This window comes from Eublepharis macularius, chromosome 8, assembly GCF_028583425.1.
Source record: "Eublepharis macularius isolate TG4126 chromosome 8, MPM_Emac_v1.0, whole genome shotgun sequence".
Classification (NCBI taxonomy): Eukaryota; Metazoa; Chordata; class Lepidosauria; order Squamata; family Eublepharidae; genus Eublepharis; species Eublepharis macularius.
This window is the reverse complement of record NC_072797.1, coordinates 29,441,667-29,563,562: the sequence shown is the minus strand read 5'-3', so window position 1 is coordinate 29,563,562 and position 121,896 is coordinate 29,441,667. Positions and strand designations below refer to the sequence as shown.

The following is a 121,896-nucleotide window of genomic DNA, read 5'->3' as shown; positions in this document are numbered from 1 at the left end:
CCACAACTTGTTCCCAGCTCTAGCATATATACACATGAAAAAAATTCCTGGAGTCCTCACTAAGAACACAGACATGAATATATCTGTTTACATATAGACACTCCATTGACGATTGAGAGAAGTGGAAAGGAACCAGAAATGATTAAGATAAAATTAAGTGGGAAATGGAAAAATCACAGTTACACCTGGAAATATATCTGTTAAGGAGCAATACTTGGATCCGCCATAATGCTTGCAAAATGAAGTTTTCTTTCCTTGCCTTTTCTGCTCCTTCCCCTGCAAAGCTGTCCCTGAAAGTTGGAGAGTCCTCTGTAAAACTGCTGGATGTGGTGGAAGGGCTGCGGCAGGAAGGAAGAATTGGCAAGGACTGGGGATCTTCTTTTGCATGACCAGAAGTGCCTTCTATCGGCACAAGGACATCTTTGGATTCAAGCCTCTGTCTTTGGGACAGCAAATGAATTCTACATTGTAAAGTGGCTTCTGTGCCTCAGTATACATCATACATGGTACAAATAGATACGGCTGCAGGAGCAGTGTGTTCAGTGCAAAGTCTAGCAGGTATTGCCCTCTATCCAAGTTCACACTAGCTGTGTTCAGAAGCTACAGTGAATGCATGTATAGGGTACACTGGATTAAAAACAAAACAGAACGTGAATTGAATAGTTCTGATGGCACACTCAACACAATTAGGTACAACGGGACCGTAATGTGAACGTTAGAAGTACCAAACGAACACTGTGCTATGGATTAATGAAACACAATACAAAGTTTACTTGTAACAATGCTTGATTGTCTAATACTTAATTTCGATATACAGGCAGACATATGATCACGAACCAAATTCAAAACAGGTATAATTGATTTGAATGAGGATTTAACCATAACAATAGAAGTAAGGCTATGCAGGGTGAGTTCTTTTAAAAAATATGATTTTTGTATACATGTATGTAAAGATTATTCTTCTAGATTATGTTGTTATTTGCTACACAGCAACTTGTGAAATGTGACTCTGAGGAAAGCATTGAAACACATGGCAAAACCAGACGTGCCTAGGTCATGTTTTCATCAACACAAGGACTGACGATTGAAGACTGATATTGTGGAGAGGGTATTTTCTGTATATTTTGTATTCTTTTGGTTTCTGGTCATATGTCTGCCTGTACATCTACATTTATGTATTAGACCTTCAAGCCCTGTTACAAGTAAACTTTGTATTGTGCTTGATTAGTCCATAGCATGATGTTTATTTGGTGCTTCTAACTCTCCACCCGGCAACAGTTGAAGATGTACTTTATCTAGGTCCTGGTCACTGGAAAAGTGAATGTGTGTTGGTTCTTTCTTGCAAACAGATGTGCAGCCTGTACATGCATTCACTGTAACATTTGAACACAGCTGCTGCATGGGGGCCACGGAAGTGAAGTTTTTTCCGTTTCAGATGTACAGCTCAAATTGACACTATGTAAGCATACCTGACCAAGGTAAGGAAAATAAGCTCCCTGAAGTACCCAGTTTTTTAACATTTTTACCTCGTTTTAAAAATACAAATGTTGACTACTTGATTTCTTTCCCATTTGGGGATGATAAAAAGACCAAGTTAGACTTGTTTCTCCCACATGCCAAAAGATTGTTCCAAACCCATTTTGTTCAATATAATGTACTTCCAGCTGTGTGTGCCTGGAATCAAAGTCTTGTGCTAACTGAAAAAGACAAAATTTTAAAGACGTCAGCCAGGATCCAAAGAACTACCCTGGGAAAATGACCTGTTCTAACTCAACCCAGGAGATTTTTTGACTGCTTCAAGCAGCAAACGCCCAAGATAAATCACTCTGGGGCATGAGAATGGATGCTCGAGAAACCAAAGTCCAAAAGCACCTCTGCTTCCACCGCACTGAATCCTAATTCAGGCTGTGTCCAGAAATAAAATTAAAATATGTTTCTCTTATCCAACTCGAGCTCCAGTTAGTTTGCTTAGTTAGTTTGCTTTCCTTTTTGACATTAGGCACCTTGGTTATTCTGTGTTGATGTGCAAGGAAACTTTGTGGCTATCTTTGCATTTTCTGGTCACATTTCTGAGGCAGACCTGAGAGCAGTTCATTGTAGAATTGCTACAGTTTGCTTTGTTGTCATTTTCCTCCTCATTTCTCCATTTTCTTCCTTAATGGCCTGTTGAAAAATCCAGCCTACAAAGAGGAAAGGATAAAAAAAACCCTTTGATTCAACTTTGAAATTGTATAGGCCTGCATTACTTACATATATATTTTATTCTCATCTTTATTTTGTCACTAACTAGTTTGTTGAGGAACCTCTGTATTAAAGATCCCCAGTTCACTTTCAGGATGGAAGGAAATATTGTTAAAACAGTTGATATGCAGCTTTGCCATTTAAATCCTTTACCATTTATGTTCCATTGTTTTGTGTAACACATGGGAAGGAAAAAGAAAGAGAAAATGGCATCTCACTGTAAAGTTATTACTATCAAAATGCAATGCTTTCTAAATCACGTATCTGTTGCTGTAAAGCATGAGAGATTTCATGCTTTAGTTATGTTAACAGAAACTGAAATTCAGTTGAATGAACACTAGTTCACACACTATTCTTAAGATATTGATACTTGATAAAGTAATAAAGCAGACAAAACTGCATCTGTTTTTTTGTAAGGCACACTGGTTTCTTCCTTATGTTTGAGAAGGGTGCCCACTTGTGGTCAAATGTATGAAAATACAGAGATGTCAACTACAATGGCCGTCGCCAGGGCATCACTTTATATAATAATAATCAGGGTTTTTTTTCCGGGAAAAGAAGTGGTGGAACTCTCAAGAGGGAAATGAGGAAAAAACACACAGATTTCTTTGAAATAAAATTATTTTCAAGCACTATTGCCAAGTATTTTCAAGAGGTACTGGAACTCCGTCCCCCCCCCCCTGCGTTCCCCCTGAAAAAAAGCCCTGATAATAACTGTGCTTATATACTACTCTTCTGGACAAATTAGTGCCCCACTCAGAGTAGTAAACAAAGTCCCCACAATACAGCTGGAGAGCTGGGGCTTAGAGGAGTGGTTTAATCAAGGCCACTTGTTGAGTTCGTTCAAACCAGCAGTGTGCTCATTCGCAGCCCAAACACTATGCCACAGCAGCTCTCATTAGGCAAGATCTTTCTGTCAGGTGAGGAATCTTCCTGTGGTGGATGTCTTCAAAAGGTGTGTCTTTCTGTCAGAGGACGACTCCTCACTTAGTGGAAGCAAAGCACAGCATTCAACCTATCATGTTTCAAACCTTAAGTTCCTAGCATGCCATTTGTATTTCCCTTATGAGTAGTGAGTTGCAGAATTAAGGATAATTCTAATTTCTAAAATAATAAATGGTCTGCTACTACTAACATATGGATACCAGACCTTAAGAAAAGTGCCTGAAGGAATAGTATTTAAAAGCGACCAAGTTCATAAGCTTCTATCCAAGGCCAGCCTTGGGTTTTTGGTGCCCAAGAAAACTTCCGCTTCAGTACTCCTCCCACATCCAGCACAGACACAAGTCCTCTTCTGCCCCCCCCATTTTTTTTTAAATTGAGAGGAAATATTTGCCAATTGCCACCTTTAAAACTGAAGTGCTGTGTTTTTGGATTTCTGCCATTTATTGTGCATGTGTAGTGCCATCAAGTCATAGCCAATTTATGACTACCCCCTGCTGGGCTTTTCAAGGCAAGAGACTCACAGAGGTGGCTTTCCATTTCCTTCCTCTGGACTTTCTTGATGGTCTCCCATCCAATTACTAACCAAGGCCAACCTTCCTAAATTTCCGAGGCTGGGCTCACCTGGGCTATATTAGTTGCTAAGAAATTACAACTACGTAAAAAAAAGGGGGCTCTCTCTTGCCTGGAAGACAATTAGGAGTGTCATCAACCGTTATCATCGTAATCACCACCATTGATTATGAACTGATATTGGAAACAATCTGAAAACCTAAAAAAGTGACAATTTGCAATAGTGGCAGTCAGGGCTTTTTTTCAGCAGGAACACGGTGGAACAGAGTTCCGGAGCCTCTTGAAAATGGTCACATGGCTGGTGGCCCCGCCCCCTGATCTCCAGACAGAGGGGAGTTGAGATTGCCCTCCATGCTGCGGATGGCAATCTAAAACTCCCCTCTGTCTGGAGATCAGGGGGCAGGGCCACCAGCCATGTGACCATTTTCTCCGAGGGCAACCCACTGAGTTCCACCACCTCTTTCCCCAGAAAAAAAGCCCTGGTGGCAGTGATAACGATGCTCTTGCTGCTGGCCTTGCTGCAAATGCAGAGGCTTTGATCCACCTCTTTGTGGGTATGACAGCGCAGAGAGAGCAATCGGGACTTTCTTGTTAATGATTTCCCCATCCTGAATCTCAGTGATTCTTACACCAGGGTGAAAAACCTAAAGAAACAATACCATTGTCTTACCTTCCACAATGCAAATATAAGTAGCGTAAGAATCAAAAGTCCAGCAAAAACACTCAGCAGAATAACCCATAACGGGACTCGGCCAGGAAGAAGTTCTCTTGAAATTTTAATGGTGTTCTGAAAATTATTAACATGTTAAATATAACTATTGGTTTCTTTTAAAATAGGAACCATGGAATAGAGACTAATCAAATCTGTAGTTACTGTTGAAGTCTAATATCATATAATCATTGATAACATACACTGTGAAAGTCAGAACAAGTTTTAGTAATAAAGCTGGTATTTATGATATATATACTGAGTTGGATAAAAAGTATTGTGTAGCCAATGGCCCATCTCTCTCTTTTTTTTAAATATTTTTTTATTAATAAACAAGATATCAATACAACTTTTCAAGGAAATAACAGTGTAAAGTTAATAACGTCCAATAACAATAGTTCGCACTATAGGCGTATATATTAAACATCACAAAACTTTCAGTATTTGTTGAACATATCAATATAATCTAAAATGATGATTATAATGTGAAATAACCAGAATTAGTTACTGATTGTATAATTTTAGACCTTGGTTGAAGGTCATTCATTTCTATATATACAAAAAAGGGAAACTATTTATCAGAGAAGTTCGTTTCAGCAGGAAAGTGTTCAGCTCTGTACAAGTCATCAGTTATTTTTTCCAAAATAAAGTTGTTCCAAACCTTTTCAAACCAATCCTCAATTGTCGGCCTCTTATGTGCTTTCCACAATGTCACTATGGCACTCCTTCCGGCTACAAAAAATGAAGCAATAAGCTCCCTTCGGATTTTAGGTATGGTGAGTTCTGCCCAAACATCCAGAAGAATTATTTTGGGGTCTAAGGTGATGTCATATCCTGTCATTCTTTTGATTTCGGCAAGCACTTCCCTCCAAAATGTGGCAATGTGAGGGCATTCCCACCAGCAATGGGCGAATGAGCCCACTTGTCCACAATCTTTCCAACACAAGGGGGATGTTGATGAGGAGACCAGTGATAACTTTTTAGGGGTCAGATACCACCTGTGTATGATTTTATATGTCTGAATCTTCATTACAACTGTATCCGTTTTAAATACAGAGGAAGACCATATCCTTTTCCATGAGGAACTTGCTGGATCTACACTGAAGTCCTTAGCCCATTTGATGACGCAATTCAGCTTTTTTTCTTTAAAAGTATTTAGTAAAATTCTATATAGTCTAGCTATACTGCCCTTTTTAGCAAATACAGAACTATTCAATATCAATTCGAACTCTGTAAGTGGTCTGTTCATTATAGCTTTTAGGTTTATTTTTTCCGCCATGTTTTTCAGTTGCAGGTATCTAAACCACTGTAACTTTTGTTCTATTTTTTTATCTAATTCTGCTATTTCTAATAAACCCGTTCGTGAGGCAATGTCCTGTAACCTGGTCATTTTCACTTTTCTTAGGGCTGATCCAAATGATATTTCCATCCCTGGCAGAAACCAATGCTGTGCTAGGAAAGAGGCAAATCTAGAAATTGTAGGGCTGATTTTATGTCTATACTGGTCCCAAGTTTTCAAGATAGACATTAGTATTCTGTTGTTTCTAATGGACTTTGGCCGATGGGCATCAGATTCCCAAACCACATCATTTAACGTGAAGTGATTCAATGGGGCTTGCGCTATCAAAATCCAATCCAGAGGGTTCTCTGAGAAGTGTAGTTGTAATAGGTTGACCAGTCTTATTGCTGGTTGGTACAGTATCAAATCTGGGTAATTAAGACCCCCCCTCTGAAGTCTTTAACCTGAGCGTAGAGAAGGCAATCCTGGGGTGTTTGCCTTGCCATAGAAAAGTATTAAGAACAATTTGCCATTGGGAGATTTGAAATTTAGGTATATTAATTGGGATTGCTCTGAGCACAAAGAGAATTTTTGGCATAAGGAACGCTTTTACTAAGTGAAATCAGTCCATCCAGGACAGCTTTAATTTGTTCCATTGCACTATATCTAGTTTCATTTGATGTATTAATTTGTCATGATTTAGTTTTATCAAGTCGTCAAGGTTAGGAGATATGTTAATTCCAAGGTAGGTCATTTGTTTGGAGGCCCATTGAAACTTATATATTTGATTGATTTGGTTTATTTTGTCCTTAGTTACATTACATACAAGAAATTGCGATTTAGATTGGTTGACAATGAGGCCTGATATGGAACCAAATTCCTTAAGTAATGGGTCAGGATGAACTAGAGAGGATAATCGGTTTGTTAAATAAATCAACATGTCATCTGCAAATAGACTAATTTTCGAGGTTATATTGCTTGTATTAATTCCTTTGTTTGTGAATTCTCTCGTATGGCAACGGCAAACGGCTCCAATGCTAAAGCAAACAGGACTGGGGAAAGGGGACATCCCTGCCTAGTACCACGATTAATGTTAATTCTTTCCGAATGCAGTCCATTTCATTTAATATTCACTCCTGGATTCGAATATATAGATTGTATTGTCATTAAAAATCGATCTCCAAAACCCATGTGTTTTAAAGTAGCTAGTAGATAATTAAGTTCCACTGAATCGAACGCCTTCTCAATGTCCAGGGATAAAAAAATAGCTTCTAGTTTCTCTTGCTTACAGAAATCTATCAGTTGCAACGTTCTATTTATATTGTCTGTGATTTCCCTCCTAGGAATGAAGCCTGTTTGGTTCTGATGTATATATAAATGAGTTTAAACGCTTGGCCAGGATAGATGTAAATAACTTGTAATCATGATTTAGCAGTGAGATAGGGCGATATGATGCTGCTTTTAAAAGATCTTTCCCTTGCTTTGGAGCCAATGGCCCATCTCTAATATTATTTTTTCATTTCTAAAAGTTCCAGTTCAAGCAATTACTGTCATAATAAAAAAGTGCTGGTAGACTTATCTTTGTGTGAGTAAGCCATAGCTTGGCAACTTCACAATATGCTTAGATGGTGCTGCCAGGAAATGGGGTAGAAACTGAATTAATAGCAACAACTACTCAAGAACAGCCAGGGGTAGAATTTGCAAAGTGATTGACTTGATTGGATTGGAACAAACACCTAATTTTCTAACTTTAACCGAGCATTCTCGAACTGAGAAGGATGAAGGAGGTGATCAGAAGTATCACATGGTATAAGTTTTTGCAGGTGCCGGATGACATGTTAGACTGTTCATCCAGAGGCTTGAATCCAACACAGCATTTCGTTTTGGAGAGCATTTTGGGCTGCGTTGGGAGAAGGGAGATGAGAAAGGCATGTTCTGCTGGATGAAATCCTTCCATCTAAAGATTATAGGTCATGTTACCCCTGTTTGAAGCCTTAGGGTGGTACAACAAGAGCTGTGCCACATGGTATTTCCTAATTATGTAGTTTGGCTTTGTTGAGTGAGATGAATGCATAGTGTATGAGGAGTGGATTCTGAACACAACAAACAAGTATATTTTGGAAGATGTTTTTTGAACCATTTATGGGGAGCTGGCCTTCAAAACTTGTTTTGAAAAGGGAGTATGTCATAACATAGTTGAGAAACAAATGATTCCACATAGATTCTCTGAATAATGAATATAATTGGGGGAAATATTGCACAGAATGAGGTTTAGGTTAAATATTCTTGAGTGTCTCACATCCGTTGTATCAGGTGGAGTCAAACCTTTCAGGACAGTGGGATTACATTTTGTTTTTCCCCTCCTGAATTTCAGTCTTCAAGCCACCATAGTATCAGATTTAAAAATATGAAGCTTAAAACATCTTCATTATGCATTCATTTAGAGAAAAGTGGTAATTCCGTGCAATGGCTGAGAAGAGTAGATTCCCACATGATTCCCAATAGATTCCCACATGATGGGTCAATAGATGGATGAACAGCATGGATTTACTTTCTTCCTGTATTATTTTAATTCCTAACCTGGATATTTACCGAGAACACCATTAGTACCATGTCTGTATTGGCTAGCTACTCACCTGCCATTCGAAAAATGCTTTCAGGCTTCATCTGCAAGCCTGTTAAAGTGCTGTGCTTACTTTTAAACTGATTTAAATTCCACGGGTATCAATTAGACTAGGCCTGCAAGCTAAATATGTTTGCTTGAAAGGTAGTCCCAGTGAATCTTCTGTAGTCTTCCAACTATTTTTAGAATTGAGTTGTAAACATATAGCTGCCCAATATTTTATTGCTTACTTGGAAGCAAGTCTCAGTAATATTATGGACTAAAGCCACTACTCTGGCTTAACAGATTTGAAGATATTCTTTGCAATCCCAAACAGAGTTACTCCATTCTAAGCCCATTGAAGTTAATGAGCTTAGACGGGAATAACTCTGTTTAGGATTGTACTGTAAACTTCTAGTACATAAGAGAAAACTCAGCTGATTAAGATTCCAGTACATAAAAGAAACTTACCTCTCTTTTTTCATCCTCTTTTCTTAAGATCAGTGATGAATTTTCACTCCTCAGTAATGCTCTTACAATAATATCTAAACTGTGAATACTTGCCTAGAATATAACAGAGTTGAACCCATTTAAATTATATTTAACAAAGTTTTAAATCACCAAAATAAAACAGAATATGATTTCTTTTGTAAGAGGAAAGGGTAGAAAAATCATGCATGCAAGCAATTCCAACAATAAAAACTGTCAGAGGGAAATCCAAGAGTTCTTCTCAGTGTTTTTCAAAATTTAGTTGCAACCGCACATGGCAAGAACTTAAATCAAGGCCCCTCATGGGCTTAGACTGGAGTAACTCTGCTTAGGATTTCATTGTAAACATCATAGTTCCAAAAGGCAAAAAACCATATGAGAACGGAAAGATTAAACCCCCCCTCTCTGCATGTCCTCAATTTGAATCAACTCTGCCCAGGATGCAATTTAATTTTTTAAAAGGCTGGGAAGATCTGATCATGGATCTCTTAGTATCTCATCTACAATGACTCTAAGGGTTGGGTCCTACAACTACATGAGTGCGAGAAACTTGCACAAGAAGGACAGTCCTCACCTTCCCCTTCTCTGAGCAACTCCCCATTCCATGGCCAGATATCCTCTTCTGATGGGTGTAAACAAAATGTATTATGACGACACTGGCAGCTACAGTAAGGAAGCTGAATCCTGACAAGACAGCAGTTCTCTGGGTTAGTAGAAAGGCAGACCAGAAACTTGGTATGCCTTTCTATCCTGGGGGTAGATCTAAGATCTATCCTGTCTGGGGGTTATACTTACCTTGAAAAGTCAGGTTCACAGCTTGCTACAGCAGTCACCTTGGAAATCCAGGTGGCCGTAGTGGTTTGGCGTGCTTTTGCCCAGCTTTGGCTGTTGTGCAGCTACGCTTGTTCTTGGCTCAGTCAGATCTACCTCCAGTGATCCATGCCTTAGTTATATCTAGAGTGGATTATTTCAATGTGTTCTATTGGGGCTGCCCTTGAAGAGTGCTCGAAAACTGCAGCTAGTGCAGAACGCAGTGGCTAGACTACTGGTTGGAGTCAGCTATCGGGATTATGTGACCCCGATATTACAGCAATTACACTGGCTACCAATTCAATCCTGAGCACAGTTCAAGGTATTGGTTTTGGCCTTTAAAGCCCTACCTGGCTTGGGACCAGAGTATCTGAAGGACCATCTTATCCTGTATGGTCCTGCCTAGGAATTGAGCTCATAGGGAGAGGCCCTCCTGACTGTCCCAGCAGTTAAAGAATCTCACCTGGTGGGTACATGAGAGAGGACTTTTTTGTTCTACAATTATGGAACAACACCTGGCCCCTTTATTATCAATCTTCAGGAGGTAGTTGAAGACAGTTTTTATTTAGGACTGCTTTTAATAAACTTTGTTTTTATGTTACTGGCAGTCCTAAACTGTGTTGCTTTTAAACTTTGTTTTTATCTGTGTTTTTATTTATATTGCAGGCTGCCTTGAGTTCTTGCATAGTAGAAAGGCAGCTAACAGATGTTTTAAATAAATAAATTAAATTAATGAGGAAGGGGAATCAGGACTCCTCCTCAGCCTTCTGCAAGCAGAGCAAGCCTCTGAGCCCAGCTTGCCTTGCTAATGGAAAAGTGACGGCTGGCAAGGTGACCCAGTTCCCCTCTACTCAAGGCAACTCCATTCGCAGCAGTACCCTTCCTTACAAGTGTACCTCAATCTCCAACTGAGGACAGTTGGGGGGGGCACAGACAACTGCTGGGGGAAGTGAGGAAGATCCTCTTGCATGACAACCTTCTGCTCATACAACCATAGGATCTAACCTTCTGGATTGTCTTCATTCTCACAACAGTTCTGTGATAAAGCCCCTTCTTTGTTTTCCTGTTTTTAAAGATCAGTTTCTAGCCCACCTTTCTGCCTGTACCAGACCTACAATGGGTCAAAAAATGGACAAAATTTAATATAGCCCCGTTTAAAATAATTATTACAACAAATAACAAAATATGCCTGAGAACAAAAGAGGAAGTGAGGTTGAGTGCCTTGATGAGCCTTTGTACTTTATTCTTATTAATGTTTCTTATTGGTTGTTTTAATATTGGTTTTAAGGGTGCTGTGAATTTAGCCAAAGCCCAATCTACTCTGTCTTAGAGGATAACTTGAAGAGAAAGACTGTCTAACATGGGGAGACACTGCAGAAGAGGCAAAGATTTGGTTCTTTGCATTAGAGGGACTGAATGAATGACAATCGACTGAAGTTTTAGACATCTGTGAAATCATGCAAGTTATATGAGCAACAATGATAGTGGCATACCATTCTTTCATTCACTTTGTTTGACAGTTCACTTACTTTTATAAAGGTAGGTTTCCATAGTCGGAGAGATATGTTCACCTGAGTTACATCGGATGGGGCCACAGTACAGTTAATAAATGTACAGTCATAGGAGTCACAGTCCTGAATGAAGGGTAATCATAACACAAATGATTAATGGAATGAAAAACACAGCTGTCCGGAATGACATGTTTTCAAAGGTCCTAAGAAGCCTTTCTCTCATGGCTATCAATGGCATACTTCCTGATAGCACTGAACTAGAATTTTATGGTAAAGAATGGTCAAAACTGAAAAAGTGTATGTATGTAAACCAAAACTATAGAAAAATGTATGTATGTATGTATAGAAAAATGTATGTAAACCAAACTATAGAAAAAGTGTAGTATAGTGAGTACTGCCTGTCCTTTAAAGATCCTCCACATTTCAAGTGAATTAGACTAAGCAGTCTGATTCCATGGACCCCTGAACAAGGTCCCCAGTGACTCTCCATTGTAGCCTATGGGAGGGGAGGATCACATGGTTTGTCCAGGATAAGGAAAGCCTATCCAAATACAGAACAGAAACCATTAACACAAAGCCTCCCCAAAAGAACTAACAAAGCCCAACAGAACCAGAGAATCCCTGCAGAATCTACCTTGCAGACCCCCTCTCCCTGATGGTGCAGCTAGGTTCCCCCCTCTTTTCCCTTTTATTTGCTTTCCTGGCCAAGGAGAGAGGGAGGAGGGAGGGGGAGGGAGGTGACTCTCAAAGACAAATGGCACAAACCTATCAATCATCTAACTATGATAACTAAATGGATCCTCCATGTCCAGAGGCAGTGTAGACTGGAACACCAGTTGCTGCTGGGGCGAGACAGCAATAAGACGGCTTCTTTCATGCTCTACTTGTGGGCTTCCCAGTTACATCTGACTGTTCAATATTGGGAAAAGAACACTGGCCTAAGTGAACACTTGCACTGATGGACAATATCATTCAAATCGGGCTACGTTTAGAAATACATACAACAACTGGATCCTTTAGAGGCTCTCTTTTCCTTGACATCATGGTTGGTTGACCAGCATCAATCTTTAACGGATCTATGGGGTGATTGGTTTGGCAGGCTGCATTCTAGTAGAGGGAAAATCAAAACTCTTACTGGCAGCACAAAACAGTGTCAGTAAAGTATTTGGACTAATTTGATTTAATATTATTTTTAATCACAGTTTGACAATTGGAAAATAGAAACAAAGCCTAGAGGTCATCTACATACCAGCAGGTTTCTTTCATAAAATCATTACAGAATTATCACTGATTATGTGGTCCAACCTAAACCTGTTCTTGTGAACCTTCTCCTCAAAAGAAGGTGATATGGAATATATTGTCATTCAAAACTGAAAATCCATAACATGACAATCAAAACTAGACATTGTCATGACCAGGGCTTTCTTTCTGGGAAAAGAGGTGGTGGAACTCGGTGGGTTGCCCTCGGAGAAAATGGTCATATGACTGGTGGCCCCGCCCCCTGATCTCCAGACAGAGGGGAGTTTAGATTGCCCTCAGTGCTGCTTGGCGGCGCAAAGGGCAATCTAAACTCCTCTCTGTCTGGAGATCAGGGGGCGGGGCCACCAGCCATGTGACCATTTTCAAGAGGCTCCGGAACTCCGTTCTACCGTGTTCCTGCTGAAGAAAAGCCCTGGTCATGACAGAATGTTATGTAATAATCTAAGGCAGCAATCCTAAGCACGTCTTCTCAAAATTCTACTTAGCTCTATTCAATGTGGCTTACTCTCAGGAAAGTATTCTTGATATAGCACTGTTCAACTTACCTCTGTGAATGATAGTCTAGTTAAGTAGAGAATAGGGTTTTGGACTGAAGTCAAGTTAGGGAATGAAACTTGTAGTGTAAGTTCTGGCATTGGAAAATGTTCACCTTTTCCAATCTGTGTACAAGAAAACAAAAGCTTATTTATACTTTCTAAAGAGAGAAAATGCTTTATTTCTTCTATTAACAGTCTTTTCATTCAGTACCAATGAGTTCATCGGTATTAACAAGAAGTGCAGTCCTATACTAAGGCAAAGTAGATTCCCAAAGTTTGACTTCCCAAAGTCCTATAACAATACCTCCTGATAAATTATATGAGAGAACAAAGCTATAGCTTAGTTCAAACTGTGATGATGAATAAACAAATGAAATTAATTCAAGGAAAGTGAAGATAGACAGAGATAACAGCACTGGTAATATGAGGATAAGTGGAGCTCCACTGATTCAAGAGGAAGTATTGAATGATTTAACCACCTGCTGCTTTCCTCGCTCTGCAGCCTCCTGAGCCACATGGCTATCACTTCACATGGGCTATGACTCTGGGATTTAACTTTACTGGCTGCTCAGGAGAAGGGAAACCAAGACAATCAGAGATCCTTGCACGGACTTCACATGGACCTTGTGCCAGATCCAACCCAACACCTTTTTCTTCAAAGCATACATCATTTGCACCAAGGTGGAGAACACAAGAGAATTGAAGAGCTCCTCCAACTATGTACTGATGGTACAACACCTGCTGGTTAGTGCCTGCTTAAATATACCAGGGATGTAGCTCTACAATTTGTCTAAGTAGTTGCCAGTAGTATGTTTGATATCGGAATATGCGCTTGTGAGGTGCAAAACGTCTGGTGAATTTACTATTCAAGTGCAGATGGGTGCTGGTAGATATGAGGGCAGGATTTACCAAAGATGACCAGTATCAAGCAACAATGCTAATTTTTTATCTAATCTCTCTAGCATTCCACCTGCCAACAATGTGGCCATTTCTGCTTCCCCTCCTGCATTAATACTATACAATACTAGATCTGTTAGGAACAAGGTTACATGCATTGCTGGGGTATTGCAGGAAGAGGAAATTGATGTTGCTTGCCTAACAGAGACATGGCTACAGGAAAATGATATGGTGGGTCTCTCCCAACTAACTCCTCCTGGCTATGCTGTCCTACACCAACTATGCAGGTGGAGAGGAGGGGTTGCTATTATTCTCTGTGAGTCCTTCAATTTCTGTAGACTTCCAGTACAAGCTATTGCTGGTACTGATTGCATTTTCTTGTCTCTCGGAATTAAAGACAGACTGGGTATCCTGCTTGTTTACAGACCTCCCAGTTCCCCATTAAGCACCTTTTCTGAGTTGGCAGAGCTGCTAGTGGATATGGTGTTGGAGACACCTAGACTTATTGTTCTGGAGGACTTCAACACCCATGCTGAGTGTTCCAAGTCAAGCCCAGCTCAGGAATTTATAGCTTCCCTGGCAACCCTGGGCCTCTCTCAAATAGAGACAGGCCCTACACACGAAAGAGGCCACACCTTGAACGTAATATTTTGCAGTGAGCCTTTGAGAGAAAGTCTTGTTTCAATGTTGGAGATTCAGCCTGAACTGTGATCAGACTATCATCTGCTGAAGGAAAAAATAAATATGGCCACAACACCCTGCAAAATGAAGGGTCCAGTTAAAATAGATTACAAAATGCCTTGGGGGAATCTTAGAATTCCAGACACATGCTCCATGGAAGTTGCTGTAGGAATGTGGAATGCTATAGATACCATTGCTCCTTGCTGACCTCTCTGGCCCCCAGGATGGAAGCCAGCCCCATGGTTTACCAGAGCTGGCTTACCTAAAGAGGTTTGGAAGACGTCTAGAAAAATGCTGGTGAAAAACTCACATGGAAGCTGATAGAGCATGCTACAGAGCCCACTGGACCTATGAAGCAGAAATGAAGATGGCAAAGAAACGATATTTCTTGGCGATCATTACATTGGCTAGACCATCCAAATTGTTTAAGATATCATTCCAGACACCTTCTAATTCCTAAATCTGAACCTTTACAGTCCCAGGAATAGACAATTAGCTGTGAAGCGTTTGCTAAGTTTTTCACTGATAAAATAGCACAAATATGCTCTGATCTAGATACTAGCTGCAAAGCAGATGAGATAGCTGGCTTACATTTGGACTGCCGTGAACCAATTACAATGACAGATCTTAACAGGATTCTGACATCTATGAAAGCCACTATTTGTATACTTGACCCTTGCTCATCTGTTAAAATCAAGTAAGGACCACATAAATGAACCACTGAGGTCTATTGTAACTCAAACGCTAACTCAGGGCACCTTCCCCCAGCTGCTCAAACAGGTGGTTATCTGTCTGCTAATTAAAAAACCATCCCTAGTTAAAAAATGATGTGGCCAATTATTGCCCAGTCTCTAATCTGCCCTTTCTGGGCAAAGTGACTGAGAGAGCAGTAGCTGACCAACTCCAGACTTTCTTGGATAACTCTAGTCCTCTGGACCCTTTTCTGTCTGGATTCAGACCAGGGCATGGGACAGAGACAGCACTACTAGCATTACTGGATGATCTCTGTCTGAACATAAACAAAGGCCATGCCTCCTTATTGCTCCTCCTGGATCTATCTGCAGCCTTTGACACAGTAGACCATGCCATCCTGTTGAGGTGCTTAGAAACTGGAGTGGGCATCAAAGGATGTGCCTTGGACTGGTTTAAATTGTTTCTCATGGAACAAATTCAAAGGGTTGCTGTCAGAGATCAGCTATCTCCAGAATGGGAGCTATCTTGTGTGGGTTCTGCAAGGCACAATCTTATCTCCCATGTTATTCAACCTTTACCTATAGCCTTTAGGAGAACTCATTCACAGCTATGGAGCTGAATGTCATCAATATGCAGATAACGCCCAACTCGATATCTCACTAAGCAAGTCCCCGCAAGATTCAGTAGAAATCTTGGATCACTGCCTGACAGCTGTGGTGAAATGGCTGAAAATGAACAAACTGAAATGAAACCCAGATAAGACGGAAGTTGTGCTTCTTGGGAAGGCAAGAGCTCCTGGACACTGTATTCTCCACTTTCAATGAAGTTTGTCTGACCCTTGCAGACTCGGTTAAGAGCCTAGGGATTATACTGGATCTAGCGCTATTACTAGAAAAACAAGTTAAGGCAGCCCCCAAAAATGCTTTCTACAACCTCTCTCCTAGCCTCGAAAATGGCTTCTTACCTCGACCATGGCTGACCTGGCCACCTAGATCCATGCTATGGCAACATCAAGATTTGACTATTGTAATGCATCCATTAGTTACTGTGCTCAGTTCAAGGTATTGGTTATCACTTATAAAGCTCTTCACAGCCTTGGTCCGGCATACCTATGGGACTGCCTCCCTCCCTATGCTCCTCCAAGGCAGCTTCACTCTTTCCAACAGGGTCTTTTGCAAGTGCCACCCTGCACTTTGGAGAAATCAACAGCAGCCCATACACAAGCTTTCTTTGTGGTGGCCCCCACCCTGTGGAATGACCTGGCTGAGGCGGTCAGGAAAGCCCCTACTCTCCTGGCTTTCTGCAAACGATGCCAACACAAATTATTCAAAAAGACTTTTTACTCAGAGCAGAACCACAAGTGACAAAAGGCACAGATTGGACACTTGTCTGCTTCCCTCAAGTTTTGATGGGAAATGTAGGCAGCTTGGCGGAATGTTGGACAAATGACAGTTGAAAAGTCCATTGGACAGCAGTCAGAGAGCGAAGCTGTGAGACCAGGATGCCTACATTTCCCATCAAAACTTGAGGGAAGCAGACAAGTGTCCAATCTGTGCCTTTTGTCACTTGTGGTTCTGCTCTCAGATAGGAGGGGTGCATTGTAGGGAGGGGACCTCAGATGATCTGCTAATTGGTTAGGAACCATAGACCTCACCATTATGTTGTATTGGATTCCTACTAATGCTATGTCTTTGTGAACTTGTATCTATTTACCCTATGGCATTGTTTATGGAAATGTTCCTGATATTGACTGTACTGATCTCATACTGTGTAACCTGCCTTGAGTCTCAGTGAGAATGATGGACTATTAATTACATTAAAAAATAAAATAAAAATTGAAATTTTGAATAGATCCAAGAGGAGGGCTTGCAACCTTCCGGTGAATCCTTCTTCTTGCCACTGAAACATTCCTTTCCCCCATTCACTGAAATGGTGCCTTGTTATTTGAGGTAATCTAAACTGGGACATTCTAAACTGTGGCTGATGAACTAATGCCATGTTTCCAAGAAAGGAAAGAAAAACAGAAGAACATGTCATTTACTGGACCATTATAGGCACAGAAAGGAAAGGTAAAGATGAGAGAAGGCAGGATGTAGGGAAAAATTTCTTTTTGTGAACTGTGATAATTCTTTAATGAGGAGGTAAACTTTCCTTATAACAAACCAGCCCACAACGTCCATATTGCTCACTCCTGTTTCATAATATCACAGGATTTCTTGTTAACCTTTGAAACTTAGATGATTTATATTGCTAGTTTCTTCTAAACAGAATAGCAAAAACCATATTACAGGGTATTCTCTCTGCAAAGCAAATGGCTTCATGCACTGCCCCCCCCCACAATAAACACACAAGGAAACAAATAACAAGAATGTTAATCCAGACTCTAAAAGTATATTTGTTGTGATAGGAGCAGCAGCTGAGTACCAAGACAACAGACATATGACATTATCCCCCAAACTTGGACTATAAAGTTATAGCGCTGCATAAACTGGCACATACTGGTAGATTACCGGAACATCAATCAGAATATTGTACATGCTGGTTCTTACCAAATAGCTAATGTTGATTTCATCCCCAATATTCTCAGTGGTGTTGATAATAGGAGGAATAGTCTCATTTGCTGCAATAATGATGTGAGTGGATATGGGATCCCTTAAAAAAAAAAGAATTTTTGAAGCTATTTGAAGTTTTCATATCTCAATAATTCTTACCACATGCCATAAGATAGGTAGTAATATGCCAATAGATAAGGGAACAAGGTTGATGATTAAATTATCATCATGGGCTTTAGCACTCAACATTATGCAATTATTGTATTAATCTTCTTAACAGTGTTGATATAACCTGAGCAATACATCACTTAAATGTCACATATGACATAAAAGAATTTAATTTTTTAGTCTATTTACTTTGTAGTTCACCTTTTCTCAAAAAAGGTGACCGAAAGCAGCTTTTGTTTTTTTCCCCTCAGTTCCAGTTTATCCTCTCAATGACCCTGTGAGGTAGGTTAGGCTAAGAATGTGGGACTGAACAAAGGTCACTCAGCAAGCTTCCCTGGCAGAGTTGAGATTCGAACCTGGATCTGCCTAGTCTTACTGCAGTATTCCAACTCCCATGCATCAGTGTCTCCATTTTTTTTTAAAAAAATGTTTTTTTGGTTGAATCCACAATATTTGAACTGCAAAATAGAAATCTACCTAGAAAGGGCATTAGAATTTATTGTCTTCACATGTTAAGTAGCACTTCTCTTCCCAGATTCAGAGAGAAGGCTAATCAAAGCTCTATGGATGCAGTGCTTATTGAACACTAGAAAAAACCCACACAGGATATTTCAAACACAACACACTGCTTCCAGGTCAGTCCCTGAGTCAACTTCAAGTCCTACAGACAGATGAGCTCTGGGAGTTTCAGGCATGTGTGAGTTGATTTGGATTGGTTATTGAAGCAAACAGGAAGAACATTTCCCTCAACAGCATTTTCCCTAATAAAATCACCTATTAAAGATCAATCTAATCCATGTCCCAAAGGTACTTTGCCCATAAGCTTCTGTAAATGCCTCTCTTCTTTTATCCTCACAACTACTCTGTTTTTCTCTGATCTTTCTCAAACCTGCTTTACTCCTGATTAAAGATGGGCACAAACCGGGAGAGTTCTGAACCGTGCAGTTCATAGTTCGTCAGGTTTCACGAACCACGAACTTCCATGAACGTGCCCCAGTTCACGAACCAGTTTGTTCAGTTCATGAAAATGTCACTTCTGGGTCAGCAGAAGGACTGCAGGGAGCCCATCCTCCATCCCCCTGTTGCCTAGGAAACTGATTGATCAGCGCCGGGCTGTCTACAGTGACAAACTGAAAAACAAACCAAATGAATCAGGCTAAAATTCACCATGGTTCATGAGAAATGAGCTCCCATGAACAGCTGGTTCGTGAACCACAAACTGGCCTGGTTCATGATGAACCGGTTCATATTTCAGTTCATGCCTGCCTCTACTCCCAATCCTTGGGAAAGATTGTAGCCTGAATGGTTGCTGCGTTGGTAGGTGGGTGGATTTTCTGGCTCACATGGCAGCCATTTTCCCTGATCCTGTACCTACAGCAGCCATTTCTACCCCTGGGGGGACTTTTATTTATTTTTTTAAAATTGGCACTAGAATATCATTCTATATACAATTGAACTGATAGATGTATTAGTTTCTCTTATTTTCCAGTTTTCATTTTTTAAAAAGAAAAGTAAGTCTCTAGCCCTTTCCCTTGTGGAGATATAAAGAAAAAGGAATATATCTGCAAGGGAAGGGCTTAGAGACTTGCTTTAAAAAATAAATAAATAAATAAAAGTTGGGAATTCAGGGAACCTGTAGAACCTATCCTTACTATTGATATCAATATGATGATATTCTAGTATAATTTTTTTTTAAAAAAATGCAAAAGCCCTGGTAGCACTGGCGAGAGGGTGGTCACTTCCAGGGATTGGGGCAGGGAAACCTGGCATGTGGAAACCCCATTTCTGCTGCACTTTATTTGCAGCTGCACCAGGAACAGGAAAATAACAAAAAACTGTCCTTATGTGAAAGACACCTCTCTGCATGGAAACATTTTGTTGTTGTTATCTTGAATTGTTTCAAAAAATTCCCAGTAAGTTTTGGCAATTAACAATATCTTATGAGAAACAAGTTGACGAAAATGTCTTTTCTATTAGAAAAAGTTTGATTAAAGACGAGCCACTTCTATTTGCATGCTCTATCAACACTTGTACTTAACAATTTATGTATTTCCCACTGCCTACAAATTAAATGAGGAGATTGAGGTTGTGCTTGGCTGGGCATGCTGGCCGCATCTCAGAGATTCTTTTACCTTGGACTCAAGTGGTGGCTGTGCAGGGCTGGAAGATAAAAAACCTTGCTTGTTTGCTTCTCCTGCACTGCTGACCCCAAAAGTTCTGCCAGTTTCTCAGTTGCTTCAGGAGAATTCTGGTGTGGGCACACATTCCAAGCCAACAGATTCAATTAAATTTGATAACATTGATTTAAATCCCAGGACTTCAATTTATCTAGTTAACCACACTTTTAAAAATTAAGATATACTTTTATTTTTACCAGATGGGAAGGGAAAAATATTCTAGACTGTCTCTGACTGTCTCCTATAAATCCTCTAAAACAGAAAAAAATACTCAAGGAAGCACTAATACCTTGAAAACACCAATCCGCTTTCATATTTTACTGGTATTGTAATGCTTCCTCTGTTGTCGAAAAGGGTCTCATCAAGTTCTTCACTGTCACTAAGGAGAAAAATGATTTAGAATAGAGCGTGAAATTCATCCATTACATTTGGGCTCTGATTTGCTGTACTGTCATGCTTGCTATTGGTTAAAAACATGATCCATTTTTTAAAAACTGGGAAATGAAATAGCTATTTCCAACAAACACTGGTATTTTAGACTAAACTCCAAATGAGATTAGTAAAAAAAATTGTCATAGATATGAAATAATTGTACTCAGAGCTTTTTTTCTGGGAAAAGAGGTGGTGGAACTCAGTGGGTTGCCCTTAGAGAAAATGGTCACATGGCTGGTGGCCCCGCCCCCTGATCTCCAGACAGAGGGGAGTTTAGATTGCCCTCCACGCGCAGAGCGGTGCGGAGGGCAATCTAAACTCCCCTCAGTCTGGAGATCAGGGGGCGGGGCCACCAGCCATGTGACCATTTTCAAGAGGTTCCGGAACTCCATTCCACCGCAGTCCTGCTGAAAAAAGGCCTGATTGTACTATCCAAGAAGGAACTCTCATATATATAGTTTACTGTAATATAACACCAATGAATGTCAGTGTTTTGACCTGCTACTTGAACTTCAGGTCTCAGTTCAACTCACTTTAAATTGTGTCAAAGTATATACTAACGTTGTGATTTTATACAGCTATAAAATTTGATTCATTTTTGCTACAAAGACCTTTAATTAAAAAACGCTACTTCTTTAATCCACTTAATTTTGTTCTCTTTCAGGAAATTGATGGCTACTGTTCATTTCTAAATGCAAAATGTTTATATATTCTCAGCATCTGATTTGGAGCTAAATACTCTAAGAAATACCTCATTTGGTAATACAAGTAATACAGATTTTTCTTAATCTGTTAGTGAATAAAAATACATACAATTAATGATTAGGACTAACCTTGTTACAGAAAATTGAATAGTAGTATTTTCCAGAAGAAAAGATACATTGAACTGGAATGCTATATTGAAGGAAATCTAAATAGAAAAATTATTAAAATGCATCAGAAGAACAAAATAGTTAACGTTAACAGAAACAATATGTGGGAGATGGTAAATAACAGGATGCAATATGATGTCACTCCCCCCTGTGCGCCCCCTGGGCAGATAAGCTGGATTCAAAAATGAGGTAAAATAGGGAGGGTTGAGCTGGGGCAGTCCTAAAGTGCTAGGAAGGTCCCTAGGAATGAGAAACATAATTATACAGGAAATGTCTGATCTCTTTAATGTCCCCAGCCATCAATGTTACTATTATGCAGCTAGTGAATGTCTAAAACTGAGAACAGTGTTTAAGTACCTACCAGAGGATGTGCACTTCTGTCCAACCCTGACTGTTTCCTCAAGGGTCCTTGAAAACTGTAAGAAGAACTACCTTCTTGCACTTTAAAGGATCAAGGCAGAAAGGCCACTGGCCTCACAGAAGTGCATCATTCCTAAGGCAAATATGATCTCCCAAAGGATGATTTAAGTTGCAAAGGGGGAAGAAGTCTGTGGTGGTGAGAAGATGCCTTGGAAAATACAGATTCTATTGCCTGAGCCCAACTTCCATTCCACATGATCCTTTAAAGCGTGGTCCATCTACTTGGCATTGTCTTCAAGGGTGATGTACATGGATATGTATCTGAATGCACATCCCCATGTACGTCAAGATGCAGATCTGGATATACATCCAATGATACACTTCACTGAAAGCAACACGGAGCAGAAAGCTAGTATCTTCATTCAGATGCATATGAAGTGTTTGACTACATACGCTGCTGGGAGTTGTGTGAACGGGGCTTCCAGAAGACCTCCTCCTGTGAAAAACTAGGTGCACAGGATGAAAGTCAGATGAAAAACATGATGTAAAGGAAAGGGCAGAGCTGTCAGTCTCCAGGTGGGTCATTGAAATACAAAAGTATACCCGTGAACACTTAACTAAATATAAATCAAATTGCTTTTGTACATATACATATACATATACATATACATATACATATACATATACATATACATATACATATACATATACATATACATATACATATACATATACATATACATATACATATACATATACATCATGAAAATATTACCACAATAGACATCAATGCCAATGTCTCCTTTGATTGTTACAATGTCTTATTAAAAGCCAAAATGCATCCCACTGTGAACAGAATAATCTTAAATACACAATCACTATCTCAATCGTTTGCTTGAAAGACAATGACTCATATGCTGGAAGGTTTGCTGATAATTAGTAACTCTCAAAACAGCAAACCTTCCAGTGTATGAGTCATTGTCTTTCAAGAAAACTATATTTGGCTGCCTTTTTCATGATACTATTCATATTAATTTGATTTATATTTAGTAAGTGTTCATGGGTATATGTTTGTATTTCTGTGATCTCTTGTTCCATGAGTCTCTAAGTGGGGCCTGAAGATCTACTGGAATTAAAATTGATCTCCATTGTTAAGTTCCTTGGCAGAACATGGCTGCTTTGGAGGGTAGCCTGTATGACCTTATACATCACTAAGGTCTCTTCTCTTGCTAAACCCCAACAATCCAGATTTTACCCCAAAATATCCAGGAATTTCCCAACCTAGCAACTCTACTTGGTGGGGAAGCAGAGGGGGATTTCAATAAAAAAGTAGCTCATCTTCATCTCCTTCTGTCTGGACCTTCTGTTTAGTTTTTCCTGCAATCGTTATTCTTCTGAAGGACTTTCCCTGCTGTTTCTCCAGTCTACCCTGTCTCTTCCTGAACTTGCTCTTCCTACAAGAAACAGCATTTTGTTGCATCCATTTGCAAATAACATCCAATTCTGCCCTGAAGGAGTAGCAGAATGTGTTTGCCGCACCCAGTAAAAGACACAGGCTGTTAGCTTGAAGGTCCTGGACACTCAACTAAAAATAAGCAATCCTCAAATAAATTTAGTATTGAATTTGCTATGACTCAGTAAAAATATGGTCTTCTTGGCAACAATAGCTAGCAAAGTAATAGAAGTGTTAAAGTTTTCCCAGATGAGGGAGCCAGATTTCATCTTTACTGTTGAGTTTACTATTCAGGGCACCAATAGAAAGTGAGTACTGTGATACTGGTTTTTCTAAAAATTCTTGTAATTGTAAGCTGTCGTGGCATGTAAATATTTTAAAGAAATAATCTCCTTTCCCCTGTGAATGGATGGAAAGCAGACTTTCCTCCAAGAGCTAAGGGTGCTTATATAGGCATTTTCTTCTAGTTTACAACAACCCTGTGAGGTAGGTTAGGCTGAGAACATTTACAGGCCCAAGGCCATCATCTACAATGCCATTCTTAGTACTGACACCATTCTAAGATTGTGGACTTCAGTGGAATTACAAGGGAGTAATTTTGCTTAGGATAGCACAGCCAATGAGCCTTGCAGCTGAGTAGAGATTTGAATCTGGATCTTTCCAATGCTAGGGTTGGATCCAGCCATCTTTTCCACTGCTTTTCCCCCTTAACCAATAAAGAAGTCTGTGCTGGGGTTCATGGGACCTGTGGGTGGCTGGATGAGGGGCTACAGTATGGAGTGATATCTAGTGAAACTGAATAAAAATGCTTTCTGGATCTAACCCCTTGTTTGACACTCAAACCACTACATCATTACTGGCTCTCTGTACTTAAGCTGCTTATAGTGAAGCTTTAGCATAGCTGCAAAGCAAAGCAAAATGTTTATAATATGTAAATAAACAGCTGCATTATTCTGTTCACAGTATGATGGAATAATATCCACTTTATTTGCTGCTACCTGGGAATCATGAGTTGGATCTGGCCATCTTTTTTGCTCAATCTCACCCAATTCCTGCCTATAATACAACCTTCACCCCAAGTGGCTTTTGTATATACAAACCCCATGATCTCCAGCAGACTTTCTTTAGTGGTCAAAGGGGACCCCCTTGTCCCTTTTACAGCATCAGCAAAGCTGGCTACATCCAACCTACCTTGTGTGAGTACAAATACCCAGCAGAATCAGAAAGTAGAAAGTATTCTAACATAGCAGATTATAGATATACAGTCTTTCACTAAAGGGACTAATTTCATCTTGAAACATCTGTCTGAATTTATAAATATTAGCTTGCTTCCAGTTTAAAGAAGTTCTGTATAGACATTTGTTTTGAATTAGCAAAGGATATAGTGTGGGCTACTAAAATGTATTTCATTAACCATACAGAAAGAATCTACAACTGGTTAAGTGTGTTACTTTTAAGTTCTCTGGCTATGGTTCTCATCTGATATAGAGACACAGTGAGAAGAAAACAAGTTGTGGGAAAGTTTGCCGTCAGCCAATTTATTGTCAAGAGAGCTGAGCCAGGTCACACAATGAGGATATGGGAACGCAACTTCTGAAAAGCCTCAGATACAGTGGAATGTCCCTTTATAAACAGAGCAGTGGGCTATACCATTAATGTAAAGGCTGAGAACAATACTTGATGATATGAGGTTGTAAGAATGGCTGCTGTCAGTTTTGGCCCTGGGGTCTTGCCAGACAATGAGGGTGAAGACAGAAATAACATCTGAGCAGCAGTCTCAGTGGGGGGGGGGGGGTTGCCTGTAGTATGATCCTGGCTTCCAACTGCTCCTAGATCTTTTTTCCAGTTTTAGTTTCACACAATATGTAGAGTGGCTGCTCATTTATTGTGTGGGTGACAGGCATTTCCCTCAAGGAAGCCACTGGTTTTAGGGTATTATATTTCCCAGCAGCCCAATTGCGATTTATTGATTGTGGGAAGATGAGACTCTTTCTTCCACTAGTGTATATATATATATGCATATGCACTTCTACAATTGAGACCTGATACATTGTCTGGAATAGGGTTGCATAAGTGTCACAGATGTTTATTGGATAATAATATATAATAATATGTATTATTATTTAAATATCATGTATTATTATTAATACATATTATCTAATAATACATTATTATTATTAGATAATAATATGTATTATTATTATCTAAACTCTCCTGGCACTGTAAAATTTAAAATTTAAAAATGAATAATACTCTTCCTGCAAATTTAAACTCAACAGCAACGACAACACTGACGGTGAGAGTTAAAACTCTATTATACTATGCTATGAGTCTAGCTCTAAAAAGCTTGCCAGTGAACAGGGGAGAGGAATGGTGGCTTGAGGGGAAATGGCACCAGATAACATGGGGATTACTCCTTTTCACCAGCTGGATGATGAGGTTCGATCACTATCTCGGCTCCGTATGTGTCTTGAATCGGAGCACCAACCACCACAAAAAGGAACAAGTACTTGCTGACCCGGAGAAACTGTAATGAACCAAAACCAGCTAAATACACCACATCTTACCTCTTCTCCAGGTGTTAGGAAGGGATAACCCACTTTGCAGGTGATGTTATGCCCGAGTTCACAGCTATCTTTTTGTATTTTCTGGACAGCAAAGGACAACAACCACACTTTAATTTGTAAAAAATGAAAACAGCAAGGACTGAAACAAAATGCTTAGTATTGTGATGCATATTTAAAGACAAGCGTAGCAGTTGTAAGGCTAGGACTGAGGAGATCCAGGTTCAGATCTCTGCTTGGCCATGAAACTTACTGAGTGACTTACTTGGGTCAATGACTGGTATATGCATACAACCACCCTGTGAACTAGGATAAGCTGATGGGTAATGATAATGCGCTCACTCAGCTAGGATTTGAATCAGGTCCAAGCCCAACACTCAGTCCACTTTAATTTAATGCAGTAGTAGAGAATCATAGTTTTTGTTTATACATGTGTCTGACACATCATGCAACTGTAGGTCATGCAAAAACTCTTCACTGACCGTCAGTGAGGCATTTGAGCCTTGCACAGAGAGAGGGACTGTGACAAGCAGGGTTATGGGTAATGTAGGCTGCAATGACCTCAAATTGAGGCTCAGCTCCTGCGTGGTGCTCCCTCCTTGCTCCCACACTCCTCAGTTTTCTGGCCTATGGGTTTGTTGACTATGCACATTTCTTTTCCTACTTGACTTTAAAAGGCGATTAGACAAATTCATGGTGGACAGTTCCATCAGTGGCTATGAGCCATAGCGACCAAAGGGAACTTCCATATTCAGGGGCAGTAAATCTCAGAATACCAGATGTAGGAGGCAACATCAAGGGAAGGCCTCAGCGTCTATGCCCTGTCGTTGGCCTAGTGGGCTACTGTGTGAGACAGTATGCTGGACTAGACAGATCACTGGCCTGATCAAACAGGGCTCGTCTTATGTTCTCCCATGTGATAAAACACCCAACTCCTCTTAAGAGGGAGATTTCAGATGCTAGAGGGAGTGGCAGACACAGACACTGACGCTAAGAGTCATTGGCCTATTCTATAAAAAGAGTTCACATGGACCTACGAGCTGCCCCTGAACCTGACATCATAATATACACAAAATGCTCCAGTACTACTGATACTTTCCTTATCTGCTTTTCACATCCATTACTATTGTCTGGCTATGATATGAGGGAACGTCACTATTTTGTTCCATGCACTGTTCAGTCTTGTTTGTGTCACCCAGCCAATACTGTGCATAAAACAGTAAATGTGAGCGTTTTAAAGCTTAAACACATTGAATCTCAAGTGGCAAAGGGAGCAGCCAATATCTATACAATCCCAGAAAATCGATATGATCTATATGTAACCACGGTTAAAAGAAATTAACACTTGCCAAAGTGTTAATTTCTCTTAACCGTGGTTACATATAGAGCGTCCTCCCTGATTTCCAGTTGAAAAGATAACCACCTCTTGTGTTTTTCATTAGAGAGGGGGAGACAACCTCTATAAGGCGGCAGCTTTTAGGGTACCATTAGAGAGAAGCAAAATATCAGTTATTTGATTTATTATTCTATTTTGCCAGTATGGGGTGCCATTTAGACTTCTTCCTCAGGTATCATAATGTGGGTCCTGTTTCTCACTGAGGTAGTATATCTAGGCCTGGATGAAACCACTTCTGGTAGCAGGTGAGGGCTCCCATGTCTTAACATTCCTCCATTCAAAAAATGCTGTCCACATGGACAACTAGATAGCATGGAGAAGACATAGCCTATCAGCCTTCCTGGCATTCAGTTTTCTGGAGAGAGGAGGGCTTTTGCATAGTGTGTATGGAGCAAAATTCAATCATGAAAGCACACACCTGCGATGTAAAATGCTTCAGGCAGACATGGGTGTACCATCTCAATGAGAGTTTGATCACCTTGGTGAGAACTGCCTATGAAACCACTTAATAAGCATACATATACACTTGAGCATATACACTTGAGCCTGGGCTTGAGCAGATGAACATGCCCCCACCCCAATGTGGTAACATATAGGAATACGTACCTCAGTTCCAACGAAAATAATATTTGCAGGATATTGAACTATGACTCTCGTATTATAAGCACTGTCTTTTTTATTCCTAACAAGCAGATGCACTGGGAATTTGTAATTGCTGGACTTGATGATGACCACAGAAGAACTGTAAAAATATTTAAAAAGAAAAATGTAGGTAATAATTTAAGAACAACATCTCTTATCGTTTTCTTTTTAATCACAGATTTTTGTGGCCCCCAGCAAGACATATGAAGTTTTATTAGAAAGAAATACCAAAAGATTGAATTAATGGATAGACTCTGAACTGTTGCAGGAGTCTTGTCGCAAACAGCTGTAGCATGGGAGAAACTACAGGAGATGACTGACTGCTGTCAACGACAGTCTCTCTCCCCATCAAATATCTCACACTGCAAAACAAAAGGTTATAGTCCTAGAGTTGGAAATGTCCTTATAGGCTATCTGGTCCAACTTCCCTCTTAATGCAGGAAATGCAACGCCAGAGAACCCCCCACCAGACGGCTGTCCAGCTTCTAACTAAAGAAGTTCAGTGCGGGAAAGCCAGCCCCCACCCCCTACACACACACACACCAGGCAATTGGCTCCATTGTTGAATTGCTCTTATCTTTAAGAAATTGCTCCAGAAGTTGCACTAAAATCTATCCTTCTGAAATTTAAGCCCACTAGATATACTTTTGTCCACCAGAGCTACAGACACATCCTTGCTCTTGTCCATGTGACAGCCCTTCAGTTATTTGAAAAGTTTGGTCATGCCCTCTCTCAGCCTTGCCTTCTCCTACTTCTGCTTCTTGCCTCCAGGGATATACACATGGAGCTGCCTTATACTAAATCAAACCATTGGTCCATCAAGGTCAGTATTATCTACTTAGGCTGGCAGTGGCTCTCCAGGGGCTCAGATGGAGGTCTTTTACATTGCCTACCACCTGATCCTTTTTGCTGGAGATACTGGAGAACCTCGGACCTTTTGCAAGCCAAGCAGATGCTCTACTACTGAGCCACAGCCCTTCCCGTCTCCTCTTCCTTTATATACAACGTTTTTTCATAGGACTTGTTTTCCTAAGCCCCAATCATTGTGATTGCCCTCCTGTGAGCCCATTCCCATTTGTTTCTTAGCAGACAGCCCAGAACTGAACACAGTACTGCAGACTAGAGATGGGCAATACGAACAAAAAAAGGCCACACACAATCCAATCTGCTGCTCACGAACAAGCTGTTTGTGAGGCTCCATTCTAAATGAACAGGTGGTCATTGCAAGCCTCGTTCGTTGCTGTTTGTTGCTGTTAGTCAAACCAGACAGTCTGACACCTGCAATCAATTCCCTTGGCAACTTAGGCAGGGATTGTCTAAACTCTGTCTGAACTCCTGCTGTTGCCCTGGAAACCCCAATCTAAGTCCAATTTAGCTTGATAGGCAGGTCTTCCTTTCAAGTGTGGAGCTCCAAATTTGTTACAAGGGAGCAAAGACCAGGGGGGAGGGGGGCTCCCAGCCCTGGCTTTGCAGACAGTGGAGAGGGAGAGAGACAGTTGCTGTTGGTATTTTGACAGAGTGCATTGGAGCCTGAATTTTCTTTGTGTGTGGTGGGATAGGGATCTACCCCTTCAGCTTCCAGGGCTGCTTCCAGGCTCTGGGCCAAGCTATTATTTATTATTGGTACCTTTCCTGCTGCCTGCTCAGGTAAGGTTTCTGGGAGTGGTGTGGTAGGGATCTACCCCTTCAGGTTCCAGGGCTGCTGCCAGGCTATGGGCCAAGCTATTATTTATTATTGATACCTTTCCTGGTGCCTACTCAGGTCAGGTTTCTGGGAGTGGTGCAGTAGGGATCTTGACTTGGATGATGGCTGGAGGAGAGTCTGCTGGCCCCCACGAACAGCCAACCATGAACATGTTCGTGAACAGGGCCATGTTCGTGGTTGTTCATGAGTCCCTGTTCGTGGATGGCAACGAACAATGAACAACGAACATCATGTTCACTTTTTTTTCTGTTCGTGCCCATCTCTACTGCAGACAAGGTGGGTTTAGCACTTCTTGTGACTTGGATACTGTTCTATAAATGTAGCCTACAATTTCGTTAACCTTGTTTTCAACCACATCATGCTGCAGACTCAAGTTCAGGTTGTGATCAATTAAAAACCCAAGATCCTTTCTACATGAACTACTGCCAAGCTGGCTATCCTTACCCCCTCTATCCTATACTTGCACATTTTATTTTATTTTTTTTGCTTAGGGAGCTTAGTATTTGTCACTGGTGAATTTTGTTTTGTTAACTTCAGCTCAGCTTTCCAATGAATCAAGGTCTTTTTGAATTTTATTTCTTCTGTGATATTAGCTATCCCTCTTACTTTTGTGCTATCTGGAAATTTGATGACTCCCTGCACCTCTTAATCCAAATCATTGATTCAAATGTTACTAGAAGGAGAGAACAAACAGATGCAGAACTGTCGTTCTCAGGGCCAATTGCATACTTCCTGTAAAATATAATTCCAACTTAATTTACATAATAACCAGCATGGCAAATTTTTGATAAGCTGTTTAGAGTTCTCCCAATTTGATTTAGGAAGAGGGTGTTGGGCGCATTGGGTTCAACCCCACCAGCTTTGCTACTGGTAAAAAAAAAGGAGGCAGGACCACCAAAAGGCTATGCTACAGACCATGGCATCCTCACAGACAAAAGCCTTATGGGATAAGTGCTGCAGTGAGGAAGGGAATTGGATGAGAGCAAGCAGAAAAGCTGGTAGGATCCAACCCACTGATTATTATATTTTGCATTGTTACTTGAAGATCTTTCCAATATAACAGAATTCAGGGGACTTTCAATGTCAAGGAATAACATTAACATTAGCAAAACAAACTAAAAAGCATTTTAAAAAGCAGTGTAAAATATCTGCAAGTCAGTGACAACCAATTAATATGAAATAATTCAGGATGATATACAAGTCATGGGACTGGATCCTTCTCTTCATGGAAGGTGCTGTTCCTATCCTGGAAGGACTCCTTCCTTGAGGAGAATAGCATTTTCAGGCCCAACCCCTTGGTTAAAATCCTACCCATTAAAACTTGGGCAAACTGGACCTTGCCTGGCAAGATAATAATGAACACGTTCACTTGTTGAAAGGTGGAGGGAGCGAAGTTTTGTGCGAAGGTATTAAACATGAAGTTTCAGCTAGATTACCTGTCTCTTTCTAATCTTGCATCAGCAGTCAGTTGTAGATCAGTAATGCATTTCTCCTTTTTCCCACAATCTTTTGTGAATGGGATCTGTAAAGTATTAGTTATCATCAAGAGAAAAGTTAGACAACATACAATCTCAAAAGTCTACTTTGGCCATTGACTTGTGCTGCACAAGGAACTTGCAGTCAGTTATCAAATGATACTTTCCACAAGGCTTTACAGTCTTGTATTGTGCAACAGAATAATTGCACTTTGGAAACATCTTCTTCTGACAATTTTCTATGCAGTGTTTATTTTCTAAACTTAGGAATGACATCAACGCGCCTTGGAAGCTACTAATCCATATAGTGAACATGTTGACTCCAACAGCATGATCTCTGGACCTAACAACACCAGTACCACCTCAGGTTCATTCACTTGTTCATCTTCCAATGTTATATAAGCTATCAAGTGTCAGCAATGCCCTTCCTCTCCCTACATTGGACAAACAAGTCAGTGCCAAAAGAATAAATGGGCAAAAGAATAAATGTGACATTAGAAATTATAGTGCTCAAAAAACACTGGAAGAATATTTAAATCTTCCAGGACATTCCACTGTGGACCTAAAAGTAGCTGTCCTCAAACAGAGAAACTTCAAGGGGAGATTACAATGTGAGATTGCTGAAATGGAGTTTATTCACCAATTCAGAACAGTGGACTTCTTCCCCCTTGGGGGAGGATTGGGGGTGGGGGGGCTGAACCAAGACTTAAGATTCTTATCTCACTATAGATGCTAATTTCTGCTCTATTAAGCTGTATGGTATTTTCACATCCTGATACCTACCCTTGTAACATCCTACCCTTTTTGGCTGGGATAAAAAGGCTCAGGGATCTCCATCCCTACTTGTGTCTGAAGATGGGAGCTCTGACTCTTCAAGAGTTTACACTCTGAAAATCTTGATGGTCTCTAAGGTGCCACTGGACTCAAATCCTGTCAGCCGTAGGATGTAGATTAAAAATTCTGCACAATGGGGCCATGTACAGATGGTGGAGGGGTCAGTAAACTCTCCCTCCCCCCGCCCCAGAAAACCTCCAAAACTTAATAAAAACAATAGAGGGTGTTAAATCCCCCTCAAATGTAGAATGCCATCTCAGATATTGTGAAGTTTTGTGAGATCCCAGTTGGCTTTCCGGCATTGTCTAGATTCAAAGTGACTGTGGCTTGTGGGAAAGCAGCATTAGTGAAGCAAGAGAAAGAAAGTGGTGAGCAAATGAGTGGAAAACAGAGAGTGGCAGTTCAACAAACAACATGATGGACTTTGACTCAAATGCCCTGATGCTGTGATTCAGCAAATAACTTTAACTACCTTCCCATCTGTAGGCCTGTCTATCTGGTGTACATCAGGAAGTTGTTATTTTCCCTTTCTGTCTCTTTTTGTTCTTTCTCGCAGACACCAAAGGCAGCTTCATGTATTTTATTTTTAATGTGCAAAAAAATTCACAGGTAGAACCATAATGTTTGCACATAACAAATGTGAATTTGTTGTGTATATGGCACTGGGAAATTAACACTAACTAAACTTCTTGCCAGTTTATACATGTTGGGAAATATGGCAGTATCTAGGAAGTGAAAGAAACCTAGAGAACCTTGGGATTTGGGAAGGAAAAGGACAGAAAAGTGATGCGTTGGCAGTGGTTACAGCAATATTTCTGGGGTCCTAAAGACAGGCAAGCTGGGGGAAGAGGAAATGGCCGGGTTGAGAGAAGGTGAACGGTTAGCCGTGGCTATTTATTCAAAGAATCTGACGTCTGATTCTTGAAAACTGTTCTGCAAGTTATGTAGAATCAGGTGGTATAATTCTGGGCAGTCAAAACAGAAGGGATTTTATTTTGGATTGTGGAATATTTCTAGCATATCATGGATTCAGATATATTAACACCTTTCTCCCTGCTTTTTTTTTTTTTTAAAGATGGGAAATGCAAATCTATAATCCATCCTGCAATCTGAAGTGGTGCAGCCCCAAATTCTGTCACCTTTATCTGCCATTTCATGCGGCTTAATGAGAAGAATATCTTTAAATCGTAGGACCTTGAGTCAATCCTGTTCTACTCAATCTGAACTACAGTCCAATGGAATGAAATTGTGAAAACTAGACTTCTTCTTAGAGGCTTGTTTATAATTTGGGTCCCTCTTCTTCATTCACAAGATAGTTTGGAGACTGATGAAAATGGTCTCTGTGTGATTCTGCATAAGGATTCATTTCTCACTATACACTTAATAGTTTAATAACAATATCACATATTCCACAATACGGTGACTTACATATTCGTATATGGAGTTGGGCAGCTCAGTGTCAAGAATAGGGCCACTTTCAGGGTCAGAAAAATTGAACTCTAGTAGAATCTTCACAGCATCACGAAAGTCAGGTTTGCTCTAGAGGTAAACCAAATCAGTCATTGAAACTTTTCATTAGTTTCAGTGCTCAATATATTTTTTAAAAAGATAACATATTCTGAAAATAAATGACTTGCTGTTTGATAAGGCTAGTCTAAACTTTGTATCATTCACATATATATGGAAACAAGACAAAAAGTATAATTTTCCTAAAATAAAACTCCTTTCCTGATCACAGCCAAACATTTTGGGAGACATGTGACCACCATCTCCCCAGAGTCTCCTCTGTAATATATCTAGTAATGTGTGATGAGATACCCCTGTTCCCACTCCAGTTTCCTGGATGTTGATTGTAGGAGGCAGAGAAGCACAGAGCAGAAAGATATCCTGTCCTGGCATGTTCTTCTTTTGCTAAAAGTTACTGGAGAGATGTACAAAAGAACTACCATTTGGTGGCAGCTACATACCCTGTAAAGAGCTGTGGATACTGTGCATCTCTGCACATCCACACATTACATCTTTAGGTGCACATGTGAAAATGTTTTGTGTTAATAAGAAAACCATGTGTTTGAAATGCTGCATCCTATAGTTACACTGAGGAAACAATGAGGACTATTTCCAGGTCAAGTGTAGAGTTGGTTACAGATCTGAGAGCCAGTTTGGTGTAGTGGTTAGGAGAATAGGACTCTAAACTGGAGAACTGGGTTTGAGTCCCCACTCCTCCACTTGAAGCCAGCTGGGTGACCTTGAGCCAGTCACAGCTTCTAGGAGCTCTCTCAGCCCCATCCACTTCACAGGGTGTTTTGTTGCGGGGATAATAATGGCATATTTTGTAAACCACTCTGAGTGGGTATTAAGTCATCCTGAAGAGCAGTATATAAATCTATTATTATTATTATTAATTTAATTTAATTTATTATATTTATATTCCGCCCTCCTCGCTTTCGCAGGCTCAGGGCGGATAACAAATACAAACATCATTAAAACATTTAAAAACATTAAATAATACATTTAAAAACATTTAAAAACATTAAATATTACAATTCATGCTGCATAGTGGTTCATACATGCCTCTGTGTTCGCATAGGGGCGATGGTTTAACCCCCCCCTTCACGGGGGGTGGGCACTGCCCGGCATCAGCCATATGCCTGGCGGAATAGCTCTGTCTTACAGGCCCGGCGAAATGCAAGCAAATCTTGCCGGGCCCTTGTCTCGCAAGACAGAACATTCCACCAGATCGGGGCCAGGACCGAAAAGGCCCTGGCCCTGGTTGATGCCAGGCGGGCCTCCCTAGGGCCAGGGACACTTAAAAGATGTTTTCCACCAGAGCGGAGAGTCCTCCGGGGCTCCTATGGTGAGAGACGGTCCCTCAGATACGTTGGTCCCAGTCCGCGTAGGGCTTTGTAGGTTAACACCAAAACCTTGAACCTGATTCGGTACTCCACTGGCAGCCAATGCAGCTGGTGTAGCACCGGTGTAATATGCTCCCACACCGATGCTCCAGCAATGACCCGCGCTGCTGCATTCTGTACCAGCTGTAACCGCCGGATCAGGCCCATGGGAAGCCCAGCGTAGAGCACATTACAGTAATCCAACCTAGAGGTGACCATTGCTTGGACCACTGTTGTCAAGTCACGGGGAGACAAATAAGGGGCAAGCTGACTGGCCTGCTGAAGATAATAAAAGGAAGACCTGGAAACTGTAGTGATCTGGTCCTTCATCTTCAGGAAGGAATCCAGAATCACCCCCAGGCTCCAAACTCTCAGGGCCAGTGTAAGTGCTGCCTCATCAAGTGTAGGAAGCCGGGGTCCCAAAGCCATCTCCCCACGACCCACATACAGGACCTCCGTCTTCGTGGGATTCAATTTCAGCCGACTTTGTCTCAACCAACCAGCCACAGCCTCAAAAGCACACTCCAGGGCACCAGGGGCCGATCCAGGCCGCCCATCCAACAACAAATAAAGCTGGGTGTCATCCGCATATTGTTGACACCCAAGCCCGAAACTCTGCACCAGCCGGGCGAGGGGGCGCATATAGATATTAAATAATAATGGAGAGAGTATCACTCCCTGTGGCACACCACATACCAGTGGCCTACGAGATGACACTCTCTCCCCAAGCGCCACCCTCTGTCCCCGATCATGGAGAAAGGAGACCAGCCACTGCAGTGCTGTCCCCTGAATCCCCACATTGGCAAGACGGTGGGTCAAAAGCTCATGATCGACCGTATCAAACGCTGCTGACATCCAGCAAAATCAGCAGTGCTGATCTGCCCTGATCCAGATTTCTGTGGAGATCGTCTGTGAGGGCGACCAGCAATGTCTCGACCCCATGTCCTGGGTGGAAACCAGACTGGAAGGGTTCTATTACTACTACTACTACTACTACTACTACTACTACTACTACTACTACTACTACTACTACTACTATACCATGCCACCTTCCCTCTCCGGAATCAGAATATCTCTGTTAAAAAAAATATTGACCTATTTATTTGATTATATCCAAATGAGCCATCTGTCCAGGGGAACTCATGTCTGTCGCCTGGACAGCAATTATAATTCTAGGAGATCTCCAGGCCCACTTAATTTTGGCATTCTTATCCCTGCCCTACCCAGTCCCTCTAAATAGGACCCAAACCTACCTTAGAAGAAATCACACCTCATAGTCAATCACATGATTTGACATTTTCCTTCAAACTCCTATTGATTTTTTTACATGCCCTGAAGTAATAGGCTACAAGAGTCCCTTACTGATTCACTAAAGAAATCTACACTCTCCCCTCCCTTCAGGTTCTTCCTAGCAAATTCTGGACTACCAACCAATTTAAAAATGTGGAAGAGTATAAGGAGCAGTCTAGAACATAGAGCAAAATGTGCCAGCTATAAGAAAATGTGTCCAAGAGTATTCAGTCTCTTCTGCATCGTAAAGGAATGTTGTTGGGTCACAAACACAGATTAGTATAATTATATGATAGGGATCCAAAGAAGCCCATGTGCTAGGATGGGGCAAGGGGTGGTGTTTTGGAGAGCAGCAGCCTTTTGCATTGAATGGAATGCTGTTCTGGAGGGATGGGTTGCAGTAAAGTATCTGAAAAGCTCCTTCATATGCAAGATGGCTCATATGGCTATTTTGGTCCTGGCTGATGAATGGAAGCATATGTAGCTCAATACCCAACTATGAAGGAAAAATCTAGCATAATTTAAATTATTCCTCCCATGCAAATGCCATTTATGTTCCTCCTGAATTTCTCACCTAGGGAGTCCCAAAGCAGCTTACAATATCATTTTATCCTCACAACAACCCTGTGCAGTAGGTTTGGCTGAAAGAGAATGACTGGCCAAGGTCACCCATTGAACTTCTGTGGCAGAGCTGGGATATGAACCTGCGTTTCCCAGATCCTCAAGCAGACAAAAGAAACAGCCATAGTTGTCCATCTGTGATACTGACAATGAATGGAAATGCATGTTACTGTAACACTTTCAAATGCAGAGGCATGGCAACAAAACAAAGGACACAGATGTCTATGAGAATAGTGTTCACACTCAGGTATAAATTCTCTGAAATAGACCAATGAACTATTTGAACATTACTTTTGAATGTAGGAGTCCTTTAGAAATCAGTTTGACACTAATTCAATACAAGACAAATATGAACAGCAATGGGAAAATAGGAGAGCTGCTTTATATGATTTACTTGCCAACATGTAGAAGGTATGATTAATACATTCTGACCCGTTGACTGTGATATTTTTTTGTATCTTCCGTTCTTGGGTTCCTGTGAAAAAACTCCGAGATGACTTCCTTTGTGCATCCAGTGTGAGCCAGTACTGGATATCTAGGAAAACAATAGGAAGAATTGGTTACATGTGTAGTTGTTGTTGTTGTTGTTATTATTCGATTTATAAACTGCCCATCCTCAGGGGCTCTGGGCAGTTTAGTTTCACTAAAACACACTGTTATTTTATTTTTTTTAAACGAGGACTGTCTCCCTCTCAAGTTTTTTCTTACTTCTCTAGACCTTTTTTTAATATGCAAAGCAGGAGTACCAGCGGAAGCATATGTGACTACTTTGCTTCAAGTGCTAAACATGGTGGAGGGGTGGTAGAGAAGTCAAATAAATATATAAATCTGACCCTTGGGCTGCCAACTTCAGATTGGGAAATTCCTGGAAATGTGGGGGCAGTGCTTGGGGAGGGCAGAGTTTAGGGAGCAAAGAGAACAGCAGGATGCGAAGACACAGAGTATGACTTCTAAAGGTGCCATTTTCTTCAGGGGAACTGATCTTCATACTTTGGAGATCAGCTGTAATTCCTGGAAAGTTCTAGACTCCACCCAGAGGTTGACAAAGTTTTCTGACCAGGAGCAACAGGAGAAAAACTACAAGTCATCAATGTGGCCTTCATCCCTGTTTGAATCTTTAGGGCACATGACCTAGACTTTTGTTTCTATTTGTTGATGTCCACCATAATCGGGTCACCAAACAGTTGCCAACTCTGGGTAGGGCCTAAGGATCTCCTGGAATTACAACTGATCTCCAGATAACAGAGATCAGTTTCCCTAGAGAAAATGGCTGTTTTGGAGGGTGGAATCTATAGTATTACACATCACTGAGGTCTTTCCACTCTCCAAACCCTGCCTATTCAGGCACCCATCCTGGAAACTGCCTCCCAACCACTGCTTGGGCAGAGTTTAAAATACCACAATGTTACAGCAGCAGGTATCTATGCAACAGAGTCAATATTTAGCATCCAATGGTAAGACATTTTGACAGTTTATATTCTGTTTTTCTTGTAGTATATTAAGATATAAAGCAGCTTATCTTCAGATCCATCTAAGGAACTGCTCCAAAACAAATGCTTATAGAATGGCAGACAAATGTAGATAAACATTCATAGCAAATTTCTATAATTTGGACAATGTCTCCTCACCTCTTTCATAAATTGTATCTTCCTTTGATTTCAATCGGACTTCAAAACAGATTGTGCTGTTGATGGACACATTTTTTCTTTGTGTGCCATTGTTTATCTTCTGGATATTAATTCTGCTGGGCATGAAATTCATGGAAGCATTTATCTTAGCAACATCTCGCGTCCTAATAAGACATACAACAATGAAAATATTAGAATATACTACTAGTGCTACTAATTTGAGCATTTTAGCCTTGGGCATGCTTAGATGATATTGATTTGCTTTTCAGAAGCCTTTGATGCCACTGGCAGTAACAATCTTCTGGCTTGCCATGTTGGGGCAGGAGCGCATATTGTTATGCAGTGGTCCCTTCCCCTTCTGCACGTACGCCCCAGGTGGTTTATTGGAGGATAGTTGCTCCACCCAGTTGCTATGACAGTTGCTTGTGGAACAATGGACTATCCTGTCTCCTATGCATTTAACATCTATATGAAATTGCTGTGGGAGGTTGTCTAGAGATTTGGGATACAGATGATACCAGCTCCCTCTAGGGTTGCCAACCTCCCCTCCCAAAGCTCTGCCCTCCACAAACACATTCTCAAATCTCCAGGAATTTCCCAAACCAGAGTTGGCAACCCTAGCCCTCTTTCCCTTTTAATTGATTCTATGAAGATGGTGAAGACTTTGAATTAGTGTTTGAGTTCAGCAATGGACTAGATGAGGGTAGACAAACTAAAGCATAATCTGAACTGTACAGAAGTAATCATTATCTAGGGATAGGAGTCCAGCCTGTATTAGATGGGATTACGCTCCCCCTGAAGACCCAGGTTCTCAGTCTGAATGCTCTCATGGGACGATTATTGTACCTGGATGTGCACCCAGGAGTGCATTTTACCACTTGAAGCTGGCCTGCTGCTTGTTTCCTTTCCTGGAGAAAACCCACTTAACTACACTAATTCATGGCTCAGATACATCCAAAATAGAACACTATAATGAACTCTTTGTAAGGCCACCTTTGAAGACAGTCCAAAAACTACAGCTGGTTTCCAGCACTAATGCCAGACTGTTAACTGGGGCTAGCCACATGGATTATATTATGCCCGCCTTCTTCATCGGCTGCTGGTTTGTTCCTGGCCTCAATTTAAAGTATTGGTTTTTAACTTTAAAGCTGCAAATATATGACACAGACTACATGCTGCATAATCCCACACACAGCGTTTAATAGGGTTGGCTCCCAAGAAAGCATACGCAGGACGGCAGCTTTAAAAGTCAGTTGACTCAGATATGGTCTTCCCTGCATAACAACATAGGAAGAGACCTACTGGGCCATCTATTCCAGCATTCTGTTTCACACAGTGGCCAACCGTTTGCTCTGGAGGACCAACAAAACTTGGCTTGTAGGCCAAGGCCTTCTCTTGATGTTGCCTCTCCAAGCACTGTATTCAGAGGTTTACTGTCTCTGATGGAGGTTCCTATTAGCCATCATAGCTACTAGCCTCTGATGGACCTATTCTCAATGAAGTTGTCTAATCCCCTTTATGCTAGTGGCCAATGGCCATCGCTATGTTCACTGGCAGTGAATTCCACAGTTTAATTACTTGCTGGTGTCTCTTCTCAAGTTCTTTCTCAAAGGACATTCTTTCAGTGTGCCCATCATCAGAAGTTGGGAGGGTGGCCACAGAGGACAGTGCCTTTTGAAACTGGGACACGTATTTCAAAACTCTTTCCCTGGGGAAAATTATTTTACCACTTCCTTGTGGCATTTAAGGACCAAGTTAAAGCAGAACTCTTTAGGGGAGAGGATTTTTTTTGCCTAGGGAGAAAGATTATTCACTGTTCTTCATTCTGAGTATTGGTTACGAGAATCTTTTACCTGACAGGCTGTTTCTGTTCCACTAGGGTTTTCTTCCACTGGGATTTGCACCATAGCTTTATGTAGTTTTGCAATTTTTAATTATGGTTTATTTGTGAGCAGCCTTGTGAACTTAGTGGCTTATCTTTCTATGTCCATAGGATTAGAAGAGTTGACTTCAGTGGATTTAGAAGAGTGTAATTGTGTTTGCATTGTCAGGCTATTTGAAAACTGGAAAAGCAATGTAAAAGTGCCTTGAGTCCAATATGTAACTAGTTCCACATACCCAGGCAAGGCTAGCATTTCTCAAAGAGCAGCTCCCTTCTCCAGTATCTTAGGGTTGCCAACTCTGGATTGGGAAATACCTGGTGATTTGTAGATGGAGGCTGGGGAGTAGGGTTGCCAGTCCCTCTTAACCTCCCAGTGGGGGACTGGCTCCCTGCACTTACCTCTTGGGGTGGGGTGTGCGCGCGTGCGTGCTCCTGCAAGCATGATGATGTCACTTCCCAGAAGTGATGTCATCACACAGCCCCCTGGGAGCACGCCCACGCTCCGCAGGGGCTTGGATTGGGGCCGCTGCGAGTGCGGGAGCACTCCTGCGCTCCGTCAACAAAATTAGGCTCGTTTCGGGCCTGTTTTGGTGTGGATCGGGCCCATTTTGGGTCTTATCAGGGCTGCTGCAGAGTGCGGGAGTGCTTCTGTGTTCCACCGCAACCCAAAATGGGCCCGATCCATGCAAAAACGGGCCTGAAATGAGCCCGATTTGGGCCAAAACGGGCCCATTTTGGGCCACTGCAGAGCACAGGAGCGCTCCCATGCTCTGCAGTGGCCAAGATCCAGGCCAAGATGGGCCCAATCCAGGCAGCTGCTGCACATGGGAGCACACAGCCCTGCAGGGGAGCGCTCATGGAAGGTGCGCGCTCACCCGCTGGCCAGGTAAGTAGGGGCAGGGTGTGTGTGGGGGGATTCCCTGCCCCCAATGGAGGTCTAGCATCCCTACTGGGGAGGGCAATATTTGGGGAGAGGAGCACTGCAGTGGGGTATGGTGCCATAGAGTCCACCTTCCAAAGCAGCCATTTTCTCCAGGGGACCTCTCATCTGGAGAACAGTTGTAATTCCAGGAGATCCTCAGGCCCCACTTGGAGGTTGGCAACACTGTTTGGAACACCCTTTATGGTGGACATGTGAAGTCTAGGTCACATGGAGCCTCTCGGCTCTACCTAGAGATTGGCAACCACATGCCAAAACTATTTTGAAAGAGGCCAATTTCAAAAGCAGTTTAGGATAGGGCATGCTGTTCATAGGGAACGCTTGAAGAAAACCTTTCAGGCAAGCCTTAAAGCATTCTTAAAGCAGCTGTTGCTATTCTGGCAGTACACAACATTTTGTGCAAGCAGAAATGCAAGCTGAGATACAATGTTGTGTGGTGATAAGTACAATTTTGCCCCCTTTGACTCATATATACTACAGGTGCTTAAAAATTAAATAGAAGTCCAGTGTCACCTTGAAGACTAGCAAAATTTATTCTAGCATGAGCTTTCCACTCACTTTGTCACCTTTATCTGATGAGCTCTGACTCTAAAAAGCTTATGCTGGAAAAATGACATTAGTCTTTAAGGCTGCACTTGACATCTGTTTAATTTTGCTGTAACAGATTAACACGAATGGCCTCTGGAAGTATTACATTTGCTTGTGAATATTTTGCACATTTGTTATATCTGTAGTGCTGTAACAAAGCACTAACTTTCTTCTTTATAAAATAAATCTTTAAATAATTTAATAAGTGGGTGTGTACGCGCACACATGCATGGGTATGCAAGAGATGTCATAATGGGCTTCAACAATGATCTATCAAAGATACTGATTTTACAATAGCCAGTACCTGTAGTCATCCACAGAACATTTTGGGGAAATTTGTCAATACACAGTCAGTCTGCCCCAACCTATGCTAATAATCTATACTGGCACTCTAAAACAAGTCTAGCTTTCATTTCCCAATTGTTTGTGACAATCTGATTGCTCTAAATCTGAGCACACATACCAAAAGAGGGCTGCCCCTCCAAGGCCGCCAATGGTGACATCTGTCAGTCCATCGCCATTCAAATCCATTGTGCCATGGATAGACTGACCGAAAAATTTCATTGTTTCCCCATCTCCACCTGAGGCAATGCGCTGTGGAAAATACAATATATTTACAATAGGGAATGCTAAGAATATACACATATGAATGCATTCACCAAACTTGTGGCATTTACTAAAATATAAATGAAGCTAATTCATTCTCAAACAAATGTATGGGTATTTATCTACAGATACAGATATCTACAGATAAATACCCATACATTTTGGTGAATAACAGACGACTCTCAGGTTCCCAGAGATGAGAAAGTCCCACTGTAATAAACAATCTATTTCTTGTACCTGGAGAATCACTTAAATTTTTGCCCTACCTGTGCATAATCTTTCCTTATGGTGTTCCCATTTCCATGATAAATATACACAGCTCCTCGATGATCGTCTTCTAGAGGCGCTCCTATGACTATATCGTTAAACCCATCAAGGTTGAGATCCTTTACTGGAGCAACTGAGGTCCCAAAACGAGCCCCACAAGGTTCATTCTTCATGTGCTTTGTGCAGCCTTGGTCTCTCAGTACTGAACAGCACGTTTGCTTGGCTGGCTCAAGGCTCATCTGATATTCAAACCTGGTCTGTGAATATCACACCAATGAGTTTCCATTTACTGTATGTTACAATCAAGTACCCTGATTCCAAAACATACAATACAAGCATTGCTTTTCTTTCTCGATGCTGACAGCAGGGGGGGGGATGATGCTTATATCCCACTTTTCTCCTTGATCAGGGACTCAAAGTGGCTTTTCGCCTCAACCTCCCTCCCCCCCATTAATCTCCACAACAACAATCTTGTGAGGGTAGGTTACGCTGAGAGAGTTTGACGGGGCTAAGGTCACCTGGTGGGCTTTCATGGTCAAGCGAGGGATTCAAACCCAATCATTCTAGGTTCTATTCTGACCACTGCACCACACCAGCCCTCACTACTACCACCACTAAATTATCATTTGGACACCAAGCTCAATTATCTAATTTTTACCCCACTCTTCTTGCAGGCAGCTCAGAGTGTTTACAGTTCTCCCTTATCCTCACAACAACCTTGAGTGTTAGCTTAGACTGAGACAGTGACTTGCATAAGGTCACCCAGCAAGCTTCCATGACAGAGTGGTGATTTCAATCCGGGTCTGACCCAGACACACTAACCACCGTCAGTTACTCTTTTGTCATTACCTCATTCAAAGAATACACATACACTTTGCCTTGTTCTTCTTTTTCAGTCCCCATGTACATAGGTGCTCCCACGAGAAGAAGATCAGTAAGTGTGTCATTGTTGATGTCAGCAGTTGTGATAACACTCCCATAATAGGATCCAATCTGTAATTTTTACAACATACATCACACATCTGTAATCATCATGAATAGTGGAATTCAGCATAGTGGTTGTTTATTAATGCTTTACATCTAACCATAATAAAAGTTCAATGAAACACAGCGAACTAATACTAAGTGATGTTTAAAATTCAGGGGGAAAGCCTGATATGCAAACCTACCATTTAAGCAATTGTGACTGCCCTTATAAGAAGAGTTACCATTGCACGAATAGTAGTGGCCATGTATACAGCACTCATGTAGATGTATCATTCAAATAATTTTGAATCTCCATGTGACTCTAGTCTGTTTCACACATTTCTGTGGGGCAGTTGTCTCCAAAATTATGGACCACACCCATTTTCAGAATTAAAACAGTGTGGGGCACTAGTGCAAGTCCACTTTGTCTAAGAAACTGAATCCCTTACACATGTGTATCATGAGAAGATTGTAACATATGTGATAAATGTATTAATGGCATTCCAGAGGTGTTGTTATGGCCACACTTACTTGTTCTCCACTTAATCTCTGAACTATTTCGATATCTTCATCTGTCTTCCTATAAATGATAACTTGACCAGTGTGATTATATCGAGGTTGGCCAGCAATGTATAGAACATCTCCAGGTACTGAGGCAGAATTTACTGCATACCCTGAAATAAAACGATTGGAGATATAGCATTCATTAACAGAATGTTTTGGTAACTACTATTTATGTTTTCTTTTTGTGAAAAAAAATTACAGACACTTTAGAATTCCTCACATAGACCAAGGCAGATAATTAATTGGATTAGATAATTAATTGGATTGTATTAGAATGTACAAAAGAGCATGTCAGTTAAAAAATTTTTTAAAGTATGTGTGAATTTTGTTTCCCCTTTATGAAGTTCATGGAAGCATACCTGGGTTTTAGCTTCTGTTATTCTCACAATAATATGGGGTTAGTTAGGCTGAATTATAGTTTTCCAACTGATGACTAAGCTACTAGTCAGCATGTGCTGTCTCTCATCAGTACAATCTTGCCAGCTGGTAAAGTAGATTGGTAAAGAATTATTGAAGCATGGTAGAATCATTGTTTGGACTTAGTGTCATTTGCTTAAGGTCATGGTGTCTGCCTCATGACTGGGCAAGGGCCTGAAAACATATTTCCTACATCCAAACCAATACCCTAGCCACTTTTACTTCCAATGATAATACCATTTTTATTTTTCCAAGCGTACAAAATGCTCACAAATACCAGACCAGGAACCACCAGGTTAGCACAAGGTCTTGCAGCTCTAACAAAGGAGAATATAAATCCCACACTAGGGAAGCCATGAAGGATCTATAAAAGATCCTTAATAGTAAGGAAGTATCGTTGGGGACCAAGATCAAGATAATTCATACTATGGTATTTCTCCACACCTATTACCCCTCTGCATACCCAATCCTATTCAATCACGCCTGCCATTGTCATTCACCAGCTATTATCATTCGGCTTCTGTAATCACTCCAGTCTCCAAGACATAAGGACAGATGGACTAACATTCTAGCTGTATCTGAAGAAGTGAGAAGTGAGTTCATACCCTATTTGAGGAACTGGTCATTTCAGACTTTGAAGGGTCCATTGAAAAGTAATACATGCTAAAGGCAAAGCAATTATATACTGCAGTACTAAGGTAAGTGGAAGCACCAAATAGCATGATGTGGTTCCTAAGATGGTGTTCCACTGGCACAATGCAGTTTCTCCGATGGAAGGGCATTTCCATTTGTGGAGAAGGGGAGGATGAATTTTGCCAATTTCACTTTCCTGTTTCAGACTCCCACTTTGCCCCCACACTGTTCCTGGGAGGGGGTACATTGACCCAAAGAAGCACAATTTCAGAGAGCACAGAAGGCTGCAGTGGGAGGGGTGGCAGAGAGGTTGACTTCATCAAGGGCAACTTGGCTTGTGCTGCTTAGGATCCAAGGCCATATCCTAAAAATTTCTTCTGTCATATCTGCCTGCAATTCCATTGTAATGTCATCTTTATCATGTTACAACAGTGCAGTTATTTATATCCCGCAAATACAAAGTATTTATTTGCTGGTGGATTTATAACAGGAACATGTGGAGTTGCTTTATATCTTTGGTCCATCTTTAAACTGCTTTCCCAAGGTTTCAAACAGGTAAAGACTTTTAAAAGTACTTGATGGCTGTTTCCCCAAGGTCTAAAAATAGTGCAATACTCACAGAAGGCTGCTGGCTTCCTCACATGATTTTTGACGCCATCCGTTTACAAAATACCACAAACGTGATTTGTGCTGTTTTAAATGGATGGTGTCAGAAATTGCGTGAGCAAGCTGGCAGCCTTCCGTGAGTATCTCGCTATTTTTAGATCGTGAGGAAATGGCCGATTATGTTAGATCTTTTTAACTGGAGACACCAGGGATCGAAATTGGCACCTTTAGCATGCAAAGCAGATGCTCTACCACTGAGCCATGGTCCATCTCCCATCATAAGAACAAGATGTAGGACAAAAAAAGGAAGAAAAAGAAATCTTAACTGGAATATTCCACTCACCTAAATAAGCTGCAAGAGGGGCATTTTCTTCTGAAGCCTTAGAGAATGAATCATTTCTTGGAGTAAAGGTCATATTCTTCAGCATGATGACAGTCCCATTCCAATCATAGGCTCCAACTGCTCCGAGCATGATCCAGTCCTTAGATATCAAGAGAGAATTTCTTTCTATGCAATCCACAATGCTGTCTTTAATCACTATCAATGCAATCTTAACAAAGTATATCCCTATTAAGTCAATTTAAGTCAATTGGCTGAGGAGGGTGTAACTCTCCTTATGACAGAACTGTGTTATGCTTTGGCCTCTAGCAGGGTTCTTACTGTGCCTGCTATATATAAATATATATTTATCTTGCTTTGATTTTTGTAAGACAAAAAAAAAGGGACCGTGTAATTATGCAGCACATAGCCATCCTTCAACTGAAATATGAATCAAATTTCATGACGAATCAGGCCAATTCATGTTTCGCGAAAATGTGTTTTGTGGGGCTGCAGTTTTCATGAAATTCACCACTTTTTGGCCTGAGTCATTCGATTCGTGAATGATACGTGACACCAGACAGGCTGGTGCCGAACCATTGATTCCCTAGGCAACATAGGCTTGGAATGTCTGCAGACCTTTTGTTGCCATTGGAAACCCTAATCTTAGCCAACATAACCTTGATAGGCAGCTCTCCTTGCCAACTGGAGAGTTTCTATTCTGCCCTATACAGCGAGGAGAGGGGGGGGGTTTAATTCCCTAGGCAACTGAGGAGATCGGCCTTCTGTAGCTATGGGGAAACCAATCTTATCCCTCAAAACCCTGCAGTCCACCCTTCACTCCATCTTCCCAGCACAGCGCCACACTGCAGCCAGTAATCCTTTGTCCTCCTCCTGAGTCCTGACCCAGCAAGTCCTGGTCCTCATTTCAGTCAAGCACTCTGCCAGCACTTCCCACTCATCCTGTTGACTGCCTCCTGGTCAACGTTTTGCAATCTTGGTCAAACTGGGAGGGTGGATAGAAGAGAGCCTACTGAAGTCTCCCTGCGAGTTTGGCATCTCTGGGTATGAAGTGGGCCATTGAAGTGTACTGTACCTTCCTGCTTCTGACAAATCATGAAACTAACTTTCAGGTTCCACTGCGGGCGCCATGGTGCTGTATGCCAGTGCACCTGACTTTGACTCCAGACAGCCACCAGGGATATTGCAGGGCCTTGCTCCGTGGCAGGACAGGGGGTATACTTCACCCTCACTCCCTCTCAACCCCCTCGCAGGCCTGCTCGACCTGGCCGACTCCCGGCTGCCTCCTCCTGCTTCCAGCTCATTGGTCCTTCCTTTCTTCAGCCCCTCCGCTCTTCCTTCTTCTATCTCTCTTGCTCTCCCTCTCTCTCCTCTTCCACTCTTACACAACATGTCGTGCTCCTTCTCCCACATCCTGCTCCTAACTCACCACACTCCTACACAACCCACCACACCCTGTGGGTGGATTCTCCTTATATCTTTCCCCTATTCCCAGCTCCACTTGCCAGTCATGCCCCTCTCTGCACTCTAGCCATGGCCCTCAATGTCTCAGGCAGTCACATCTGGGCTTTCTCTGCTGGCTGCCCTGATCAGCCACAGCTGTGCTTTCCTGTCTGGCTGCCAAGCTTTCCCTACTGAGTGCCTCAGGTCGCCACACCTGGGATGGCTTTGCTCCCAGCTTTTCCTGGTCCTAGCTAATCCCCTCAAGCTTGCCTGGAGGCTGGGGCATGGTCCTGAGCTGTCTTTGCTGCTGCTTTTCCTCCCCTGCCGGTAAGGTTGCTGGCTGGCTTGTTGGCTGGCTGCCCCTGCTCCCTGTACCTTCTCCTTTAGGGCTATTCCCCTTCTGACGGTCCTCCCTCTCACTGCCTGGGCTCCTAGCCCCCCCTGTAGGGTGGGGCCAGCTGACTTCCACCTGCCCCCTCTAACCCTCTGAGGCTTGGGTGCTTCTTTCCCTCCCTCGGTTGCTGGCAGGTTCTGGCCCTGGGAGTCTGTTGGGGCAGTTGGGCAGCTGCCTCCCGGCTGTCTCCTGTTCCTTTCTCCCAGCAAGTCTGGGGGCTGAGCATCAGACCCCAGACACTAACGAATTGTATCGTGAAATGGACAATTTCATGGAAGTTCGTGATTCGTGGAACGCGACAAAACATGAAACTCTAATTTTGTTTTTTTCCCATTTTGTGCCCATCTCTATTTAGGACTGCACTATTTGTCTCTTTCTCATGTTCCAGCGATGACATCACATGCTTTTAAGAAACTCCCACCAGTGTTGATGGCAATGTCATTATGATAGCATGGACAATTGAGTTTAGCCATATTCTGCCATTAAGCTATGCCTGAAAATTTGGTCTTGGATTCCACGGAGGGTACTTGTGCACAGAAGAGGGGTGGTTTTCACCCCACTCACTGCAAACCTCCAACTCTCCCCGGCTTTTCCTGGGAGCTCTCTTTCCTGAATGAGCAACATTACTGGAGGTATTTTGGATTACAACAGGAAGGGAGGGGGAATGCCTTCCTTCTTGCATGGAAATTTCAGATAGCAACTTAGAAGGTGCATGATCATGGCTGCAGCAGGCATATGAATATGGATATTTTGCACAAATCATTTTCACTATCTCAATCCCTCTCAAACTTGGGAGGAAATACACTGGATACTGGAACATTTTTACCCATGGAAAAAATTAGCACCCTAGAGGTTAGGAATAGCAATTGTAAAAATGGCCTGGAGAAAAGGTTTAAATATCCACATCCCTCCCCCCCCCCACACACAGAGTGCAGCCCAAGAAGCTGCCATGGCACTTTTGAACCTGAGTTTCCCAGATCCTAGCCCAACCCTATACATATTACACCATGCTGGAATCAGGAAATTAATTTGGAGACCTACAGTCATCATATCTAGTCAATTTACTCTAACATTTGCTTGTTGCTATTTTATAGAGTGCCTGGAGTTTGACTGGCAGCAGATATCATTAAATAAATAGGTAATATTTTTTTAACAGAGATATTCTGATTCTGGAGAGGGAAGACGGCATGGTATAGTAGTAGTAATAATAATAATAATAGATTCATATACCGCTCTACAGGAAGACTTAACACCCACTCAGAGCGGTTTACAAAGTATGTCATTATTATCCCCACAACAAAACACCCTGTGAGGTGGGTGGGCTGAGAGAGCTCCAGAGAGCTGTGACTAGCCCCAGGTCACCCAGCTGGCTTCAAGTGGAGGAGTGGGGAATCAAACCCGGCTCTCCAGATTAGAGTCCTGTGCTCTTGACCACTACACCAACTAGCCCGATCTCATCAGATCTTGGAAGCTAAGCAGGGTCAGTACTTGGATGGGGGAACACCAAGGAAAACTCTGCAGAGGATGGCCATGGCAAACCGCCTCTGCTTCTCACTTGCCTTGAAAGCCCCTTGCTGGGGTTGCCATATTTTAATTGCGACTTGACAGCACGTGCACACCTGCACATTCTGATTCTAAAACATATCACTTAACTATCCAAGGAAACTCCATAAATAATAAAGACAACTTTCCTTTTTTCTTTTTATATTAAAAAAAAGTTTCAATCTGGTCAGTTTACCTGGGAGTAATGTGCACTGAACCCAGTTTGAGACATTTCCATTTCAAAAGAGGCTGCCAGCTCATCTTTTGTTGCTGTAAAAGAGGAAACGTTTACTAGTTTAATATATATGGATCTAAATATTGAAATGATATTGATAACATGAAATTAAGCAGAAACTAGGCTTAAAGTGGGATCATAACCAGATCCCACTCATATAAGGCCATTGATTTCAATGGACTTAACAGGATTTAAGTCTCTGCTTAAGATTGCACTTTAAGTATTCAATATGTCCTGGTTGGGGCAGTGGGTACAATAGCTAGAACAGACATCTTTTATGAACAGAAATGTTGAGATTGGTCCAATTCCGTCAAGTAGCAAGCGCACTGGAAATCTTTGATCTCAATTTGTTCGGCCACATTCCATTTGCTCCAAACAGACACTGAGTCCATTATTCCTCTGGCTGCTAAGCTGCATTCATTCAAAATGGCTGGCTTTTAGCTTAATTGCAGGGCACATCAAAATTCAGAAGAATAAGAAGTCCAAATGTGTACAACTCCCCTTAAAAATGTTACTAGTTTTATCAAAGCTCTTTTTGTTTTCTGTGAAATAAATTAGATGTTTTGTTCGATCTAACTTCAAAACTCATTAGGTGAAACTCAGTGGCAACCTGAGGATATATGGGACTATTCTGCAAAACCTTGTTTTCCTTCTTTTAACCCTTTCAAATTAGCGTTGATGTTCTGCTTTAGAGGAAATTGAGAAGAGACCCTAACAAAGACAAATTCATTTTTCTAAAACTTCTTAGTGGAGATAGAGATCCCCAAGAGTCATATGACAGCACCTTGCCGATTTGAGAATTTCGTTTTGGTTTGAAAAGACAAAAAAAAATTTGGAGAGCTGGCAGTGGTGTGATAGATGCTCATGATGTACACAGTCTTTTCTGTCATTGCACTATTATTACTGGTAAATGTGGTTTAGCAGATATTTAAAGAACCACAAACCCTTGTACAACCTGGTTATCCAGACCAATGACAAAGAAATCAGTGCACACACCATGAGCAAGAATGCCTGCATCAAACCACCCTCAACTCTCTGAACAAGTTACTGCCTGAAATAGTTTCAGTTGGGCAGCTGTATTGGTCTGCAGTAGAACAGCAAGATTCAAGTTCAGACTCACTTTAAAGACCAACTAGATTTCCTGCCTATGAGCTTTGAGAGTCAAAACTCGCTTCATCAGATAACAGGTAGGAATGGAGATCTCAGAGATCCTTTGCCTTGAAAATCTTGTTGGTCTTTAAGGTGCTTCGAATAAGGTGCTCGAATATTGCCTGAAATAGCTTAGGATATGGTATGCTTGGTACGGAACTTTGGTAAAACAAGTGCACTGTAGTAAAAAAGTTCAGTTTTGCATCTCCATAAGATAACTAGCAGTGTTTTATTTGGTAATGAGGGTTCATGGGAAAAGAAGGCTACTCATTCACCAAAGAACAAAAGGTATATAGATACGTTCTCTGTTTATGCTTTTCAGCAGACTTTGGACTGCACTTGTTCCAAAGCGGTTTACATTACTTTCATCCAGTGAGATATTTAAAGAATTTGGATTTTTTGGAGGGAGGGGGGGAATTCAGCAAACTATGGCTTGGATCCAATGAGCTGCATGCAGAACTCCACTTGTGGAGCAGATCTTGTTCCACTAAACCAAAGAATTCAGATCTTCATCTTCCCTGCATAATCAATGGATGTGATCCACTGTGTGTGTGTGGAGGAGAGGGGAATGCTGGCAATGTCGTCAGAGGTGTCTCTGATGGGCCCTTCCATGGCAGCTGTCCACACTGCTGAAGAAGCAAGCCAGTTTAAAAGGAAGCTCTCTTTTTTGGCAGCATGAGCAGCATCCACGGAGACAGCAAAAGAAATCTGTTGTTTTCTCTCTTGTGCAAATAACAAATGCAGCCCAAATGTAAAAGTGAAGAATGAACTCTCTTCACATCCCAAGAAAGAATGTACATGATCCCTCATTAATAATATCTACAAGAATGAGAAGCTATCGGTCCAAAGTTTGTCTCTTATCAGTCCAATAACTGTAAGGAGATTCCTAGTAATTTGTTCGCTATGAAATGTTAGTTTATATGTTTTCATAAATGATTTTCTACATGTTTGGTGTCTCTTTTCACATTGAGTCAATTTATCTCTATAAGCACTCTCAATATTATCCAGGGAAGACTGAGATACTTGCGCATGAAGTATGTGCAGATGTTTTCCCCATTAGGGAATATAATCATTTATATATTACTCTGATTCCTACCTTGTGATTTTTTAAAAAGTTATTAATATCTTATTACATGTTGCATAAAAAACAGAAGTGATGCCTTTTCTGCTCAGAGAATTTGCAATCTAAGGACAGAAATAAGGACAGAATGTGGAAAGTTTGGCTGGTAGTTGAAGCCATTTAATTTAGTTGAAGTTCAAGTCCACAAACTTGGAACCAGAAAGGCATCTGGCTCACGTACAATGATGGTCAAACATGCTTGATTTTCCCAGCATTTTTTAAACATAAACAAACCACAACAGCTGCAAAGGGCCTGAATTGGATTGGGTCCACGCTGCTGGGAAAGGAGTAGTTAAGCCTTTCCGCCAACGCTTTCCAATAGATAATTGCCCTCTCCCTAAACTATTAACTGTGGTAGATAAGAAAGACTGGCACCTGTATTACACGGCTAATTACAACAAGCAAGCTGTGCATGTGTATTGAGGCTTCGCCGTGCCAGTTGTCAGAAAGGGTTAATGTCCCCCCCCCCTCCTTTGAATCTGATCAATGTCTCCTCCATTGCTATTTTTTAATGTTTACTTGTGGCGGTTCTGTTGCTGATGTTTTGATTTTTTTTTCCTGCTTACAACATTTAATTTAATGTAGTGCTTTTATTGGCTGAGATCCATCAGGGAACCCATCAGAGGATCTTTCTCACCTCCTGCCTCCCACTACAGCCAAAAATGTCTCCTGAAATGCTGCTTCTGGCTGACAAAAGTTTCCAAGGGACAGCAACAGGGGCATTTGGGACTACACTAGGAGGGGTGAGGTTTGTGGAAATGCTCTGGTGAACCCAACCCAACCCACTGTATTTTTTATTTCTATGTAAGCTGTTTTGAACAACTAATTTGAATACACTGGCTTTAAACATTTTATTATATGATAGTTAACATTTATACAACACTTGCTGCTTGTTCACATACAATATCACATTAATCATCACAGCAATCATGTAAGGTAGAGACCAGTATTATGAACCCAGTACTACAGATGGGGAACTGAAGCTGAGAGCCAATGGCTTGCCAAGATCGCTTAATGAGCTTGTGGCTGAGATAAAGACCAAACCATCATCTTCTCAGATCACAGCTGCTCACATCTGATGTAGAAAGGATGGAGAATGCTCCAGTTGCTGGGTCGTGCTAACCGAATCATGATGGAGAAGGGCATTTTTTATTTTATAGATAACTTTACAAAGTTCAGGGAACTAAAGAGAAAAATAGGCCTGTCACTAGTTACTAGAGATGGGCATGAACCAGAAAAAAATGAACCATGCAGTTCGTGGTTTGTCACGTTTCATGAACCATGAACTTTCACGAATCTGCCCCAGTTCACGAATTGGTTCATTTTGGTTTGTGAGAAAGTCACTTCTGGGCCAGCAAATCACCAGTTCTGGGTCAGCAGAAGGTCAATTCCAGGTCAGAAGAAGGTCTGCAGGAAATCTATCCCCTGTTGCCTAGGAAACTGATTGATCAGCGCCAGGCTGTCTGCAGTGATGAACTGAAAAATGAACCAAACGAACCAGCCTAAAGTTTGTGGCGGTTCATCAGAAATGGGATCTGATGAACCGCTGGTTCACGAACCACAAACTGGCCTGGTTCATCACAAATTTTGGTTTGTATTTCAGTTCGTGCCCATCTCTACTAATTACAAGCCACATTAAACAAGAATTACCTGAGTTCAAAGTCAGTCTAATTATATGTTACATTTTACCTGGTATGTCTTTGGATAGGGGTCACAGACATGTTCTGGGAGCTTTGTATTTCCCAGGTATTCAGGGGACCAATTCAGATAGGGACCATAGCACTTGGGGAGAAAGGGCTTAGATTTTCCATCTATGCTGTTTTCTCAACCTGAAACTGGTGCAGGGAGTGACTGTTTTCCCCTTTGGGGGTGCATGTGTATAGATATGGCTACATGCAAGTTTTCCCAATAGAGCAAATAGCTGCTACCTGGTGGCTGTCTCAGGTTGGGGAAACAACACAGCAGAAAGGTCTAAGCTTCTTCTCCTCACACATTATAGTCCTCATTCCAATGCACCTGGGAAGCATGGAGCTTCCAGAACATGCCAAGATCCAACCTCGGGAGGTATCTGGGGAAAACGTAATGCCCTTGGAGAGTGCCTAGTACCATCATACCCTATCTGTCAACTTTCCTTAGGCCAAGTGGATGGTTATCATTTTGGGCAGAATGCAAAACAGATACAAAAGGGCCTTCAGAAGAGGCAAAGATTTCAGCCTACACATGGTTATGGCTCAGGAATCCCTGTGCCTCTGGCCAACTATCATGATCAACATGCTCTAATAACTGTTCAACTAACTATCCATATAAATGCCAAGGATATTCAATTACCCTAGCCTTCTATAATTTTGGGGATGTATTATAAAGGATACGAAAATAATTACAGCATATGCCCATAACATTCATACATTCATTAGTGTTTACCTGCAGCACAACTTTTAGCATTGCATTATCTTTCTCGATCCCCTCTTCTGACTTAAAGAGCATTCCTACCTCACCGGATCTACATGGATAACTACTTTCCCCCCTCATATTCTTGAGAAGTAAATCAGGGAATTTTAGAGTCTAGGGAAATAATGCTGGGGGGGTTGGGTGGGAAATACCTTCCAAAACCATCCTCTCTCAATTAATGACAACATTCAATGCCATGCAATCCTTTCACTGCTGCAATTATACTGTAGGAAATTATTAAAACTTAAGAAAAGAGAAAAAAATACCTTCCAGGGCAAATATTCTCTCTCCAAGATCTTCCACAATATTAACCAGAGCAAATTCATCCGAGACATTGAAGAAATGCTTTTCAGTTGGCTTACTTGCAATTGATTTTATTTCCTCAATAAATTTCTCGGTGCTTAGATTCCCTCTGTTGTAGGAGCCAAGAATCTATGGCATTAAAAAAAAAGCCAGGAAGATATTTTAGTCACAAAGCGTGTGTTTCACCATTCTTATCATAGCTTGGACAACTTCACACAAATTGTCAGGAAAGAGGGTCCTCTTTAGAACACTGGCAGTCACTGGGAAGTAGCAATGGAGTCTATGGAGTATGTTTATGGCAGGGGTAAGTTTGATCAGCATCTTGGGTTTTAGAGGAGCCTGAACTATCATTTCACTTTGTATATTATTGGTCAAGTTTTTTGTTATTGTTTTCACTTCCACTTAATATTACTAAAAAGAAATAAAAGATAAAGAAACAATTCATTATATAGAATACTTTCAATAACCAAACACTACACACTTACACCAACTTTACATACTTGGAACAGAAGTATTTTTCCTTTCATAGTGCTAGCTACTGTTTTTATGATTCATATAAAATCACCATTCAAATGAAAACCCAACAAAATCTGTAATCAAACAAGAATATATCTCTAAATTATAATGATGTTGTGCAACTGTAAAAATCAGCTGTGAGTTGCAGCCGTCTTTGCCAATAATTAAAAAAAAGGTTTCCAACTTGTAGGAAAATAAGGCTTCTTAGCATGAGCATCTCTTAGCTGTGTTGATTCAATATGTTACCAGCTATATTTTAAAAATCAATCATATTTCAATGTTTTGTACTTTCCCAACATTTAGCCTATAAATACTGTTCTGCCTGCTGTTAAGAAGTCAATTGTCACGTTCTTGTATATAAGTGGAATAGCATCACCTAATATGCCTAAGAACAAACACTTTACATGGTCTAGTATTTGATATCCTGTCATGTGTTTTATTTCCTCTATGACATTGTGCCAAAAATTCTTTGCTACTGGGCATAGCCTCCACATGTCTCTGAAGTCAGCTTCCTTTAACACACTTTTCCAACAAATATGTTGGTCAGCGTTGCAGATTTTAAGGCTAGCTGATGTGAGATACCACTGACAGATCTTATAGAAGCTTTCCCTCATACAAACTGCAGATGCTGTCCAAACTTAAAAATACTCTGCCAGTTATCTTGAGAAATTACACAACGAAGCATCTTTTATCATTTTTCATGTAAATTTACTCCATTTTCTACTCTTGTGGATAAGCTTCTGTAAAAAGTTGATAACAAGCCTTTTAGGATAATTTTTTTAATTTAAAAAATCTTCAGTGTCTGTCAACTGTTGTGATGGTTTCTTAGAGTCTGTGAAATTTCTCAGGTGAAAGGATTGAAACCATTTAGCATTTTTGCTCAAAATTCCTAAATAAGGAAGACAACTTCTATCTGGTGACACTTCTAACAGATGTATATATTTATTATTTATCCAACTATGTCAAGGATTCAGTGTTTTGAAATTGGCATTGTATATATACAATATTGTAGGTAGGCTTGTGCATGGAAGTTTGTTCTGCTATTAATTCCAAAAGGAACTGTTTTGTTATTGTTTTTTTTCATAAGGTTTTGTTTTGACAATGTAGTTATCCTGGCGAGTATAATTATTGTTCTGTTTGCCAATTCTATTTCATCATTATTTCCCATTCGTTTCAATGGAAGACCACCACCACTTTTCTTGGGTCTGTAGGATACCTACACGGCCAAACAGACTATTCCCCCGCTTTGAGGGCAATGAAAGGGTCTCATACGTAACATTAAAGTCTATGGGAGAATTGATTGGAAAGTTTCCAAACAGTAACACAGATGTCTTCCACGCGGGGACTGGATTTTGTGGGGTATAAATGAAGTAAATGAAGCAAATAAATAAATTCATGAGTAGGTGCTATGTATATTTGAGTAAAATTTTTAGTTCCTTTCTGTTGAATTATAGTGTCTCCAAATATCTGTTAGCTAAAAAAATTCCATTTGCTTATGGGATATATTTGGCAAAATATATTGTTTTTATCTACTGCTGTTCTATCAAAATTCATATTTTAAAGCCCTTTTATATCTCCTCCTATAATTAATTTCCTTCAGCAAACTTACAAAAGTCCACCCATAAGGTTTTTAAAAGGATTTTACAGATTGACTGGGAGCATATACGCTAGGGCTGCCAGCTCCAAGTTGGGAAATTCCTGGAGATCTGGGGGGTGAAACCGGGAGAAACCTGGAGAAAGTGGGGTTTGGGGAGGAAAGGACCTTGGCATGGCATAATTCCATAGAGTCCATCCCCAAAAGTAGCCATTTTCTCCAGGCGAACTGATCTCTGTGGCCTGGAGACCAGTCGTAATTCTGGGAGATCTCCAGCCACTACCTGGAGGCTGGCAACCCTAATATACACACACGATAGTCAATCACAAATCTCTTAATTTACCTTTTAACACCTGATATCTCCCAGAATCTTCTTTCTGATAATCTCTGACTTGAAAGACCAGTTTGGAATTTATTAATATGCATACTTCTTTTTTTTTTTTTTGGTATTGAAGACTCATATACACCTCCTACGTGAAGGCCAGATAAGAACTTCACCTGCTGTTTACATATATGGGTTTTATGCATTATATTAGCATATTATCAATTTTCAGTTGGTTAAGTTCTTTAGCTACAATCCTTTTCTTAATAGTCCTTAAGTCTTAAATCCATTTATACTTAAAGTACATACCTCATTATGTTCCATCTTGTAATCACAAAGAGAAAGATAAAATACATGAGATTTACATACAGCAATAATGCTAACTTTGCCATCCACTATATGTATACACTAATTATTTGCTTCTATTCTATAACCTACTGTTTTAACCTACTGTTATGGCCTTAATACTGAAACTGTAGCTGTTTGCTTGGTTGAGAGCTGATTCTCTGTATTCTCTTGCTGGTAAAAAAAGGCTGCTTGTATGTAAGTTCTTGTTTCTCAGATGCATCTATCATTATTCAGTCCTAGTGCTTCAGTTTTTTGGACTCCCCATTGTTCCAATTTCTTGTATATCCTTAATGATTAACCATTTCCCCTTATATTTCAGTACTGGTAAGAAATGTTTAAAAGAATTAATTTTCCAGTCAAAAATCTTAGCTGTCTTCTTTTTTAAAGTATAGATTTTGGTAAATGACTGAATTGTCAACATAAATCTTTGATTGGTCTGTAGCATATGGACTTTGAAAAAAACTACAAGCATATTACAATGAGAGTTTTTAGTAGAAAAATTTGAGCTATTTCAATATGCTCACTCAATTAATATGTTCTCATTAAATTTAGACCCTAAAACAGAGTGAAATGTTTCTTTTTTAAAAACCTGCTGTCACTTACTGCTCCATTAATCTTCTTTTTAAAAAACATTTTGCCTGCTTTTCAGATCTAATCTCTGATTTTTTTTCCTTCTGGTGATTGTATACACATTTTGTTTCTCTTTTGATTAGCTTTCAGTTTTTCTGTTATCTTCTCTTATTTTTTTTCAACATCATCTTCACATCATCTTTATAATGTTGCTGTGTTTGTTGTCTTGCTTCTAAAACCTCTATATATTGAGCTAACATTTTAACTGCTTATAAATCTACCATAAGTTTTTCCCCTAAGTTTATGAATCTCTGTTCAACTACCTTCCTTGTATTAAAGCACTAAGTTACCAGTCAGTTTTTATAACATAACACAACTATTTTCAGGACTTGAAGTTTTGAATTTCCCAAATCTTATTTCAAAAACACACACACCCTCCCCACATGAACTGCATATTTGGTGTGCAGTTACATATTTTAAAAACCCTGTGTGTGGGTGGGGGGAAGTGTTCCTTAGCATCTGGTAACACTTCACTTACAGCAATTGCGTATCTCTGTATGTCATCATTTTCGCAGTCGTCAATCACTTTTTGTAACTTAAAGCTGTCATGAGATTCTCCATCAGTCACAACCACCATTACTTTTCGTACCCCTCTGCGTGCACCACGAGCTTCTGTGAAAGCTTCCTTCCTAAAGAAGCAGAGAAAGAGTGAAGAACCACCTCAAGAAGGAACTGCAAACCTCCTGTGAACCAAGGATTGCAATCAATGATAACCAACAGGAAAAATAATCCTTAGCCTAGTATGTGGCCAATATAAAACCTAATAGCACATGTGAAGCACCAAGAGAATTCTATGTGCCTAAGAGATGCAAGAAAACTCTCCCTATGGGTTCAAAAGAGAAGAGCTGCCTCCTTTCTCTGAGTTTCCACTGGTAGTTTTACTAGAAACCTATCATTACCTCCTTCAGGATAATCTGGCCACAAAACAGGGATCCCTCAGCCAGCAACTCTGCAAATCTTATCATTTGTTAGGGTCCATCCAGCTTTTTTGCTCAGTTTTCCCCAGTTCTCCTGCTTGCTTCAACCCCTGTCCTACATGGATTTTTTTACTTGCAGTGCCTGTGATTCCCAGCAATGCCTTTTTGGTGGTCAAAGAAGTCCTTTTCCTCCCTTTTCCATCAATGGAAAAGCTGGCATTGTCTTTATCGGTCTTATTCAGGGCTTTTTTTCTGGGAAAAGAGGTGGTGGAACTCAGTGGGTTGCCCTCAGAGAAAATAGTCACATGGCTGGTGGCCCCGCCCCCTGATCTCCAGACAGAGGGGAGTTTAGATCTCTGTCTGGAGATCAGGGGGTGGGGCCACCAGCCATGTGACCATTTTCAAGAGGTTCTGGAACTCCATTCTACTGCGTTCCCGCTGAAAAAAAGCTCATGTCTTATTCACTTACTTCACTCGCTCTTATTCACTTATTTGAACTAATTTAAATAAATTTGTATTATGGCCAAAAGTTCAGTATAGGGGCATTTTTGAGACAGGATTAATGTTGACTAATCAGTGAAGTGACTAAAGCTCACAGCCCAGTTTTCAGGGAGGGTTGTATCACTGCAGAGAGTCACTTATAGCTCTAACCTACGCTGAGCTACATCCTTCTAAACCCACCAAATTCAATGAACTTAGAAGGATGTAAGTGTTTATGAAGGCATAGTTAGTCTCACAGTATATGAAAATTAACTTGTGAATTGGGAAAATCCAACATGGTGGCTGACATGGTAAGTCAGGTTAGTTCATTATATTATACGACCTACCTTGCTGTATCAATTCCAAGAGCTGTCATAGTTTGCCGACCTTTTCTCTGAATAATAGCATTTGCTGCAGTAAGCACATCTTCTGTGGTTGTGTAAGTGTTGAGGTTAAATTCATGTGTTACGTTTTCTCCATATTGAACAATTCCAACCTGAAACACAGACTTTTCTGCTTAAATAATCTTCCTAGTGGGTGACTCTTTAGCTCTTTTCAGACTTTCTGTGAATGGTAAAAAGGGGACATAGCATATACTATCCTCCTGCTGGTCACCATATATTCATTTGAAAGCTGCAACAATGCCCATGTTAATTCAATGGTATGCTTGTAGGGCCCTGTCCATGTAATCAGGAACTTGGAAAAAACCTGGCTTTGTTCTCCCCATCTATGTGTTCAAAGGAAGATCAGAAGGAGTTTCTGTACATTAGATTTTGGCTTAGTCCACACTGACTTCTACTTCAGTGGCTGCTTTTATGTACATGCGCCTGCAGTGGCTATTTCTTACCTTCTGCTCACAAACAGACCTAAGGACCATTTCATGCTAGACAAAATTTCCTGCCTGCTTCTATATAGGAAATGGCAGGAATTATGCTCATAATAAAATAATCTATTGCTAGTGCTACCAAGCCTTCAGTTTTGTAGGCATTTCTTTTATGCTTTTATTGAGGAGATTTTTATGTCTCCTTTCCAGAGTGCTACTCTTTCTCCCTGCACCTTAGCCCTGTGACCAGCAAATATCTAACACTAAGGTGGAGCCCATAAAACACCATTTCAGACCATTTGCAGTACGAAGTTAGAGAGCCTACAGAGGTGGAGCAGGACAGGGGAAGACACACGCTGATTGCATTACAGCTTAGTGGAAGAAGACGACAGCCCAGAGAAATTTGGATCTACTTAAACACTGAGGTGTTCAACTATCAACTATCAACTATCAACTATCAACAAGAATCATTTCCATCATCTCCATTGGATTTAATGTTATTTATATTTATTTATTAAACTTCTATCCCATCATCCCTGCAAATGGGATCAGGGTGGGTTACAACAGTAAAACATAATTTAAATTAAAATTTCAATTAAACCACATAATTCCTATTAACACCACCCCCAGGCAGCAACCTTATACCCCATCCCTGCCAGTAATGCACAAGGGGTGGGCAAAAAGGAAGAGAAACAGGACTTTCAGTTGAGCTGTAACTCATATGGGATCACATGGCCTCCCTGACAGGAGGCTGGTTGGCAGGCTTTCCAGATGACTATTGGACCAGCCTCAACCATATGCCTGGCAGAACATCTCAGTCTTGCAGAAACAATGGAAGATCTTGGCAGGCCCGCATATCCTCTGACAGAGAGTTCCACCAAGAAGGAGCCAGGACTGAAAAGGCCTTGGCTCTGGTCGAGGACAGCCTAGCCTCCCTTGGGCCCAAGACCACCAGTAGATGTTTGGGAGACTCTTGACTAGGGACAATCTCTATGTGATTCATTAGCACATTGTTTCATATTTTGTTTTGATATGCAGCATTCAGTGCTTGGCTCAGCCACGGGGCGATAATGTGTACTGATTTGGCATATTTATGCCTTTCTCATTTATTATTAAAAGTCCCATAAGATTTTGATATTGAAGATGAATGTAGTCTCCACACTTTTAATCTAGTTTTACATTTTATGGATGGAACAGTTTGCATTTTAAGTTTTTATGGATGCCCTTCATGGTTGGTTTAATAATCCATCCCTTTTAGCACAAACATCTTTGTTTAATGGCAGCCATTGATGTCATTTGGACTGAAGAATGAAAAAGCTGTGCTCAGAGAACCAGATCACATGTGTTCTGTACTGTTACCAGAATTAAAATGATATTACTGTGACTGTTAAAAAACTTGTGCATAAAAAACTTGTTATGAATCAGTAACATTAATATGACTTGTGTATTTTTACATCACATCTAGACCTGATTAATTCACTCCTAGGATTAGCTACAGTAATATGATCTCCTCCTTGAGGTTGCTGGTTCAAGTCCCTGAAGATTACATGTCTTTTCAATGGCAACGAGGGCTACAGGATGCTGACTGGTGTGGGTTGCTTGGACAATATCACTCCAATCTTGTTTCATCTGCATTGGCTCCCAATTTGCTTCTGGGCTAATTCAAGGTGCTGGAATTGATCTTTAAAACCCTATATGGCTTAAGGCAGCATGCCTTGAAGACTACCTTCTTCCATATGAACCTATCCATCTACTCTGTTCACCTTTGGAGACCCTGCTTCAGGTGCCCCTCCCACCTGAGGCTAGATGGGTAGCAACCTGAGAAAGAGCCTTCTCAGTCCTGGCACCAAAACTTTGGAACTCAGTCTGCAGAGTACAGTACTCTGCCTCCCTCTATTGCTGTCTTTTATCAGTGGATAAAGACTTTTTTGTTTTGTTTGGCCCAGTAATTGTTCCTGACTCTCTTCCTTGTTTGTTGTGTTGTATGTTTATGTGTGTGTGTGTTTATTGAATTGTTTTTATACTTTTAAAAATTTCTACCCTATTTGGATAGAAAGGCGGCATACAAATATTTTAAAATAAAAATAATAAAAATAAATAAATAATACCTGGTTAAAGGAAGAAGTGGAGAAAAATGATGTAATGAATTCCTTTGGAACATTTCCCATCTGTCCAAAGGTTTGAAATGTATTTGCCCATAACATAAATATCCTTGAGGTTACTGTTCTCTGTCTTTTTTAAAAACTTCAGTACAAAGAGAATAACAGTGTGATCCTAAGAAGAGTTACTCCAGTCTAAGCTCATTGATTTCATTGGAGTAACTCAGCTGAGGATTGCAGTGTAGGTAGGTAGGTAGAATTTTATTGTATATGGCCATTGGTTGTTACAAGTTAAAACACACTTACAACCAAAAATGTAATTTTTATTATTATTATTATAACAACAACAACAACAACAATCGATTTATATACCACCCTTCAGGATGACTTAACACCCACTCAGAGCGATTTACAAAGTATGTTATTATTATCTGCACAACAACAAACATGCTGTGAGGCATGTGGGTCTAAGAGAGCTCCAAGAAGCTGTGACTGACCCAAGGTCACCCAGCTGGTTTCAAGTGGAGGAGTGGGGAATCAAATCCAGCTCTCCAGATCAGAGTCCCGCACTCTTAACCACTACACCAAACTGTTTCTCTTTAGGGTTACAAGCATCTTTTAAAAATTCTTAATTCACAATCAAATCCAAAATTTACCATTCACTTCTATTAAATGCTTTCTTGGAAAATACACTTACTCTAATTTTCCTGGCGGCCAGGGCAAAAAGTGACATTTTATAGGAAACAGAGTAATCCTCATTGGATAGTGTATAAACCAATTTATCAAAATTGGACAGAAAGTGTAGAGTAATTAGGATCCTAGCAAGGAATTTATTCTTCGGTTCTGAATATAAAGGGCAGGCCCAAACATAATGGGGAAGGTCTTCTACTGAACTGCCACACGGACAGATGCATCGTTCCTTTGGGTTTCTGGTATATTGTCCAGTTAATAACTCAGTTGGTATTGTTTGAAAGCCCAATGAAGTAAATGTCATTCTGAGATTATGTGCTGCTGTTATGTCAACCAAATAAGAGTCTCTAAATTTTTTAAATAAATTTATACCATGTGGCAAACTTTGACTTGATGATTAACAAATTGTCAATTGAGTTGTCTCCTTTGTATACCCACTTCACTGAAAAACTTCTACTTCAACATACCTGAGTTTGTTGTGGACCTATATCCATATTTTGCAGCAGCCGATTCAAAAACAACGTGACACTGTCCCAGGGGTAGATACTGTTAGAGCCATCAAGAACTATGACAAGGTCCAACTCTGTCTGGCACTCTGCAACATGAATCATGGGGTTATAGGAAGCGTCTAATGAACCAGCACAATAATGAAGTAAAATGTTTTTGCACTGATGCTAAACTGGAACTACGGTACTCTACTTGACAGGAAACACCTTTGAATCTCAGTGAAAATTATTCTGATGAATATGCTAAGAATCTCAGCCTCAATGTATGTGTAATATAGTAACAGTTCAAAGTTGCATTCCCCAAACTACTGCCATGTATTCTTCTGAACTTTATGCACAGAGGGTTGCTGAAGTTCTGTGCAGAAACTCTGAAAACAGCTTCTGGATAGATGAGAGCTGGCTCAATGCCTTTCCTTCCTAGAGCAGCCAGTCAAATCAAATGTACATTTAAATAATATTACCACAAGAATATAAGTACAGAGTAGGAAAGTATCAGTTGTCTAGCCATTTCTACCTTCTGAATAAAACAAAATTCTCCACCCTTTGCATACCACAAGGAGAGAGTGGATGTGGTACAGAAAGCACTTTATAGATGAAGTTACTCTAAATTATAGTGAGGTCCAGACATAAAATCAGGATTAGAACCTAGTTCACAGATTCTGGTTAATGTTAACTATAGTCAGATGTAACACTGAATGATAGTTAATTCTGATAAGGGAATTTGCATACAAAATGGGAGGAGGGAGTATGTGAAGCTGACGACATACTTTATATTGGGGCCTAACCCTAGCCACGTTTTACAAGGGCATGCTGAAACAGTTTACAAGATTTTAGAATATTATTTATTTTTTAAATTAATTTTTATTCAAATTCATATTCAAACATTTTTACATACAAATAAGTACAATTACATTGGAAGTAAAGTTTAATACGGACTGTGTACAAAAATCTGATATATTAACAGTGTGTGATGTATCTTGCATAGAATTGACTTTTTAAGATAGCAAATTAGCATTGTGAATTAAGACTGGAAAATAAGGTTGGAGGGAGTTTTCCTATAATTGTAACGTTTTATTGTTTGCTGCTAGATTTCAATATCTATGAGTGATTGATATGGTGACTTAAATATTTGTGAGTCATCGTTTAAAACGTAGTTTAAGAATGGATACCACTTTTCTAAAAGAATTGACAATTTGGAATAGTTTTCTGATTGTTGTAATCTGTCTGATATTTTTTCCATGATCAGGTGTTCCCATAGCTTAGAGAATCAAGGGTTTAGGGTAGGTGCTTTAGAATATTCTTTATGTTTTCCCCCAAAATAAACAAAATATGAGCATACACATTTAAAAGGTGCGATTATACTGGGTTTTTTAAATATTTGTCATAGTGACCCCTCCCCAAATCTGGTCAGATCTCCCAGGCTCTCACATGACACTACCATATGTGGAAATGTCCAGGATAGTTCACATGTGTAAGAAAAAAAAATTAGGAAACATCTGAATTGCTCTTAAGTCAAGAAAACAACCGCTCTTGCTTCCCCAGAGGTGACTCAGCCAGAATAAAGAAAAATGGTCAATCTGGATTCCTTTACCCTTGTCTTAAGCCAAAGTTTAGAAAGATGAGAAGAAAAGGAAGGAGCAAAGCCACATTTTCCCTGAGAAAGGGAGCTTTGGAAAGGAAAATAATCCTGAAAAGCTTTGGCAATCAACATAACATGCAGAACACATTCCAGATATATGTGGTATCCTGCCTTGAAGTCTAGGCAGGCAGGAAGGCAATACCAAAAGCACTGGGGTAGTTCATTTGAAAAAAACAACAACATTGTTTCTAATGAATCTTCAGTTCTGGCAACTAAAAATACATATTTATCATCTGATAAACCTCTCACAAGTCATTTCATTTATTTATTTATTGTCTGCCTTTCTCACTGAGAACCAAGGCAGATTACACAGTGCAAATGAAACACTATATAATCAATAGCTAGGATATTCACCGAGCAAAGTACAATAATGAACCACAGTTAAGGCATTCAGTGAACAGGGTTTGGTAGCAGGAAATTTGAAAACAAGCATAAAGTCAAGCATAGAGATGAATTCTTTCTGAAACAATGCATAGCTCATTTAGATGGCATGTTTAGCAATGTGGAAACTCCATGCCTAGGTGCATATCTGCATCAGCAGACAGTATCCAACAGCATACCATATACAGTGCAATCCTAAATAGAGTTACTCTAGTCATGGTCTTATACTGAAATAACTCTGCTAAGGATTGCACTGACAGTCCCTGTCCCCACCAAAGCATTTCTCTGAGCTATTTATTATGACACAGGCTGGGTAGAAAGCACTCCTGAATAACTCAGTTTTGCATTGTTTGTGGAAATTCAGGAGAGGGGCATAGGAAACCAAGGCGAACCCTCCTTTCTCCATTTACATAGAGCAGAACCTAATTTGAAAAAAAAAATCTATAGAGAAGCCCTCTTGCTCAAAGTGAGAGCTAACAAAACTGATCTGTGAGGAAATGGAAATAATTTGTATTCTAATTCTAAATAGTTACACCCTTCTAAGCCTACTGTCTTCAATGGACTTAAAAGGTTTAAACGTTGTTTAGGATTGCACTAGGCCACTGTCTGAGGATTATTTTTAGCAATGATGACATAGCATCCCAAACTCTGTTTATGCAAAAATGAATTCGAGGGGTAGCAAGCAGTTGGGTTATATACTGACAATGATAACATTTACTTAACTTGGTCATGTTAGTAGCTTTGAGAAACAACTTACACTTTTGGTATGTCTCTGTGTATACATCTGTCTTTCTCAGCACTCAGTACTTTCAACACATACAAGAGCAGGCCTCTTACGCACATACCTTTCACAGATGGGGCAACTGAGTTTACAACTTCAAAAGTGGAGCTGACGTTGGAACAGATGCCCGTTGTGTAATGCAGGCTTCCACATTTGTAAGCATACAGAGGCCCACATGCCTTCGATAAGAAGAAAATGTTAACAGTTTAACTAATTATGGAACTTTCTAATAATTCTGTTTAATTTTTTTACGATGAGTAGGAATATCCTTGCCGAAGCATGAAACAGCGATGTAAAACACATGACACATCAAAGCGAGTTCACATTTGGGAAAAATTGTTAGAGCCAGACTTTGGGGCAAAGATCCAGGGCCCAAGTGTACAGACTGAATTACGCCCCCCCCCCAGCAGCTGTCAGCGCTACAAAATTTTCATCAATATTTTCCCACTGCAAAAGAAAAGATGCTTTCAAAATGTAAAAAAGAAAAACATTTTACACTTCAATCGGGATTTTTGTGGACTTTTTTAAAAAAAATTGTATGCAATAGGTACAAGCTGGGGCCCTACGAAGAAGAAAGTTTGATAAGTCCTGTGTCATGAGGTTAAAACAAGTAGGGAACACAAGTAGGGAATTCCCACCCTCATAATACACAAACTTAGATTATGTAAACACTAATCTCCTCTCCAGGCTTGAGCAGAGCGATTCCCCTCTCTCCTGCTTTCCTTTATTCCTGCTTTAAATGATGCTCAACTGCCCTCACATTCTGTGGCTTCCGGAGGGCACCAATCATGCTCAGTCCTCTATGGGATCTTTTGTTTGTGGGCAATGGTGTGCATTTTTGTTTTTAGTTTATGCCTATTTTGTTGCTTTTTTGTAGCTTTTTTGTTTTTAGTTTATGCCTATTTTGTTGCTTTTTTGTAGCTTTTTTGTTTTTAGTTTATGCCTGTTTTGTTGCCTTTTCGTTGCCCTTCTGATCAGGACAAGGAGGGACTTTCAGAAGGAGCAGTATAACATAGCTTTGAGAGAGTATGCATTTTTACATAATACTGTGCCTGAGATTATGTACTGTATAACTATGAAGTTCATACTACTAGGTAACATGAGCAACAATAACATGGAGCCCAACCCAATCACTCATGCAGATACAAAAAACCCCACTTCCAGTCCCTGAATGTCTGACTAGAAAATAACACACTTCCCAAGAACATGGAAATTTATCTTTTTTAAAAAGAAGCAAAGATCTTATATTCTTATATCACTATATCAAATAGCCAAGGGCTGCCCCCCACCCATATAGGCAGTGAAATCCACACAGCGGGGGCAGCCATGACTACCATTTAAACTTTTGCGATCCATCAGAAAAATCTCACTGCAAAAAGAAAAGCCAGCATTGTGGATTGCTGCAATAATGAGAATAGCGGCACCTTCTTGGAGATTTAGTGTGGGGTCTCAGAGGCACTCCGGACAAGGAGTAAAGAGGAGGAGGACACATCCATGGTGAATGAGGGAGTTGATGGCATACAGGAAAAGAAGTTCTTGCAGGTCTCCCTCGTGCAAATATTTTTTATAAATATAAGTTTTCTTTATATTTATTGAAAGTAATTATTTTCTCACCAAAAATCCTCCTTTGGGATTTGTCACTAAAGTTGTTCCAAGGGTCATGTTCTCCTTTACTTCTATAACTTGAGGAATGGATATGTTCTCTATAAATAGATCAACATTTTTAAGTGTGTGGAAATATGAAAACAAGATGTTAAATCACACAGCAGATTCTTTAAAACATCCTTCATAGAAAATTCAGTTCGTCTCTGTTTCCTTTCCTCCTCCATGGTTCTCCCTTGATTAGAACTCAAATGGGCAAGTCAAAAGCTTGGCTTTCATCCCAGATAGTTTATCTGGGACACTGGTTCACATACTCTTTATGAAATGCAGAGGATGTCACAACAGCAATTCAAAGACTGTGGGAGATCAGCAGTCACAAAACTTGCTAATAAGAAGAAACATTCTATGTGATTTGGTATTTCTAAATTATTTCATATGATATAAACATATCAGCAATGTATGTATTTTTCCAGTGAGGAAAAGGTGAAATAATTATAGGAAAGGATATGTATTAGATTAGGATCCACATCTCTCTCCCAATTAGTAAAGTGTGCATCCTGCATGTGGATGTCTTGGTTGCCAAAATGGTTTGAAACAAGGCAGAAGTGGATTACTGCTGACAGGGGAGGGAGTCTGGAGGTTGCAGGAAATCACTTCCCCCTCTTGAATCTATTTATTTATTTACAGATCAATCCTATGCAGAGTTACTCCAGTCTAAGCCCATTAAAATAAATGGACTTAGACTGGAGTAACTTTGCATAGGATTGCACTGTTAAAATATTTATATCCTGCCTTAACTCCTTAGCCTCAAGGCAGCTAACAGTGCAACAAGAAGTAACAAGGACACAAAAAAATCTATTAACAGATAAAAACAATGCACAGATTAAAATGCAGCTAATACAGCCAAATCTGCAAAAAACAGTTCCTCCGCCACCAAATACCTTCTGAAATAAAACTGTCTTACATGCCTTCTTCGATACAATGAGTAAAGATGCCCTCTGTACCTACTCTGGAATTACCACAGAAAAAGGCTGAAGGCACCTCAAGGAGCAGGCTGACAGAAGAACATAGCTGGTGTGTGAGGGTGGCCCTTCCACTCAAACCAGCGGGAGAAATTTGATATTCTTTTAGACTTTGTTCCCTTCACACAAAGAGGACTGTGGCTACAGAAGCATATGGAGAAACATTTCTGTTAGACCAGCCCAGTGACAGAAGCGCTTCTCTCTGATCTCAGCTGCCACACTGCAGAAATTGCTCTAGTTCTCTCCATGTACCACCCTTGTTCACATGATTGTTTCTCCGTGTGTTCAGGTACCCACATATGCCAACTTGCGGATAAAAAATAAATTCTTAAGTATGTGAACCAGCCTGAAATGGCAATGCCTGTGCACTTACAACAGAATAAAGATTCATAACACATTTCAAACATGACTGAGGGCCAAGCTACACATGACGAATGACACTTGAACAGCAAGTGTATTTCTCCCTGTTCACTTGCCCTCCACTCAATCCACTTGCCAGGCAAGTGTCTTTCGTCATGTGTAGCTTGGCCCTTAGTCTCAAAGCAGCCCCCATTGCCCCCTGAAATGCTCCTCCTGGGGAATAGGGGGACCCCAAGAATAGCTTGGGGTGATCAGATGTCTTGCACAGGAGGGGAGAATCAGCAAAAAATGCCTTTCCTTATGCCGTGGAAACTCTAGGCAGGATATAAGCTGGAGATTAAAATGTCACATGTGAAGCAAGAATTGTGAAGAACATATCCTTGACCATCTCTGTGTATGGCCTACTCTGCGTTTCTACTAGGTTATTTACTATCTTACTTGGCAAGTTCAGGGGCACACAAGATGAATCGTGTTTCTTTCCCACAGGGCATTTATAGACATCTCCTGTTCGCTTCTGAGGTTGACCAGATAAGGGAGAACCGATCAGCACCCTGGAAAATGAAAATAGCCACACAATACAGCACAGAATTTTCACTCTATGTTCGTTAAAAATGCTATTTTAGAGTAACATGCAGTCAGTTGCTTAAACTTGAACATATGTAGAACAACAGGAACTGAGCACCACAAAAGTTCTATAACAGATAACCGGGAAGCTTTTTGGGGCGAGGTGGAGTGAGAGGATAGCCGTAAAAAAAAAAGTCCTCACCATTTTCCTTCTTCATTTTCAAATTGCTGAACAGTATATCCAAACATATCCTCCACTGGGCCACTGAAGGTCATAGTGTCTTTCACATCAACATTAAACTGCAGAGACAGATGCAGCAGGCCTGTTTTTAAAAAGGAGCATACAACAGAATGTGAATCACTGCATCAAAAAACAAACAAACATGGACAATTAATGGCACTGCCCTTCTATGATGAACACAGATTAATTACTGCTGGGAAGAAATGACACTAGCAATAGATGGTATATCCAGTTTGGATCATAGTCCATTTATACATTACCCATAATTCCTTCTTTTCTGTATTTTTTTTTCAGAATCCAAATGGCGATGTCGAGATTGGTTTGGGTTAGGCTTTTTGTAACCTTTTTTGTGCCCTTTCTTCTGACTCTACTTTCCCATCTGTAAGTTCTCCCCAGCATGGCAATAAATACATGCAGTTCTACCAGATTATTACTTCAGTGTGTGTGCAGATATGATTGATTCTTTCAAAGCAAATACAAAGATTACACTGACTCACTGCAACCTGTGGCCAGTTTGATGTAGCAGCTTCTCTACATTGTTGTATTTGGACAAGGGAAATTTGAGGGTTAAAATATTTGCTCAGCTATGAAACTTCCTAGGGGCGCTTGGTTTAGTCAATATTTCTTAGTCTAAATAATTTCAAATGGTTGTTGTGAATATCAGTTGGGAGCACTGGATGAGCTCCTTAGAAGAAGGGCAAAGCTAATTTAGCGTCCAGAAGTGAAACAACACAGCTGTAGAAGATAACTAGAGCAAGCATACAGAGTGTGATCTGGAATATTCAGTTTCTGGTTTTAGACTGCCTGTATCAGCTGACAGCATAATAAAATAGGGGGGAATAGCAGGCAAAAGCCATGGTGCTTATGTGGATTAGAATGCTGTGAATCTGAAGATGGCAGAAAAAAAGTCAAAAGATAACAAATGATGATGCACCTTCATAAAAAAAATAAAACTTGCATGCCTAAAAAAGCTACTGGGATAATCCAATGTGGCTATAGGTCTCTGGATTCCCCTCCCCCAGGCAAGGAAAGTATAAGAGCATATAATGAAAATATGTGATATATTTTATGAGGATACTAAGAAATCATCTCCAGGAAGAAAATACAGATCGTGTTTCTTACAGCACAAAATATATTCATGCTACACCAAGAATATTGACAAGAGTATGAACCTGAAGATCCAACAGTACATGCCAAATTAAATTGCACAGCAAAAGGTGAACGCCAGGCTTCTCTGCACCTCCTGCCACTCCCAACAAGACGGAAAGAAGCTCGGAATTGTAAATTATGTTTGCTGGAGAAGAGTGCATCTCATAAAAGTTGCAGATAATGAGTTGATGCTGGGATTCACTCCATTTTACGGGGCCATAATAAGTCTTTCAGCACCTTGTACAGTTGTTTAAACTGATAAAATAACTGAATTATTGCGTGTAAAAAAAGATGATTATTTCCACTAGAGCTCCTACAACCCCATGGTTAAAATAATAAATAAATAATAAAATAAACAAGCAGGAAAGGGCAGTTTTAAAGTTACTGAGCAGCCAGGTGGGGAGGAGTCAGTTTAGAGAAACTTTCCTGAAATAAGCAGACACACCAAAGAGTGATTTTATTCTCATACACTGGCTTTAACTTGAAGCTGATGACAGGGTTGTAGAAGTCTTTCCAAATGCTGATCACAAAGAACACCATTGCCCTTAGGAAGGAAGAGAACGCTCTTGAGACAGCAAGCTTTTATTTCTATTAGATAAGCCAATTATGAGGGAGTGTGTGAGTATGTGCATGCTGGACCTTTAAGGACTTCTGCAATGTGTAAGCCTTTTGTCAACAAACACCTTTTGCTTATGATAATTGGGGGAATTCTGGTAGTGCTGAATGTTTTCACTTATGCGCTATGCATGGGTGCATGGAGGTATTTGGAGGCTGGATCCAGACTAAATTGGCAATTTCTGTTAATTCCCCCTTTAGCCCCTCCTACCATTCCTCATGGTCTGCTATTCCATAGGAACAGCATTTTATGGAAATCAATGAGCTCTAGTTGAAGGGGAGAGGCAGAAAAGTTCCATTCTGCCACCGGAAAATTTAGCTAGATCCAACCCTAATTTTGTTTTAAATTTGTAACATCTTAATTCCCATATAGTTTATTTATTTACTCAGGAGGGATTTTTAACATAGGTAGGAGGGCTGTACTTTAAGGAAATGGTTCAAAGAGATGCATGGGAAAAGGGACAGGAACTGTAGACTGTACTACTAAGTACTGTTGCTGTATATATGTTCCTACTGTGTAGGTTCTGCATTGTTTAATATGTCATGTTTAATTGTGTATGCTTTTTTTCAACATCATTTTCAGCTCTATATTAATTTCTGCTTGTTTCTAATTTCTTTAAATTTGCATTTGCATTTCCTAGTGCGTTTGTTTATTGAATGTTCTAGCTGTCGATCATATTGACTTACACTGCATAATCCAACTTGACTCTCAGTGAGAAAGGAGCACTATAAATAACGTAAACAATTAAAGAAAAAACTTGTAACCTGCTTTGAATCAAGAGAAAAGGTGAAGTGTCTATATATAGGAGATGTGGATGGTACTCAAAAACACGCACTCATGGGCACTCCTGTTGTCCCAGTAAGATCAGTGTTTAGGCCAGTAGTATTGAAAAGCCATAAGAAGAGTTCACATTGCTCTGCATTTTATTGTGGACTTAAAACTAGTGCATCAGAAAAAAAACTTCAAAAACACTTTCAGTTTTCCGGCTGCTAGATCTATTTATTCCCATAATGTCATAAAAAGAACTTTTGTTTAACTTTACTTCCGGCTTCTTACCCTTAACCTTTGACGGATAAAAAATTGACTTTCTGGTAAATTTCCAAACAACAACAAAAAACGACAACATGGGAATTCTTTTTTTGAAGAGTAGACAATTGTTCAGCACAGCAAAAATGGAACGAGTATCAGGCGAAAGGTCCCCAGATTCAATAAATGAGACTAGTTTTTCAGACCCAATAGAAGACTTTGTTCAAATTCAGCAAATGAAAGCTGAAGCTTATGAAGTCATTTTCATTGCTCATAGCTTTACAATGCTATAGCAAACTGACAAATACAGTAAATCAAAGATTAGCTGAATGTTCTAAGCTGCTGAAGCTGAGTATTTTGTAGGAGGAAAAAAACCTTTCCCAAAACACAGAAATCTAGGACACGGAATAAACACAGTAAGAAAATGGTTCATCTTCACATGAACTGGTTTGAGAGACGTGAAGGCGCAAAAAGACTGATGTTATGGTGGAGCTAGTGTTCTCTCCCTTCCACACAGCCAATTTCAAATTTGAAAATTTTACTGTCATGAGTAAAGGCTAACCCTATGAAAGATACAGGGTTGAATCTAGCCAGCGTTCTCTCTAAATCTTTTCTCATTCCCTTCCTTATTACATTCATCACCTGTGGCTTTTGACGGTTTAGCTCCCATGATCCACAACAAAACTTGCTTTGGTGGTTGAAGGGAACCCCCCTCTGTTTTTTCACCAGCAGTAAAACTGGCCTGAATTCAACACACAATTTTAAACATATCCCTTCCCCCATTTTTTCATGGCAGTCGTTCTATACATCAGTCCAGATGAGAATGCCCAGAAAAATTCAGGGGGGAAAGAAAACACCCCTTTAACTGCCTTTCCAAAGGAAAAATCATAAATTTTTTGAAGCATTGAAAGGAAAAGAGAACTCCAGTGAAATATTTTCTTTTTTTGGAATGAATGAAACTTTTACTAAAAAATAGAGCATGAAGATGTTTATGTGAAACAATCTATTTTATGCATATATTTTATGCAAAATGATTTGTGTTTTAAATATACTTGGTTATGTTTAGTTCAGATGACTTAAAATTTCTGAGGTAAAATATCTTAGCCCCAACCCTCTGTCTTCTTCAGCCAACTACCTTCAAAAAGCAAAATCCAAGTGCCACTTGAGTCTCTGTCCACCCAAGTGCTCGAATCAGATTTGCTGTAGCACAGTGAATGGTTAAGTGGTTGGGCTGTGAATCAGTGCAGTGCTGCTTCAAATCCGGCTACTGCCATGAGATCAGCAGGTAGCCTTGAGTAAGCCACTGCTCTGACACTGACCTTGTTCACCACTCTGAGTGGGGCACTAATTTGTCTAGAAGAGTGGTATATAAGAGCAGTTATATTTATTACTCCATCTCATCAGGTTAGCCTACAGCATTTCATAAAAACAAAGCATTTTAGTATACAGTCTACACTGAATATTGTGTATGTGGGGCTGCAGTGGGTGTGGGTGTAACTAATTAGTAGAAACAGTAGAACCTTCAAGCCTTAATGAGCAAACTTGCCAGAAAAGAGAAACGATTACATTTTATGATAGATTATATTTCATGACAAATTGTTAAGCAACATGGCTGCAAAAAGCAGTTTTGCTTATGAGCTTTTCTGAAAATCAAGTCCCTACTGACTAGGTCAATATTTGAAAATGCTTTCTCTCCTCACTGCCAATAATGATGTCTAAAAAATCCTGAGTTATTATCCAACATGAATCAACCCCAAAGGTTTGGCAGCATTAACCCTGTTTAGTACTGTTCTTTATTAAAAAAATGTCAGATAAGAGACTCTACAGATTGTTTTTATTCCTTCTATTGAAGGATTTCAACAACCTTGGCAAATTAACATGACAACTGCAGTCTTCATAGATTCAAAATAGTTTGGACTTCTCTATGTGGATTTTTTCTACCCCCCCCCCCCCCCGCAGCTTTTATTAGATAAATTGTTGTTTAATAATCCCAAAGATTAATTTTTGCTTCTAGAATTAATTATAATAAACTGGAAAGCCACGGTTACAATATTATGATTTTAAAAGCTGATTTATCATAAGTGTCCTGTCAAGTAAATAAAAAAGCAACCTATTTGAGTTCATGAACTGGGAAGCTTTTGTACTTAACACTGCAGATGTCACACACACATTCACATTTGAAACAGTATACTTTGAAATACTGCTTATCTCTTTATCTGAAGAGGCAGGGTAGTGTGATGATTAGATTGCTAGACTGGGCTATGGGAAATCCAGGTCCAAATTCCTGTTCTGCCATAGAACCCTTGGACCAGTCACAAATTCTCAAACCACGCTGTTTGCCGATTTTTTGTGTCCCCCCCCCCGCCACTCTTAGCAGTGGCAGGAAGAGTGGGTTGCAGGCAGAACTTGGGAACCTCATTTTCTTCTGTATCCTCTCCCCACCCTATTTCCTCTTTTCATCCTCCATGCAACCATATCCTCATCTAACCCTTCTGCCTTCTCTCCTTTCCATCAACCTACTTTTATCTTTCCCTGCAAATCTTCAGCTATGCTTATTATTTATTTATTTATACCCTGCCTTTACTCACTAAGGGGATCCAAAACAGCTTGTATCATTCTCCCCTCCTCCATTTTATCCTCTCAACAACACTGTGAGGTAGGTTTGGCTGACAGTGTGTGACCAGTCACCCAGTGAGCTTCCAAGGCAGACAAAGGATCTGGGTCTCTCAGATCCTAGTCTGAACCTCTAACCACTGTACCACAGTGGCTTTTGTGAGGTGGCTGTTGTTGAACACTAGCAAGCAGCCAGTCCTGGGTGAGTCATGGTACCAAATTGCTTGATGTCTGTTGCCAGGCCTGGCTCCAGATGAGTTCTCTCTCAAAGGCCACAGTCATGGAAAGAGCCCTCCCGCCAGCCTTTTACTGACAGAACCAGACCTTCATTTCTGTCAATACTGTTGTGGTTATCTAGCAAAAAACTTTTAATGAAGAGCCCAGTCCTTTGTTAATTTTGTTCAGCCATACCCCTCTGCTTACTTCCAAATAAAATTAATTAGGTATATTAAAGAGTGGTAAAATCCTCAAAAAATACCTTTGTTGTTAATGTTAAAACATTTAACATTATGTTAAAACATAATGTTAAAACATTAAAACATTTTTGCAAAAAAAGTAGTTTATAAATAGGAAGTCCATGAGAAATATCACTGTCTGAGTTCTGGATACTTTTCACCAATGTGGCGGATCAGGCATGACTCTACCCTGTCCTATCAGACTTTTTTTTTAAATCCTGAGAATTTCCTATTCTTAAAAAGTCTGCCCACTTAATGTTCATACCCAAGATTTTTTTACAAATTAAGACATCAATTTGTGGTAATCACAGAGCACTTTATCATCCAGAATGGCTAAATATGAGAGAAGTTATTATAAACATAAATTTACAAATCTCTTTATTTCAAAGTTATCCCTACTTACTAATCATTGCAATGACACCCAATTATATTAGATTTAAAACAGGCTCTCAGAAAGCCAAGGAGACAGGTACTAGTACTGTCACAGAACACAGAAAATACTTCAAGCAAGACAGAAAATTCTCTTTCATAGTTTTATTATTTTTGTACATCATCTCCAAAGTATCAGTGATGTTTGCTGCTTAGCTACACATTTTACTTAAAATACAGTCCATGGTGACAAATTCAATGTTTTCTCAGTCTGCTTTTGCTAGCAGAAATCTAAATCTTTGCACGGCATTTTTGCACCAACATTTGCACCAACCATCATAATCAATATCACTGCACTAAAGAAAATATATAAATATGCTGCAATGAGCACCACCTTATGCTTACCCTGCCAGTCACTCACAAAAATAGTGTCCTCAAAAGTTATTTGTAAGGCATAGCACAATGATTCACAATATTTTGGAGGGCAAAGTCCCAAGTGCTGTATTAGTCTGGTTATATTGAAGGAAAAAGTGGCATCAATCCTCCTCAGAACTAGATTCATCTTCCTGGTCAGAAAGGTCAGCGACAGGGAAACGCAAGATGGCAGCTACACCTGTCAGTTGCCCAAGCTGCTCCCCAGACACATGAAGGCTAGAGAAGAAGCGAACGTTACCCATATTCTCACGCACACTATCGACTAGCCGGACATAACGACTGCGAGTGGCCACATCTTGATGTCTAAATAGTTCATCACTGATCAATAAGATATCAATTGCCATGGCCTCATTGGCCTTTTCCACGTGCTTGAGACCATAAAAAGCCCGGTCAGGCTCATGTTGTAGCATCTTGTAGAAATCATCTAAGGCTTTGACTTCACCAGCAGCTTTAGTATCAGCAAGTCGATTAGCTACAGCTGGGTCACACAGAGCTTCTTTCAATGCGTATTTATGTCCAGAAGAAGAATGTACCTACAGTAAGAAAAATCACAGAAAAATACTATTTTGAAAGAGCTCTCTCTCTCTCTTTTTAGTACTCCATCACCAGAAATCTCAACTTTTAGTTTACCTAGCTGGTAACCCCTGGCTAAGTTTTAGAAGCCAGAAAACAATTATTTAAATATTTGTTAACAATTGCCATGGGAGAAAAAAAATTGTCAGTGTTCAAACTGCAATATCATCCAATGTGGATTTTATGTTCAGGAACCAGAGAAATACAAAACTGTATCCTACAGTTAGAATTTTGCCCTAGGTTTGCCTGACTCGGTGGGGCGGAGGGAATGGTTCCTTCAGCATTTTCTCCCAAAATAATGATGATTTTCATTGTTTGGAACAATATGTTTCAATTATATTAAGACTGTACCTAAGAATTCACTTTCAGAACTGGCAACTGAAGAATAGTGAAGCACCTAAAGAACCAGCTTGTACAAATATTACACTAAGCTTATTTATTAGGAAGCAAACTCCACTGAACTCAGGAGAAATCACTTCTAACTACATGTGAACAGGGCCGGGCAGTGTAACTTACTTTTTGAACTCTATGGTAAGCCAAGTATAATTTCCAATAATACCTGTTCATAGACAATGTCCACTTAAGCATCCTTTATGGCTGCTAACAATTTGCATCTGAAGCATTTAACAGCTAAACATATATAAGAGGCACCTTGAACAGTATATTTCTTTGATATCACTAGTTTGAACCAGGGCAGGATGGATTTTAATCAACTAAATGGTCATTGCTTCAAAGATTTCTATTTGATAGTAGTTAACAGTAACTTTTAATTTGAACATAATTACAAAACGAATTAATTCTTTTTAATCCTGAATTTTAAAATTCTGTCTTTGACTTGTCTCCCTTTCTATTCTTCAAATACACACCAGTGATTAGAAGCAAAGTTACATAAAACATATGACAGTTATACATATATGATAAAAGTTCAAAGATTTTGGTTTTATTTTTGACCAATATTCTCATGCAAGCTCTAAGACTATGGAAAATTAATATCATGCCAAAACCTTTAGCCCTCACATGTTAGCTTACAAGTAGACACAGGTATAGAAAGGGCCTTTGCATGTTATTTAAAACATGTTGGCTTTATCTAGTACAATATCACATGGCATAAAAAGTGCAACTGAGTTAGAAATGCTATTACATCTTTAATAGACACTGAATAGTTGTATTTCATAAACATTTATGATTCGTTAACAAGAAGCGATACTGATCTTTTAGTTCCTTTGTGTAGTCTAGTCTAAAGTTTGGGCAGTTTCTAAACTCACAGCAAAACAAATAAGGGTAAGCTACAATTGCAACTGAATACAGAGGAATAGACCAGATTGTTACGTTACATCATAATTCCTCATATCTTTACTGCTATGGTCACCTTTCTCCTACACAGCTCATTAATCCAATTCTAAATAAGCTTAATTAGAAGCAAGTCACAATAAATTTAACAGTACTTATTTCAAAGTACTTACATTGAAGACAGGAGTTTTCTGTGACAAGCTTTTTAAGTACAGGGAACCTCTCACTCAACTGATGTATGCTTGATGTAACCCACCCAAAGTAGGCTAAGTAACTTAGGAAGAATAACAGAACAACTGAGATAACCCATTTACCATGCACTGATTAATATCTCCATGTTTGGCTCACAGTTGTGAGTTATCTTTACCTGCAAGAATTTTGAGCGATTCTCCAGTAACAGTTTGTTGTCTGTCTTCACTGCTTGCTGGAACATGTAGTCACAGAACTGCTCCCTCACAAAGCCCGGGCTGGCCACAAGCACACACTTGACAACATCAAAGGAGATGTGACGCTGAATTGCTTGCATCACCTGCTCATAGAATCTCTCCAACGCCCGGTCATGCTGAGTGCAATTTCCTCTTCGCTTTCTAGGGATGTTTACCTCAATCTTGGCTCGGGTCAGGGTCATGCTAGGGGTCACCAGGCAGACATGGGCCAGCCCTTCTTGCATCACCACTGCAGCCACATCGGCACTCCAGGCCGGATCGCAGGCCTGCTCAATCCTCTCCAGCACCACGCTGTCCCACTGCTTCTTGGCCAAGGTGAACTGACGGTTGGGTTCCAGCTCAATGGTGTGGTAAGCCCCCATCTTGACATACTCGTTCTCCTGGATGTTGGTGCCTTTGACGCGCAACTGGCAGGCCTGTGAATCAAAGTCGATGGACTCCACACACAGAGTGAGAGTGGTGCGGATGCGGTTGCTGCCCACGCTGCCCGTTGCAGATTCCGTCTGCACCTTGCGGATAGTGGCGGCGCGCAAGCTGTCGCCTACCTGCAGCAGGTTGTAGGTGTGCCACATGTCTTCAGCATCTTCAGGGATGAGGGTCACTTGGCCTGCATTGTCCTTTTCGATGTCCTTCCGCACCAGCTTCATCCTGGCTTGACCTAGAGACCTGCCAAAGCACCAAAGCACACTTCTGCCTCTGCCCGTGTCCCCAGAAGGTGCTCCCCTTTCCAGGCAAAGAACAGGAGAAGATAAAGGGAAGGGTGCCCTACACAGGGGTCCAGAGATGGGTCAACAACAGCTGTTTTCTGCCACAAAACACAACAGGCCGTGAAATGGGGCACTAACACGAACGCCCCTATTCAAAAACAATGGAAAACTTTCCCATCACGAGTCCTCGCCGTGGAAAGCGAAATCGTTTCGGTACTTGACGCAAAACCCCCGAATTTTACCGACCAAAACTCCATCAGGAGACTCACCCACCTCCCCTTCAACGCGCCTGCGCCCCTCCAGAGACGCGATAGGAGGAAGCGGCAAACGCAACGTCACCAACCGCTCCCAGGCTACCCTTCCGCAATTCTAAGCATGCGCAGAACGACGCAAACTCTAGCGAAACGGCTTAGCCTCCCACACAGAAAGTTAAAGCGCGTGCGTGTAGCGTAAGGGCTGGGATTCTCTTTACGAATGTTAGACTTTTCGATGCGGCGGTGAGAAGCATGCATGCAATGAAACGCCGGCTTCTCTTGCGAGTCTTGGCTGTGAATTGCGCACGCGCGAAGCCAAAGCTGGGAAAGTGGTCGAGCTGGATGTGGCTTCCGAGTCTCAGTGCACGAAACGGTTCTATCCCAGTACGGGTGGCTCGTGCAGTGCACCTTACTCGTTGATTAGGAGCAAAATCCTCTGAAGTTAAATAAGCGAGACTGCGGTTGTGAACCTATCAAACTATGTGGGGTTTCCTCCTGACTAAGCATGCATCGGAGCCAGTTGCATGGATGCAATTTTGCCTGTGAGATGGATGTCTTAAGTAAGCATGAAAAAGCGCCTGCTGCATGGCTTGAGATCTACACGTTCTGACCCGGGAGCAAACTTGAATTCAACGGTACCTACTTTTGAGTAAACATGCATAAAGTCGAGCAGTTCTAACTAGGCGAAGGCGCACTTTGCACAGAGTTTGTTCTGGAAGAACTGATACTTAAATTCTTGGAACGGCTCTTGAATTTGCATCTAGGGAGAAAGAGGAGGAGGAACAAGGCTTGTTCCAGCTGCTCATACGCAAATTCTCCTCTCCAACGAAACCAGAATTGAAGTCCTGCTTGCGAGAGGCAATGGAGAAGGCAGACAAGTGGTCCGTTGCAAATCCCAGTCATAAAGTGGCAGGCTGTGAGGGCAACCGAAGCTGGCAGGCAGTTTACACAGCCCCAAACAGCCTCTGCACATTAAGAGTAACTTGTCTCACTGAGCACACTGGAGATAACAGAATATCAAATATGAATATGGAATCTTTCTTTGTTAAAATGATTTGACCTCTCCATATATTTCAGATGGTTTACCAGACCCATTAAAAAAAACAAAATAATAATAAAAAAGAAGTAAACCGAATGATTATTGGCTTGTGATTCCAAGAACATTTGATGAGGAGTACACCTCATTGCTAAAAAAGGTCTTCTGAATAGACCAGCTTAAGTTTGTTTCCCTGGTGGTAATTGCAGTGCTATGAGGAAAGGACTTGTCTAAAGAGAATTTTCGCCACCCTTCCAAAAATATATGGGGTGATTTGTGCTGGCCTAAAGCTATTTAAGTGGGCAACCCACATTACTTGTTTCAAAGCAGTGTCTTGTGGTATCATGTATTGGAGGACACTGCACAAAAAATGTTGGGCTCTAATCACTGGGGGAGGGGGAGGGTACCTTGAAGGGAATAGTATCGCATCCTAGTGGGTCCATCATTTGGGGTGGCTAAAATTTATTTTGTGTTGTTGAGATATATAAACATCCCTTCCTTGTCCAGGCTGCTCATGTAGCTTGGAAACGGGGAACCAATTTCAGTCTTGTTATGAAAATACAGAAAAAACATGACAAACTCATTTGAAAACCTAAATGTCTAAGATTGTGGTTGCAGATTGTAGTACCGTGATCTCTTTTTTGGAGTAACGAGTTCCACTGAATTCAGTGAGGCTTGATTAATGAACAAGTTCAGACTTGGAAATGCATTACCTTGAAACTGAGGCTTTTGTTTTTGTTAAATGAATCTTATTTCTCACTAACTGAAATTACATATATTCCTGACTCTTAGAGGGTGAAGTACTCAGCCCCTTTTTAGGAATATTACAGTTAAATAAAAAGTTTGCCGCACCAGTTGTGCCACTTCTTAAATATCTGGTCAATTTTCTATCCTGAAAAGTTTTAACTGAGCATGTTTATTGTGCAATGTTCAGAAAGCAATTGGAAATCTTTCTACATAAACTTTGGCTCATTTCTCAAGCACACAAATTGTGCAAAAAGGAAATAAGTTAGAGACAATGCTATGCAAAATATGTTAGTAGATTAGTTGTATTACTAACCCCTTTCAGTTACAGGAACATTAGTAAAACTTTAGAAGCTGCTACACTTTCAAAATGAATACCCTTTTTAAAAAGCAATTTTAATACACAGGGTACATGACAGAACTTTTTGTGCGTAAGCACAAACAGTATATAGCAAACAGTATTGCTATATCAAGAGCAGGGATTTTTCTGCGGGAACACAGTGGAACGGAGTTCCGGCACCTCTTGAAAATGGTCACATGGCTGGTGGCCCCACCCCCTGATCTCCAGACAGAGGGAAGTTTAGATTGCCCTCCACGCCAGCAGCATGGAGGGCAATCTAAACTCCCCTCTGTCTGGAGATCGGGGACAGGGCCACCAGCCGTGTGACCATTTTCACCAAGGGTGATTTAAACTTTGAAAAACTCCCCCATTGTTCCAGCTGACCCAAAGTGACATCATTGTGCAGTCCTGAGTTCCACTGCCTCTTTTCCCAGAAAAAAAGCCCTGATCAAGAGGGATGACCAAATTAAAAGTGGACATTATCTCTAGGGTGTATTTCCTACCCCTGTTGTACTTTTTTGTTTTTGTTGTCAGAATCCAGAGGAAAATTGCTCTGGAACATTTTCTTCTTAGAATATTGTACAGTATAAGCAATATCAGCCATTCACCACGCTTGAAGTAGAAAACACCACCACCAAGAAATCTGTGTGTTTCGCCATTGGGGGTAGTTTTTCTACACCAAATTTAACGTATTGGGGTAAAAAATACTCCAGGAGTTCATTATGGAAACTGACAACCATGGAATATGGTTGCCAGTTTCCCACTGGGGGTGGGGGATCTCCTGTCCGCAGCTCGAATATCTTTGGTTTAAACCATAATTATTGTTTCCAGTGGGAAAAAAAGCTTTGTAAAATAATCCTACTGGTGTGAATTACTCAATAGGCAAAAGAAGAGGCGTGAATCTAAGTGAAAGAAAAGGTCTGTTGCAGCATGTCAAAGTATGTTTTCAAGTATGTTTTCTCTGGTTGTGTTACTAGGTGTTCTGCCAACAGAGACAAAAATGGTTCTGCGGGACATTTTCTACTCCAAGACATGTTGGATTTTGACTTGGACTAGGAAGATATCTCAAATGCAATATGTTAGAGGGTTAGGAAAATGCTGGCTTTAAAGTAATAGCAAGTAATTTCGGTACTGTTTCCATCATATAGGAGTATGAAAAACAGTGAAGGACAGAAAAGAAACTTGTTTGGCAAAAGATAACATCATATGGCAGACTTTTCTTATTTGTGGTATGGTCCATTCTATGCATATTACTACCTTTCAATATTGCTTAAGTAGTGTTACTTCAGTAAAAGAGGAAATAAATTGATTGTCCACCTGTGAACCTATTCTTCACACAAATTGAAGTACATAAAGAAAAAGTAATTATTCTGTGCAGTGAAATACATTGATTGTGAGAGTTTGTGTAATTCCGAGAAAAGGAAGAAGCATTTTTTAAAAGTAGCTCATTTTGCAGTGGCCTATAATTTGTAGTCTCTAGAAGGCAGACAATGGTACTTCTGTGTTTGGGAGCAGAATTTGGCCTTTTAAACAAAAAAAAATCATTGAAAATAATTCAAAAGTATTTTACTATTCTGCCTTGCCTCCAGTTCAGAAGCTGCGGTGGAAAATCTGTGTTGTTAGACCTTCTTGAACACTAGTAATTTCCACATTCTGATGTCTTTGTTTTCCAAGTGAGGAAAAAATTCCTTGAACTAGACCTCAAGCCAACAGCCTGTTTATTAAGAAGTAGGCCGAATCCACACGGCTCAAGTTTGCTGCTATTTTCCCGCCATTTATGTGCTTCTCAGAGTTCACATACTCTTACCTCAATCCCACCAGTCTATCGTATCTGTTTATTAAGAAGTAGTTTCAGTTTCAGATTAATTTTATTTCACTTTGAAAGCAAGTGTTCAAGAGACAATGATAGTGTAGTGTATCTGTTCAGCAGATTATATCAGACTTCAGCTGAATCCACATTACCTCCGCGCGTCCCGGTGTTGCACTAAATGTCCGTGAAACACCTGGAAGTATAGCGTCTTTCAAGCGCGATTCAGAAATCGCGCTTGAAAGACGCTATACTTCCGGGTGTTTCGCGGACATTTAGTGCAACACCGGGACGCGCGGAGGTAATGTGGATTCAGCCTTCCTCTTTTTGTAGGATCAACAGAATTTTTATACCATGGTCTCTTAGTCTGGCTGAAATATATGTGTGCCCAAACTAGATTTCATGGAAAAAGGGTTAACATGGAGCAGGGTTTCCTGGTCCCCCTACCTTTAATCAGGTGTTGTTGCTGGGTGGGCCAGGGGATGCCCCATTTCTTTTCTGGTATGAACACAAAGCACGTATGTTCTGCAGGACTTCCAGTGAGATCATTTCGAGTTCAAACCAGAAGCGACATGGTCTCAGCACAGCCAATTCTTTAGAAATTGGCCCACAATATAGCATTTTTGCAGAGACCCCGTAACGTCCAGTTTGAATCAGAAGTGACATTGGAAGCCCTGCAGAGTGTGTGAGCCATTCACTGTGTGTTCCAGCCGGTCTCCCCACACCTCCTCCCCACCTGCTGGCCCACTGAGTGGTGGGAGGGTCGATTGCTCACCCCATGAAGTCTATGCAAAACAGAAAATAGGAAGAACCAGACCAGCTTTATGGCTGGTTCTCACATTTGCTAATCACTGGATGCCTACAGTGAGAACTTATATGTGGATAAAATGGAGGAGAGGAGAATAATGAAAGTTGCTTTGAGTTCCCATTGGGGAGAAAGAAGAGATATAAGTGAAGTAATAAAATAAAATGAATGCCAAATGAATTAAGTGTAAAAAAATTAGATGTTGGATCCAGATTTACAATGCATTCCTGAAGGGGGGAAGTGCACTGGAAGCCAGTGCTGAAGTATCTCTGAGATGTGCCAGTGAAACATCCTGGTGGCAGTGCACCCCAGCTGGGTACCAGCATGGCATGGCCATGCAGCAATCCCTTGCACTAGTAGAAAAAGAGGCATACCCAAGGGCATGGCAGAAGTTAGTTCCCTACTTTGCCTCATTTCGGGAATGCTCCTCAAAACCAGTGGAAAGTTGTGCCATCAAAACCCACTGTGTAGCCAGTAGGCATCCATGCAACAGAAAAAGCCAAGTGCCCCCCACAGGTGGATACCAACTACAGCCCACCCAATCACCTCCTACTTAGCAGTGTCCAACCCCGCTCTGCACCCAGTTGCAACCCCCCATTCAGCACTACATAAACCCTAGCTAAGATGCCCCATGGTTCGGTACATGATGTGCAGAGGTGACTGCCACAGAGGCTTTAAGTGTGCACCTTCCTTTGCATTTGCCTTCTTGGTAGGGTAGCCAGCTCCAAGTTGGGAAATTCCTGGAGATCTCAAGGGTAAAACCTGGAGAAACCTGTAGAACGGGCTTTGAGGAGTGAAAGGACTTTGGAATGGCATAATTCCATAGAGTCTGCCCCCCAAGGTATCTGTTTTCTGCAGGTGAACTGATCTCTGTGGCCTGGAGACCAGTTGTAATTCCGGGAGATCTCCAGCGGCTATCTGGAGACTGGCAACCCTACTTCTTGGCCCAGTGGTTAGGATGTTAGTCTTGGGTGTAGGAGGCAGTGGGTTTAAGCCTCGCCTTTATCTTTCTATTTTCAATTTTTCAAGGGAAGGATTATGTGGCTCGGAACTAGGACGGCTGTGTGCAGGCAGCTCTTTTGAAGTCAGCTGGCCCCTTGCTTGGAAAGGATTGGGCATTATGTTCACCGCATGTTTGCCCATCCCCTATGGGCTGGTGGGTGCACTTGGACCATGTATCTGTTGGGGTTGCACTTTTGCTGTTATCTCCCTGTCTGCTGGCTATCCAGGGGCCAGATTGGTAGGCAATTATCGCCTGTGTGTGCGACTCACTGGGCCATCATAATCTGCTGTTGCTGATTGCTGGGTGTTCCTGGGTTTCCTGTGGACACCGGTGTGTTTGCTTTGCTGTCTGAGCCTTGCATAAGGGCTTGCATTGTTTTCCCCTTGTGGAATGTCCATAGGAAACAGACCAATAATGCTGGTGTTGCATTGGCGATCTGCCATCTCTGCCTTGGCAGCTGTCATGATTGCAGTGCATTGGCAATTTTCTCCAGTTCCTCCTTTCCACTGCAAATCCCTTTAATGTCATTATTCAAGATCCCTGATACCCCAGGAGCAATATTTCATGGAGATCTGTGGGTTGCAGTGAGAGCAGGGAAGTTTGATTTGAATGATGGAAATTTTAGTCCAACCTAGGACCTCAGTTTGGATCAAGTCAGCTGTGTTTGTGTATGTGTGTGTGTGAATGGGTTGTACTATGCCCATGTGTGGATTTCATGACCTCTGCTGTCTGCTAGGAGAAGCTGTTTAGACTGCAGAGAGAAAAATAAGGTCCCCAGACGGATCCTGTTTGTTTTCCCCATGGGTTACAGAGCAGATCCAAATGATCGATTGAACTCAGAAAGGGTTAACTTCTCTCTCCCTCCACAGCAGATCCCGCTGTGACTGCTATTTATTTCTGTGAATCTACCAATGTCTAGTTTGGCTCTGAGATACCACAGATCAGACTGTACAATCAGAATGCTCATGTTGCTGCACAAACTCTCCTTTTGCAGTATAGTTCGTTCACACATTCAGCTGCAACTCATCAAGTGTTTAGAAATCAGCTGATGACAAATTAAATTATGGCCACGCATGCTTGCCAGCTCTTATTTGAGAATGTAAGAGGTTCATATATTGTCTTCAGAAGTGGCCTGCATGGAGGCTACCAAGGAGAGGGATTAACTGTAGAAAACAGAAAGAAACGGTGGAATATTCCATTCTTTGTTCCTTATCAGCTTCCCAGAAGTTTGGAGAGAACTGATAACCAACTATGCACACACAGAGACCGTTGACTAAAATTTCTTTCCATTTGTAATCTCTGAGAATATATCTGGCCTTTTAAAATCAATGCAGTTGTCCATTACCAAATTCTATGACAATAAGGTCTATGTACTGCTACTGAACTGTATAAAAAGGAAAACAAAATAACTTCATTCACTTGTTCATCTTCCAGTGTTATATATGCCATCAAGGGCCACCAATGCCCTTTCATTCTCTACATTGGACAAACAGGTCAGTCCCTATACAAAGGAATAAATGGCCATAAATCTGACATCAAAAATCACAACATTTAAAAAACATTTTAATTTTGGAGCGCATTCCATTGCCAGCCTAAAAGTTACAGTTCTCAAACTGAGACACTTCAAAGGGGAATTACCATGTGAGATTGCTGAAATTGAGTTTATTTGCAAGTTTGGTCCAAGAGTGTTTCCCCCCGCCCCCACAGGTGGAAATACAGGCTTTTCCTCACACTACAGATACTGGATTTCTGCACTTCACACCCCTGCTCTGTCAAGCCAATTACAACATGTATTTTAGCTAGCTTCCTGTGTAGATGACTGGGGAAGGCAATGGCAAACCACCCCATAAAAAGTCTGCCAAGAAAACGTCTCATGATGCGACGTCCCCCCATGGGTCAGTAATGACTTGGTGCTTATACCTTTACCTTTTTAACCTGATACTCTAATTTGCAATACCTCTACCACTCTCTCTCTGAATTACAAAGACTCCTGTCTTTTTCCTTTACTTGTATCTGACAAAGGGAACTTTGACTCTTGAAAGCTCATACCCTGGAAATCTAGCTGGTCTCTAACTTGTGTGATCTAGTCCTAGTTGTAAATCCTCAGTGGGAAATCAGTATAGCCAGGGGCACAATGAAAGTTTTAAAAAGAGAGTATGTGTGGAATGATGTATCTTTAAAATATTTTCTCAGAATCCACTCTTCTGTTTAGTTTTTTAAACCCCTCCCCCATTGCAATGAAATCTACTGTTTTGTAATTGCACTTCGTTCACATTCACCCTTTGTTTGTTTTGCTTCTCCCATCCTCCTTCCTGCTATCTATCCCCTGTCAAGAATTGTAAGTTTCTGGAGGGAAGGGACTTATTTTTCCTGCATATGCTGTGAAGTGCTAGGCACTATTTATGTATTCCTTTAGATATTTATACTCTGCTTCAGGGCTTTTTTTCTGGGAAAAGAGGTGGTGGAACTCAGTGGGTGGCCCGCAGTGAAAATGGTCACATGGCTGGTGGCCCCGCCCCCTGATCTCCAGACAGAGGGGAGTTTAGATTGCCCTCCGCGCCGCACTCCCCTCTGTCTGGAGATCAGGGGGCGGGGCCACCAGCCATGTGACCATTTTGAAGAGGTTCCGGAACTCCGTTCCACTGCGTTCCCTCTGAAAAAAAGCCGAGCTCTGCTTTTCTTGCAGCTTACAGTGTTGTTTTCCCTTCCTCCATTTTACCTTCACAACAGTCCTGTAGGCTCTTGAGGCAGATTAGGCTGAGAGTGTGTCTTAAATCATCCAGCAAGTTTCATGGCAGAGTGGAGATTCGAAAGTGGGCCTCCCAGATCTTAGTCTGACACTCAAATCACCACACTATGCTTGATAGCATTGAATTAATTGTAATAAACACATTGACTGATTATTCTGGAGATAGGTGATGAAAATTCCTTCAGCTTGCTACCTCATCTCAGTATCTTTTTAACCACTAGCCTAGAGTTCTATATCCTGGCTTGACTCTCACCTCTTTTTTCCAGCCCTGTAATGAGAAAAACCGTCCTTTTATCCCAGTTCCCTATTTGACTCGTTGCCTTGGTTTGCCCCTTCATCCCTATTGGGTTTCTTTCCTTGAAATGACTTTTCCTGTTTCTGTGGCTCCATCCCCTGCTCGCTTCGTGGGTTATTTCTATTGGCTTGTTGTTGTCTTTTATTTTCTCTCTTTCTCATGTATATCTTTGTCTCTCTGGATTTATCCAGGGTTTCCCCCCAGTTTAGGAATTGCAAGGCTGCCCTAGATACCAAACTGCCATAATGCCTGTACTGTTTATTTCTACAAGTGGTTTTATGCCAGCCAATCTTTAAAAAAATTCTATCCATATAATAAGAACCAAGTACAGCTTTGAAATCCTACACTTCTCCCATCCTATCTTCTCTGAAGGCTGGCTTGCCTTTGCGCCAAGGTATTCTGCTAATGGTCATTTTTTTCAACAGCAAATTAAGAAACTCTTTGTGGCTGGTATCAGTTCTAACTTTGCATTAGTTTGACCAGAGTGAAGGGAATGCTGCTGCTGGACACCTCCTCCATTGTCGCTATATCCAGCTCCAGTTGAGAGACTCCCCCATCCAGGAGCTTCCAGTTGTCATCAATGAAACCATCACATGAGCACATGAAACTCCACAGGCAGACCACTGATCTATCAGGGCCTGTATTGTCCACTCTGGTTGGAGCTGTTCCCCAACAGGATGAGGTCTTTCATATTTCCTGCTATCTAATCTTTCTAACTGGAGATGCTGTGAATTGAACCTGGGAACATCTGCCTGCAAAGTAGATGTTCTACCACTGAGCCACAGCCCCATCAAGGAAGCAGAAAATAGTCCAGCATCCTCCCACTGTGCCTGGACCTAGCCCTAGCTGGAAACCCTTCCTTTCAGCTCTCATTGACGGAGAAATCAGAGGGGGAGAAGCAGCATGTTCGCTTCTAGTATGCTTGGACCCATCTCCAGCGGAGAATCATTTCTACACAGAATATATGTTTTTAACTCATCAAAGCATTTTTTTTATTATATTGGACCCCTTGGGAGCCAATTCTGGCTGAAAATTGAGATAGAAATATAGTAAGTATAACCAAGAGGTAAAGTACTTTGGAAATGGATTATCAGAACAGTTCACGAGCTGCATAAAAACAGCCATTGCTACTTGTGTGTAAAAAGGAGATTAGCATGCTATAATTTTAGAAGTCATAATAATAGGATGTATGCATGCGAAGTGCTACTATAGTTGGGATCTTTGTAATCTGACATTCATGCACCTCCTCCTATGTGCTCATTTCCAAAGGACACCCACTTCTCTCCCCTCGAAAGGACAGATAAAAGCTGGAAAACTTATACTGATTGCACCACAGTTGTTGCATTAAAATAAATAAAGTTACAGTGTTGAAAGTTACTTGGAAACCACAGCCAAAAATTACAAAAGAAATGAGCCATAGAAAAACATCTTTTTCTTTCCCTTTTCGGTGATTTCTATAAGTTTTCCTGGCTTCTTTTACTCATTGTCGAGACTGCGTGCGCACACATGCTCTTCGCCCACATAATTCTGCAGAACTATACCTCAGAGACCTACAAAGTATTCAGCAATTACAATTGTTTGCATTTCCTCTCTTGCTTCTCTCTCCTCCCATTTCCACTTCCTTGAGTTACACAGAAACATAAAGTCTGGATTTCTCTGCATCTGTGTTGCTTTAAGAAATCTTCAAGAACATGAAAACCTTAAATGGGAATTCCACATGTTGTCATGGGTCAGAGTATGTACCAAGTAAATCAGCTACCCCAACAGTTAATTGGATACTGGTCACATAGCCCTTCCAATAGCTGTCAAAATTATTAACAAAATATTAAAACCAACAAGCAGGCACGAGCATATAATATCAACCCATTCATTCCCATATCCAGCTGTTGGATTTATGATCTTTCATTTCTTACTCAGATTCTTCCCTTTTAATCTTTTTTTTAAATTCCAAAATCACAGCTCATGTCAGTTTTTGTAGAACCACTAGTGGCTAAGTTGACTCAGAACTCCCAGGGATTGGTTTGAGAAAAAAATCAAATGGAAAAAAGAGGGAATAATGAATTGCTCGATTTTGGAGAGACCCCAGGGTAAGAGAATCTCTTTCTCTCGGCGTCTCTCTTCTCTAGACAGATGGGGAAGCTTCAGAAAGAAGAGAAATTGATGTTCTCACCTGCCAGAATCAAGCATAGGACAGCGACACCGGAGATGCTGACAGGGCAAGAGCCCATGGCTGCGATAGGACAGAAACCGTGCAGCCGAAATGCAAAGTTGAGTAGCAACGGGGCTCTCTTGTTCACCAGGCGGCTGCTAACTTCTCAGTGCTGCTTCTTGCTGTTGCTGCTTCTGGTCCCCTTTCTGTATTAGGCAGCAACAGCAGCCAGCCAGGCATTTCCTGTTTGTTGTTCAAGCCCTTTAAGATCCCCCCCCCTTTACACACCGGGATGAATTGCCCCCCTTACTTACTCCCACCCCCTCTCCTATCCCAAGTGGGCTCTGAGCCTTTGAAACCCCCACGAGGCAAGATCCCAGAGCTGAGAAACATGTACAAATAAAGTCAGATCTTTAACAGCTAGTGTTTAGGCTGAAGTCTGCAGGCTGCAAAGCGAACCTTAAAGGGACATCTCCATGCTTATAATTAATGGGTGTCTCCAGCTACCAGCCAACCACTACCAAATACCGACTCCAAGAAAACAGGCTGTGTTCCCCTCCCCCCTTTTAAAACTGTGCTCTTAAACATTCTCTTCCTTGTAAGAAACACACTGAAGAAGGATCTTATGTTGAATGTGTGAGTTAAATCCAGATTACAAGGCTCTTATAAATGAAGCTTGCCTGTTATTGGTCTAATTTTACTCCACTTACATCACTCTTGAAAAATGTGCCCGTTTCAGTCTATCATATATAGTCCTAAAACAAGCCTCCGACAAGCAGAATCCAGCTTGTTGGGGCAAGATGGCAAATTCTTATATGCAGTTTGCATTTGTGATTAACAACTTGGATCAATGTTTTATTAGTCATCCTTTAGACTTAACATTTGGAATTCATACACTGCTTTAAGACAGGCTTCTCAGCTAGTCTTACAACAATGAATCACTGTATTTCATCCTCACTTATACAGCTGTAAATTGGGAATAACAGCAATAACACTATGGCACTGTGATGAACAGTGCTACATAAATAATTACAAATTTGGTGGATGGCCTAGTTGAACTGCTTTCATCGTCCACAGGCTAGTATTAGACACAGGAGCTAACTGTAGATCCCTGCTTGGGAAGTACTTTGCAAAAAATTGTGCAGAGGCTAGCCTACACTGGACCCATTCCTAGAGCAGCAGAGAATTTGCAAAGGTCTCTTAAACCCTCCTTTTCCTAGTGCGAGCAGCTCCCATTCTCCTGGTTTTCTGCAAACTATGCTGAATTAAGCTTGATTATTCAAAATAACTTTTCTGCACAGATTAGTGTGTACTGTACGAAACAGTTCCAAAAGACTCTTGGGTAAAGAGTTAGGAACTGGGGTCTATATTATGATGTAAAATTGGCAATACCTGTTGTTGTAAGTAGGATCCTATCATGCAATTTTTGCCTCATTTAACGTGTCACATTAATACTTCCATTTTTGCTTCAGTTTTGTTTCTGTTTCTGGTTGGTTCCAGATTCCTATGATCCAAATCCTATTGCAGTGTTCATTCGATGTCCCATCCAGTTTTCTTAACTGACTCACTCTTTGTAATCCGCCTTGAGTCCCAGCGAGAAAAGTGAACTATAAATAACCAATGGTTGTTGTGGATTTTTCGGGCTGTATAGCTGTGGTCTTGGCATTGTAGTTCCTGACGTTTCGCCAGCAGCTGTGCTACACCTCTGAAGATGCCAGTCACAGCTGCTGGCGAAACATCAAGAACTACAATGCCAACTATACAGCCCAGAAAATCCACAACAACCATCGTTCTCTGGCCGTGAAAACCTTCAACAATATAAATAACTAAATTTAAAGAATAAAAAAGAACCTCTGAAAGCACTTCCTTTTCCAGGTGTGATTCTCAAGCTCTGCCAAACATCTTGTCTCATTCCCTGGAATGAGCTTTTGAGTTTCATCAGGGGGACATGATGACTGAGCATTTGTTGCAGTTCTTTATGTGTGTGGGTGGGTGGGAGCATCTTGAATAACCTTTAGTGAAACCATCTGAGATGTTTGTGTTTTAAAGATGATGGTGGAGGCTCTCGAGGAATAGACTCCTGCCTACTAGTTGTCAATTTCTACTCTTGATGATTATTTCCATTTTTCCGATTGGACACTGAGGCAGAGAAATAATCCTGTTTTTATGAGTGTGATCCATTACTGTGAATGGATCTATCACTGTGGCTTTGGTTCAAGTGTCCTCTGATGGGATCTAGGGATTTAACAGGTCATTGTTCTTCAAAAAGCTAACACGGCAGCCCATGTATTTTAGTGATACATAACAGTGTGCAAGATTTTGAGTTCCCCGGAAATCTTCATCAGGCCAGATGTTACAAAATAAAGGTGCTTTTCTTCACATCGTGATCTGCAAAATCTGCTTAAAATCTGTTTTCCTCCTGTTTTTTTTTTAATTTAAGCTGATCATTCATGACGAGCGATGGAAAGAATCAACTCTGACCAGGTATGAATTCTTGTACCCCATAAGGGTACCCCATAAGATAACAGAGAGAATGGGGATGCCGGGGCTCAGCTGGACTGAATGAGCTCTGCTGAATACGGTCTCACTAGAATATGGCTCCAAATTAAGTTTACCAACTTCCAGGAGGGGGCTGGAGATCTTTTGCAATTACAACTGATCTCCAGACCGCAGAGGTCTGTTCCCTTGGAGAAAATGGCTGGAGGGTGGACTGTATGGCATTATACCCTGCTGAGGTCCCTCCCCTCTCCAAATATTGCCTGCTCTGAGATCCACGCCTCCCCCCCCCCCGGGTCTCCAGGAATTTTCCAACCTGGAGTTTTAGACACGGCTGTATGAAGCCATTCCAAGTCAGACAGTTGATCCACCTATCTCAGTATTTTTTACAATTACTGGTTGTGCTTCTCCAGGCTGTCATGCAGTGGGCAATTCTAAGCAGGTTTATTCAGAATCCTAGTCAGGTCGATTAAATGGGGCTTACATCCAAGAAAGCATTCTGGGTTGCACTGTTAATGGAAGATGCCTGGGACCAAACCTGAAAGCTTCTGCATTGCAAGATACTTCTGCCAATGTGCCCCTCACCATGCAACGCTGCTGAGCCCCGGGACAAGAAGCACATCTATACCTGGGACTAGTTTGGGTCACTGCAGTCTAGCCAATTATGTGATTTTCCAGTTAAAACTAAAATTCTTGGTTGAAACCAAGTCACTGAGGTGGAGTGACGATGGCAAAAGATTTAGGGGGGAAATGCCAGAGTAAGCAAAAGAGATTACTGGTATTTTTTTGACAAGGAGGGCTGGAGTGAAGATTTATGTAATTTACCCTATATGGGAAAATGTGTGATTTAATGTTGTTGTTTTAAAAATTATTTTTAAACTTCCAAAAATAATGGTTGGGAAAAAATGCAATTTGTTTGCTGAATCACAGGCAATGTGATTCCAGAGGCAGGAGTGAATTTTTATCCACCTTTCTGAAATTCCATTCATTTCAGAAAATTAGCTAAGTTATGAGAAGTTATGAGTATCAGGCAGAGATATGCATTTGCTGCTGGTGAAATGCCTTTGCGGGGAACAAGAGGTACTCTCTCTGAAATTTTGATGATATTCTCCTGGCTGCAGGAGTGTTACATTGGTTTTAATATGATCTTCTTGTATATTTGCAAATAACACAGATATTACTAATGACACCACATGTCTCCAGTGCTTTCTCATCCAAAGGAAGCTAATGCTGCAGTCGTATGCACAGTTAGTTACTTGGAAGAAACCCCCACTGAATTGTATGGTATGACTACTTCCAAATAAATATGAAAAAATCAGGCGACATACTCTGGACTTCTTCTCAGCCAAGGCCTTCTGCAACGCTATGCACAATGCCATGCAGGCTGCTGTTTTGATGTGCTTAGAGTTCCTGGCAAAGTACAAAGCAAAGTTTTAATTCCACTTGAGCTTTTAAAATCCCTTTGAAGGGCCTGTTAACTTTCTTGGGTTTTTTCCAAATCCAGTGGTGTGTAAGCATTTGGATAATATTCAGCTGGCACAAAACATATATATTATATGTTGAAGACAGGGATGCCAGCCTCCAGGTGGTGGCTGGAGAGCTTCTGGAATTACAACTGATCTCCAGGCCTTAGACAACAGTTCCTCTGGAGAAAATGGCTGATTTGGAGGGTTATACCCTGCTGAGGTCCATCCCCTCTTCAGGCCTCACTCCCCAAATCTCCAGGAATTTCCCAACCAGGAGCTGGCAACCCTATTTCAGAAGCAGGCTCTTTGACATGTAATTTTTTCACCCTCTTCTGTGAACTGTCACCTTGAATCTCTGTTTTCAAATCACTTTCCTTTCCAAAGTACTGCTCCAAGAGTTCTGTCTTTGATCTTACTACTAGGACTCTGTGTTATTGTTTGCAAAACAGCGGGAACTAAGATCATGTATTTTTGCACTCTCGCAAAAGAACAAAACTCAAACTACATTTATCTGGTGTATTGGGAGATACTGGGCTTATTAATGACTCTTTTCACCCACACCCTCTTGAGCTGGAGCCAGGATTTTGGTGAATAATCGGAAGTTCATGGAATTTTCCTCTGTTCCTCTGAGGGTAATAAAATTCTGCTGCTAATGACCACAAGTTCCAGTTTAAATGTGCTTTCTATTTCTGACTTGGATTTTATGAGAACTCGTTGAATCAATTTTATGTATGTCAGTGCCATAGAAGTGGCAATTTCCATGAAGCTGCAAATGTTGAAGATCAGATTACAACACTCTGCCTTGATTATATACCAGGATGTCTCTATTTTTTTTTAATGGGAAGGTCTGAAGAAGAAAAAGGAAATTCTAACACTGTTTGTTATTTTATTTATTTTCAAATAAACAACCCTAACTTTCATGTGAGTTGCTACCAGCGAATGCCCTATCAGCATTTTGGGCAAATCTGTTCTGGCACCAAACTTGTCCAGCATTACCAGGACATTTTTTTACCCTAGTCTGCACATAAAAATAGTACCAAGAGGAGCTAAATCCCATCCTCCTTCCCAAATATGCCACTTCAACAGTTAAGGGCTTGGTTGATGCTGATCAGCACCAGGTAGGGTTGCCAGTCCCTCTTTACTTCCCCTGCACTTACATCTTGGGGTAGGGGGTGCATGCACACGTAGCATGCATGTGCGCTCTGGCAAGAGCAATGACTTTACTTCTGGGAAGTGGCATCATCACCCAGCCCCCTGGGAGCACGCCCACACTCCGCAGGGGCTTGGATTAGGGCCACTGTGGAGTGCAGGAGCACTCCTGTGCTCTGCAGCAGCCCAAAGCGGGCCCATATTGGCCCGAAAGGGGCCCGATCCGTGCCAAAATGGGCCTGAAACGAGCACAGGAGCACTCCCATGCAGGAGCGCTCCCATGTGCAGGAGCGCTCCCATGCTCCACAGTGGCCCCGATCCAGGCCAAAATGGGCCCGATCCAGGCGGCTGCTGCACACGGGAGCAGGCAGCGCTGCAGGGGAGCGCACATGGAAGGTGTGCGTCCCTCGCTGGCCAAGTAAGTGGGGGCGGGGTGTGGGGGGCAGGGCGAGGGATTCCCTGCCCCCGCCGGGGTTCTGGCATCCCTAGCACCAGGTATCTTCTCCTCAGAACCTGTCAGGCCACATGAGGCAATGAGGGCTTGCTTAGCAACAGCCCTTTGTCCTCAGTTACCAATCAGCTCCTATTCAATACTAACCAACACTAAGCCTACCAAGTCCTTATGGTACACTATATCCATGTTTATTTAAATAAAGGTCTGCTTCCTGACGCAGGTGAAAAAAGGACTCTCATGCAGCCGGGTAAAGACAGGACGGTCAATCTTAGCATTATACACACTTATGTCCCTTCATTACAGAAAGGGCTGCTGCTGCTGCTGACGTATGTTGATCAATTTACAATTCAGTGCCTATAATTATGAAAAAAGGAGTTTCGTTAAAAAAGCAAATAGGGGAACCTCTCAAGCAACTTTAGATGCCATCAAGCAGCAGGATTATACTCATGGAGTCCTTCTTAATTTTCTACTTATACAAAATTCATTAGTAGATATAATAATTATTAATTAATACAGAATTCAGAAGCTATTAATTCAGAATTCGGAGATAGATAAAATGACAAGTGGGGGCCTGCAAGAGCTTGTGGGCATCTCATTTCCCCCTCCCACACCATGCCCTCTTTCCCTTCCCTGCCTCCCATGCCCTCTCCCCTTTTCCTGCTTCCTTCTCTCCTTTCCAGCTGCCTTTGCCTGACTTCCTGTCTTTACCTTTCCCCCTCCACCCTGAAAGCCTCTCCCGTATGGCCCAGTTGCGTGGTCCCACCTGAGCCAGGCCCAGAAGCATGGTGGGGAACATGCAAGGATTTGCAGAGGGTACTTCACTTTCCCATGTATCCCCTTCCCCACACCAAGTCCAGCATACTCTTTCACACAGCAGCTAACCAATTGCCCTGGTTGAAGAAATAGGCCATAGCGGCTGAGGGCCTTCCCTGCTGCTGCCTCAGCACTAGTATTCAGAGGTCTTCATCTTCTGTAGATGGAGGCTTACTTGCATCACCATGGCTAGCAGCCTTCATGAATCCACCTAACCCCCTTTTTAAGCTTTCTAAAATGGCCCAGGACGAAGCCAAGAAAGTGGCCTTCACAGCAGTGCTTGGATTGGATCTGACCAGTTGTGACCATAAAAAAAGGCTTAGATAACCCATTGTCTTCTCCCACAGAGCTGCTGGCCTCATCTGAGCCGAGCTGCATCTGTGGTGTTGAACTTTACAAAGACAAAATGGTCTTCTATTGTGTCTCAAAGTGAGTACAGTCAAAGAAAGTGGAGGTTTGATATTAAGCCAAAGTAAAACCTATGTGTATTTTATGTATTGTGGAGGCACTTTGGGGAAAGTGGCTTCATGCCTGGATATTTTAGAGCTCTTTCAGCCTCACCTACCTCACAGGGTGATTGTTGTGGAGATAATAATAACACACTCTGTAAACCACTCTGAGAGGGTGTTAAGTTGTCCTGAAGAGTGGCTTATCAATCGAATATTGTTGTTTATTGTTGTTGTCGTTTTTATTTCCCTGACCTTAGACTATTTATGGTCTGTTATTTTTATCTTATGTTGCTGCTTTGGAGGTGCTATAGCATGCAGTCTTGTCCAGTCTTGGAAGCTAAGGGTTGATACTTGGATGGGAGACCACCAAGGAAGATTGGGGGTGCTCTGCAGGGGAAGGCAGTGGCAAACCATCCTGCTCCTCACTTGCCTTGAAAATCCCTTGATGGGGTCACCATAAATTGATTACACAAATACATATAAACTGGTTTGAAACCAGTTTTGTTGACCAAGGGGCAGTTAATGAATGTTCTGAATAAATAAATAAAAATATGCAAAATGGACAAATCTCACCAAAAGTAAATAAAAACATATTTTAAAGTGGTTTTCCTTTTAATGATTTCCTACATTCGCTATATAGATATAGTTGATATATGATCAGGGATGGAGATACTCTAAAATCTGGCCTGCATAAGTGATTAGTATGATGAATGTGAATGTCACATGTTCTACAGGCACCAGCTTTCAATGTATAACCTCCAGAATTACAACTGACTCACCGTGAGATGAAAATTCCATTGTAAGTGAGTCATCTACAATACTTGTACACTATAGCTGAGTCCAGCATTCATTTGCTGTCTTCAATTGTAAGGTAAGTTAAGAGAAAATTAGCAGGTAAGGTTGAGGTAACTTTTATTATTTGCTTTCCACTCTACTGAAGTAATATCAAGGAGTATCAAGGACAACAAAAAGAAAATAATGAACAAAGAGAAGTAACCAGAGTTTTTCTGCACAGATTCCAAGCATATGGCTGCTGCCATTCATGGCCAACTGGGACATTTAAAAGAAAGGAAGGGCTAAGTTGACATGGGCATTGAGCAGAAGAGTTGGGTCTCATTTCACTAACGATATCATAGACGTATTGTCGAAGGCTTTCACGGCTGGAGAACGATGGTTGTTGTGGGTTTTCCGGGCTGTATTGCCGTGGTCTTGGCATTGTAGTTCCTGACGTTTCGCCAGCAGCTGTGGCTGGCATCTTCAGAGGTGTAGCACCAAAAGACAGAGATCTCTCAGTGTCACAGTGTGGAAAAGATGTAGGTCATTTGTATCTACTCAGGAGGGGTGGGGTTGAGCTGAGTCATCCTGTCAGAGTTTCCCAGGGTGTGGAATGCTAATGGCGGGAGGCTTCACTGTATCCTGAGGAGGTTCTTTTGCATATGGATTGGTACTTGATGTGCTAATCTTCTCTGCAGGGCTATTGTCGGGGATAGAATGTTTTGTTAGCCTGGTGTTTTTCAGAACTGGAAACCATGCTCTGTTCATTCTTAAGGTTTCTTCTTTCCTGTTGAAGTGCAGGGGAAAAAAAACACAAAAACTCCAATCACCACCCCCGACAGAAAAGAGGCATAATGAAAACATTAGTGGATCATGCAAGATGGATATGTGAGCCGCACTTTCTCAATGAGGAAATTAATCATCTAAACCACGCACTTCAGGCAAATGGCTACTCCAGAAATGAAATCCGAAGAGCAAGCAAACCCAGGATGAATCAAACAACCAAGGAAAAACAGTCTCCTACAGGAAAAGTGTTTTTGCCATATATCAAAGGAATTACTGATCAGATGGGAAAGCTTACGAAAAAGCATAACCTTCAAGCAGTATTCAGACCCACCCGAAAAATACAACAGATGCTACGATCAGCAAAAGACAGTAGAGACCCCCTCACCTCTGCAGGAGTATACCGTATACTCTGCAGCTGTGGACAAGTTTACATTGGGACCACAAAGCGTAGCATCCAGACAAGAATAAAAGAACATGAAAAACACTGCAGACTTGGACAACCTGAAAAATCAGCAGTGGCTGAACATAGCCTAACTCAAACAGGGCACAGTATCTTATTCCAGGACACCAAAATACTGGACAACACTTCCAACTACTTTGTCAGACTGCACAGGGAAGCCATTGAAATTCACAAGCATAAGCAAAACTTCAATGGTGATGGGGGGAGGAGGGTTGGTGTGGGAACAAGTAGAATACCACTTCTCTGAGTGAAGGAAAATTTGGGATTAAAACCTCTAGGGAAAGGAGACACTTTTTGAAGAGGTCTGAATACTGGAGATACCAGCCGGTGTAACAAATTTGACATCTTTTAGGAAGTGAGAATATGTTATTAATTATGTTCACCCACTATTTATGCAAAAATAAAATGTAATTTTTAGCAAATAAAAACCAGAAGGATCTCGTTCATGCCCGCATACTCACAAGTCTATCCATGTTGGGTGGCAGCCCAAAACCTGAAGAGTTGCGGATTCAGAAGAGAATAGCTGCGAACACCAGGTGGATGTCAAGTTGCTGCGTGATTTCTTGTCAACTCGTTTCAGTCCTGAGTCTCTCTCTTATAGGTTCTCTTCTTCCTGGGCCTGGCATCTTATAGGCATCTGGCTGAAACTAGTTAGCCTACAATTTTCAAAGTCCATCAATCAGTGGTGGCTCATGCCAACCACATTTTAACATTTGTGGTGCTGATATTACAATGGGACAGTCCGTTGCCTCCTCTGATATTTGTGTGAGTTGGTTTAGTCTCATATGGTGGAGTCCCCACTCCTTAGTTCTTTTCATCAGAATTGTAGACTTATAGAGACTTCTTCTGATACAAGTTGTCTCCATCCCTGTATCTTCTTGCTAGTAAATGGATTGTGTTTGGAACACACCCATCCTTGCTGTTTGAGCTGAAGAGCAGGAACCTGAGGAACCCTATTCCTGATTTGCAAGCAAAAGGGAACATCACATTTGGTTTTCTTATCTTGTGGTCTGTGCACAGTGATTCGTGTTACCTCATCTTACAGTCATTTTTGTCAGAATCCTCTGAAAACATCTATTGTTATCTCATCTGTTTCCTCTTCAGTGTTTCTTGGTCTTTTTTGGTTCGTTCACAGTTACACATCCTGTTATTCATCCTTCTGTTCAGTTACACAGTTATAAATGTTAAAAAGTTCAGCCTATAATTTATTTATGGTACTTCTATATTATATTTGATTATATGCTGATAAAACAGGCAAGGAAGCTAAATACAGTGAGCCCAGAGACTATGGGCCAAGCTACAAGTGACGAATGACACTTGAACGACAGGTGAACAGACTCACATGTATTCCTCCCTGTTCACTTGCGCTCCACTCAGTCAAGTAGTGTAGCTTGGCCCTAAGTTGCTAAAGGAAGGATAGAATAGGGACTATAGAACAATCTGAGGGTAGGTGGAGGAAAAGGAGGCTTAAGGATAGTGTAGACTGAACTGAATCATTTGTAAGTTAACATGGGAGGTTTCAGAAGAAACTTAACCATCAACAACCCTTTTTAGTCATAGAAATATTGCAAACAACAGGTGCAATAGCACTGGTGCAGTTAAATTGACAATGAAATATATGTCTTGTTACCTTCTTATTTTTCAGAATTGGATTTTTTAAAAAAAGGAGTGAAGTGAAACGTTTATGGTCATTTATATTTCAAAAAATTAAATAAAAACCCTTCAGTCTTATCTGTAATTTTGCTATGATAAAAGATGTGTACTCTAGCTGGTAAAACCAGATGAATTTGGGACATGTGTCAGAGAAATTCTTTATTTTGAGCTCTTTTGTTTTTTTTTAGACTTTTTAAAAAAGACAACTGAGTTTGATTTAGCAAGCACATGGAAAGTGTTTGTGTAAGCTACAACTTGCAAACCTAAAAGCTCAAAGTACTAAACCTAGATGCAATCCATATAGGCGCATTATAGATTCAAAGAATTCAGGCTCTTTAAATCAAATGCTCAAGTGCTTCCCCCCCGCCCCCCGCTTACTTACCTTTTCCCACTTAAAAGCTTAGGAAGATAAAATGAGGTAAACTGAATTAATGCTCAGCTAATGTTTTGAGATCAAGTGTACAAATTCCATGTTAAAAACATTGAAAGAACAGTCATTTGGCAACACTACACTTCCTACATAATTTAATTGGATTGCTGAGTTTAATTGGGTATTGTTTATTCTTCAGACTGAGCATTTTTAAAAAAAAAACTTAAATAGAAGGATCACAGGAGAGCAATGTGGCTTTCTTGATCTAAGCACAAATGTTTCTGTGGTTTATGAACATACTACAGTGCCACATTTAGTCAATGTTTTATTTCTGTAATTTCCTGAATTAAATAAAGATTTATTTCCTCCCTGCAGCCTTTGAAGCACATTTTGTTCTTAAGAAAGAAAAAAAATGTGTGTCTGTGTGTGTGTGTGTATGAGAAACACACAGAGAGAAATATGCCATTTCTGATGGCGCTTCCAGTTGAAAGACCCTCCCTTCTTACCACATGGCCTGTGACCACTTTCCTGTCAAGTTTTTGTCAAACTGTTATCAAAAGAGTCTTACCTCATTGAAATATCTGCTGACTGAGAATTCCCTCAGCACATCTGCCAAAGATTCGCTGTGCGTTCCAGAGGATTCTGGGAAATTAGTCCATACGGGGAACAAGTCAAGTCATTGGAACCTCTCTGTTCTCGTGCATGTATTGAAATGGCACCCTAGAACAACAATTCCTTTCAGAACTGTGCCATAAGACTCATTTTAATCTCTTTTGTGTATATATTTTTCCCTTTCTCTCTGTGTTTCAATGTATGTGTGCATTTTTCTCCTCTGTCTTGTTTCGGTTATTCTTTGGCTTCCCCCCTCCCCTCTGCTTCTTAAAAATAATGTATATATTAAAAAGTAGAATGATGGTAGTGGTCAGGACCGGTGCCACCATTGAGGTGGTGAGGTGGGTGCTGCGGGGCCAGAGGGTGTGCCGGGGGTGGAGGTGCATGCCACAGAGCTGGCATGCCTGGCCCAAGCTGCTGCTGGTGGTGAGCCCTATGCTGCTGCTGCTGCCACATGCCCTCGGGTGGGTGCAGCAGCCACGGGCGTGGCATGGCAGGCAGCTGGGGCGGTGTGTAGAGCGCGGGCAGCCTCCTCGCACCACCCCAGCCACCCGCCAGCCAATGGCCCTGGCTTTGCTTCATGATGACGTCATCACGTGATGACATCACCATGCAGTCCGTGGGCGCGCACGCTGTGCACGCATGTACAGGAGGGTGGCCACAGGTGCCAGAAACCCTGGCGCCGGTGGTGGTAGTGGTTGTTACATATCAAGAAGAAGAGGTGTGATGGTCTGCATGTCTTAAAGGATCTTGGAAGGGTTGTACACATACATTTTCAGGACTGTTACAGGTTAATCCCTCACAGAATCAGAGAGTTGAGTAACAGGCTACTCCAAGGGATCTGATTGGGTAGCATGAGCTGGAAAGAGGAGGGTCTGTTTTCAGTCCTAGCAGAGAGTGGAATCCAGTGTGGAGAGTAGAGAGATGGAGTCTTAACAGTGAGAGTGGGTTTAACATCGACAGGAGAACTGGGGGAGGGGGATGGCAATGAGGTTTGGGAATTGAATGCAGACTCCCAAATAGGCCAAGGAAAAGGGGACAGATCTTCTAACAAGAGGAGATTTTCCCTACACACTCAAACAGGGAGGTAACTCTGGAGAGTGAAGAAATCCCTGGTTGGGTGTGGTTCAAAACTGTCTGTGGAGACCTTCAGATTCAGTTAAGGACTGAAGGAAAGCATTGGTGTATGGAGAAAAGAGGACTGGGGTACTAGAAAGTGGGTACCAGCATTCCTAACTCAGAAGAGAGAGAGAGAGAGAGAATACTGGAAGAAAGTACACTAGAGTGCTTGGGGAAATGCAAGGGAACCAAAGCCTCAAAACAGAAGCTTTTAAGTAAAGCTTAAAGAATCTAAGAACTGATGTCTGTGAATGTTCTGATATATATAAAATAATGATAGTGTCCCCATTGGGGAGAGAAGGTGGGGTATAAATGGCTGAAATAAATAAATAATGTTCATTTCAAAGAAAGATCAGTGCTGGTGTAGCCCACGGACCCTTGCCTTAAGGGAGGTATTTTTGGGTCCCATGGGCTAAGGGCTAGAAAATGGTTTCTGCATCCTGCTGAAGTTAAGCTAAGCGGCAGCAAGCCATGCCAAGGACAAGATGGTGAGCCGTTAAGCAGCAATGCAATGCAGACCCGCTTCTCTCTAAAGTCCACCTCAGGCTGATTAAACCGGAGGGCCATTCTCCCCGAGGTCTTTGGCACCTCCTTCCTGAATAATTTGGCCTTAATGAATAACTCTGGGCCAAGCTACAAGTGACGAATGACACTTGAACGGCAAGTGGATTGAGTGGAGCGCAAGTGAACAGGGAGAAATACACTTGCCGTTCAAGTGTCATTCGTCACTTGTAGCTTGGCCCTCAGTTCTCCAAGACAATAAGCAATGGACTGATCCCAGCTTGTTCTTTCTCTTATTTTAGTGACTGCACAGGAAGATTTCTGCCCTCTCCTTAATCTTGTTATTCACTCAGCCTTAGGTCTATGTTTCTCCAAACCTCCTACAGGAAGTATTTTTAACTTTTATGCAGACCAGGAAAACTCCCTTTTCCAGTATCAGCTTCCTCCCCACTTTAATTTTGGGTAATTCTCCAGAATTAGGTTTTCTGATCTAGCAGGTGATCAGCCTTATCGTAGATCCATCCTCCTCCTGAACACAGCCATCTGTCCCTCCTGGTATTTCGTTCAATTATCATTGCCCCACCTTATGACTAGTACATTCCAGGTCATGAACATCTGTATTATAAACATTGCCCTCAAATCTCTAATACTTTTCAGCAGTTTTTCCAGCAACTGTCCTTGGATGGCACAGGTTCCTTGAAGACACGAGCTGGTCTCTGTCTCTAAATCCACTCTTTTGCTCATCACATCAGGATACTACAGGATTTCCACTCTTTACAGGACAGGTCATATACTCTCTCTCTCTCTCTCTCTGTCTCTGTCTCTGTCTGTCTGTCTGTCCGTCTCTCTCTCTCTCTCTCTCTCTCACACACACACACACACACACACACACACAAACTTTGTTTTCCCTTGTGTGCTGTTAGGGAAAGGTTTTTGGTTTGCTGCTTTACAATCTGTAACAGTTGTTTAATTTGGCTTATATTAGCTCAATAAAACCCTTTTCATTTTACAGGTGCATGATCTCCCTAGTTATTGTGAGTCCTGGGTTGTATCTGGACCTTGGTTTATGCAGGTTAAAGATCCCAAAATATTGTTTTAAATAACCTGCAACACTCATGCTTGTTACAGGGGCCTACAGGCAACAGTGGCAAGAAAGTTGTATTTCAGCCATTATTGAATTTACCTCTGATGAGAAAACACAGGGTTCTCTGGGACACCATTTGAAAACTTTTCACATACCTTTTCAGTCAATGTCCCCCTTCCAATGCACCCTGAACATTATTGGCAAACACAGGAATGGTTGGAGTTCAGCCAGTTTTCCACAGAAGACAATTACACAGGGGTGTATTGGGGTGGGGGGCACACCCTGGTGCTGTAAGAAAACAGACTTTATTCTGCACTTGAGAATCTGAGAGTTTGTCTTTTTTGATAATTTTTCCAGCCTATCGGTGTTTAAAGTGGATCATCATTTTCAATTATGTAGAAGGTGAAAATGGTATACAGATGGCTTGAAAACTAGTAACATTTTGAAGCCTACATTAAAAATAAGTTAGCTAAAACAAAAACAGTTCAGGAGCTGTTAGCTTATCTTTCAGCTAAACCAGGTTGCTATGCGAGAGAGGGATCTTGACATATCTTGGACTGAACAGATTTTCCCCAAATGAAGAGAGAGCAAGGATACAACACAAGCCAGGACATAAATTTAGTGAGTTTTATTCAAATCAACTTGTATAGGATACAGGAAACTTTTAAAATCATGGTACAGCATAACTGAAAGACACTAGCAATGCAATAAGGCATAATGAATCATCTTACCAATCCTGGAGATGTTCCAAAGGTCTATATCGATGAGAAGGGAGGGGAGAGCTTCACCAATCTGAAAAGGAATAAAGAGATAGCAAGGAAGTAACTCCTTACTTCTCTCCTTCTTAATTAATTCCATCATCTTCACTGCTCATTTTTATATGATTCTGAAATGGCATCTCCCCACCATTTTCACCAATAAGATTCCTCATATTCATCTCTGTCAGGGGAAATCAACTAAAAATCGTAACGTCTGCAAAATGATCAGGTCACTTTGATTCCTATCATCACTCAAATGAATAACAACATGCGTCAACAAAAAGCCCCTAGATTTTAGCCCATTATTGCCACGTAGCTGTCCAAAGGTTCATTTAGACTCCATTTTGTTTGGTTCAGTATATCCTGAGTTCCCTATAACTGTATGATTGAGGACTATATATAATGATATATGCATAGTGATTGCTAAGTTATTTTATGTAGAGTTGTAATAGGATTAGTTGCACCGTGAATATATGAATATATCTGCATGTACTATATATTTCCAACAGAGCAATCATGTGGTCACTGTTAGTAAGATGATAATGTCAAGACAGCATTTCTAAATGACTTCGGTTAACTTTGCAAGACAAATGGGGTTTTGTTCAGAGAGATCAGAAAAGGTCTTACTTTCTGGGGTTTTATTAATTTCTCTCTCTTTTATTTATACCCTCTTAACTGTGAACTGTGAACATGTACACAAGGTTTTCCCTTCCGAAGATACGCTGACAGGTATAAGAATTACTGCATTCTAATGTCTTGAATCTTAAGAGTCAGAAAAAAGAAAAATGGTTCACTGTGGTTTGAGTTGTCTGACCCACCCCACCTCGCTGGCTGGTTGTGACACGTTTAGACAGTGACCGAATTTTGGACAGTTATCAAAATACTGACCCTCTTCCCATTATTGATTTTGTCTCTGTCCACAAGCTACAGCAAATACTGCCATAGATAAACATTACTTGTTTTCTCTGTTCAAAGAGCATGGCATTTTGGATTCTTTCCCGGATGAGACGCAATCTGTGTCTTAATTATGATTTTCTGTTAAAATGGTGCTTTCCATACTTAAGATGGATTTCAGGATTGATTGATAGGTTGGCTTCACTATACAGGAATACAACAGAGCCACTCCAACAAACATCAGCAAATGCCTCAGAGAAAAACTGCTCTTTAAAGCTGGTAACAGAAGTTACTTAGGGAAGTGGCTATCTGAAACTTCCTAGAAAAGAAGTGCAGGAGGACAGAGAAAATACTCAGGGATTACCTTTCAGAGACCTGTGAGTTGCATACCACCTGTCCTCTGAGCTACTGAGCCAAGAAAAAGGCCGTCTGGCCAGACCTCTGTGTTGTGTCTCAGAGGCTGCTCTCATGTCCTCCGATGCACTTGCAAAGCTAGCATTTCTTCCCCCATGCAGTTTACATTGTTGGCCCTCAGTAAACTTGCCTGCTCCCCTGGAGAGTTAGCAGTTGGTCTTCCTGAAAGTAAACTTGCCACTTTTCATATCTGGGCTTTTCAAGATGCTCTAGAAACACATTGCTAAGGGGACATAAAAATTGACACAGTAATGTACTAAACATACTGTAAACGGACTATTATGTTGATTGTATAAGATGTTGAAATTGCACTTTGTTACTGTTTATGTGTTTAATTGTTTGTTGGTTAAAGTTTAACTTCAATTTAAAAAAATCAAAAAAATATCTGGACTTTGAAAGTGAGTGAGGTGAACATGCCTTGTGCCTGAATCCTCTCAGTCTGTATTGGGGAGATGGAGAAAAGAGCTCGTCCCCAAACTTAAAACTTGGATAGAAAACCAGCAGGACAGTTTATCCAGTTGTCATGTGGTATAAAATCCACATTTCCAACCTGGAATCTCCCTCAAATAAAAAAAAAATCAACCAAAACACTTATTGGAACTTGGCACAATTTTGTGCAGAAAACTGAGAAAAGCAGCATCAAAAATGTTGTTCTCTTGCCCGGAAGATTCAGAGGGATGTTAGGGAAAGTTGAGACCACACTACCAATGTTTTAAAACAGTCAGAGACCAAACCTATAGAGGCACCCAAAATGAAGCCAGTGAATGCTGTTGTGTTGCTTTCGTGTACTGTTAACTTTCTTCTTTACAGAGATGGCAGGGACCAGGAGGGCCAGTGATGAAGGGCAGCTTCTGCAGCTCTCATTCACTGCCCCTGGGCCAGTAAATGAGAGTGCAGGCTGTGCTGCAGACCTCAGAGAGAAGAATGTGGGTCACCTCATGTTACCCCTCCACGATGCTTTCTGAGGCCTTCCTTGGTAGAGAGATCTTATAGCAACCTACTGTGAGTTTGGGTTTCTGCTTGCCATTGTCAGGTGACTGACTGCTTATGCCAGGTTGGTGCTTCTGCTGCTGTGTGGTTGATTTGTTGTTACTTGGTTCTGTTCTGTTCCCATATTGGCCCTGGCTTCTGCCTGGCTTCCGTGAGTGACACTGGTCCTGTTGGTGTTGCAACAGTGGCCTTGCTTCACTTGGGTTTTGCTGAGATTCTCTGATTTGACATTGGTTCTGCTGGGATTTTCTGGTTTGGTGTTGGCTCTGTTGAGTTTTGATGGTTCAGCTTGCAGTGAGACCGGCTTTTAGCCAGGGGTTGCCCCTGTGTGTTTGGTTAAGGTTTCTTTGCCCAGGAAAGACCTGGAATTTCCCACTACAGGAAAAAAATGGAGAATGGCTGGGGGCACATTGGTTAGAGGATCATGGAATTCAACCTGTTGGTCCAATCTTCTTGAAACATGGGGGACGGTGTTTGTAGTGAACAGGAAGGACTATGTTTCCTGGGTTTTTCATGCCCCAGCTTCTCCTGGATATGTTCTCCAGTAGGGAATAATGGTGCTGAATATAATGTAGGGAGCTTTGATTCTTGAAATCTAGTTGGTTTCTAACCTGCTACTGGTCCTGAATCTTGCCCAGATTTAAACCTTAATCTGAATACTATAGTGGTATTTTTGGACCAGAATATCAGGAATACTGCATATATATGGTATTCTGGATACCCAGATCTGAATAATACCGATTTTTGTTTTGTGCATGCTCCTACTGATGGGGTACAGAAATGTTTTCCCAAAGGAGGTAACAGTGCTCCCTTGTGGCCATTTCAGGTTAGGAAATGGCATGGGGCAGAAAGCTTGAAGCCCCTTATCTGCACACACTGTGGTCTTGATCCAAATCTGGCCCAACATGCTGGGGTGCTGAAACCTGAGTGAAAGTCTTTAAGATACGACCCAGGGAGGACATATGGGAAAATGTAGCCTCTAATATGTAGTTAGACCTTTAGAAATATTTGTTTCCTTCAGATGTTTCTTCCATCTCTCCAAGGAACTGGCGTACTGTTTATGTTTTCTCCTGGGAAAGAAGGAAAAACGCCAGTCTGCAGATTTCCCACTCTTGGAAGCCCCACAAAACATTTGCTGTCACAGCCCTTATTGGCTGACCTCAGACTATAAGGGCATGCCTTTCTTCCTCTCGCTATACATGCCATTTACAGTTCATGCTGAATGTTATTGCGGAAGGATTTTAGAGACATTTGGATAATGTGCCTAAAGAAAGGGATAAACAGCATCACACAGATTCCTCCTGAAAAAAAGTACATATTTCTCCTAGCTGTTCAATGCTGTGAATCGCCTGACATCCTGCCTACATTTCCCAAATGCTTTTAGTTCATATAAACTAAATGCCAGTTTTATGGTAGCCGTGCATCAAGGAGAAGAGATCCCCATGATAGCTATCTGGACACACATTGCAGGGGCAATAAAATGATTATAGCAAAGCATCAAAGTGCATTCAAACTTGCCTTTTAAGGCTCGTGCTGTGTGTTTAATGACTGGGAATGTAGCTGTATGAAAGATTAGTTACGAAGCATAGGTGCTCAAGTCCCATTGTGATAAATGGGTTTCAAAACAGAGAGGGTGAAGAAAAGTTCTCTTTTGATATTGAAACAGATAATCCACCACAAAACACATCTCCTCGTGGTAATAAAATGAGGATTTAGTTGAAACGGAGAGCAGGGCAGAAAGAAAGAAATAAAGGGAGAATAATAAAAATGAAATTCATTTACGAAAACACTCTTTGTGTCAGCCATAAATCAAACACAGTTTAGATATAAATAAAGACCCTTGGGGGTGGAGGAAAGAGTATAAGAGGAGGGAATCTGGGCAGCTTTATTTCCTTATTATTATTTTTTGCCAGAACTGAAAGGGTTTTTTTTGTTTGGCAATTTAAGAAATGTAATGTTAAGCCAATGAAGGGGCTGAAATGGTTATGGATGAGATGTACAACGGCAAACAAATTGCCCGATTTTGTACTTCTTAACATGATAAAATATGCTGAGACTACCCTCCTGTAGGACCAAATAAGACTGACTTAAGGCCTAAAGTTGATGCCCGCTTCAGTTTATGGAAAAATGCTGGGGGGAAATACTAGGGAGAAGCTACAGAATTCAGCCTTGGCCTGGTATATCTATGAGATCCACCTCCCTCCCTATGTTCCTCCATGGTAGCTTTGCTCATCTGAACAAGGTCTCCTGCAGGTGCCATCCTGCACATGGGCGAAATCAACAACAGCCCATACATGGGCTTTCTCTGTGGTGGCCCCTACCCTGTGGAACGGCCTGCCTGAGGTCAGGAGAGTCCCCAGTTTTCCGCAAACAAGTTAAGAACCATAGACTTCACCACTATCTTGCCTTATGTATTACCTGTTGTCTTAAATATGTACTCCTATGAGCTACTTGTGATTCATGAAGTCTTGTGCTTCATGTGGTCTAATGTCAGCCCTAGAATTGCTTAGGTTCTGTTTCAGCATTTCTTCAACTCTATTGGATTCTTACTAATGCTATGTCTTTGTAAAATTGTGTTTATTTATCCTATGGCATTGATATGGAAATCTCCTTGAAACTGACTGTACTGGTCTCACACTGTGTAATCTGCCTTGAGTCTCAGTGAGAAAGGTGAACTATAAATGATATAAATAAGTAAATAAATAAAGCCATACCTAGCTTGTGAACTTCCTGGGGCATCCAGATGTTCAACCTTGTAGAGGAATCCAGATGTTCAACCTGTGAGCACATGAGGAATTTTGAGAAAACATACTGTGTAACACCAGTAATGTCACGGATGTCAATCAAAACATGTTGGGAGGTTCCAAGCCAAGCATCCCTGGTGTTAGAGGAAGCTATTGCTAGATAGGGAACTACTTGTTGACAAGCTGATGCCTTCTGGGGTCTTATGAAATAACGTTTTCAGCGAGGTAGCGGGAAGCCAAGATTGGCTCTTTGCTTTGGAGAGGAAACAAGCAGAAAGAAACTGGAAACAAACTGGCCACCATGGTAGGGGTCATTAATCTAGCTGGCCATTGTTGGAAATCAGTTAAAAACATTTTAGGTTGATTTAGTAGTGCAGTTGTTCTGCTTCATAGGATGGTGTGCCATAGAGCTATGAAAAGGTACAAAGTAAAACTTAAAGTTTCTTAACTGTTGCAATACACACACACAACTGGCTTATTGCGGTCAATATCATCTGCTCTGTTTGGCAGCAGTTCTCCAGAGGCCCAGATAGAAGTCTTTTACAATATATACTGTTTGGTCCTGTTTGGGACTCTAATCTGGAGAACCGGGTTTGATTCCCCACTCCTCCACTTGAAGCCAGCTGGATGACCTTGGGTCAGTCACAGCTTCTAGGAGCTCTCTCAGCCCCACCCACCTCCCAGGGTGTTTTGTTTTGGGGATAATAATAACATTCTTTGTAAACCGCTCTGAGTGGGCATTAAGTTGTTCTGAAGGGCGGTATATAAATCGAATGTTGTTGTTGTTATTATTATTTGGAGGTGCTTAGGACCTTCTTAGCAAAGCCAATTCTTTTTGTAAAGAACACTGATTCCCAGTCCCTGACCCTGCACATGGGCAAAATCAAGAAGCATTCTTGGTGGTGGCCCCCATTTTATGGAATGGTCTACCTGAGGAGGTTAGGAAAGATCTCACTCTCCTGGCCTTCCATAATGCAAAACCAGATTGTTCAAGAGGGCTTTTTAGTCAGAAGGGAGGGCTGAACTGTAAGGACGTAGTCACAAGAGATCCATTGTCAGGTCTATGGATGACAGGCTATGGCCGATAGATCCCTGTACCCTCACAGCAAGCACTCTTGGGTGAAAAGGATTTATTCAAGGAATCAAATCATGTTCATAGATATGTCCACAGGTAGTTCAGTAGGTTGATAGGAATAACAAGATCTGTAAAAGTTATAGTTCTTATAGGTCCCAAGTACACATCCCCCCTCCCAACAGAAAAACAACTTTTGGTGCAAAGTTCTGACAGCTTCCTAAATAGTTTACATGCTTCATCTAGGCAAAGGAGAGAGGCAACAGATTAAGAATGAAAGAATAATAATATTCTTCTTTCCCTTGAGAACTAGCAGGTTTGCAAGGTCAGAGACACTGAGCTTCAAAGCACAAAAGATAAGACACTCTGGATACAGCAGGCCTGTGAATACAAAGCAAGTTATGGCATCAGCAATATGATATCAAGACACGGCATAGAACAATGGTTAAGCACAAAACACTGGTTCATAGCAACACATCAGCTGAAAATAATAGCATGGATGGGTGACAGATATCCATCAGTAAAGGGATAAGGAGGGACCACAGACCTCACTACTATTGGTGTAAACAGTGAGGAACCATGGACTTCATTACTATTGCTATAAGTACGATCCTACTGGGTACTTCATATGTTGTTTAATATATCAGTCATGGAGCTTGTGTATGCTCCATTTCAACATTGTTACATCTTTAAAACTTTCTTTTCTTTCTCTCTTTTTCTTTAAATCTTGCAAAATTGCACGTATATACCCATTACATATATTTCTAAATGTTGTGATATTGATTGTACTGACTCACACTGTGTAATCCACCTTTGGTCTCAGTGAGAAAGGTAAATAAATAAAATGAGGTAAATAAATAAAAATAAAATTATCAGATGGTGTGTTAGTTTTCCTGCAATTTCCTACACTTGTCGAAGCATTTTTAATCTTTTTATTTCAACTTTAATATTTATTATTAGGATTTTATATATTTTTATCCTCTGGAGAACTCTTTTACGCCTGTTTCCGTTTGGTTTTATGCTTCTGGTTTTATATCTTTGCAAATGAAGGACCACAACTTAGCCATAGGAGAGGGGAAGTCCCGCTACCTGTTGCCCCACTTTGTCCCCCCTTTCACCTCCCTACTCCTCCCCACCATTGCCAACTTTTTCCTTCTTCCCAACCCCCTACGTCCCCCTTCTCCTTCTCTTCCATCACCATTTCTCCTCATCCGCTGTTCTGCCCTCCTTTCTTGCCACTGCCAATGCCTCTTGCTCTTTCACACTGCTTCCTCCTGCTTCCCCCTCCTCTTCTCAGGGCCGGTGCCAGGGTTTCTGGTGCCTGAGGCGAGATACCTACTTGCGCCTCCCCCCTCCCCGCTAACCAATTTTAAAAAAACAGAAGAAATGTAGGAAAAATGAAAAGCACAAAACTTGAAACTTTTTACATTTTTAATTTAATTTTCATTTCTTAATTTAAATTTTAAATTTTAATTTTTTTAAACAAGTGTGAGAATAAATAACAACAGTCTTTGTTTTTCTTATTGTAAACCAAAACTCTATTTTGTGAGCAGAAACAGCAACTTGCATTAAAGTTTTGAGCACACCTCCTTTTGTGTATGTGTGTAAAAAAGTTTCCCTCTTTCTTCCCACCTCTCTCTGAACCCAGAGACTCTTGGCAGTAGAAGGAGGGCTTCTCTTACAGGGCCTGCTTGATCACCTTTGTCAGAGATCCCTTTGGGGAACTACCCTCCATGCTCATCCTTCTCCCCCCCACCCTTGGGTATGAAGTGAGGAGCAGATGACAGCTAAGCATGTGGTGTATAAATATTGAAATAAACTATTGGGGGAAAGGGGGTGATATATGGAAACTAGGGGATGAGAGAAGGGAGTGATAAAGAAGGGGTACAGTGCAGGGCACTGATCTGCTGAAATGAAGGGGAGAGCAGCATTGAGATCAGAGAAGAGGAAGGGGGAGGGAGAACGAAAGGGAGAGGGGGGAAGGAAAGTAATAGAATTTAAAACAACAACTTTAAACCCAACAACAGTGATTTGCTCCTACCTGTTGCACAGGGACTGAAAGGAATTGTATGTGTCTCATCTCACTTCCTACTTCCTCTGTGGCGGTGCGCACACAACCAGCCACTCTATTCACCAAAAGCAGCACCCCCCCCCTAAAAAGCCCGAGGAAAGGTAAGAAGTAGAATTGATGCCAGCCGAGGAGGGGGAAAGGGATGTACTAAAAGGAATGACAGGATTACCCGTTGGAAATAATGAGAGAAGCTTGAAGGCCCATTGGAGAAAATGGGAGCCAGGAATGCCAATTTACTTGCATGGGATCCATTGAAATGCATTACAACACAAAAAAAGAGCAAGAGTCCAGTAGTGAAGAAGTGAGCTATGGCTCACGAAAACTTATACTCTATCACAAATGTTGTCTTATAGGTGCTACTGGACTCTTGCTTTTTTCTACTGCTACAGATAAACAGGGCTACCCATCTTGATCTATCAACACAGGCCCCAGAGTGCAAGGACAGTCCCTGGGAGAAGAATCAGTGGTCTGGGACTGGAATGACAGTGGGTGTGGAATGACAGGGGGTGTCATTCTAGTCCCAGAGCCCTGACCCTATTCCCAGGAGCAGTCGTTCCACTCTTTGACTTGTCATTCCAGTCCCTGAGCACAGGTTCTGTTCCTAGAGGCTGTCATTCCACTCTGGGGCTGTCATTCCAGTCCAAGAACACTTCTAGTACTCCCAGGGGCTGTCATTCCAGTCCCAGAGCACTGAGCATATTCCAAGGACTGACATTCCACTCTGAAACCTGTCCTTCTGGTCCCAGAGCACAAACTCTATAGCTAGGGACAGTCATTGCACTCTGGGGGCTGTCATTCCACTCCTGGAGTATTCTATCTGGTCCCAGAGACTTTTATGGAAAATCCATTCTGCATTTTCTTTGCAACTTTTTTTGTGTTGTGATGCATTTCAATGAAGCCCAGGGAAGTAAATTGGCATCCCTGGCCCCCATTATCTCAAATGGGCCTTCAAGCCTCTCCTATTATTTCCATTGGGCAGTCCTCCTGTCATTCCTTTTAGTATATGGTGGCGGGGTGGGGGGTGGGAGGGAGCAAGGGGTAGAAAAGGTCAGACGGGAGCTCGCTGCTCCCCAGCCAGCTAGAGTCTCTCTTCCTTGCTCCACGTGGAAGCTTCACCCAAGGCTTAAATTGAGAGAGAGAGAGAGAGGAGGAGGAGGGGGGAAATGGCAGAGAGAGAAATGTCCCCGCTGATTCTGTAGGTCCTTCCCGCTTTCTCCTTCCCCTTCCCCTTTACTTTCTTCTGTCATTATTCCGTCTCATCCTCCCCCTCAGTCCCCCAAAAGAAACATCACTTTTCCTCCGCTCCTTTCCAGTTTGTGAGTCAACAGACAGGAGATAGAGGGGAATTCTTTGTGTGCGTGCGTCCTCCTAGCCCTCCCGCTCAGTTGCTCTGCAGTGTGCGCCCCCACCCCTGGCGCCCCCTCTGGCGCCTCTGCGCTTGAGGCAATTGCCCGACTTGCCTCCATTGACGCGACGCCCCTGCCTTTTCTTCAAACTCAGTTGCCATCACCTTTCTACCCGATTCACATGTCTTCCAGAAGTTTATAAGGAATGCTAGGCAACTTCCAAATGTTTGAGATCTCACTATACATCATAAAGTGTAGAATCTCTTCCACAGCTTGTTTTTTAAAAAAAGTATTGGGATTTTTCTACAAACATGATGATTACCTCAGGTTTCTTAAAACACTTCTCCTTTCTATACATGGACCCATTCTGCAGATGTTTAGATCTGCACGGGAAGGAATATGTTCAAGTTATTCTGGAAAGTGCCTTGAGAATATTTTCTTAAGAGACAGAGGCCGATTCCACACTACCTTAGCTCCCGCTTTTCTTGTGCAATGACTGCTCCATCTGTTATTGCGCGTTCTTCGCTCGTTTGTCCACATCACCCTTTGAATAGCGCTTCTCCTGCGCAATCCGTTGATCACATCCCCTTTCAAAAAGATGGGTAAAGGGGCGGGAAAAACCTGAACGGCCCCGCGTTTTTTTTTTTTTTAAAAAAGGACAAATTGACGCCATATCAACGAGTAAGCATCCTGGTTCAATGGTACAACAACACCATTAATATAATATATATTAAAAAATCACCCGAGACACTTACGATGAGCATTCGGAACATCACAGCCTGCATGCTGGTTGAAATCATCCGGGAATGGGTGAGCGGTCACGATCACCTACAGCAGCATCCCACAGCAGAGCTTCATTTTGTCTTTGGAAAATTGACATCTGTGCCTAACTCGTCGGCACAGTCCGTGTCAGGCATAACATGAGCCATGATTTCAGTATCATGTGGATGCCCCCCCCCAAAAAATATAAATTGAATTAACATATTAAATTGTTCCTCTGATATTTGAGGTCTGCCCGCTTTTTTAAAATGAGATTAATATGATGAGATGTCACCATATCGACACGGTACTCTTTTATTTTTTTAAAAAAGGGGCGGGGACAAAGGCGGAGAATTACTCCTTAATTGGGAGGCAGGTCAAGAGAGGCTCAGAATTCAACGGAGGGCAGTTATTCATCAAAAGATAACCCGCGGCGAAAGTGCAATGGGCTGTGGCGATGCCATGCTGAATTAATGACGGCTTCGGAGACGATGCGTGTGAACAGATGAAGGAATGGCACTGCGGAAGCGAAAAACTGCCGCGAGAACGATGGTAGTGTGGATTCAGCCAGACTTGAAACATAAAAATAAATGCAGAAACAGATTTAAGTTCCATGAATCAATGGAGTGTGGGAAATAGCTATGTGGATGTGCTTTCAAGTCTAGGTTTGTATCCTACTGCAATTGTGGCAATGGGCATTTCTTTCACTCTTCTGAGAAATGCCACTGCCATTAAAAAAAATGTTCTTGATTAACGTTTCATTGAAAGTGTACAAACAATGTTTGTGTACCTTCTATTTTTATTGGTTCTATGGGGCATAGGAAGCAAACTTTCACACAATTTTCAGTTAAGAAAGAATTTTTCTTTTAAAAACCTTTTTAACAATTAATAAAATACAACTATTTTTTAAGACTAAACTTGTAAGTGCAACCATACAGAAACTTTAAATCAACAATGTCTTTGAAAAGGTAAAACACTTCAACATTCCATGAGGTGGTGAGTCCTTTTTCACTAATTCGAAGCAACTGTAGCCCAGGCTTCTGTCCTCTTGTTGAGGAATTACAGCCCTGCAAAAATAACACAACCCAAGTAACACCAACCAAACACAATACTCAAACACCACTTTAAGTCATATTGTTTACATACGACATTTGATTACCGTATTCAAAGTGATAAGAGCATATAAATTATTATTACGCTCCCCAGGAACCAGCCTCCTCCTCAGCAGCCTGCCTCTAGCTACTGACTCCACCTTACTGGGCTAAACCAATTACCTCATGGGGGTTACACTTGCTCATCCCTCAGATGTGTGTGTATATGTGCATGTGTGTGAGGACAGTGCTTCTAGTAGTGAGGTGATAGATCTTCAGTGTTTTGTATATTTCCTTCCCGTGGCTAACAGAAGCAAAATTATGCAAAATGAGAACATCTATGCAAATACGCTTAGTTTGCATGATGCTAAAAAGTTTTGTACAACATGTGAAAGTTTGCTTCAACAGAGAGTTTTTGGCTTTTCTCCTCCATGGCTGTACCCAAGACCAAATTCAGCTGCTAAAGATGTTTTTACTTCAGTGGCTTCTCTCCTGGGGAAATAACTGATATAGGGCAATATCTACTGTCTTTCCTAAAGTGTCCAGCTTACAGGTTCAAGATAATCTCATGGAGAAATGCAGTGACCATAGGTAAACAAACTGCAACCCATTTTTGGCATGCTGTTAACAAGAGGAAACCTGATGCACAGGAAATGTTGCCAAGCAACCCAGTTCTGGAGTCCTTTCTTGAACTTTCTGCTGTTTTTACAGATGGCTTGATCCCACAAATAAGCTAAACAAGGGTATTATTGCCCTCCCCATCAGAGAAGCCCCTGTGGTGGGGCACAAGGGGAAGACAATCTCGATCATCTCTTTCAAGGAGTCATTGTCTGCCCTTATATGGAACAGTTGCAGAGCTGGCTGAAAGCTATGAGGAAAGTAAGGAGAGCAAGAAGCAGTATTTACTCTTTTAGAGCATATCATGCTTTTGATATGGCTGAGCATCTCATGGGAAATTGACACTACCTAGACCATCTAGCACAGGAAATAGAACAATTTTAATTATGCCCTGTCATTAGACTTACTATTTGCCTGCTTATGGCGGGAAAACTCCTAGGGATTCAATGTGTTGTCAGCTGCTGCTCTGAGCAGCAATGGGAGAAAAATGAAGGAGGAAAAAAGGCTCTGGTCTAGCTGCCTAGTTGCAGGCCCCATGGTAGCTCTAGGAATCGCCATAGAGTTTTATCATGAAGTTGTGGAGACTCCTAGAACTACCAGGGTCACTTCCAAGTTGTACCCCGCATCCCAACAAGCTTCTGCTGAGCTTGTTAAAATTAGCTTTTCTAAAAAACAACTTAGCTGTCTGGCTACGTTCTGTAGGTTCTGGTATATGTTAGGAATAGGCAGGGTTTTTTTCTGGGAAAAGAGGTGGTGGAACTCAGTGGTGGAACTCAGGACTACACAATGATGTAACTTTGGGTCAGCTGGAACAAGGGGGGAGTTTTTTAAAGTTTAAATCATCCTCAGTGAAAATGGTCACATGGCCGGTGGCCCTGCCCCCTGATCTCTAATCTAAACTCAGTTCCTGCTTGACAACCCAGATGGGGAAATAACTGAAATAGCAGCTAAGGGCCAAGCTACACATGACGAATGACACTTGAACAGCAAGTGTATTTCTCCCTGTTCACTTGCCCTCCACTCAATCCACTTGCCGTTCAAGTGTCATTCGTCATGTGTAGCTTGGCCCTAAGTTTCTCTACAGTGCCATGGCTATACGCCATGACAAGTAATATTCTGTACTGGTTTTGCTGCACTGTTGCCCTGCTCCTATCTGTATTTTAATCTCATTTTGTATGGAGTCTCTGTATTTAAAAATTTTATATTTTATATATGCCAATAAAGGCTTGCTTGACTAGACTAATCTAAACTCCCCTCTGTATGGAGATCAGGGGGCGGGGCCACCGGCCATGTGGCCATTTTCAAGAGGTGTTGGAACTCGTTCCACTGCGTTCCGGCTGAAAAAAAGCCTTGGGAATAGGATTCACAGCCTCCAGGTGGTAGCTGGAGATCTCCTGGAATTGCAACTGATATCCAGGCAACAAGGATCTGTTCCCCTGGAGAAAATGGCTGCTTTGAAGGGTGAACTCTATGGCATTATACCCCACTGAGGCCCCTCCCCTCCCCAAACCCCACCTTCTCCTGGCTCCACGCCCCCAAATCTCCAGGAATTTCCCAACCAGGACCTGGCAACCCAATTTAGGAATGATCTTGAGTCTGATTAAAGAGTGAATGAAGAGAGTTTATTCAGGAGCTACAACTTTGACAGAAAGGAGAGAAACAGAAGAGATACTGACTACCTCAGTAAAAAGGGAGGAGGGACTTCTGGGAAGAAGCAGGAAGTAGCCTAAGAATACCAATTGGACAGAAGCGAAGAGGAAAGCAGGATCCCACTCTGCCATCTATCTGTCTATCTAACTGTCAGGTATTCTGTCTTCTGCCTTCTCTGTACACAAGACATATTTCCAACACATCCAACTTTTCCCTTGCCCAAGATCGTAAACTTCAGAATTATATGGTCATTACTACCCAGGGTGCCCTCTACTTTCACACCATCAACCAGTTTGTTCCTGTTGGTGAGAATCAGGTTGAAGACAGCAGACCCGCCTTTTGTCTTCTTCTCCACTTTCTAGACAATGCAGTTGTCAGCAAGACAAGTCATGAATTTATTAGACCTCCAATTTTTTGCAGAGTTTGACTTCCAAAAGTTATCAGGGCAACTGAAATCTCTGTGCCCATTATGTCCTTGCTCTTTGAAAATTTTGTAATCTGGTCTAGGAGAGTATCATCCAAGGCGCCTGTCTGGCCTGGTGATCTATAGCAGACCCCCACCATAATAACATTATTAATTCTTCTCCTTTTATTTTTACCCAGAGGCTCTCAACTGACCATCCAGGCTTAGATTCAGGTATTTCCTCACATATATATATATATATATATATATTATCAATCTAAAATACTACTCCTCACCCTTTCCTTATTCCTTTTAAGCAAGTTGTAATCTTCAGTCATAATATTTCAGTTGTGCATCTCATCCCATCAAGTTTCAGTAATGCCTATAAGGTCATATAATTCCCTTCCTGTTTTAAGACTTCAAGTTCATCTTGTTCATTTCCCATACTGTGCATGTTAGTTTAGAGACATTGGAATTTGTGGTTTTTGTGCCCGGAGTGCTTCATATTTGTCCTTACCAGCAAAATAATGGGACTCTGCTGCAGCACAGTGGTTGTGGTTTGGTCTGCGAATCAGCATTCTGCTGGTTCAAATCCCACTACTGCCATGAACTCAGTAGGTGGCCTTGGATAAGCCACTCCTCTCAGCCCCAGCTCCCTGGCTGTGTTGTGGGGATAATAACAACACTAATTTGTTCACTGCTCTGGCTGGGGCAATAATCTGTCTAGAAGAGCAGTATATAAGCACAGTTATTATTAGTAGGGATGGGCACGATCCAAAAAAAATTGCCGATCCAGCTGATCGTGAATTGGCACCGGTGATGATCCCAACTAAATGATCTACACCGATCATCTCCCATTCCCGATCTGTGGATCGTGGATCGTGGAGGCCAAAGCGGGGCGCGCTGCTATTCCCAGCTATGTGGGAAGGTAGGTGTTGGCGGCGGCCACTGGGCCCGGTGGGCACGGGGAGACGGCGACGAGCCATCTCCCCTCAGGGGGCAGGGGGTCTGGCCACTCGTCAGCGGCACCCCCCATGTGCCCGCCCGCTAGGCCGTCTGTGTTTGGCCGTCAGAGCTGCCTATCAGGGTTTGCAGGGATGAGATTGGAGTGCCCATAGCTACAGAACACCCCCTTCCCCCTCCCTCCCCTGGCTGTCTTCTCCCAAGTGGTGACTGCTTTGCTGCTCCATGGTTGGAAGGAAGCCTTGCTGATCAAGGAAAGCTGGGCTTCCATTCGGGTTTCCAGGGCGACAGAAGGAGGGGAAACACAGCTCAGGCATTCCCCTGGCTCCGTTGCCTCGAGAATAGATTACTGGAGCCTGAGTGTCTGGCTTCCCGATCTGAGCACGATCCAGCCCCGATCCAGCCCCCTCCCGATCGCTGGATCGTTGGCCGTGGCCGATCACGATCCGCTGATTCATGATCATGCGATCGCCATTATCGTGGATTTTTTTGGATCGTAATGCGGATCGTGCCCATCTCTAATTAATAGTATATGCTGCTCCCCACTTAGTGTTCTTATCACCAGTAATTGGTATCATACTAGTTTGTGGGTTTTGTCTCCATCCCTCACAGGATTTAGTTAAAAACCTTCCTTATCAAATTTATAAGGCTCCTGCTAAACGTTTCTTCATATGGTACTAGTATGATTTCTTCACACATTGTTAATATATCTAAATATAACAACTTGTTTTTGCAGGAAAATGGTTATGTGGAAGTTAATTGTCCAGAATTCTTCAGCAGGGTGTTTGCTGTATGCCTGTGATTTTGCTGTGAATTGTTAATGTTTCAAATATTT

The 121,896-nt window shown here is 41.3% G+C and overlaps 2 protein-coding genes across 2 annotated transcripts; both read right to left on the bottom strand.

Annotated features, from left to right (window-relative positions):
* Positions 1-1,241: 1,241 nt before the first annotated feature.
* On the bottom strand, positions 1,242-91,368 carry ITGA1 (integrin subunit alpha 1). Its single transcript, XM_054986534.1, has 30 exons — positions 91,124-91,368; positions 70,203-70,323; positions 69,875-69,987; positions 68,067-68,155; positions 66,517-66,631; positions 63,613-63,740; positions 59,881-60,029; positions 58,615-58,765; positions 54,690-54,855; positions 49,668-49,741; positions 46,096-46,234; positions 44,064-44,206; positions 43,416-43,559; positions 42,566-42,823; positions 42,157-42,287; positions 38,284-38,447; positions 37,054-37,190; positions 33,282-33,392; positions 30,981-31,066; positions 27,804-27,939; positions 25,805-25,885; positions 21,386-21,462; positions 20,410-20,499; positions 17,773-17,875; positions 12,962-13,075; positions 12,159-12,263; positions 11,175-11,279; positions 8,818-8,910; positions 4,427-4,543; positions 1,242-2,180 (listed from the first exon to the last, which is right to left on the bottom strand). The coding sequence occupies exons 1-30, from the start codon at positions 91,179-91,181 to the stop codon at positions 2,136-2,138; spliced, it is 3,543 nt and encodes a 1,180-aa protein (XP_054842509.1). The 5' UTR covers positions 91,182-91,368; the 3' UTR covers positions 1,242-2,135.
* PELO (pelota mRNA surveillance and ribosome rescue factor) lies at positions 76,621-82,171 on the bottom strand. Its single transcript, XM_054986535.1, has 2 exons — positions 79,135-82,171; positions 76,621-77,437 (listed from the first exon to the last, which is right to left on the bottom strand). Exons 1-2 carry the CDS (start codon positions 79,858-79,860, stop codon positions 77,006-77,008), a joined length of 1,158 nt encoding a protein of 385 aa, XP_054842510.1. The 5' UTR covers positions 79,861-82,171; the 3' UTR covers positions 76,621-77,005.
* Positions 91,369-121,896: the final 30,528 nt, after the last annotated feature.

What these genes read in the sequence shown, in the direction of transcription:
- PELO (XM_054986535.1), bottom strand. Translation starts at nt 79,860, where the DNA reads ATGAAGCTGGTGCGGAAGGACATCGAAAAGGACAATGCAGGCCAAGTG. An exon ending in ATCGCTCAAAATTCTTGCAG is followed by an intron (nt 77,438 to 79,134) that starts GTAAAGATAACT and finishes TTCTTACTGTAG; the next exon opens with GTACATTCTTCTTCTGGACA.
- ITGA1 (XM_054986534.1), bottom strand. Translation starts at nt 91,181, where the DNA reads ATGGGCTCTTGCCCTGTCAGCATCTCCGGTGTCGCTGTCCTATGCTTG. An exon ending in CCCTCTTGCAGCTTATTTAG is followed by an intron (nt 44,207 to 46,095) that starts GTGAGTGGAATA and finishes GTTTTATTTCAG; the next exon opens with GGTATGCAGTAAATTCTGCC. An exon ending in AGCGGATTGGTGTTTTCAAG is followed by an intron (nt 17,876 to 20,409) that starts GTATTAGTGCTT and finishes TTTTTTTTTAAG; the next exon opens with GGATCCCATATCCACTCACA.